Source organism: Pelecanus crispus, chromosome 20, assembly GCF_030463565.1.
Source record: "Pelecanus crispus isolate bPelCri1 chromosome 20, bPelCri1.pri, whole genome shotgun sequence".
NCBI lineage: Eukaryota > Metazoa > Chordata > Aves > Pelecaniformes > Pelecanidae > Pelecanus > Pelecanus crispus.
Genome location: NC_134662.1, coordinates 5,367,372 through 5,500,148, shown reverse-complemented (window position 1 = coordinate 5,500,148; position 132,777 = coordinate 5,367,372). Strand labels below are relative to the sequence as shown.

The 132,777-nt window shown below is 54.3% G+C and overlaps 10 protein-coding genes across 15 annotated transcripts in view; 6 read left to right on the top strand and 4 right to left on the bottom strand.

Moving 5' to 3' along the window:
• SSBP4 (single stranded DNA binding protein 4) overlaps positions 1-70 on the top strand; it is a 13,741-nt gene extending 13,671 nt beyond the window's left edge. Inside the window, 1 exon segment of the mRNA XM_075723859.1 lies at positions 35-70. Coding sequence (XP_075579974.1) covers positions 35-70 — 36 coding nt within the window.
• Positions 71-114: 44 nt separating this feature from the next.
• ISYNA1 (inositol-3-phosphate synthase 1) lies at positions 115-2,574 on the bottom strand. Its single transcript, XM_075723858.1, has 10 exons — positions 2,461-2,574; positions 2,212-2,373; positions 1,866-1,995; positions 1,598-1,791; positions 1,368-1,517; positions 1,076-1,291; positions 823-987; positions 634-747; positions 329-546; positions 115-157 (listed from the first exon to the last, which is right to left on the bottom strand). The coding sequence occupies exons 1-10, from the start codon at positions 2,572-2,574 to the stop codon at positions 115-117; spliced, it is 1,506 nt and encodes a 501-aa protein (XP_075579973.1).
• An 8,508-nt stretch (positions 2,575-11,082) lies between these two features.
• ELL (elongation factor for RNA polymerase II) lies at positions 11,083-65,125 on the bottom strand. Of its 3 annotated transcripts, XR_012831780.1 has the most exons (13): positions 64,991-65,125; positions 38,532-38,579; positions 32,977-33,098; positions 32,518-32,681; positions 29,338-29,591; positions 26,110-26,234; positions 23,524-23,620; positions 19,933-20,434; positions 16,811-16,877; positions 14,595-14,766; positions 13,629-13,673; positions 11,935-12,586; positions 11,083-11,102 (listed from the first exon to the last, which is right to left on the bottom strand). XR_012831780.1 is itself a non-coding variant. In XM_075723784.1 (12 exons), exons 1-12 carry the CDS (start codon positions 65,123-65,125, stop codon positions 12,482-12,484), a joined length of 1,836 nt encoding a protein of 611 aa, XP_075579899.1. In that variant the 3' UTR covers positions 11,446-12,481. The 3 variants fall into 3 exon arrangements, 2 of the variants coding, with proteins under 2 accessions (XP_075579899.1, XP_075579900.1); XM_075723784.1 differs by lacking the exon at positions 11,083-11,102 and having other exon boundaries at positions 11,446-12,586; XM_075723785.1 differs by lacking the exon at positions 11,083-11,102 and having other exon boundaries at positions 11,446-12,586; positions 19,957-20,434.
• A 1,236-nt stretch (positions 65,126-66,361) lies between these two features.
• FKBP8 (FKBP prolyl isomerase 8) lies at positions 66,362-71,611 on the bottom strand. Its single transcript, XM_075723788.1, has 8 exons — positions 71,314-71,611; positions 70,979-71,148; positions 70,710-70,798; positions 70,183-70,400; positions 69,936-70,108; positions 69,745-69,822; positions 67,319-67,456; positions 66,362-66,746 (listed from the first exon to the last, which is right to left on the bottom strand). Exons 1-8 carry the CDS (start codon positions 71,594-71,596, stop codon positions 66,660-66,662), a joined length of 1,236 nt encoding a protein of 411 aa, XP_075579903.1. The 5' UTR covers positions 71,597-71,611; the 3' UTR covers positions 66,362-66,659.
• A 753-nt stretch (positions 71,612-72,364) lies between these two features.
• On the top strand, positions 72,365-74,338 carry KXD1 (KxDL motif containing 1). The gene is made up of 6 exons (XM_075723789.1): positions 72,365-72,389; positions 72,735-72,835; positions 72,932-73,084; positions 73,553-73,599; positions 73,978-74,213; positions 74,300-74,338. The coding sequence occupies exons 2-5, from the start codon at positions 72,741-72,743 to the stop codon at positions 74,211-74,213; spliced, it is 531 nt and encodes a 176-aa protein (XP_075579904.1). The 5' UTR covers positions 72,365-72,389; positions 72,735-72,740; the 3' UTR covers positions 74,300-74,338.
• UBA52 (ubiquitin A-52 residue ribosomal protein fusion product 1) lies at positions 74,222-76,129 on the top strand. Of its 2 annotated transcripts, none has more exons than XM_075723791.1 (5): positions 74,222-74,398; positions 75,385-75,505; positions 75,577-75,663; positions 75,772-75,874; positions 76,013-76,129. In XM_075723791.1, exons 2-5 carry the CDS (start codon positions 75,403-75,405, stop codon positions 76,104-76,106), a joined length of 387 nt encoding a protein of 128 aa, XP_075579906.1. In that variant the 5' UTR covers positions 74,222-74,398; positions 75,385-75,402; the 3' UTR covers positions 76,107-76,129. The 2 variants fall into 2 exon arrangements, with proteins under 2 accessions (XP_075579906.1, XP_075579905.1); XM_075723790.1 differs by lacking the exon at positions 74,222-74,398 and adding an exon at positions 75,136-75,175.
• A 736-nt stretch (positions 76,130-76,865) lies between these two features.
• Positions 76,866-78,735, top strand: REX1BD (required for excision 1-B domain containing). Its single transcript, XM_075723857.1, has 5 exons — positions 76,866-76,883; positions 77,276-77,358; positions 77,921-78,125; positions 78,219-78,307; positions 78,663-78,735. The coding sequence occupies exons 1-5, from the start codon at positions 76,866-76,868 to the stop codon at positions 78,733-78,735; spliced, it is 468 nt and encodes a 155-aa protein (XP_075579972.1).
• A 481-nt stretch (positions 78,736-79,216) lies between these two features.
• On the bottom strand, positions 79,217-87,478 carry CRLF1 (cytokine receptor like factor 1). Its single transcript, XM_075723800.1, is given in 9 exon segments — positions 79,217-79,423; positions 80,188-80,295; positions 80,297-80,367; positions 80,635-80,803; positions 80,886-81,043; positions 81,345-81,514; positions 81,945-82,073; positions 82,687-82,969; positions 87,415-87,478. Coding segments are annotated over 9 exon segments (1,359 nt in total).
• A 5,807-nt stretch (positions 87,479-93,285) lies between these two features.
• TMEM59L (transmembrane protein 59 like) lies at positions 93,286-99,709 on the top strand. The gene is made up of 8 exons (XM_075723824.1): positions 93,286-93,432; positions 95,580-95,685; positions 95,963-96,057; positions 98,248-98,394; positions 98,490-98,589; positions 98,912-99,023; positions 99,178-99,295; positions 99,548-99,709. The coding sequence occupies exons 1-8, from the start codon at positions 93,286-93,288 to the stop codon at positions 99,707-99,709; spliced, it is 987 nt and encodes a 328-aa protein (XP_075579939.1).
• Positions 99,710-123,057: 23,348 nt separating this feature from the next.
• Positions 123,058-128,003, top strand: KLHL26 (kelch like family member 26). Of its 3 annotated transcripts, none has more exons than XM_009477803.2 (2): positions 123,058-123,239; positions 126,422-128,003. In XM_009477803.2, exons 1-2 carry the CDS (start codon positions 123,058-123,060, stop codon positions 128,001-128,003), a joined length of 1,764 nt encoding a protein of 587 aa, XP_009476078.1. The 3 variants fall into 3 exon arrangements, with proteins under 3 accessions (XP_009476078.1, XP_075579929.1, XP_075579930.1); XM_075723814.1 differs by having other exon boundaries at positions 123,067-123,301; positions 126,403-128,003; XM_075723815.1 differs by lacking the exon at positions 123,058-123,239 and adding an exon at positions 126,163-126,234.
• Positions 128,004-132,777: the final 4,774 nt, after the last annotated feature.

The following is a 132,777-nucleotide window of genomic DNA, read 5'->3' as shown; positions in this document are numbered from 1 at the left end:
ACTGGGACCATCGCCTCTGGGCGTCACGCACCAGGACGCATGGGCATTGGGCACTGGGACCCGTGGGTGACGGACACCGGGACCCACTGGTGGCACGGGCACTGTGCACCAGCGTCACCCACCAGCGTCAGGCACCCCAAGCCTCGGGCACTGGGACCTACTGGATTTGGACACCCCATGCATGGGTGCTGGGCACCCACAGGCACCGGCACCCGCTGGTGTTGGTGCCCTGGGTCTCAAGCACCGGGACCACGAGCCGTGGGTGCCACCATGGGCACCGGGGTGGGTGGGAGCTGGCACCCACGAGCACGGGGACCCCCGCGGGTACCTCAGGATGTTCTCGATGCAGCTGCGCTGGCGGAAGAGGGCGTTGACGACGGGGGTGCCCTCGGGCACCAGCGGGGCCTTGCAGAGGAAGGCGACGATGGAGAGGACGCTGTGGAAGCCCTGGAACTCGGGGTCGGCCTCGGTGCAGAAGGTGACGCGCTGGCACAGCTCCGTGAGGATGGCCAGGTCCAGGATGATGGGGCTGGCCAGCAGCGAGTCCTGCGGGCACCGAGGGGGGGGTGAACCACCACCCCCCGAGGACGCACCCCCCCCCCCCCCCCCCCAGGGCCACCCCACCCAACCCACCTCGCACGTGTTGTGGATGACGATGGTGTTGGTGCCACCCATCATGATCTCCGACGTGTACTCGTCCAGCGCGCGCTTGCTGTCCCCCACGTAGGGCACGTACTTGATCACCACCTGCGAAGCGACGGCCCGTCACCTCCCCGTCACCCCCATCCTCGTCGTGTGTCCCCCCCCCGGCCCCCAACTCACGCAGTGGTCGGGTTTGTCCTGGGGGCCGTAGAGGATGGGGTTGGCCTGGACCGTGTCGTCCACCACGTTGCTCTTGGAGATCTCCTTGGAGCGAAACTGCTGCGGGGCCGAGAGGTTCTTCCCGTCGTTGTTCCCCAGGTGGTTGTAGCTCACGATGGACTTGGTCTGGGCAGGGGGTGCAGGCTGGTCACCCCCTGTCACCCCCCCCAATCAGGGGCAGGTCCCCCCCCCGGGCCGCCCCATCCCCATGTACCTTGAGCCCGGCGCCCACCAAGAAGTCCACCAGCACCGACTTGAGCTTGGTCTGACCTGACTTGAAATCATCGCCGCAGATGAAGACGCGGCGCTGGGCGGCCAGCTCCACCGCCCCCGGCACGAAGGTGTTCTGGGGGGAGCCGTTGATGTAGGCGCAGCCCTCCAGGATGCTGGCCACGGCGAAGAGCGTGGACGGGGACACCTCCAGGCCTCGCTGCAGGGACACGGGGCGGCTCAGCACTAGCGGGGCGCTGCCGTCACCCCCCTGGTCCCTTCCCCTGTCCCCTGACCTCGATGGCCCGCAGCAGGTTGTCGGCAGTGTCGTTGAGCCCCGGCACGACATCGCAGAAGCGCTCCGTGTTGGCCGTCCAGAGGACGATGACTTTGTCCACCCCGCTGGTCTCCTTGAAGTCCCGGATGTCCCTGCGGATCTGCTCCACCTGGGATGCCACCGCGGGGGACACATCAGCGCGGCGGCATCCCCTCCGTCACCTGCGTCCCACCACCACCCCGCCAGGACCTGCTCAGCCATGGACCCGCGGAGGACGTTGTCCGCCCGCTCCTCCTGGTTGGCGGCGATGAACTCGGGGATGTAGATGGAGGGACGGGGCTTCATCTTCTCCAGGTGGGGCCAGAGCTGCTCCTGCAGCGGCCAGTCCAGCACCTCCGCCCGCCGCATGGCCTCCGCCAGGTTCAGCGAGGAGATGTCCCAGCCTGGGGGACCGGGGGTGACCGACCACTCAGGGTCCCCCACCCCATCGCGGGGTTCCCCCCCACGCCCCACCTACCGTCAAAGACGATGTCATTGGGGTGCACCATGGGCAGCAGGTCGCGGAAAGGCACGTAGACGTCGCCGGCGGGGCCGGTGCCCAGGCAGACGGTGGAGGCTTGGAGGAGGGAGCCGTAGTAGTTGGCTTTCTGGGATGGAGAATGCAAGGATGAGCCACCGGCACAGGGGGGGTCCCCAGCACCCCCAAACCGGGGGGCCGGGGCCACAGACCACCTCCACAGGGGCAGGGAGGAGATCGGGGTGCAGGACCCAGGTGCGGCTGGGAGCAGCTGAGCTCTGCATCCCCATCCCTGCGGGACGCCCGGGTCCTGGGACCTCGCTGGGGTCCCGCCGGGGACACCCACCTTGCGCCCGGTCTTGGTCATCCAGGACAGCCCCAGCTTGTTGGCCAGCACGGCCGCCGTCACCGTCGTGCCGTTGTTGCCCCCCCAGCCCACCAGCATCACCCCCAGGCGCGGGACCTGCCGCCCCGTCCGGAAGGTGAAGCGGGTCGAGCAGGGCCGCACCTGCGGGACAGAGACAGGGGACACGTGGGGACGTGCAGAGCCGCGGCCGAGCCCCCCCCGCCAGCCCCCCGCCCGCCCTGCCCCTACCTTGGTGACGCCGTTCTCCTTGCAGACGTGCACGGTGCTGTACGTGTACTTGGCCTCGATGAAATCCTTGCTGTACGTGACGTCGGGGCTCTCCACAAGGAATGTCTCTGCCATTGTTCCTGGAGCTGGAATAGGAGGAAATGGGTGTCAGCCCCGCAGGCCTGGCACGCCGGGCCCCCCCCGGGCCTCCTCCGGTCCCCCCGCCCTGCCGGGACACGGCTCCGGCACCGCTCCCTGCCAGGCTGTGCCGCCGGTGGGGACCCTTGGCTCCCTGCCCCGCGGCCTCCCAGCGCAGCGGCAGCGGTGGTGGGGCTGCCACCGTGGCCCCGCCACCGTGGCCCCTTCCCACGCGTGCCCCGGCACCGGCCGCGGCCCCCGGGACGGGCGGGGAGTGGGGCGGGGGGGGCTGAGACCCCACCAAGGCGGAGGGTGCAGGGTCCCCGTCCTGCTCGGGGCAGGCAGGAGGCTGTCCCTGCTGCCCCCTCCCCAGGGGTGGCTGTGGGCACAGGGGGGCCGAGGGATGCTCCTGGGGGACATGGGGACCGAGCTGTCCCCACTCCCTGGGGTGGCAGAGGGTGCAGGGGACATGGGGATGGGGGCTGCCCCTGCACCCTGGGATGCACAGGGGACACAGGGACGGGGTGCAGACCCTGGGGTGCACAGGGGACGTGGGGACGAGGGCTGCCCCTGCACCCTGGGGTGCACAGGGGACGTGGGGACGGGGGCCGCCCCTGCACCCTGGGGTGCACAGGGGACGTGGGGATGGGGTGCAGACCCTGCACCCTGGGGTGCACAGGGGACGTGGGGACGGGGTGCAGACCCTGCACCCTGGGGTGCACAGGGGACACGGGGATGGGGTGCAGACCCTGCACCCTGGGGTGCACAGGGGACGTGGGGACGGGGTGCAGACCCTGCACCCTGGGGTGCACAGGGGACGTGGGGACTGGGGCCGCCCCTGCACCCTGGGGTGCACAGGGGACACAGGGATGGGGGCTTGTCCCTGCACCCTGGGGTTTACGGGGCACAGGAGCTGCCCCTGCACCCTGGGGTGCACAGGGGGCACGGGGACGGGGTGCAGACCCTGGGGTGCACAGGGGACGGGGGCTGCCCCTGCACCCTGGGGTGCACAGGGGGCACGGGGACGGGGTGCAGACCCTGGGGTGCACAGGGGACGGGGGCTGCCCCTGCACCCTGGGGTGCACAGGGGGCACGGGGACGGGGTGCAGACCCTGGGGTGCACAGGGGACGCGGGGACCGGGGCTGCCCCCGCTCCCAGGGCTGCGGGGGGACACGGGGACAGGGGCTGTCCCTGCCGCCCCGGCGTGTCCGGGGGCACGGGGGGACACGGGCGCGGGGCCGCCCCCGCTTCCCGGGACCGAAGGAGCAAACCCCTCCCCGGGCCGCCCCCGCCCTCCCCGCGGGCACTCACCGGGCGCTGGAGGCGGCGGAGCCGGAGCCGGAGCCGGTGCCGGTGCTGCCCCGCGGGGGATGATGCGATCGCGGCTGCGGCCGCCCCGGCTCCCGCCGCTTAATCGGCTCCCAGGGCCCGCCCCCCCCCCCGCCGGCCCCGCCCCCCCAAACCGGCCCCCACCGCCCCCCCGCACGTGCCCCGCCGCCACCGGCACCGGCGCCCCCGGCCCCCCCCCCCCCGCCCCGGGTGTCCCCGCTGCCCCCGCTCCCCCCGCTCCCCCCGGCAGGTGCGGGCGGCCCGGGCCCCGCCGGGGCTCTCACCGGGGGGCGGCGGCGGGAGCGGGAGGCGAAGGCGAAGGCGGAGGGGAGCGGCCGCTGACCCGGGAAGGGGAAGTGGCGCCGGGGCCGGGGCCCGGGCCGGGGCCGGGGGTCCCGCCGCCGCCTTCCGGCCATTGACTGCCCCGGGCCGGCGGCTTCCTGCGCCGGCGGGCCCCGCGCCTTCCCACGGGCTCGGTCCCACGGGCTCCGTCCCACGGTGCCGCTCCCACGCTGCTGCCACCCCCGGCCCCGGCACCGGGGGCTGCAGCCCCCGCCACCCCCGGCACCCTGCAGCCCCCGGCACCGGCACCCCGGAGCCCCCAGCACCCTGCAGCCCCTGGCACTGGCACCCCGGGCATCACAGCACCCCGGAGCCCTCGGCACCCCAGAGCCCCCAGCACTGGTACCCCCGGAGCCCCCAGCACCCTGCAGCCCCCGACACCCCCGGCACCCCCGCTGCCCCCGGCACCGGCACCCCGGAGCCCCCGGCACCCCGGAACCCCCAGCACCCTGCAGCCCCTGGCACTGGCACCCCGGGCACCACAGCACCCCGGAGCCCCCGGCACCCCAGAGCCCCCAGCACTGGTACCCCGGAGCCCCTGGCACCCTGCAGTCCCCGGCACCCCGGAGCCCCTGGCACCCTGCAGCCCCTGGCACCCCAGAGCCCCCAGCACCCTGCTGCTGCCGGCACGGGCATCTTGGCACCGGCACCCTGCAGCCCCTGGCATGGGCACCCCAGAGCCCTGGCACCGGCACCCCAGCATCCTGTAGCCCCCAGTTTGGGCACCCCGCAGCCCCTGGCACCCTGCAGCTCCCAGCACAGGCACCCCAAAGGCCGTGGCATCAGCATCCTGGCACCCTGCAGCCCCTGGCACCCCAGAGCCCCTGGCACCCTGCAGCCCCTGCCATGGGCACCCCAAAGGCCGTGGCATCAGCATCCTGGCACCCTGCAGCCCCCAGCACAGGCACCCCAGAGCCCCTGGCACCCCAGCATCCTGTAGCTCCCAGCACGGGCACCCAAAAGGCCGTGGCATCAGCATCCTGGCACCCTGCAGCCCCCGGCATGTGCACCGCGGAGGCCCTGGCACCCTGCACCCCCTGGCACAGCCCCCCGCCGCCCCTCACCGCAGCCGCCCCTCCGGCACCCCCCGCCCCGCAGCCCCCATCCCGGGCCGTGCCGGGGGGCAGCCAGGCCCCGTGTGAGGCCGCACCCCACATGGCGGCCATGGGAGCGCGGGGGGTGCCCGGGGGCTGCCGCGGAGCGAGGGCAGCGTGGCAGCGAGGGGCCGTGGCTGGCGCCCCGCTCCGCGGCCCCCGGGGGCCCGGCTGCCTTTCAATGGGCAGGCCCCGCTTCAAAGGAGCCCCCGGAGCAGGAGCAACGCCCGGGCGGGCCCCAGCCCCTTCCCCACCCTCGCTCCCCGCAGACGTGGCGAGGACAGCTCTGCTCCCCGCCGCCACCACCCACCCGCCCGCCCGCGGCCCTGGCTCCGTGGGGGGACCCTGGCATCGCCACCCCGCGCTCCCGGCACGGAGCGGGATGGAGCCCACCGGGGCCAAGGCCGGGGGCACCTGCCGGAGCGGGGCGGCCGCGGGCAGAGGCAGCGGCGGGCATGGCGGTGGCGGGGGGCCGCGTCCGGCCCTTCGGCCATGGAGGAACAATGATCCCTTGGTGCCGGGCTGGAGGACAAAACGAGCCCCGCGCTGGAATGCCAGTGCCTCAGCAAATTATTGAAACAAAAATAACATTTCTTTGTACAATAATCCTGGGGCGGGGAGGGTCCGGGCAGCGCTGCCAGGGGCCCAGAACTGGTATTTTTCCACTGCTTTCCTTTTTTTTTTTTTTTTTTTTTTGCCTTTTTTTTTTTTTTTTTTTCCTTTGCCCCTCTCCCGTAACTCCCACCATTGTTCCTTCCCCCACTCCCTTCCCACTCCTCCCACGCTCGGCACCGCATGAGCGGGGCTCCCTTGTTCCTGCTTGCCCAACGCGTTCATGGGCCGCGAGCCCGGGCCGGCCGCCCAAGCGCCTTCGCTCCCCAGCTGCCGGGGGCTGGCGGGGGGCCAGGCGAGCCGCGCAGCCATAGCGACCGGCCCGCTCCCCCGGCAATGGTGCCCACCCGCCCTGCTCCAGCAGAAACCCCCCCCATCCTCAGGGATGGGCACCCAAGCCCCCCCTCCCCACCTCCCTGGGACACCCCCCCCCCCCCGTTGCCGGAGCTGGGGCGGCACAAAATCCCCCGTGGTTTCATTCTAAGCAGGTTCAGGGCCTGATCCTGTGCGAGCCCGCGCTGCTGGCAGAGATGCTCCGTGCGCCGGGAAGGGCTCGGCTCCGGGGGGATGCGGGCAGGAGCCCCCCTCGCCCCCCCCCAGCAGATCCAGGCCAACCCAAGCGGCCCCAGATTTATGTGCTACAGGCACAACCCGCCCCGGCGCTCCCTGGCCACGTTTTCCTCCGTTCACGTTTGGGTTTTTTCCCCTCGTGTAAAACAATCCCCAGGCTCCGGCACTCCGTTATCTTTGCCCGCGCCGGCTGCTCGCAGCTCCTCGTCCTCCCTAGCCCCGCGCCGTCACCCTCCGGGCGCTGCCGGCCCCGTGCACGGGAAGGGACGGAGGAACGGGTGATTTGGGGTGGTCGTGCTCGGCCGTGGGGGTGCAGCGGCTGCTCTGCGAGAGAGACCAGCACCATCGGACCGTGTCAAGGACAAATTATTCTAATGAGCTTCCTCCTGTAAATGAGCCGCGAGCAAAAGGTGCACGGGGAAAAACCCAGGGTGCTTTTGCCGCGTTTCAAGCATCCCTCAAAGCTGACCGGGGCAGCCAGGACGCCGCGGGGTCACCTCCACCCTCTCACCTGCGTGTGACCCTAATTTAAGGGCAGCTTGTGCCCGATAACGCTGCAAAGCGACACTTTTGCCAGGTGTGACCTGAACTATCAAAGCCCAGAGCTCCTTGTGAACCCGCGCCGTGGGCTCAGCTTCGGCGCGCAAGGAGGGACAGACGGACGCGGCCCAAAATAGATGCTGCTCCTCGTCCCCACGTCGCGGTCCCCGGGGAGGGCCGGCAGCCGGGCTCCGGGCTGGGTGCAGATAAGGAGGCAGCGGCAGGAGCCGGGCTGGCTCTGGCACAGCAGACGCAGCCAGTAAATTTCCACTGGGGCAGCTCCCAGTTAATTAGCTCGGTGCGTGACCCCAGCCGGAGCGGGAGCTGCCAGCGGTTGCGAGGAATTCCCCAGGAAAGCCGGGACAGGAGGGGACAGGCACCCTGCCTGCGCGAGCGTCCCGGGGGCCGGGACCCAGCCTTTCATCAGATGGGCACCCCCGGGCAGCCCCCCGGGGTGAAGCTCACACGAGCGAGCAATTAAAGATGGTAAAAGCGGGGCCTGGGGCGCGTGGCCTGCCTCGGAGGTGACCGAAAACTAAAAAGCTGATGATTTGGGGATTTGCGAGAGCATCAGCTCACCCAAGGCGCCTCGGCTCTTGCTCTCGAGTGCCCTGGGCGAGCAAACCCTCGCGGGCCGCGGGAGCATCACCTCCCCGCGCAGGCGCTCGTGCCGTCCTGTCAGCTCCAAGGTCAAGGCTGGCTGGACGGGACCAAGCAGCGCCCTCCCGCTTCCTCCCCACCTTTAAAAAAAAAAAAAAAAAAAAAAAAAGCCAAGGCATTTGTAAGATGTTATTTCATTGCGGCATTATTTTACCTTTGTCCATACTTTGCTGTTTCGGAGCTAGGATGCAGAATCCGGCACTAAAGCGAAGTGAGCTGTAGATGGACACGGGCTCGTTACGCGCGGGGGGATCGAGCAGGACCTACTGCCGGCACTTTTGCTTTCAAGCCCAGCGAACCTGTGACTGTCACCCCTGTTAGAGGAGGGGATCCCAAAGCAGGCAGCACAGCAACCACCGAAGGAGAACAGAAGCTATTCAGCGCGTACGATGGTACTGAGCAGTTACTGGAGGGTTTTTACTCTATTTTATTTTGCCTGCTCCAGCCACAGTGAGCGGCAGACCCAGGGATGCTGCAGAAGCCAGGACCGGAGCAAGCAGCCATCATGACAGCAGAAAAAAGGGACAAAGTCTCGATACAACCGAGATGCTATTTGTACCCTGAGCTTTAGCCGGATGGTTCAGAGCCGGCCCGCTCCAGCGGCGCGGACAGGCAGCGCAGCGGCAGCGTCTACGCCAGGCTCATCCCCACCTCGCTGCTCCGGCAGCATCGACGCCCCTGCTCCGGCTCCCCACGGACGCGTCTCGCCCCCCACGCCAGCGAGCTCGGACATCAAACCCAGCCCGGCTCGCTGGCAGGGAAACGCAGCAGCCCCTTCCGTAGATGCGGAGCGGCCGAGGGGAGGCACCTGAACCAGGTCCGGACCCTCCCCGGGAGCCCCCGACCAGGGCTCAGCGCTGTCAGAAAGAGCAGCCATAGCCTGGGAAGCTCCAGCACCGCGGATCCCGAGGGAAGCAGCACGGCCTTCGCCTGCCGCCCACCTCCGAGCCCTCCCGCTGCTCCCGCTGAGCCCCGTCTGCCCGGGGCCGCGGACCCTCCGTGCTCGCAGGACCCCTCTAAACCTCCACGCCGACGCCAGCGACGGGCGCCTCTTCAAAAGCAGCTTTTCCCCCCCAAAAAACCAACCCCAGGCGCTAATGCCATCGGGGTGGGAAGACCCCCAGCTCCTGCCGCCGCACAGAGATGCCGATCCCACCGGAGCACCAGAAAAGCTTCCCCGAAGAGGGACTGCTCCCTGGCAGCATTCCTGGGCGAGAGCTCTCCCTGTACGCAGCAAGCGGCCGGAAAATGGATGCCGAGCACCTTTCCCTTCTCGTGTTTCTTACCTACTGCTCTGATACTTAACCGCACTCAACTGACTCTCGATTCTTTTAAGTTTCCTGCTTTCAAACTCCGCGCCAGCCATTTATCACCTTTCCCTTTTGAGTCTTCTTACAGTAAGAAGCACTGAAAAGAAATATACAACCTTATTGTTTGCTTGTTTTCCAATACAGTGAATTTATTATATGTTGCAAAATCAGCATTCAGCTTTTTAGTGTACAAAAAAGACACTAGCTCTTAAGAAAAGATTAGGAAAGCTGAAGACTATGCTGCCTTTAAATTGTAACATTTTGGCAAAGTGAAAAGCTCTTTTGTAAACTCCAACTCCATGGCTCAATATAGTTTTATCCACAGTACAATATTACAAAGTAAAACACAGTATCAATAAGTTAAGATCATACTTAATCACCTAGAACTGGTTTCTATTAACCCAAAAAGCACAAAATTTGCCTAGCTTCATAATCTCTAAAGGAAAAAAAAAAAAAAAAAAAAGGCAGATTCGACTACAATTCTTTAACACAGTCCAAAAGAAAAGTGAAGCAGAAAGTTGTTGAATGCTAATTGGGTCTCACAGTTTGGATATTCATTAAATATTTTCAGGTTTTATATTCAAATTTTAGAAGTTCCAGAATATACATGTAAATGTACACAATACATCTTTGTATACAACTCTGTTTGCAAAAATATCTTATAGCAGATGTATAAAGGTTGAGATCCATCTCTATCCCCACCCACCCCTCCCAAAGCAACAAAAAAACCCCGTCCAAAATATTAAGGATCAGAAGGAGAAGTGTTTCCATGGAAGAATTTACTCATCCTGGGTTTGTAGCTGCTGCCTCTTCTGCCATCCGCGTTTCGGGCTGCTCGCGCACCGCAGTCGGAGATGAAGTCCCACCAAGCCCCGCGGCTCGGCGCGCTGCCGGGTGGGCGCCGGGAAATTCAGCCTTGCCCCCGAGAACACCCAAATTTGTGTAACCGCCGGCTGGCGATGCCGCTCGCAGGCCCGGCAGCGACCGGGTTTTGCAGTGACAAATCTCACAGTGGGTCCGAGGAAGCGCGGCATCCCGGTTCCTCCACGCAGCCTAATGCCCCCTCCCAGATCCCCGCGGCTCCAGCGAAATCCACCTCGGTGCACAAATTCACAGCCACGGGAGGTTGGTTGGGATCGGAGCCTAAGCGAGGCTCGAGCGCGGGCATCGCCACCAGCCACCGCTGACTGCTTCAGCGACTCGTGCACCGTCCAGGCGCAAGACCCCACTGAGCAGAAGGACAAAGTTTTCTGGACAGAAGCTCCTCGCCTTTAACTCTCATGCATTTTCCAGCTTTCCCTGACGAGCAGAAGCACCGGAGGCAGGCAACGTTACACGAACGGGTACGCCCGCAAGAGATACAGCTCCCTACCCTCCAGTCGTCTTTATTTGGAGAGGAAAGAGATGGGACCGAAGCGTCCCCCGAGCCCCGAGACGCTCGTCGGGACTTCCCTAGCGCGGCTCTCCGGGGTGCTCGCCCTAAGGACCACCGCGCTCCTCGGCCATCGCATCTCTTCCCCCCCTCTCCTTCACCGCTCCGCTTCTGAAACAGGTTTGGTTTTGCAGACCAGCAGAAAAAACACGGCTGTCCAGTGGCTAGTCCGTGGACCACGGCCGGAGGGTCGCCGGGCCGGTAACGCGCAGCTCAGCCGCGTCCCTTCAGCCGCAGGCTTTCATTTGAAGAACAGGATGGCAAAGTCCTGGTGAGCGCTGGACGCAACGCGGCAGGGAGAGAAACTCAGAACATTGCAAGTGACAAAGCAAAGCGGTGGCCCTGGCTGGACGATGCAGCAAAACCAACCTAGCCAGAATGGAATTAATATTATTTTTTTTCTTTTCTTTTTTTTTTTTCTTTTTAATACAGCAGATGGACCCACTTTTTTTTTGGGGGTGGAAAAAAAGAAAATACTCCTTGTGTAAGAACTGCTTCCCTCCTTAACTCTGCCATTCCGCTCCTTCAAAGGGTGAAAGACTCTTCAGTGCAACCTCCAAGGGAAGGAGACGCCACAGGAAAGTAATCCTTTACTTTGAGATAAACGGAAGCGGGAAGAAGTCAAATCACACAGGCTGGCAGGATTAAAAGGGGAGAGGGGAGAGAAAGAAATAGCAGAGTTAAAGGACACCTTTGTGCTTTTTGGCGTGTTTCTCACACCCTGGCCATACTCTAAAAATGTTCCCTTCAAGTCCAAAAAAAAAAAAACCAAAAAAAAAAAAACCCCAAGAAGAAAGACCGCACCGAGAAGCTGGCTAGATAATGCGCAACAGTGGAAGTGACCCGCATGGGAAAACGCTACCTTACTTCTCTCACGCTCGGGCGCCTGTTCTGAGAATGATTTTCTGCTGCTGCTTCTTTGGAAAGACACAAAAACCAGAAGAAAGCATTGCCCCCCCACCCCCCCCCCCCTCTTACGGGTCAGTACAGGTAATAAAATAACTTCTCTGGGTAACTATCCAATAAGCTTTAGTAATACTGCAGTTGTAAGACAGGAAAGGTTCTGAAACACTTGGCCTAAAAGGAAAAGGGAGGCACAGTTTTAGAAAAAGATGCTTTTTTTTTTTTTTTTTTGTACAAAAATAGACCATAGTCTCATTAGCAATTAATAAAATTGGCTGCCTTGGTATAAAATTATAAAAGTCAAAGACAGACAGGTCTCAATCTTCCCAGCACTGATACGTGAAGGTTAATGCAGGCAGACTGGACCGCGCATGCTGGAGAGGCCACTGCAAAACGTTTACGCCTGCTGCTTCCAAACGCACAAGCGGATTAAAAAAAATTTTTTTTTTTTTTTTTTTCCCTTTTTTACATGAAGGATCCACTTCTGCACTGCACAAGGCACTCAGTGCAGATCCCCGGGCTGATCCCCTCCTACTGACACAACCACCTCAAGAGAGCACACACCGGAGATGACAAAAGCAGGAACAAACAACGAGAGCTCTGGGTACTTGGTGTATTTAACGCGGTGCCATGTAGAGCAGACAGCTTGCATATGAACAGTCGCAGGTGCCAGAGAAGGAGGTAACCTAGCAGCATTCCAGTTCCTCACCATTTGAAGGACAATTTGTAACCCAGTGGACCTGGGCCAGGGGTAATTACACTTCATGCCAAACTTTAATCCATGAAAACTACTGATTCTTAACCTTTGGGAGCTTCGTTCACTTTAGGCAAGTTTTCCCTTAAGTGTCAAACGCTGGCTTCAAATAAGCAGATTTTGTCATTTGTTACATTCCGACATTCAGAGAGGCTAAAACCCGAGTGGACCGTGCCGGGCGCTGGGCTTGCGACCCGGCTCAGACACGGACATGACAGATTCGGCATCGTAAGTAATCCCCAAATTCTTCAACCACGAGGATTTAATGCTCGTCTCTGAAAGGAATCTAGCTGTATAAAAGGGAACGTAACGTCCAGGTGACTTTTTTTTGCCCTACCCAGTCCGGATCAGTGCCAGCTAAAACTGCTGTTGGTCATACTCTGCTATCAGTTTTTTAATATGAGCCAGTTTGTTGTGGAGGTATTCGCAGCGGTTCTTCTCTTGGCTGTAATTGGGGTTAGTCTGTAAAGAAAAATGAAAATGCAGTGATGGAAGGCGATTCTCCAGAACTCGGCGACATCTATGCTGAACCCAGACAAAGCTGTTAGGCCTCAGAGCACACATGTATGACCAAGGAATGCAGCTTTTCCAGCTGGAGGAGTAGCTACCCATTTAAGATGGACCTACTCTGCTCAAACAAGGCAAAGAACAAAATCCCTTGTCATCAATACCCAGCTCCAGGAGCCTCATCACGGGGCAACGAGTGCACCTTGAGGGAGGCTCAGCCTAACGTGAGGCAGCTGGGCCACCACGCATTAGCTTCCAGCAAGCATCGCATGCCCTTTGCCCCATGTGAGCACTCAATTGTGCAAGTCCGGGAGCTTTAAAACAAAGATGAACTTGCAACACACAGGGAATCTCTTCAAAAAGCTCCTAAATCCCTCAGGGACAGCAGAGCTCAGGGCCATATTCGTAGATTTTACAGAAACCAAACCCCACCCCTGGAGTATGGATGCCCCAGCCTGCCTCGGCATTTCTACCTCATCCAGCTAAACCATAAATCCCTCCAGTCAACAACTGTTGCTTTTACATATACATACAGAGATGTAAAGTATTCGGCGTGCCCCACACACCAAAAAGCCCCGCTGAGCCCCGCAGGGGACCTGTGTACCCAAGTGATTCATTTGGAGACTGCACTCAAACCGTACCCCATATACCAGCAGACCCCAAGACCTGGAGGATCCTCTTATCGCTCAGCCTGCGCATCTGAAACACAAACTGTTCTTTCACTTGACGGGACAAAGGCACTAATTTAACACATTTCTTTCTGGTGCTAGCACGCCGCTAACTCAGCTGAATGCTCCCCAGGATCCAAGGAGCAGTCTCAACTCCCCACAAACCCTTTCTGATCCAGGGAGGGATTGCTTTTTGGACAAGCTCGTGCTGAACAAAGATCTGCTAGAAAGCTTCAGAGACTGGCTTTTTAACTTGGCAAGTACCCATCTCTTTCAGTCACTAGGGGCACCACCCAAAAGACTTTTTGTGGCCAGCTATTTTTACTTACCTTTTTAATTTTCCGATATTCCTGTAAAATTTGATCGTGGATGGTCTAAAAAGGAAAAGATAGCTTATTATTTTCAAAGGAGCCAACAGTCCTGCAACCTACTGCAGTGGGCAACCATTTACTGATGGCTCAATGTACACATTTCTCCAAATACTGACCCAAAATCTACTCCCTCCATAACTTCCCCCATAAGATCTGATGGCTACAACCAGTCTTGCTGACCCCATGACTATACTGGTGCTGACACCAGAAGCACTGGAAGGATCAGGCCCACTCCCCAGCCATGAGAAGTACCTGTAACAGGCACTTGGGCTGGCAGGATAATTGACATTTCCTCCACAGCTCCAACTAATTTTTCCCTGAGATATAAAAATAATTCAGTGCGGAATCACTGAATTTCTCAAAGAGAGGGGAAGGACGTTTGAGGGAGGAAACAGTGCTTAGTACAGTAGGTGCTCCGTAAAAATCTGTTTATTATACTCAGTGAGACTTAGTTTCTCAAGATAATGAATAGTTAAAGCTCTTTTAAAATCAGTCTGACAAGTCGAATAATGCTACATTATTAAGATCAAAGATTCCAGAGAAACAGATGACCCCGTACTAACTCCCCTTCCAGCCCCGATACACTACCATATGTGCGAATATGAATTTTCTGGCTGGGATACACTAATAGCTTCCAGCAGCTTTTGGCTAAAGACACCAATTGTCTCACTGAGGCCTTTCCTTGTCAACAAGTACCATGATGTGTGCTCCAGCTTGAAAACGAAAGAACGCAGAGCTGTTTTAAGAACAGTCTACAAAGCTGTCAGCTGCGTGCACGTTCGGCATCCACCAGTTCGGGGCTCTGGGCAGTATGTTTTAGACACCAACCCATCCCAAACAGCCCCGCATACAGAGCGACTAAACCGAGCCGTAGCATTGCCGCTCGCAGAAAGAGCTTTTTGAAAGATCTATTTCTGTTTCTACCTTATATTCTTCAGAGCCCTGCAAAAGTTGCTTCAGCTTGGCATCTAACTGCGTAAACCGTCGAGTTATCCTCTCTATCCGAGCGTGCAAGTCTCTGTACTCGTTGTATTCTGCATTGAAGTCATTTTTGTAACTCTGACGCTGCTCCGAAGAGGAAATGGCTGCGTATTTTCTGGAGGGAGAATAATTTAGTTAATCAGTTTAGTAAGTCTTCTCTCCAGACAGCGCGAATACTGCGATGCCAAAACCAGGATGACAATTCTACCAGGTGACTGCATTTGAAAACAAATACAGTCTCTTACGATTTGCATTATGGTAGCACGGAGGTAACTGTCAGGATTATTGCCTTGACCTCTGTGTAAAACAAGACAGTGCTTGCTCCCATGATTTCCTATCTATGCCAGATAAGGTGGAATATGCAGGTACAGCAAAGCCTGGGAGCAGCTGAGGGTGTAGGAGGACATTCAGATAGCACTGCTACAGCTTTTCTAACTCCTACTGTCCCGCAGAACATGGAGTTCTGCATCTGTGCCAGACCTTGGAACAGCAGGAATACGATGCTTCCAGTTTTAAGTCTTTAAAGGAACACAAAAAGCATTCAGCTATCGTTGCAAAATGCTCGCAGTACGACTATGTGGCAAGCACGTGACAAGAAACCACACTGAACAGACTGAATATTGTCTGCACCACCTTCTGAAGATACCCAACGTGAAGTGAACACAAGAGCTCGTATTTAACAGCTGCGCCTCTGAGGCTCTTTGAAAGTTATTCAGCTCAACGAAAAGCCATTAAACCTGGCATTTTGCAGAAAGCTCAGCAGCCAGTCCTCTCTGATAGTCATCATGTACAAAAAGATGAGTTTTACCATCAGTTTTGCCACCTTGCTCTGTCTGCAGCAGTGCCAGCTCAGTGCATGAACACATGGAAGCTAACTTAGGTATCACATTAAGGGAAAACTTTCAGTCCGTTAACCTGAATGCACTCTAGCCTCCAAGAACTGACTCCTTGCTAGGGGATGGTATAAATAAGCATCTACGCAGGATACACTACTATGAGATAAGGAAGTTGTCCTCGCCAGTATGAAACATATGCCTCCATGATCAAACCAGCAGTGACAGCTCTTAAAATTTAAGGAGCTGACCATCAAAACAGTCAGATCACACCAAAAGGTGAGACAACAGACCTTACAGGAGTTCATAAACCCTACAGGACTGCTTTGGAGATGGACCGAGGAGCTGTAATACCCCTTTATAGGAGGGATCAGCACACCCGTTGTAAGCTAAAACCCCCAGCCATCCACATTCTTCTGAATGATACTAGAAATGTCAACTTGAAGCGGTTTGTATGGTTCTTACAGCCCAGCAAACCACAGTTTTGTAACTGTACAAGAATCCTATATATCCTCTAGTCAACTCCAGTGGCTGCTCCTGCAGAGCCAAGAGTGGATGCCTCCTCCTCCTCCTCCATCTCTTCCCTCTGAGCGATCACAGCACAGCCAAACCAGATCTGATGGTGTTAAAAATCCAGGCTGAGACGTGCACAGGGAATATCACCCACAGCTACACTTTTTCGCTATCACAGAGCTTTGTTTATAACAGGTTTGGTTTTATGCAGATTTTTGGCTTTATGCACAGGGATTTTCGTGCTTCAGCAGACAAGTATATTGTTTAATTAACCTCAAGGGGATCTGATTAAAAAGTCAAGAGGTGAAACAACTCACATCCTAACCCACGGGTTATAACCTCCCCATGAAGAATATTTCATTGGTTTATGTAGATGATCTTGGCTCTGAACAGGGGAAGAATTAGCTAACCTCTCAAAATCCTTTCTTGCCCTGTCTTCCATAACATTAAAGCAGATCATTTCCTCTCAAAGTTTCCAGCTGTAACATGGCGATGTTTAATCCTTTCAAACCCTTCAAGGTATGCAATGTTTCTTGAAGTACTTTAACATTCGGTTTATAGGGAGATAACCTTGAACTCCACAAGGAGGTAAAGAACAGATCTGGTATCAAATTGATCTGGTATCAAATTAGTCTCGGGAACTATCTGCAGAGTTGGATTTACTTTTTTTTTTTTTTTTTTTTTTTTTTTAAAAACACACCTCACAAACTTCTATCAAGTCACAATGAAGTCCAACAAAAATCCCCAGTACATTGTGATTTTTAGCTTGAAGCATGATCCCAAAGGGATGAAGCAACTGATAAATATACTTACAATAAATAATCTGGCATTTCTGAAGTTGATGTTGGTACGCTAGAATTATTGCATGTTCCATTTAAACCTGAAAAAATAAAAACTTGTTTATAGACATCCTTAAACTTTAAAGCTCTATGCAATTAAACTTCAAATTCATAAACTTATCTGCAATATACAGTTTATCGAATTCTAAAGGATTTCTGTTTTGCTTTGAACTGACAAAGATAGAAGATCCACAACAGGGTGGCTGAAACTTCAAGGCTTCTCTAGTATTTGTCTGTCAGCAAAACAACATCAACATTAGCCAATGCACTGAGTAGCAAAAAACCTTAGTTTAACTGGTTTATAAACACTGCCTGCAGGGTGGGATAACACTGGTATCACCACTGCTGAAGTGCAAAACAAATTTATGAGTCCAGATGAGCAGAACGGAGAGCTGCGCAGGGTGTACATTCTTTTCTCCCGATTCTACGCTATATAGATTCCTACTATTAATACTCCAGGTTCAGATTTCTACTATTAATACTCCAGACTCCTATAGGGTACAACAGAGAGCTTTATAAGGCGTGCAGCCTTTTCCTCACATAGCCCTACTGCCCCGCAGACAAATCAAAGTGCTCTCTGCTGTATGAAGTTGAAGAAACGTGACTCAAACAAGGCTCAGCTAAGAAAATTTAGGAGTTTAAGGGACCAAAGACCTCAGGCAGAACGGGATTCTGAACGCGAGCCTAAACCAGACTCCATCCTCAACGTAAACCAAACACTGCCTTATTAGTTCGGAGGAAGAAAGCAGTTGCGTACAGGTTTGAAAAGGGATATTTCTCATAAACTGTGTGTTATACTGAAAGTCCTAGTCAGAAAGTCAACTGTATCCGTGAGAAGGCAGCAAAATGAGAGGCAAGTGGAGAAGGCTGCAAAGGATTTCACTCAACCGCTTTGCAAAAGTGTTTTTCTTCTTTCCTCTTGTTTTCAAGTCTGTTACTTAGAGCAAGCAGTACCTTGATTGCCCAATTTCCCCAGATGCACAGGAAGGGTATGCATGAGCCCCAAGCCTCACCCATCCCTACGCTCACCTACGTTACTTCACGGTTATTCTCCCAGATAAACTGTAGGGAGCATGAAATGCTCAAGTAATAGACACAGGCATGTAAAAGCAATAACCTAATTATATCCCTTTAAAAATCAATTTTTCTCTGTAATTCCACAGAAAGGCTTTCCTGAGCAGAATGGAAGAATGGCAGAAAAAACAGTGTCATTATAAACACCCCAGTCTCAAATTCCTACTGCAGATGTTTGCAGACAATTCTGCTTTTGTCCTTACCTGACCACCAGCGTGAAAGACGGAGAACGGGCAAGGAAGACCGTGGAGGAGGAAGGGAGAAAAGGAGGTTTATTTTGCCTATGAGTGCCACCTACTGTCTGCTGGAAGGACCCCAAAGGTCCCTCCACCGCCTCTCGGACAAACCTCCCAGGAGAAACTCCGCTTCCCTGCAGCCCCTGGCCCAAGGGGGACGTAGGGAAGGCTGCCAGCCATTCGCTGCAGACAAAAGGAGCAGGATTAGGCCCATGCTATCCGCATGAAGTTAAGGCGCAGAAGGAAAAGATCCCAACTCAGATGCGAGCTGGCTGTACGAGATCCAAGCAGCCACTGACCACATCCTGTTTATGATTGCTCCCAAGTCCAGCTCAGATTCGTTGCCTCGCATACACCAGCGGCGCAGCAGGAACAAAACTCGACTCCTACTAATTAACAAAGAGCCAGTCATTAAACTGTGTTTTTAAAGCAAAGCAGAAAAGGTGATAAAGGGTCAGCAACTTCATGAAGAAAGAATTCAGGGTATTTTGGTATTTATAAGAAACACTGATAAAAATATGCATCTAGAGAGAGAATGTGTGTATATCTATCCACTACCGTTCAAGACGCAAGGTACACAGGGAAGAAAAACAACATCCACAGAAAAAACTAGGATTGACACAAAAAGTTAAGATCAAAGTAGAAGTATCTGAAGAGCATGGTTCTGCAGTGCCCCACGATGATCAGGACTATGGACGGTCACTAAAAATCACCGGTGAGCAATGAAAATGCGTTTTGTAGGCGCTACAAAGACTGTGGGGAAGGTGAGAACTAATATCATACTAACCTCAATACCCTAGGAAGCTCTCCTTTTCCAGAAATTCAACAATTTAGTTTCCATTTCAAGTTACTGTCCTTTTTGAGCCAAAATTGGATGATTTTCATGCGCCAAGCATGAAGATGAACTCAGCATCAGAAAGCAGTAACAGGGCAAAGGAAAACAAGATGGATGCAAAAAAGAAATTTAACAGCAGATCGGGACTGCAATATTCCTAGAGGCTGCAGGGGAAGTCCTACTGCTCTGGGGAGTTGTAAGAAAGCCTAACGAAACAGCAGAAAACAGGAAAGCTGCAGGCACTGGCAAGGGAACGGATCGGATTAGCCAACATATATTCTCTGCTCTAACTTGTAAGAGTATGTAGAACAGACTTAGAAATATACTGATTTGATGGAAAACATTTTCATCGCATCTCAACAGGTAACGGATTCACGGTTGTGTTAGTCCCCGAAAAAATAAATTTGGAGTAATAGTGGGATACAACAGGGAAGCTCTTTCAGCCTGAAAGAGTTGGCTGTACTCTGCTCTAACAGCGTTTATCACAAGACTTATCTATCATTTCTTTTGTATCCAATATTAAAAGCTTTTGTGACTAACTTTTCATTACCGAGTTAAAAATCAATACAAGTCATCACAATACCAAACACAAGCAGAAGAGCTGTAAGTAATCAAGCAGCGCTGCTTTTTCCAACAGATCTTGATGTCTGCTGTTCATCCCCATATATTAATAAGGCTTTTAATTTAACAAGGAGAAACATGACACGGTCTGAGGCAGTTCCAAACAGCATGAAAGGTTAAACAGGAAAAACCTGATATCCTCTTTTGAGAGGAAGCGCATTTGTTGATTTGTAGGTAGGGGCAGCGATACTATTTCGTTAACCACACAGCCTCTGCAAGTGGACACGCAACCTCCTTCCTCAAACAGATTTAGGGCAGAAATCATACACAGCCGATACCGATATTATCTTAGCACAAGCCGTACGGGAGGACCTCTCGGACCATACGTACCTGTGACCTGTTCCTGGGGAACACTAACTAAGTCAGCATTTTTTATTACTTCACAGTCCTGCTTCTCCTCTTTGCATTTCTCTTCATTTTTCTTCTCCTTTCTCTCCTTTTCCTTGTCTTTGTGCTTTTTGGATTTTTTCTTGGTTTTTACATACGAGCTGCAATTGTGCTTGCTCGTTTGGGGACAGTCTGTTGATAAAGGATGAGTCAGTCTGTCAGCCGTCTCCGGGTTCTCACAGTCTCTGCCGTTGTGAGTCAGGTCATTGCTGACATCCGAAAGGGGATCGTGAGGCCTCGGCAGCTCCAGCACCGGGAGGCTGGAGCTGGAGCTCACCGACTCCGGCAGAGCCGGCGGCAGGGCAGGGGCAGGGGCAGGGGCATCCTTCCCGTTGGAGGAATTCAGTTTCCCGTTGAAAGTGGGCTGAGTTCTATGAGCCAAATGTGAGATCCTGGGCTTTTTGTTGGCCAGGGGATCGATAAACTCCAGAGGCTGGGATCGTTTCTGGGGAGAAAAAAAGGAGAAAAAAAGAAAAAAAAAATCTTGAAGTCTCGAGGCCAGAATTCTGGGTGCTGTTACCACTAGGTGGTGGTGCAATATCAGAGAACAAGGGAGCGTCCCTGCAGAGAGCTCTGCTGTCAAGGAGAGCTGCCAGCAAGGGTCCCAGCTCAGAGGCTGCTCCTGGACACCAGCTGCAGGACCGGCAGGTCCTACAGAAGCTGATCCATCCCAAGCCGCTTCCTGACAATCCTGACAGCCGCTCTGGAGCCCGCAGCTCGGTGGGAGAGCTTATAGAAACCCACCATTACATCAGCAATTATCGATCTCCTGCACTATTCATACACAGGCCATGCAACCCAGCCTGCTCTCGTTGCATCTTATTTCAAATCTAGCCCTTCAGAAGGAAAACCCCATCCTTCACCCTCCCCCCGTGCCAGCCACTTAGCAGAGAATGGAAACAACCATAAAAACATCTGTCCTTCTGGTCGTGGCATGGCATTTAGAGCACCTCAAAGCCCCTGCGAAGGAAAGATGTGCTCAGGCCTCTGGAGCAGGGAGAGATTCGCAAGTTCTGCATTTTATTCCCAACTGATTTTACCAACTCTGTGGTCAACAACTTTACCCTTGCAATACCACTCCTTCCTCTTCTCAAGAAAGAGGCATTTCCTGGAAGAGGTGAGAAAGTGTCAACTGTTAAGTTCTCAGAATTTAAGGCAAAAGAGGACATCTGCAGCACTTTTAAAAGCCACGTCAGACGGGCCAACAGGACCCGAGTATCCCTTTCTTAAATAAGAAGTGCAGAGAGAGAAGTGGTTCCCAGCTGTCCCCATCAGCCCGACCTGGACAGTCACGGGCAGGGCGTGGAGGAGCTCTGTGTGCCCACACCTCCCAGCAAGCAGTTGCCTACGGACTGCGGGTTAGCCTGGGGAAGCTGCACCACGGAAGAACCCATCCATCAGTCAGCAGAAAGGAGAGCTCAACGCAGAGCCAGAACTACGGCTGTCAGGCTCAGTCCAGCCTGAGCCAGCCAAAATTACCTTGGACAGCCATCAGTGCAGCAGTGTGTGCCTGCCTGGCAGCGCAGGGCTGCAGAAACTCTGAGGAAAGATTATTTAGTGCCCAGAAGAAAACAAACGATAGTTCTGGTTATTTCTTTTGGATATTTTATTGTTTTCTGTATGTCTCAGGCAGGACTGCGATGTGGTTTTTTTGCAAACACAGAAGTGCAGCTGGATGCACGGCTGCTTTGCCAGGGAGGCACCAATTCACTCCTTTCCCCCCCCAGTTATTATTTCTCTCTGCTAACTCCAGGGGTCTCAAGGACACCGCTCAGCAACAACAATCCTACTTCCCACCTGTCAAGGCAATTAAGAAGAGGAGCTGCTCATGCTGCCACAGAGCTCAAGGGGCAAGGACAGCACGTCGAACCGGCTCTGCAACATCCCTGACTGCTTTCCCAGCAGAACACAAGCAGTGTCCATCTCCCAAAAGGAGGGGCCATTCACTGTGTCTACAGGTCTCAGGTGACAGACCTAAAAACTGCCATCTTCTACTCACCTTTCTCTAACACCAGCAAATACCACCTTCACCAACTTTACCTCTTCGGTTATGAAGTGGAATGTGCATGCGATACCTGCTCTGCCATGCTTCCTTAGACTTACCAGACCAACCTTTTTCCCTGCCTTCGTTCCACAATTAAACTTTCCCAAAATATTTTGCATTCCAGACTACCAAATCCCAGTCCTCTGCTGGGACTGCAACCATTAGCAGGCATCCCTTCTCTAAATAGAAACTACAGCTATAGAGTATCAAAAAAATTATGGCTTACAATAAAAAGCTGTCTGTGGTTTGCTGTCTGACACAAGCCACGTTAGAAGCACTGCTGGAAACATTTATATTCCATGTTTGGTTGCCCCTGTTTCACCAGCCTTTTCTAGATCCAAACCAATCAACCACCCAAAGTTTCAACTGGGTAATCTCAAGAGACCAGAAACATCCCCTACAGACCTTTGCGTCTTTCAAAATATGTACAGCCAGAAGCGAGATGATTTTTCAACCTACATTTTTTCAGAATCACTTTAAGAAAAACCCAAGACCAGACTCTTAGCAGCATTACGTCTTTCCAAGCTAACTCGAACGAAGGGGATCATTCTTTATTCACCAGGAACATGCCCACAGCAGAGCAGGAGAGGATTTGGAATTAGCTACCTGGCAAACAAGTTGCACAGTTCTTGTTCTCAATAGAGAACTGCCTCCCTCTCACTGCCAGAAAGCACATAATTTCTTTACCTGCTAATATTCTTTGCCACTAATCCTCAGTGCGTCTGTCCAGACAAGTAGGCATTACACATTCCATTGGCAGGAGGAGAATAAATACTCAACTTGTCTGGGCTGACCCACAGCAGAGAAAGCAAGCCGGCATTTCACAATGCTAGCAAGAAATGCCTGCGCTAAGAGATACCAAGAGGAGCGGGGACAGACTCTGCTTAACACGCAAGCAAACGCAGCTCCTTCGCAGTTCATTATCATGGAAAAACAACTAAAACATGCTTTTCACAGCTCCGTGCACTGGCATCTCAACAAATCAAAGAGCAGACCAACCTGCCCCTGATCTGTCACGGCAATTAGGTTGCAAAAGGTCAAGGTCTTTAATAACTCAACCGTGTTTGGGAGCTACTTATTACTGCTTCGTTCCAGTCAATTATTAGTAATGAGTAAAACACAAGCTCATTCTCCCAGGAACTCCAAGAGGGATACAGGCACTGTGAAAGGAACTTACCCCTTAAAACTAAACCTAAGACACACTGTCAGAGATCCTCCCCATAGGCCATCGCTGAACCATGTCCAGAGGAGAAACAGATGCCGAGGAAACCCAGAATTAGACTCTAACTTAATAAAATAGAAAAAAAAACCAAAACCCCCAACAACCTATTGACCTAACAGCCTCCAGCAGCAGGTGATTATGGCACGCAGACAGGCGGAACGGCTCAGCCTGGACCTACATCCAGCAACCAACTCCATCAAGAGCAGATGGAGCCAATTGCTGGCTCTGCGCTAGCCGGAGCCACCACCCTTGGAGAGCGATCACCTACCTGAGGAGGAGAGCTGGAGTTCACATTGTCTTTTGGTGGACTCAGGGAAGGCGCTTCTCCTTGAAAACCGCTACTGTTCTGTGGCTGACAGAGTTTCCTGAAAAACAGAATTTAGGGCTGTTCAAATGCCATGCTTGACAAGCCAACAGATGGTATTTCAGATCTTCCTGCAGAGCAAAGAGCCTTTTTGTGGGCTCAAATTCTGACTGCTTGAAGATGCCGTGAAAGTAGCTCATTCAGGCACTTACAGTTTCAATCTTGAACAACATCTAGGAAGAAGAAACTCCTAAATATCAATATCAACAGTGCACCAGCTTTGCCCTACTCTTCTGACACCAGCCAGATTGCCCGTATATTAATCACCCAGGAAAAACTACTGTTGCATCAAGTTGCAGCTGTCAAACTGAAAAAAAATTTCAAGGTTAAAGGTTTTACTAAACTAGCTCTGCAGTCATTTTGTCACCAGCTGTACAGCCTAAATAAGCAACATCTAAATTCTTCCACAAGAGGCTATAATCAGCTTTAAAGCACACATATTTTTCAAACATTGGGAATATTATTTCACAGATAGAGCCCACGACTTTACAAGGTTTTCTTTTAACCCGAGCTTGAACCTTCAGCCATATTGCAGCAACATTTAGATGCCTGCAGTATCACCGCCGTTCTGGCCTCAGTTGCTGCTTTGTTTAATTTTTATTTAGAACAATGTCAACAGCCACAGATCAACTCAAGGAAAGTACTCAGAGACTGTGAAAACAGGAAGGGTAGCAGTGATATTCCATAAGCACTGCAGTGAAAGTGGCTTTTTGGATGCTGTTTGACTAGACCGAGCAACCTTGTCACATCTCCTAACATGTTAATTATGGATTTAAAAAAAAGTGAATGAAAGACGACGACTTTCAATTCAGCGGCTTTTGTAACAGCGCAAAAACATTTCACTACAATGGTGAAAGAAGGATGGAAAACACAAACAACACGAGGAAAATGAGTTAGTCTGACATGGGCACTTAGATATAGTTTTAATATTTGCAGATGTGCTAATTATCGCAGCCGATGAACCATCGAGTGGCAACCAGACCTGAAAACCGAGAGGACATTTAACAATTGGCTGGACCTAGGCAACGACGCAGACTTCCACAGCCAGCTACGTAAAGTCCTACGTCTGGTGCCTGTGCCCTTTTTGTGAATGTTTTTCTACTGTCTTCAACCCTACATGTTTTTTCCATTTTGTAGCCTCATTACCTGCATTGGCTGAGCGGGTCTTTGTTTGTACAGTTGAATACATCCTTTCCAAGGTCTATTTTTAGACCTTCGCATAACTGAATGCCACAATTCTAGAAAAAGCAGTAAACATCGCTTTCTACAGGGAGAAATTAACTTTTTTTGAAAGCCATAAAGATTGCATGGCAGTTGTATTTTTCCATTTAATTATAATTCAACATCAAGGCCATTTAAACGAGTCTGATTTTCTTTAGCACGCCAGAGCACTTCAAGTGCAAGTTTCTGTTGGTTTAACAAAGTCTCATCTCCAAGCCAACTGTGCTTTCAAATCATGGAAACTGTTCAAACAGAGCATGCTCTACTTAATCTTACCAAAAGCGCAATAAAATAAGTCTCAAAAACAAATCAAGTAAAATCTCTATCTGCATTACAAAATCCGTACCAAATCAGTACAAACACACTGAAAACCCAGAGAGGGAAACATAAACACTCAGAGTAGAATTCTCCTTTAGAAACCTGGGAAATACGTTCTCTTTCCCTGCTGCCTGCCAGCCAAGAGCTTCCGAGCTTGGAGGCTTCACCTAAGGAAAAATATCTGTAGAGGGAAAAAATCTTTAGCAACCAATGAGACAAAGCTACCATCTCAACTAACTCTGTTAAGGGCTATTTTCAGGGAGGAACGTGAGAACAGGTATCCCTTGGGCAGTGGGGATTACACCGTATGGGCAGCAGGACAACCTGCACGTGCTTTAGGGGACTTATCCCTAAAACATCCATCCCCAAACATGGGGACATCCAAATAACGCTACAGAAATTGAGCGGCAGAGCCTCCAGAGCAAACAGCTCAAGAGGAACAGGGCCGTTGCCCGGAACAGAGCGCAGAAGCGGCTGAGCAGGACAGCTAGGGGATGTGGCCGCAGGGTAACGTCCCTCTCCTCGCCTTGAACAAACACGGCAGCCTGCACAGGAAGCCGTGTACAAGAAGATATGGAAAAAGGAAAGGAGACTTTCAATGGAGAGTTGAGCTGGACACATTTGCCTTAATCCATTCATCTCCCAGGATTTTAAACCACCATTAACTTTTAACTGTAACAGCCTCTGCTCCTCATCCAGGTTTTTCCCGTAGCTTTTAGTATGATGATTTAAGGCAACCTAGGACTATCCGAAGAGTGCCTCCACTTTGATATTCAAGTTTAGTCAATGTCTACAGCTGCCTGGATGATAAACAGATTTGCTTTATGTTAAAATAAGTCAAACACTCAACTTACCATCCTTCTACTGACTCCAGTTACCCTGATTTATAGCAACTGACCTGGCCCAGTATTCAAGCTCCAGATGATATTACAGAGAAGATGGAATAATTACCGAACAAGTATCCTCTTCAGCAACTGCTGATCTCCTTCAGAGTAGCCAGGCCAGTCCTTCTGCACTTCTTTGTATACGCAATCTTTCAGTGTGAAAGTGCTGTCCTTGGCACTCAAATTTGCCACCTGAAAGAAAAGTAATTTGCAAAAAAACTGTTAGGGTTTAATTTTCTCGCTTATTCTAACAAAAGATATCTAAGATGTAGGCAAAATCTCAGCAGACTTCGCAGCGGTTAGTAGTGTCAGAGAACGAGTAGAGACTTTATACCTCATCTCCTAATTATTTAGATTATTTAATCAAACTGTGCCTTTCCTTTTGCCTTGTCACTGCACCAGTTTATTGCGTTTCAAAAGCATATCCAATTTACTAGGAAACAAGTTACATGTAAACAGATTATTCAGCTTGGATAGTCTGGAATGGTACAAATCAGTTTATGGAAATACCTGGAAATAACCCTAGTGGGAACAGGCAGTTCACTTATCACACCTGTCCGATAGCTCAAATGGTGCAGTTTATTAGCTGCGAGAGGAACTCTTGCGGCGATAGCCTAGTTAACAATTGCCAGAAGATAATTTCTCACTAACAAGGCAGTAAAACAGGTGACAGAAAGCTACTTTCTCAAGGAGCAGTGAAGAGAATGCCTCGCAGATATAATGCATTGGGGAGCTTGCAGGTTACACTGTGCAGTTCAGTGCATTAGGATCATCTGCTGGATTTCATGCAGGAAAACTTTTCTGAGGACTACTTCAGGGCACGAACAAAAACCTGTGATTACCAGCTTATAACCCAGGGTTTTACAATAAAGCATTGCACTTAAATCACGTGCTGCAGTTAGCTCAGTACACTTGCATGAGAAGCTTTGTGACATTTTGTCCAATTCTATCATGTGTAGTTTCCCCACAAAACTCTGCATGGTGCCTACACGGAGAGGAAACACTGCTGGAACCGGCAGAATTGTATTAGAATGGAAACAACTTGTTAAGAGTTTTCCCACTTTAATCAGTCTTTCCACAGCTTGACTGAAAATTTAACTTCTTGCTGCTGGTTACACGTCTGAAAAATACAATGTTAGCACAAACCAAAAAGCCCCAATTAAGTTTTCACAGATACCGTACTGTCTTAGTGAACCCTTCTTAGGTGACTCTAGAGCACTGCGAGTTTAGGAAGAAAACAAAGCCTTAAATTTGTTTTTATCGAAGGGATATGGAGGCAGAGGTGCCAAATGCTGTGCCCACAGCCAGGCTGACCAACTGGCAAAGCCAGCAACCGTGTCCCAAACTCACTGCTTTAGCCGCCCCGTTTGCCGACTGTATTACACTTGAAAGTGGAAGATGCTTTTATTCAGTCAGTGGAGATACCGTGCATCTGTTCAAGGATTAGCATTCTCCATTGCTCGCTCCATTCACGAGACGGTTGTGCTTATGAATTTCTATTATCCACGCAGCAGTAAGATAGCCTCAGAAAAGCAAGTGAGGGAGTGGAAAGTCTTGAATTAACTGAAGATGCTGTTAATCCCTCTGCTTTTAATTTAGGGAGACTATGACCTAATATTAAAAATCTGTGAATTTAAAGGCAAAAAGCTGCAGAACTAATACAGCAAAGCTCTCCTGATAAGCAAAAAAATAAAAAGCACAGTTATCAGTTTACATGATGAACACTGTTTTTCCTTTCAGTTCTGTCAGCTTTCCAAAATCCTGAGCCAAAATACAAGAAGAATTTGAGCTGTGTTTTACATTTAGATATCCCAGTAAACATGCCCAAGAGACAAAAGCAAAGCTAGGTTCTTTTTCACAAACTCTCCGAGAATCGCTCCGGTTACTGCCTCTTCCTACAGCGGGAGACACGCTGCTCGGCAAGGCTTGTAGCCCAGGCAGAAGAACAACGCCGATTCTCTCCGCACAGAGGCTGCGAGCTGCCACCTCCTTGTTTTGCTGGTGTGGGACTCTGCAAGCTCCACCCCAGGCCTCCCAAAAATAGAAACCTTGCAAAATGAGGCAAAAAGGCCAGCAGGAACACAAAAGTCCTATGAGAGATGCAAGAGTACAATGAAACCCACACCTAGACATATTTAGACATGTAGCTTTAATGCAGCCTGTAATTTTTAGCTTATCTGTGCCTGCCTGCGGATGGGAGCCCTGGTAGCACTGAAAGATTACGTTTACGAGCAATACATTTCCAGCCAAATCAGCATTTAGCCTAATCAGGCTGACACTGTGGACACTGCCAAACACACCACTTGCCTGCTAGGGGGTTGTGAGAGCATCAATAAAAGGTGATTATCAGAGACAGTATTTCTAGCATTAAACCTATTTATAGCATCCAAAAGGGTGCTCAAAAGAATTCTAGCACTGCTGGAAAATTAAGGGCTACAGGATTAAAATCTAGGGAAGGAGCAATAACTAATTGTGCCAGCAATAACTCCATTTTCAATATGACCTGCCCTGTGCCCTTGGACAAACTAACTCCTCACGGTGTCATTCTTTTCAGCTATGGAAAGGAGTAAAAAAAAAAAAAAATCCAATCCAGGAGAGGGCAGCTGCAAAATTTAAGTAAATATCCATGATGCGTTTTGCACTGAGAGCGCAATAAAGGTATTTACTGCAATTCCTAAAATGGCACCTTCAACATGACTCAAAGTGTTAAGAACTGATTCAGCTTGAAGACAGCTTTCACACTTGATATACAAATAATATGCTTTGCAAGAAGCTGCATGATCTTCATACCTAACCAGCTGCACTTCTTAAGCAGGAAAGGCATGGGTGTGAACAATACGAAGAAGATGTAAAGCTGAGTGGAGAGGGACATATTTTTTCTTTCACATAGGAAACATTATATGTATCAATACAGAATGTGTTCCTTTACGTCCATGTTAATAAAATACAGAATAGATTTAAAGGTTCTAACAAATCGAGCTGCTCGTAGATCCTCTGTTAGACATTCTCCCCACAACCAACCAAAAGTGTTCCTCTTAAGTGACTGATCTGGTGAACCGAAATCATACAGCTTAGTTGCATACAACAAAACCCGAGGCATATACACGAGAGGCTTCTGCTATCTCTAACAAAATAGTAACGTGAACTGCAAACTTCTGTCGGACACGGCCTTTAGAGAAACAATCAGCCGCAGCTTTGACATACACAGGTTACGTTCAGACTAATACAGAAGGTACTCCCATTCTGAGAAGACATTTCCCTTTACCTAAATTGTTGCCTTCATCAGAGTACAAACCTGTTGCAGAAGGTTGTCCAGCAAATCCTTGTCCTGCTGAGAAAGTCCATCCTTCTGCAATCTGAGAATAAGTTCAGGTTTCTTATAAGGCTTTAGTGCCAGTAAGTGCACAACCCTATCTTTGAAGGGTCTCTGAGAAATCGCACTATTGCCTCTCTTTATTGCACTGGCAAGGTTGACTGGCGTTGGGCGCTTCCTGGAGGGAACAGCATCGGAAGCTCCTGGTGCAGGTTTACGCACCTGAACCTTTTTGCCTAAAATGAGATGAGAATAGTGAACTGCAGCAGTCACCTTGCAAAGGCCAGTGGTCTGTCAGCACGTATATGGAGTTCATCACACCACCTGAAGTGCCCGAAGATGACAATGAAGGACAAACACAACCAGCAACACCATCCGCTCCGATACGCCGCCGGAACAATTATCCCATGAGTTTTATGATTCATGACAAGCTTGTAACAAGTAAACAGCAACACCAAGCTCTGGGAACCTGAGTATTATTGGCCACAAGCTTACATAAAGCTCTCTTTGTTTGCCAGCTTTTCATTTATCCCAAGTGCATGTATCCCCATGGTTAATCTAACCATTTTTTCCCTCCCTATGAGAAGAAAATTCTGCATTATTATGTAGAAGAGTCAAAATATGGAGCGGAAAGACCAGAACTGGTCAACGAGTGGCTCCCTGCTGCTGATCTCAGCAAAAATGCTACTCCAGCAGATGTTTCTGCTTTAGAACAATAGGAACTTTATGGGGCTGGGTCCACCTCCCTTCCCCCCCGCCAAACACAGCCACATGAATGGGGTCTAACACCGATACATTAGCCTATTCAGTAGTGTGCTGCCTATTCTAACAGAAGAACCCCTTTCTACATTGCAGTAATAACTGCTTCACCCTCCAATTACATTTATGTATACGTGAGAACATAAAGCTGCCTCTAAAGTTCATCCTGAGCCCTCAGAGGCAGCTTCCTCAACTCTGTCCCAAATGTGGTTCTTGGTTTCTGACAGCATTATACAAGAATTCATTTTCCCACTTCTATTGAAAAACAGCTTTAACTAGAACCCTCACAAAAAGTCCCGCATCACTTACTAAAGCGCAAATCAAAGAATTTTACTATTTTGAAATATGAAACAGGTCATGACGCCAGGTTCCTGCTACCAAAGGCGAAACCAGCAGATCAAAAATGTGTAGGTTCTGAGGTCTAGAACATGGAGATGCAATCAATAATCACTCCGGTTCAAGAAAGTGACCTTCACTAGGACAAACAACATCCAGCATCTACTGCAAGAATTTTGGAGGTTTATTTCAGCACGGCAATTCTCCACTGCTAGGAAGCAATGTTTTCAACTGAGTCATCTGAAGATACTGGTGATTGTCTGCTGTGTTTATTTTACTGAAATGTAGACTGCATAACTGAGCCCCCATTTCCTGGCTTTTTATTATGCACCACGCTGATGCAATTTAGTACGACCCATCATCGGCAGGGCTGAGTTAAGGCGAGAGGGAGAAAAACAACAATTCACATGTTAGACATCCCAAAATTCAGAGGTCAACTGGACTTCATTTCCCGAAATGGGACAAGAGAAGATTCGTCAGCTTTCTAGAACTCCCTTAACTCTTGCCAGGTCATGAACAGCAAAAACACATTGGACATTTCCACTTAAGGCTGGAGCCAAAATGTGTAATGATAGGAAAAGAAAAAACTAAGTTAAGCCAGAACACGAGGGCTTTTAAAATATTTATACATGTGCATATATAGAGATGTACACACACACACACACACACATTTAGTGTATATATAAGCACAGATATCCCCCTACGGACATATCTATCTATTTACATATATATTTGTTCAAGTGTTGGTTCACATCTATACTGTTCTGTTGATCTCCAATTTCAACATTCATATAAATTCTTCCACATCTGAGCTGCCTGGAATGACTCCACTGACGTTTTAAGTGCTGAGCTCCGTGTTCTCACGGAAATGTGAGAGCCAGCCTTCTCCCTCCAGACTAGCCTGCATCAGCTGATGGTGCTGGCACACCAAATACGTGCGTACCGCGCAAGAGGACTGTCCTTGCCCAGGCTGCTCCTTCTTGGACCAGTGCTTTCCTCCCGTCTTCAACGCTGACATCTTATACATGCAGCACGCACTCCACTCCACTGCTTTTTACATGGCTGTACCTCCATTTCAGAGCAGTAAACATTTTAGCAAGAGTATTTTTAAATCAAAAGTTTTACTCCATCTTTCCGGGAAGCAATTTGCTTGGAGAATCTTCTCCCTCGCAAGCCTAACAACTTCATCCACTTACTGTAATGTTCTCAAATATAAGCTAAACAAAATAATCTTCTAGTCTACAGGAAATCAATGCATTTCCTTCCTGATTACTATCTTATTTCTCAGCTTTGAGCACTTGGCTGATAAAACAATGAGTCAGGGTCAGTTCTACATTTTGCAACTCACGATTCTCGTCACAGACATCCTCCGAGAAGAGACTGGCTACAGATCACATGGGCTGCAGAAAAAACAGCTGGCTCAAAAAAAAAAAAAACCCTCTGTCTTCTGGTTAATATTTGTGCCTCAAGTTTGTGATCAGACTGAGCTTAGCCAGGGACCTGAGCCCAAAGCTTCTTCTGGAGCCCACTGCTATGTGCCACAGTTTTATCTCCTCCCCTACCACTCTCCTTTCATTGTCACAGTAAGATGCTTTGTGTAAGGCTGCAGTCCGCAGCTCTGCTTCAGCCTTTTTGTTTATTAACACAAGCGCTCTGCTAGCTGCATCCTAGATGTTGCGTGTTATGGGCTCAAGTGCAGGCACACACCAGATGTGTAACAACAGCGGTGGTACATTTTAGCTGACTTTGCTAGGAGCACAGACACTTCTGATGGATCAGCAGTATGCTCTCAGCATCACTGCATGACAAATATGAAATAATGCCAGAGGGTGATGCGACTGCACACAGACAATCCTCAGAGGCCACGCAAACACCACCACACATGTTCTAGGGTGAAGATGGAAGCCTGAAGAAGTCACAATACAAGGAGAGTAGCACCCTAATAAAGCAGACACCCAGAAGGAACTACCGTGTACTTGTTAAAGACTTTCATGGGCAAGCAAAACAAACGTCAGCATTAGACTTCGGAAGCTAGTGAAGACACCCCCAAATCAAGCTGCTGCTTACCTACGTATCTGCCCCCCGGTTTAATGACGATAGCGCTCCGGCTGCGAGTCTCCTCCTCTGCCTGTGCCATGCTTTGCCTTGCCTTCTGGTAGGAATCATCAGTAGCGCACACGGTGATTTTATCCTGTATGCTTCCAAGGCAATCCAAATGGATATTGCCATTGCTGCAAAAGAAATGCAATGGAAAAGATACTCCCAACACTACAAACGGGCACATCTCTGTCACTGGTGAATAACTGAGGTTGCATTATCTAAATAGGAGGGGACAGAAAGAAGCTGGGAGGTAAACAGATTCTTCTGTGAGTGCGTCCTTACCCAAATATACACACGCAAACAGATTAGAAAGACTCTAAAAAGAAAGAACACGTATTAAGTTTTGTTCACGTTTGTCAGGGGAAGATTTTACAGAAGACAAGACATCAAAAAAAGGGCTAGGTTTTCTTTTGCTCTACCACTCACCTAGATACATACTGCTGGATACAGTCAAAACTCCCTTGGGGGCTGTCCTTGCCAATATTTGAAAGATAAAATGTGAAAGTCCGCACTTCTGTAGGTCGATCAGGCCTTGGAATTGCGATGTGCTGTTTGGAAGGAGAAAAGTATTGGTCACTTGGGTAGCCCACGCTAACACAAAATTCAGTTTTTCAGCAGTCACTATGCTTTATAGCCATTTTGCAACCCACTACAAGTAAAGCATATGGATTACTGCATAGGAGACTATGAAGAGCAAGAAGCTACAAGAAGGATTCAAGTCAGCAAAACTAAACGCACTGAAAAGACAAGGTAACAGAGGGAGACAGATGTAAAGTACAGCTAAGACGACAGCTATGTCTGTAACAGAACAGAGATCTGAGCTGGCGGCCTGCTGCCTTTCAAAGTGGAGCCCACAATAATCTTGTTCTAGGAATCTGACCCAATTCTATTGATTCAGGCTCAGACTTGCTACCACTGTTTATATTCAATTTAAAGCACTTGAGGCTTGTTTCTTCAGAATTAGTGATCCAGCACTAAACATAGCACAAGCCAGGTCACTAGGTAGCATGCTTATTCTTTTTTAAGAGATTATAATTCCATAACAAGATTTCATGGCTCACAGTAGTGTGACGCTGCTGCTAAATTAAATATTTAATCAAGCATTAAGTGTGCTCCACAGACAACTCTACAGTGACCTGCATTGTTTTTCTTCCCCCAGCCATTCATTTTTCAAAAGGGAAACTGTTTCTCCTCTGCATTCAAGATCTGACATAAATCTCAGCATCTGAGCTCTACTATCACGTCAATATTTGATAATTAAGATGGCTTCCAGAAAGGGAGACAGAAGGAACATCAGCTTCAACCTATTTTAGGCTACACTCTACCACACAGATTTATATTTACCCAGATTGCCACATATATGCACAAAATACACATGCCTAGCCAGCCAGCTCGTGGCATCCACATATGAGTGTGCTCCGTGAAAGATTACTGCTGCTACAGAAGGGTTTTAGGTGGTTTCCCTTTGACCTCAGACGTCTACAGCAGCCTGGAAACCCGGTGCATCTGTGCCACTTTGCTAAACCACAGGGATGTTCTCGGAACCGGCAAGAAACGCTTGTGTGACCTGCACTGAGCTGAGCCAGTGCAGCATTTTCCATTTACTCTCCGGAAGGACGGGCTATCCTCCAGCCAGCCCTCAAAACAGACTTCCCTTCTTTCGAAACGGCAAGCCAAGAAACCGAGACTCGAGCGATACAGAAGGAGAAGTTATCCCCTGCACGGTCCCAGGATCCGGATCTAAAAATACTCGGAGCAGATTCGGTGGCGATCCGGGCGCTGACGGGCAGCGCTGACCCTCCGGCAGCAGCAGCTGAGCCCCGTTATCTCCCCTGCCAAACGTGCGCCGGCAGCCTTGAGCCCTTAATCTGTCCGGGCACCCTCTGCCCCCACCCATCCAGAACAAATAAAATTCTCTTCTGCTTTACAAGCGAGCTGAGAATATGCACAAAGTCAAAGTTATGTAAACAGTAGATTGTGGGTATTTTACAGCTGGCACCGTTCACCCGCTAGTTAATGTGCTGGGAACGGGGCAAGAAGGTGAACGCCACGGGTCTGCTCGGCTTCTAGCGCCGTGCGCTGGGGGAGCGAGCTGTGCCGCACGTGACGGGTTTGTAAAATACAACCTGGAGGATGCAACCAAATCATACGTTCACATACTAAAATAACTTGCCTTAGCTCCTGATTTACCACTGTAAAAAACGGCTGCTCTGAGAGCCCCGACTTTGGCATTTTTGTAGAGTTTCTGCAGCTTCTTCAAAGGATGTAAAATGAGACTTCAGAGTTAAATGTTGCTCGTTCCAGTACTGAAAAGTGTAACATATGCAAACTGGCCGTTATCTAGGAATTATTTTTAGCTGAAACAGAAGGTTTCTCAAGCCACCAAATCAGCATGGTAACTGCTTTGAGGGAGCCCTAATTTTGGTGCCGAGTATTACACCAGTAACCATAGACACTTAAAAATAGCTCAGTACAGATGTTACTTCTGTTTTTTTTTTCCTTTCAAGTAATATTCATCTGTGTACAGCTCATTCTGAATGGCAATTTCACCTTCCTCTATTAATATCAGCACAAGTTCATCCCAAGAAAAAGGGGAAAACGTCATATTTTCCAATCACGTAAAGTTAAGGCATTTTGATCCTAAGAGTCATATTCAAGAAAGCTGCATGAACAGACGTGTATTTGGCAGCCGAAGGGTTTTTCTCCCCCCAGTTCAGTTCTTTCCCTACTCCCCCCATCTCAGCCCCACCCCCGTAAGCACCTGCAAATGCGACCCAAGCCAACGTCTAATTCTGCACATGCTTTTACTGAAACAGAAGCATCTTCAGCCTTTCTTGTGAGTTGCGCACTCCAACCACCACTGTTCGGAATGCGTTGGTACTCAAGCTCTTGAATTCTCATTCACATGCATGTTGAAACAAGCAAAATGCTTCAGCCTCCATATAAACTTACAAAAGTATCCAAGAAAATCCAGTTCATGATGAAAAAGTAATCTTAAGGAATACCCAGCTAGTCCCGCTCTAGCATCGCAAAGCACAGTAACACTGCTAATTCCGACCTAGTTGCTACTATTGAAATTCTGATCATTGCACAAATTATTGCGCTGAAGAAGTAATTAACAAGACTAGCATTGCTATAAAGAAATACATCCCGAGGCAAAGATCATTTACAGTCCATAGTTTATAGACACTCTCCTGAGATTCGATCCAGACCAGGATCCATGCAGGAGGTTTCGTCCCGACACCGAAACAGCTGTTTTATTTCGGGCTAGAACCACCAACATCCTCCTTTCAGTGCCCGGCCAAGAGCTGCCACCTTGCTGACCCCACGTTTTATTCCTGGCCAATTCCCTTCTCCGGTTAATTAGAATATTAAACGTGAAAGTTTTTTTTCTGTGTATTAGAAGCTGAGAGTATCCTTGACAGCATTCACTAGACTAACACTGGGAATAGGTTAAAAAAAAAAACAAAACCAAGATATGGACACAGTAATTTAAAAGCTCCGCAAATAATGAGATTCAACAGGTCAGGAGGCTTCTAGAGAATTAAATTAAATTAAGGAAGCAGCAGTTTGTTTTAAACTCTTATTTTATGTCCTGCTTCTCCCAACCATCAAGTATTTTTAAGTTTTTCCTTCCTGTAAGAGGGATATTTACACAGAAAAGTCACACTATTAAAATCTTGTATCACCGGACACTGCTTTAAAACACACTCTGACATCTGTGCTACATACAAAACCTACCACCCTCAAACCCAACATTTATTAGGAAGCAACAAATTGGTGAATTAAGGTATAGTGGAAGAAAGCGTATTCCAAAAATAAATAGCTAAACAAATACGTTTTAATGTCATCATCCGAATTTGAGAATGCGTTAAATTGTCTTTTCAGTCCAATTGATAGGAGGCTCACTAGAAAGAATTTAAAGCCCTGCCGTCAATTCCTTAAAGCAGGGCACAATCGTGACATATATGAGTACTACACTTAAAAACAGATGGTTACACAGCTGCCAGCTTCTTGTCATACCCAGTAAAAATAATAATAAAAGGACAAAGAGCTCTTTCTATCTGCCCCAATTGAACTGGATCTCGCTTTCTTCAAAGCTCTACCTTTGGCCTTTACTCGACAGTGCAATTAATTAAACAGCTGAAAACGAGGGAAGCGGAGGTCAGTGCTGCGCTGCCAACATCCTCCTTGCACCCGCAAGGCGCCGGCGCTGCTCGCACCGCGCAGGGCTCAGCGCTTCGCTCTTTAAATGGCCACATCGGGCGCGATCGTGCTGCTTCGCTCCTTCTCCGTTCAACCCGGGCTGTAATCACAGGTGACTGGCAGCTCTTTCGCCAAAAGCCTCTGCTCTGGAAGTCAAGGGCTCAAATACAATTAAGTGCATTAAATATTGATTTTTAATAAGGAACCGCATAATTTGAAAATATTTTTAATTATCATAAGGAGCGGCATCATTTTAAAGTAGGGCCTTTTTTTAATTATTATGGGGAACTGCATCATTTTAAAATAAGTTTTCTTCTGGTTAACCTGAAAATGCCCGGGTCCGTATCAGATCCACGTGAAACCCGCTACAAGGACAGCGCAGCGACTGAGGGCAGGGGAGCGTTTTAAGCTGTTCTGATTCATTTTGCTACATTTCCTTCAAGAAGGAAGATTAAGAGGAATTTCTAGAACTTAAGCAGCTTTACAGGAAAAGTTAGGTGTAGATCTTCCCCAGGTGCTCTACAAAGGGAAAGGAAAACATTTGCAGTCTTTTTAGCTTCTTTATTACATGCAAAGCTGTTTGCTCATCTAATAGCAAAAATCATGCACCCTTAGAAGTTTTCCTTGTCACTTGCTTCTAATTTTTTAAACTTTAGTTGCAGATTTTTATCTAAGCTTTCATGCTGAGCTTTCTGGGAAGTTTAATTGTAAACAAAGTAAAAAAACCTGGAAATTGCTCCTTTCTTTATTTCCCAGGACAAAAAGGGTTGTATTTTTCTCCTTCAGATAACAATCATGTCTTTCCTGCTACATTTTGTTAGAGTACTGTTAGTGAGAATAACATCACAAGGTAAAATATGGGCAAGGAGAAACATGCTAGACTTTAATGCCTACTTAATTCAAGCTTTTTTGAAAGTTTTATTTTTTTGTGGTGGCACAATAAAGAAGTTTACAGCTGAGTTCAGATTCTTGGGGGGCACGGTGTGGGGGAGGAAATTAAATTCCCCTTCCTTATGCAGAACACCTAAGTTAAACACACACCTTTTTGTATCTAAAAGGTATATAAATTTTTAAAGTTCACTGAAGAGTTGCATTACTTTACCAGAAATACTACCAATTAAATCTCAACGTTGTCAGTAACTGGCATGACAGACGGTTTCAAGCGTCTATAAATACCTTGGAGGAGTTCAGTCATTGGAACAGAAGTTAGAGAAATAAAACTCCTAAATATAAAAAAACCTTTTGGTGCTCACAGAAACTGCCGAGTTGTTTAGACGTGCATATTAAATAAAGCTTCAGTACATTCGTAGCAGCCTCCAAGCACTGCTACTGTAAATAACTGGTACCATAAAAGTCTTGCACCAAATTTACCAGGCTTGGCACGGCGTTTCCTCGGGACACAGGCGAGGTTTCCACGGATTGCTGCGCCCACCACAGTACCGCCATCAGTGAACTTTCCGTTTCCTTGTTCTACCCAACAGCGTGGCCTTATAAAAGTAAATTTCACCACCGGCAACACCGGTGGTGCTGGTGCTATGGATTTAGCAAGGTTAGAAAATAAAGAGGTGGGGGGGTAGTTTTTATAGAGAGATAATCCATCAAGTGAGCAAACACTCTTTCCTGGACCGCATCTGAACTTCACATCTCTCACTTTCAGAAATCAGAGCATCATTCTTTGAACTGGAACAGGACAGACGCACAGAACAAACACCTTACTCAGATTAACTGTGTAAGCCAGTAAAGAACTTTCCAAGGCAACCCACACACAAACTTACCCCTTGGCTTCCTTGAAACTGGATTACTGGTTTTGATGTCACAGCATCCTACAAAAACAAGTGGAAAAGAAAAAAAAAAAGATTACCTTAGAGAAATTTAAAGCTCCAAGCTCCAACATTCACTGCCAAAAACCACTCAGCTTGATTTTTCACCTATACTTTTTACTTAGGGTTTGGGTTTTTTTTTTTTTTAAAAGGAAAAAGGTCCAGGGAATTATACAGAATTCCAAGCAAGAAAATACAAAAACTCCAAGAAACAGCGATTTGTACCTAGAAAAGGGATAAAACTGTAACGTCACCAGTGGTACCCTTCCTTCAGAAAAAGGACAGCTCTAAGGTGATACTCGGACGGGCTACGCTTAGTTCCTTCCTGACCCCTAAACCACATTTCAGGCACAGAACAGCTTAGCTGTGTATCTTTGGTGCTTATGTAAGTTTTGAGTTAAACAGTGGATATTTGAGGGGAAAATTTATTACAGTTCTAGGTCTGAGAACACACTAAGCAAATTTTTTCCAATAGAAAGCTGGCAATTCATTGGAAAAGCAAACTGCAACTTCATTGCAAAATACTGTTGTTATGTTGCCCATTTCAACAATCAGCCTCTTCCTCCACACTAATTTGCTTACATTTCAAGAAGTCATACTCCTGCTAGCTCCAAAACCTGCTGGAGACAGAAACACCACTGAATTTCAGCCTTTGTGCACTGCAATTGCACTTTTTGCTTTGCTGTGATTTTACAAAGATCGCGAAGGCTTTGGAATTCAAACTCTTACCTGAGGTTTCAACTATAGGGAAAGAAATAACACGCAATCCAAGCCACACTACGTTTTTATTTCTTAAATTTCAGGACAATTGTGGCTGTATTGGTTTTATTCCCTAAATCACACAAAGCATTCCAAGACACACTAAAAGACACCCTCCTGCAGCACAGGAGTTGTGCTCCACGGGGTGGAAAACCACGCTGCGTGTGGGATCCCATCGTGAAGCCTTCCAAAGGGACAGCAGAATTTACAAAGAGGTTGAAACGTCATTCAGGAGCGAACGCGTTGCCACATATACGGGAGACACACTTCAATGGGAAAAACGCCAAGAAGGGTTTAGGAGACAAAGTCCAAACGGTGCATTTGTATTGTCCTTTTCCGATCGCAGTTCTCGCATCTCCCAGCATTACAAAGATCGCATCGACTTCCACAGGATTATAGAAACAGACATTTACATTTAGCAGCAAAAGAGTTAACAGATTGAAAGCCCATTAGGTTTATCATCTCTCATAAAACCTTTCCAAATGCTTTCAGCCCAGGAGTGAATAATCTAAGCCACAACATGCTGACATTAACAAAAAAAAAAATTCACTAGCAAGAAAATATCCTTCTAGCACAGATGAATAAGCTCATACCAAGACAGTCTTCAGAGCCTTTTAAGAGCCCATCCAATATGATTTAACAGATCTGCATCACACCCTAAATAGTTACAAGATATTTATGACGGTGAGTAAAGCAAGAATATGCTTGAAGCTGACAGCACCCACTCTGTGTTGTATAGCGAGTTTTATAGACCCGAAACAACCTTTATAAAGAAACAATAAACAACATCTTGCTCTTCATACAGAGATCACTGAATTCCTTGAGTGCCACGACATTGCATACCACAGCACACTGTTCATAGACAGACTGGCCAGCTTTTTGTTCACGGTGTCAGCATGTACTGTGCAATGTGTCCAGAAATTCATAGGAACATACTTGAGCAAACAAGCATTTGAAACATTAAAAAAATCTGGATTTAAAAAAAAAAAAATCTCAATGTGGATCTTGTACAGCTAATTACAGATTTGTGAAGTTCTGCAATTAATTCTGGAAAATTACTTAAGTGGAATAAAAAGGTAATACGAAGCACGTAAGTAGAATAACGAGGCAGTAACAATACAGAAGTACTGTTACACAAATCAGGACAAGCTTTAATTACAGAACTTACAATTCCCTAATCTACGTACAAAATGGTTTGAAGTTAAACGCGTAATCTCAAACTTAAAAATGAGCGTTCATGTGAGTTAAATGGCAAACTTTAGCTTTATTTCCTGGAACCCCTGAAATACAATATTTCTACGCTCCTGAGGCGTGCGTGCCTACGGGCTGCGGGGTTTTGCGATCCGCCGCGTACGAATATCAGCCTCGTAACTCCTTGCCACGCACCAGAGAAGGGATCGCAGGGAAGAGCTGGATCTTGGAGAGTCATCGCACCGTCCGAAGTTCCCCCTTCAGGGAGGGAATGGGAAGGCTCTCGGCTTCTCAGCAACACCACCCTTGTACCTACCCAGGCACCGCTTCCCTTCTGCTGATGCCCAATTCCTTGGCTCCAGGTCGCTGGGGAACACTCATGGAGGAAGAAAACACGCGCACACCCTAACTTAATTAAGGATATGGATTTAAGTACTTCTATTAGACTAAATTAAATTCCTGCATGGACACCTTCATGCAGAATAAAAGCAAACAGATGAATTAAGCTAAACCAAATTAAAACCATATTTCAATTTATAACTTCGGTTCGTTTGGATTAACTTTCCTGAATGCTCTTGTATGGACAAACCCCAATTTTAAAGAGTTCTTGCTCATTTCCAAAATCCCTCCGTCATCTTCTAAAGAGTCACCTAATTATTCTTCCTTAGTGATGCCAAGACAGTGAACTTCCTTCGCTACAGCTTCCTAGAAATGCCGTCCCATCCACCCTTAGTGGGAGCAAGGTCTTTCCCTCTTTCTGTCTTGCCTTTAAATAAAAACAAGTCAACTCCTCAGCCCTAGGACAGGTCCGTGGTGCTGCTGCGGGCGCAAGTCTGCCTTCTCTGGAGCACGCCAACTTACAGGGTTCAGCAAATCTTCGGTAGATCAAGGATGCTGATGAAACCTCACCTTTGTGTCCAATTAAGAGGCTAAACAAGACAGATCTGTCCGAGCAACCGGGCCACCTGCACAGCCTAAGCATCTTCCAGCTAACAAATTCTAGCTTTATTCCTCCATGAGACTCAACATATTTAGGAATAGCTACTGGAGGCTGATTAGGATAAAGACAAAAATTGAAGCAAGAAAGCAACAGTTCAAGTATTTTAAAGCAGCCACCTGTCAGTTCAACACGCTTCTGCTGCCAGATACAAGATGTTCACCTCTGCAGTTAACACACTCATCCATAACGGTGACAGCGCTGCTGAAGAGGTCCAAGAGTGAATGAGCACGATTGCTGGGGCCTGTGGGACCAGAGAACAAGCGACTGCCCTGTAAAAATAACACATTTCTAAACTATGCACAGACCAAGAGCAAGCAAAGCCCCTTTAAACACACCTAAGACGCATGAATTACACGTCTGCTCCGTGCTCACTGTTGTTTCAACGAAAGGCTTCCTGACGCAGGACTGAAAGGTTAGCAAATCATTACCACATCTTCACTGTTTGCTAGTTCCTGCAATGGATCTTTAAGAAAATGCGTCAAGCTTCCTCCCATCTTACCGTAAGAGAAAATGAACTGTGTTAACAAACCGGAGAGTCCTTCCTGCAGTCGAACTCACCAATGCCCCAAAGCTCTATAGGAATAACTTCCAAAGGAACATCCAAACCGCAAATGCATGGCTGCACTTCACTGCGATCTACCCAAACGTAAATTATTGTTATAAATGTAGATAGCAGCAAGAGTACTCAGCAGAAAGCATAAAACTTGCTGAGCAGCAGAGTGAACTCCACTGGCAGGGAAGCTTGCTCACACAAACGCCAGCGCTGCTGCAACGAGCCTGCAGAGCAAGCACATGAGCTGGATGCTCTGGAGCCAGCTCCACCGCGTCCACCCGACTTGCAAAGAGACCCTCCAAAGGCGCCGGAACAGACCGCAGTTGTGTCGGGTGACAACCCAGCATTTTACTCCATAAAAATTCACTTATCTGCTATCTAGAAAGAGCATTTCCATGCTTTGTGCCCAGTCCACTGCCTTCCATAGCTCCTGCTGTATTCTTCGGGCACGGTGGAGCGAGCTTTCAAACACTAAAGCTCTGCTCTGGGACGCCAACGTGAACAAAACCCCACAGACCCAAATGTTTTTTGTCAGAATGGTCCTCCAGATACCGTACGATTATTTCAGAAGTCATGAGATTAAACCGAAACCCCAAAAACTCATCCCCAAAGCTCCCACAAAACATTTGTCTTTCATTAGCGTGGTATTATGCTCATCTTCATCCTCTAGCTTCCCCGGGCTAGAGGAGAGCAAGTAACCCTTGACACGTACTCTGAAAGCTCACAGAGACGGTGGCAACGCGCAAACAGTTCCTCGCACTTAAATACTCCCGATCTGGCACGTGGAAGCTGGAGTCAAGAGCAGGAGGAACAAGAAAGTGTCAATAAAACACACAAAACTTGAATGTAAAACTAATAAAATACTTTATCGGGTATGATCAAAGCTGGCTTGAGGTTTTAAAAACGTTTAGTGGAAAAACTGGATGGGATATTCCTACACAGGACCAGAAAGGACATTTGAAATCCTCAGGTCAAGTAACCAGTTGGAAACCTCCCCGTTTCTTCAGGGAAATACAGATAATTAAAGAATATGTTGTTTCGAGAAGTTCTGTTATGCATTTACTGGAATTTATACTGGAGGCAGTGTTATATGGAAAATATTTGCCTATACTTAGTATCGGTGTATTTGTCCGTTTTCTTGAATGTTAAAGAGTCACAAATGCCAAGCAAACAGAGCAAATGAAAGCTTACCCTTATTTATGTTGGAACAAGGGAATTATTTTCAGAATTTAAAGCTTCTTGCAAACATTTAAAATTAGTAGCAAGAATTCCAACAAATATACAGAGAAACTATAAAATCATGCTAAGCCCAAGGCTGGCATTAACAGGACATTTTGAACTGTCATGTGCAGTTCCAGCCAGGTAAAGCTGCTGCACCTCAGAAGTCAGTTACAAAAAGGAGAAGAAAAAGAAATTGCTTAAAATTTGTAATTTTCACATTCGCCAATACCCCAGACTCATCGAAGTTCCTCTTTAATTCTTTGGTTATGACTAATTTATGTTTCTTTTGCCCACGCAGCATGGTGCAAATATAGGCATACTCCCTCCTCTACTTCCTGCAGCTTCTCAGCATGACTGGGCAAAGGATGAAAAAAAAAAAAAAAAGGGTCAGATCCCAATCCAGGAGGATACTCAGTTCAAGCAGACCTGAATGCTTGTGAAAGTGTCCTGCAGACCTGAACAGAACTTAGTGATTTAGATTTCCACTTACATTTTCGTTTTAAAACACACCACACACCCCCACTTTGCAAAGTAAAACACGAGACCAAACCCACAGCAAATATATCCAGTGTCTCGCTGTGACAGACTCGCAAGAGACACCTCGGAGTCCCAGAGTTCATTAGTAGAAGGATATATAAATCCCAGGGGAAATAAATACCTTTGAATGTGCCCACAACAACTTCAAGTGACTGTGTGAAGTTTACTGGCAGTCAATTAGCCAAAGCTGGCCCAAGAGAGAACCACTGCATATTAGGTAGAGACAAAAGACTTCTCCCAAGACATTCCACTTTTTCAAGGCTTATATTTACCTCCTACCAGAAACACAGCAGTAAAAAGCCTCCTGAATATTCTTTTTTTATGTCACATCTATTACTTACGGAATTAAAATACCGTCTCCCTGCAACACAATTTCCATCTGCAATTTAAGGCCTCCCAACAACCTCATTTGAAGTCGAGGACACTAACAGACTGCAGATGGGATCGGGTCTGCTGAGACTTGAAAATTATAGATCCTATATAATTTTTGTTGACCTAAACTACAAAGCCTTCCAGGCCTTTTCATACTACACAGGCCTTGGAGACAAGCTACTGGTTTTGCTATTCAAATACAACATACTTAGGGAAAGAGTCTTGGAAATTCCATGTAAATCCACAACTATCGAAGCAAAAGTTTAGCTTTCTACTCACCACAAGTGCCAGCAGCCACTGTGACAACGGTCAGCTGGCGAGGCGAGGAACGCGGGGCTGCAATCCCCGAATTAGCCGAGGTACGCGTCCGCTCGCTCCTCCTCTCCGAGATTACCTCGCTGATTACTTTGATGAGTGAAGTGTCGTCAAAGAACAAAACCGCATCTGTCTGCTGGGCCCAGTTCCCCGCTCTTCTACCCCACCTGCCCCTCCCCAACATTTAAAAGCAACTTTTGTTTGGGGCAGAAGCGAGCGCTCGAGCTTTTAGTTCAAATAATTTTTAAAAAGGTGCTTTTGATGAAGGTTTAGGAGCTGGAGACTTACCAATTACTCAGCTGTGGTTTGTATTTATTATAATCTATCATTTTCCTAATATGCATTAATGGATGCATATTATCACTGTAATATTAAAGCACCTACAAATCCTAGCCACTAACACAGTGCAAGCAGCAATAAAATGATAAAGAGCTTTTATGTCAGCCAAAATGCTAAGCTGCACATTTTAAAGTTTTAATTGCTGAACTGCAAAATACATACTGGCTTCCTTGTTTACAATTGCATAATTTTAAGTGGGTTACTACAGAGCAAACGTCACTTCCTCAGTAGTTTAACTTTCCAGGGCCACAACTGAAGAGTGCCCCCGTAAGATAGAAAACAAGTTTTATTAAAAATGTCAGCTCAAAAAAAAAAAAAAAAAAAAAAAAAGCTTGACGTTACTGAAGCTGTGGCTGAGAGTTTCAACATTCACGGCTCCTTACTAAGGAAGCATCGTAAGGATATGAAATTTTACATCACTACACAATCTGAGCATCAAAGATACCGCCCCACTTGAAATACTAAAACCCACTACCTTTGCGTAAGTTTAGAGAGTAAGACACACAATTAAGTTAAAAAAAAAAAAAAAAGGGTAGCCTAATCGAAATGCTTTGTGCCTGCAACATAAAGCAGAATCCCAGTCCCTAAATGGACAACAGCTTGTATCAGCAAACCAGAAAGCAATTAAACTCCACCGTCATCGAGATGTCACCCCACAGGCACGAGAGCTGCGCTAGCCACGGAGCCTGTTCTCTCACGCATGCCTGGATCTTCTGAGCTTGTCTAATCCAGGTTAAAAACATCCTCCTGAATAAAATGCAATGTATTTGTTGGTACGATTCTTAGCAGCAGAATTCATTTGGAAACTTAAACCGAAACAACTGAAGATCGCTTCCCCTGGCAGCAACGCACAAGCCAGGCAAAAGCCCTTGCTACGCCTCCCTGCTGCACGGCAGTTTTAGAGCAGATGCCAGAAAGCCCTAAAGAGGGACGAGGGAAAGAGAGGGACAGAGCGAGAAATAGCACATTCGGAGCCAAGCTGGCCACCCAAACACCCATCCTGCACCCTCAAAACTCAGGACAGCGGACGGAGGCTGACGCTTGCCAGCATTTTTTACTATGCCGCTATGAGAGCGGTCACCCAGCTTTTCAAACCCAGCTTTCTTCTTCATCAGTCCCAAGGATGAAGCTCCTTGGTGGGTCTCATCTTCGAGACCCTCCACAGCAGGAGCGAACAGCTCAAACAAAACTCACTCCAGCGATGTTTTACATACAGGGTAGTTTAAGTTTTATGCTCAAGCCCAGTGAAATTTTTGTGTTTCAACTTGGTAACTTCATGTAAATCTTTCCAGACATGCTTCAAAAGAGCCTTTGCTTCCTAGTGCAGAACCAAACTGTGTTTTCCCTGATCCTGTATTTGCAAAAATAAACCTTTAAATTCCAAAAGAACAGATGCCTCTGACACGAAACCTGATACTCCGATCATCTTTAACACCAGACCGCAAATCTTGTGAAAGGTAGCTTTGGTAAGGGGCTCCAGCTCGCTGCATACACTGAAAAATCCTGGGACAAACCACACGTCGCTCGCGATCATTAAGCCAAGATGTTTGGCTAGCGCAAGGTACAGTAGTTTTCCACTAGAAAGGAAAGCTAAGCATATATGCAATTTGGGCAATGCCTTTCAGGAAGAAAATTAAAAGGAGGCTCAATTCCTTCGAGAAATAATTATTGTCGCTTGGTATCGAGTTTATTCTGATCACTGTAGAGCAGGCGACCTTGTTTGGCCATAGGAGAACCTGCCTATGGCAAACAGACCAGCGTTATCTATCGGACCAACTCCTTCCCAAGAGCAGGAACCACCAAATGACTTCTTGCAATCCCTGTTCCTAAATTTCTACGGCTATGCAAACACAGTAACCTAGTAACCCTTTTTCAAGAGCACCGAGATGGATACAGAATTGTTGTATAATAAATACAAACAAATACATAGAATCATAGAATCGTTTAGGTTGGAAAAGCCCTTTAAGATCATCCAGTCCAACCATTAACCTACACTACCAAGTCTACTCTAAGCCAATCAAGGGTAGACCAGACTGAACCATGTCCCTGAGTGCCACCTCTGCCCATTTTTTGAACACTTCCAGGGATGGGGACTCCACCACCTCTCTGGGCAGCCTATTCCAATTCTTGACCACGCTTTCCGTAAAGAAATTTTTCCTAATTTCCAACCTAAACCTCCCCTGGCGCAGCTTGAGCCCATTTCCTCCATCCTATCGCTAACTACTTGGGAGAAGAGACCAACACCCCCCTCACTACACCCTCCTTTCATGATCCGAAATGGCTGCCAGAGATGCTGCAAGGACGCAACGGTCCGTCTCCAAAGAGAATGCAAACTTTGTTCTTGCAGACGATGGACCTGGGACTTTGAGAGGACACTGAAGAGCTAAACCCACCCATCTCCAGAGAAGGGCTCGCCTGTTAGGGGACAGGTTACTGCCGAGAAACGCTGCAAGAGGAGAAGAAGCACTAGGGACGGAGACAGGCAGAGTCTAGTTCATTTTGAGAGCCACAACACTTCTGTCCCGAATACCACATTCTTTTCGAATGGCCGGTCGGTCACTGGATCCCATCGCTGTTGCTTCCAAGACGCCCAGCTTCACTGCTCGATGCAATCGTTATCGAGCGGCTGCAGCTCTCCACCTGGCCAAAGCTGGAAAGCAGCGCAAATCCACGCCAGAATGGGAGGGGACGCGTAGTCCGAGGTCAAAGGGAACGTGTATTGTAGGAAACAGGAAAAGACCAAAGGTGGTTTTGTGGCATCAAGGGCCCCTAGCTCCCAATTAACTCCGACGCAGTTATGTACCTTCAGCACTGATGCAGAAGTCAGCCTCATTTGGGAATCCAAGTTCGGAGACTACGGGCACATTTCCCAACGGTACAGCACTCCTCTTTTTTTATTTTGTGTTTTTTTATCTTTGCTTTTCTGGGGAGTTAAGGGAGACCTACTCATTAAGTCTAGCAAGAGAAGCAATAATCATAAAGTCTCAACTCTTTATGCCTGACACCAGGCTGCCACGAGAGCTTAAGGGATGATTATCTGCAGTTTAATCATTACAAACTCCCACCAATTTCACTATTAACAAGACGGGGCTACTTAGTGAGGTTTTACTGACAGAAGACCAACAGCCAACTCCCACGATTTCCAAAGGCTTGTGAAGGAAAGGCTTTTTTGGGGAAAAAAGATCCTTTGCATCCCCATGCAGCTTTCAGTGCCTAGCGCAACTGTTCAAGGCAGTCTGGTAATCAATTAAAAATGTCCATAATGAAAGAATTATCAAAACATCGTGCCCATTTTTTAGTGCAATAATGCAGGTGGTCTCCTTCAGTCCAAGTAAAAAACCCCAGCGGTTTTGATACAATTACTGCATCTCTCTGAAAAGGAAGTTCCATTTTTTTGTTACTGGATTGTCTGCATCCGTTACTCGTTACAAAAGGGTGTTCCAGCCCCTCACTGAAACTGAGAACCAGTAGCCCTCAAAGCTATTTTAATTTTACTAGTCAGCATTGCATTCTTGAATCAAAACTGTCCATTTGAACGCCCTTACCTTTCTCTCAGGGTCTTGTCCTGTTCTCCCCAACCCAATCCCCAGGACAGAGGTTCAAGTACCCCTTCCCCTTTTCCACAAGCACACTAGAAATCAACAAAATTCTGCACAAGTGGTTATTTTTATCACCATTTTTCCTGAAGGGATTTTTCTTCCGTAACTCAGACTAAAAGCAACAGAAGGTAAAACTGGGAAAGCATAAAACAAGTTGAAACAACGTTTCCCAAAGCGCTCGTACAAAGATAATGCTGCGCTGGCAAGTTCACTGCAGAAAATCTAAGCACAAACCTAGAAATACGTTCCATTGTTTTGTTACCTGCAAGCAGTTGTACGGAGTTTGGGGAAAAGTTAAGTTAACACATCCCAAAGCCCACCCCTTTTTAAAAACAGCAACCTTATAGTCACTTGCTTATACAAGAGGGGAAAAAATGTTTTAAACAAAAAAATTAAGTCGGAATTTCAGTCTGCTCATACGGCCTGAATCTACGCCTTTCTTACAGAGCAGTACTGTGTATCTTTTAGCATGGCTAAATCTATTAGCAGATACTGTAAGTTACAGATAGGGTAGAAAAAAGGAAGGTAAATATTGGTATTTCTAAAGCACAGGCAAAGGAAAGCAAACCCTCTTAGATTTGTTTTTTGAACATGTGGATTTGCTTTGAAACACTGTTTTCAACAAGAAACACTAACCCACAGAGAAACTTCCTGTTCTGCCTCCATACATTGGAAATACTAAGAAGTGTAATAATTATTAAACATTCTCTTAAGAAAAAGTTCAGCAGCATGGCTTCAACATCTGTACACAGTTGCATTACAAGACAATTTACAGAGACCTCAGTCTGGCAAGAATCCCATTAAGACATTCATGCTCAAAATTCCCTAGGTAATCATCTCTTGCATGCAACACTGCTTGTTTTTGCAGCAGAATTTTATTGTAGCTATCAGATGATCTTGTGAAATTGGGAAAGGACTGAGGAAAAAAAAAAAAAACACAACAAAAAACAAACTGGCATAAGGAAACTGAATCATCCAAAATTCCCAACTCTGCTAAAGGTGAACAGCAGTTCTGGTTTTCCCTAAAGGCTTTACTTAAACGGTTTTATGAGCCAAGAATCATTAAGGGGTTTTAGATTTTCTCAGATTAAGGTTTTAAAAGGCATTCCTCTAGTACAAGATACCTTGAATGAAGGCTTCTGTGCTTCCTCTGAAAGAAGAGGGAGGCTTGCTGTTTACTAGATGCTGGAGATGTGGCCACCTCTCAAACGAAACCAAAAAGCTTGTGAAACTGCTGAGGAAAACAATTTCAATCATGGGAATCACTTGGCTCGCTATCGCCTATCTTAGAAATGGTACTTTTCACCGATTAGCCTTTCTGAAGCAATACAAGCAATACTGCTCTTGGTCTGTTTTGACGAGGCCATCAGGTGTGCAAAATGTGAAGATTGGAGGCATTTTTGGTCTCACTGCCCAAAAAGGACCACAGCAACTACCCAGCATTTCTATTCCTGACCCTTCCCACCCTCAACGTGCTCAAATTTGAAACGTGGATACAACTGGAAAACGATGATTTCAAGAAGCTTCACTGCAAAGATTCAAATTAGCTATTAAATATAGGGAAGATCAAGATTTGTTTCCCATCACTGGGGAACGGGAAGCAGAAGTCGGCGGATACGCGCTCGCCTGGCAGCGGCAGCAAGCTGGCCATTCAGCACGGATGCGTCCAGACACCCGCATAAGGAAGAGAAGGCCAACGAGGGACCCAGTTCCGCGGGACGAAACTTTCCTATTTCTGCTGCTCAGAGCACAACGCCCACCATGAATACTCACCTACTCTTCTGCCCAGTCACATTCTGTTTAAACGCTCCTCTTACTTCAAACTTCACACCTTATTCTGCCAAGTTCCTCTCCTGAACTGCTACGGGCATCAGCAACTGAAGTCGGAGAGGGCTTGTATCACTGCAGAGGTAACTGAAGCAACTCACCTTTCGTTCCCGTATTGCTACATAAATATAACACAAAGGTTTTCCAGCCAAGCATCTTCCAAGACAGCCATAAAATCATCATTCTTAGTCCAAGACAAGAGGTTTTTTCTGAACTGCCACACTACAAAAGCTGCTTACAGACAATTCTTTATTCTGGCTGGTGTTTACCTTTAATGACCATAAAGCACACACATTCGCACTGCGCTGGCCAGACCCAAGATGTGGATAAAAAGGTCATCCTTGTGCTTAGAGCTGAGAGTAGCTTAATAGTTAAAAGGAAGCTTCTCCATAACTGGCTGATACTACAAATATTTTGGTTTTAGCTTTTGCACTGTACCTATCAGAAGAAAATGCGTCCCGAATTAAGACAGAAAAGTGTGTCACAATAGCACATCTTAAACAGCACCCCCTCATCCCCATCATAAAGAAAGTTTCCCTAACCGATTACAACACCCAGGCTCTTCCATCCGAGGCTGAAGGTCACGCTGTGGAAGTGATGTAAAGTGACTACAGAACCAGGCTTAGAGTCGAGACTTGTTCCACTTGCCCTCCGTCAGAAGCTTTCCTTCCGAGATGTGACCTTATATAAAGCATTCCACCTCCGGGCTGAAACCCCTGCATCTGTGAGACACAGCACTTCGTACGGTATCTACCGGAGATGGTTCGGGTCTCAGCAAGAGCTGGACGGCATTGCTACCTCCACGCCAAGGGTTTCCAACCCAGGGATCATTAGACCCTAGGAGAGGTTCACAGAGCAGCAGGAGATACACGAAAGAAGAAAATTGAGCGTATTAAGAACAGCTTAATAAAGCAAGTTGCCGTTCTGGAAAACTTTTTAGAGACGACAGCTCGGGCAGAATTTAAAAACCACAACCTTTAAGCTATACTGAAAAGTAAGAATTCATTTAAATACCACTTATGCAAGAATGCCGAAGAGTTCCAATATTGCTAGCTAGCTCAAAGTCTGTCTAAAAGAAAGGAGTAAGGATACTCTTAAATTACACCAGGTGGATTTCACCAAATACTGAGGCACACCAGCTCAGACTGCAAGCACCATTCCAATAATAGTCTTATAAAAACGCTGAATGGGTACAGTCAGCTAGAACTCTCAGTTAAAAATAAATATTTTAAATGACTTCCAACATACCCGCTTTACTGTGTTCCTCGCCAATCTGCGGGTTTCCAATTACTTGATTTTTTTTTTTTTTTAAAGTTATTTTTCTTTCACCCATCAGGTTAAAAAGCCACTCAGACAGAAAGAGAAGCTGGTTAATTACAGCTAGAAAACTGGCTGTACACAAACTGCCAGCAAACGTACAGTTAGAGAGCGCTTCTGGAAAAAAAAAAAAAAAAAATCTGTCAGTTTGGCATCTTAGGCATTATATGCAACAAACAGATAATTCACCTTTTCAGACCCAGTCAAGGTAACGTTGCTTTTATAGCCAAGATGTTATTTTGAGCAGTTTTACCAGCTCTCCTGTGTCAGGCTGCTCGTGCAGAGCAAGATGAGACATTTAATATGTTAAAATTAAAGCAAGCGGTTAAACACAGCAACACTGAGTTACAACTTATAAAGCAGGAATAGTGAAATATCAGAAGCTGACAGCGGTTTCTGACCTAGTTTTAACTGGAGAACAGTCAAAGAGCCGAAAAGACTGAGGCGAGGCTGAAGGTGCTGAAATTCCAGTACTGGAGCTTGAAGTGCTGGGGAACAGGATTAGAGCAAAAGCCTCAGACATTCAAACTACGGACGGAGCTTCACAGAGAGCAGGGAACTAAGGTTCAAGAGCTTTAGTTCAATGTCAAGTGACACCCTGGGGAGGAGGGACGGGGGGTTTAAGCAAGACGGCGATGAAGTAACAGAGGCGTTGCAGGACCTCCTCGCCGTCTTGCTGAATGGTGGCTACGGGGCAGCGAGCAGCCAAGGCTAGGAGGAGATAACCTCAAGTTCTGAAACACAGGAAGAAATCATTTTAGAACAGCGCGCGCGTGTATTTCTGAAGATATTTTAGTTGCTTTTCTTCTGAGAACACGAATGTGCTGTCAAACACCTGTGCCCATTTGCATAACACGAGAAAAATTAAAACCCCGTTCCGCAAGTGAACTGCAAGTACTTGGGTACTGAGGGCTACCCAGCGATACGGGGGGTTGGTGCAGGAAAGCAGAGTGATCCCATCCCAGTAAGATGCCCACGTCTCCCTCCTGCTCCTCTATTCTGCTGCTCCAGAGTCGAATTTATTTCCACCAGGCAGCTACATGCTGGTTTTAAGCCTCATTAAGAAGCAGTATGTTGCTGGCCTGACATGTCAGATTTTTAAACGACCTTTGTACCGAGAACAGCGTTACCAAGCTGCTAAGAACAGTAGAAAAAAAAAAAAAAAAAAAACAACACCCAAACCAGTTGGTTTCCATGATCAGGAGAGGTACGTTCTGGCTGTTTGCATTCATTTTAGTTCAAAAAAACCCACCTGTCAGTAAACCAAGCCATAAAAAAAAAAAAAAAAAGAGAGCAATTCTCTCTGAAGGGCAGCTGTGACGGCATCAGCACTGTTAGCCATTCCTAACATTGTACTTAGCACACAAGGTAAACAGAAGTGACTATCAGTTAATGAACAACACAACCCTAAGGCTGAATTTTAAAGAGTGTTTTCTCCACTGCAATCTTTTAATGAAAATACAGCAATTCTAACTCACCGAATTTGCTTACGAAAGTCTAATTTATTTTAGGACATATTAAGACACCAGGGCTGATTCACTTGCCTGTGTGCTCATAAGATGGCTTAAACGAGCTGCTGAAACATCACTATGATCCTTATCTTCCACACAGCTTTACTACTTTTCTTGCAAGAGAAAAATATAGAAAGGCAATTTAGAGATCAGATTGACTAACTCGTTCAACCATCCCAGAACAAACCTCACCTAACACACACACTGCTGAGCCTAGGAAAACAAGCCTGGACCAGTTTTCTCCTTGTGCCCAACTATACCCTATTGACACTTAAAGGGAAGCGTAATTACTAGTCTGCCAAAGTTCTACTTAAGACAATCTTCAGACGTTCCTCACGGAGTCAGAGCCAGCCCTGCTGGAAGAGGCTACAATAAACCAAAGTCAGCAGAGCCGGGATCCTAAAGGAATCCCAGAGAAATCCGACCACCAACACACCACGAGCCAGATCAACCTCGAAAGCTAAAGCAAGACGCTCAGACACAGCTTCTTCTGGCGTTCAGCTCAACAGAGGTGCTCCAACGCTGAACGGGACTCTGGGAATGCAACCCAACAAACTCAGTATTCAACAGGGATGCCACCGAGGCACTGAAATTTCCTACCACCTCACCATCTTCACGGGGCAGTTAGTGACAAAGTAATCACAAATGCCAGGGTTTTTTTTCCATCGCCAAGGGAAGCTGCCCACAAAAAATCCAGCTGAAAGTATCGAACAAGACAACCCCACTGGATTTTCTACCATGTTACAACCTCATCGTGTTACGCACCCTCTGCTAACGCAGGACTGCCAACAGCCTCCTTGCAAACACCATCTTCCAGGGGTGCTTGCTTTCTCCGACAGAAAAGTGAACGCAGCTGCCTGAAGAAGCCACTACCGAGTTAAACGAGGTACTCCCTTTCCTTCAGCGAGCAGCACAGAACCCGCACTGTTTCAGCTATGTCTTTATTTGCACTGCCAGGCCGGTTGGTAACAAACCTGCTCCAAAAATAAAGCGACAAACAGTAAAAGAAAGAACATACTCTTCTAAACTGGCAAAAATTTACCTCCAAAAAAAAAAAAGTGTCAGATGTTTCTTTGCTCCCTGCAAGGACACCTGTGAAAGTTCAGGTTACAACAAATTCCAAAAATGAACATGAAAAATTTTCAGATAAGAACAGTAAAAACATACTACCTCTGCTGACTACATAGAGATTGACCACAGAGCTGCAAAAAGACTCCCTGGGTCTAAGCCCAAAAGCCCTGAGAGATTTCATACATTAAGACAGAGAATCTCTCTTGCCTGACAGAGTGAGTCGAGGCAGTTAATCTAATTCATACATGCAAAAGAAGTGGTATGGCCACTGAGCTGGCACTTAATTGTCTGACCAGAATTTTTGGTCTAAATATAACAATCCGCCCAAGTTCTAGTTAGCTGAAACGTTTTGCTTTCTTAACTGAGCCCATCTGAGGTTAGAATAAAAGTGTGTTTCTTCCTGCTGTCAGCGTCTGTAAATTTAGTCTTAATGACAAGTAAAAGGCCTCTATATTGAGTTAAATGGCCTTAATTGTATGAGAGCGCTAAAACTTGCGGCAAGACGCAGGCAGCACCTACGTTAGATACATCTCCAGTGCAAATGACTGCGGAGATTCAGTAGGAAGGTCATGGAAACATGCCTGACACTGTAATATCAAACCTTCTAGGTAATAAATCTATTTTTTTCCCCTTCGTGTTGAGAAACCCAAAAAGAAAGTGTTCTAGATTTCAATGCAGTAATCACCACTGTACCATTTTAACGCATTAAGAACAAAGTCCTTAAACGATTCATAAACCATTTCAGAATCACGCCTCTAGAAAAATGTTTGCAATTGGTTTTAATCACCACTATGTTCCATGTCAACTACACCACATATTTCAAACAGATCTAAGATATCCCATTTACGTTCATAAAGGTTATGTTTTACTTTATCCTTTATCCATTACTACCGCCCTCTTCCCATTTCCACATTTCTAAAGATTAAACAAAAAAGCCGCTTCCTTAGCAAAGCTGTGTGTTTGGCGACTCTCCGTCAGCACGGGTCTGCTCCTAGACTCCAGGCTGGGAGAACTGGTTTATTACAATACACTTGCTTGGCTGCATCGTTCTCCTTTAGAAAACCACACTTTATTTCTGGAATAAAGATGAGGACTGGTAGCCATCCATTACACGTGTCAGACCATCTCTGAGGTGCACAGGACCCATGAGCTTCCAGAAATTGCACGGTAGCCATCCTCACCTCTTCAACGGCATTAGGGAACATGGACCCCACTACGGCAGGAACCATTTCAGATCTCAGAGCAGGAAAGGCAAACAGAAGAAGTACCAGCAACTTCCCAACCAAAAAAACACTGACCTTGAAAAGCATGTAAGTACACAGATAACCAAAGGTTCTTTTTATTATTGGGAGAGAAGGAGGCAGAGCTTGTGGACAAGATCACCACGCTCCCATCAAAACACGGCTGCCCTAGCAAGCATGCAGAGGGGAAACAGCGAGCAAGGTCGCTGTCACAGGTGTCACTGAAAGCACTTTTCAAAAGAAATTGCTCAGCAGACCTCCTACGCACTTCTTAAGAGACTATTTATGGGAGCAGAAGTTGTTCTTAATTCTGCGAGAAGCAGCAGCAGGTCATGATTCGGGCTTCACCAGCTCTTACGGCTGAACCCCCCTGGAAGCGTGAGCAGGTGCCATCAGTATCTTCAAAAAAATCTATTTTAATGACATAGGAACCGTCATTTCAGAGCAAAGTCCTGCTCAGCTCAGTCTGTCGTCAGCAGCACCCGCATCAGACGCTGCTGAAGGAAATGAAGAAACCCTGTGACAGAAGGCTGCTCCACTCTGACCTGCGTCAACTTCTTCCCAGCTCCAGTCATTTTATAGCAGTTTCATTCTGAATCACGAGTTTATGCCTTCGTTTTGGGACAGCGTGCTAAAGCCCCACAAGTCAGGGAGTTAATGAGTTGCTGCGACCTAATCAGGCCTGCCACACCACACCTCCGGCAAGTGTCAGACACACAGCGAACAACTTCAAAGGACCAGCAGACCTTACGCTCTCCCTGCAAGCAAGGGCTGCTCCCTTCTCCAGCCTGCCGGTGGAAAGGTGAGCCCAGCAAGAGCTGACTGACTTGCCTTATATGGCTTCCAAGGCACAATTTCCGCTTGCCCAAGCTCAGGCAGGGTGGAAAAATTTGCTTCCTTGCTACTCCGCCCATCCTGGGCTCTGAAAAGCATCCACTGAATCCTGGATCTGAAAGGAATGGAAGAATTTACACCGACGTTTGCATGGAGCTCAGCTCCCTGGAAGAGGTAAAGCCACAGCTTTGGCAACAAGCTGGATCACCTCAAACACCAGGGGAGAAACGGGAGCTGAAACGCAGGCAGAGATGCATAGAGAAGTTCTAACCACAGCCTTTATTCTTTGCATACCATATGACCAATTTTTCTTGCTATTCAGATGCACTCAAGCCTTTTAAATTTCATGGCAGCAAGCTTTACAAGTTAATTATCAGTTGGGAACATTATTTCCTTTCACCGATTTATCCATAATGCACTTTACTATCTACCAGGAGTTTTGTTTTCAGAATCAAATGACCACGGCCTCGGCTCCGGTTCACACGCTGCACTTCCTCCGGCAGTTACTGTCAGCGTTACTGGAGCCTGTCCTACCTTCTGGTCACAGCAAGGTTAACGTAATCTAGGTCCGCGTCGTTACCAACTTCTCCGAGCATCACGGAGAAACTCTCAGCCTTACCGAACACAGATCAACCCTCCTGCTCGCTGACTGTCAATACAGTCACGTCCACAGCCCTGGATATCCGCGAGTGCAAGAAAGGTGCTGGCTCAAAACGAAGCACCATAGATGCAGTCAATTAAAAGGCTGCTTCGCTCTCAACAAGCGCTCTTTCTTTGTGGATTATCGATTTTTTTTTTATTTCTAAAAATGTGCGCGTATTCACGTTTTCTAGCCTTGATTGCCTATACCAAGACCATACCTTTTTTCACAGCAGATTTTTCTCAGTGCAAGAAGCAGGGGGAGATTTATCTCCAGCCATCGGTGGTTTGTCTTTGCTTTCGTCTGCTAGTCACCAAATGGCAGAACCCGACTCATCCACGCGCAGATTCTCTCAGAAGAGAGAAAAATGATGGCAGAGGAGCTTAAAAAAACAAGTTCTGCCAATTCCCTTGTTCCTTTCTTTTTGGGGACTGGGAAAGACAGAAACACAGCCCGTTTGATTTTCTCATAGAAACCAGGAGCCAAAAACAACTGAAATCAGCGCCGGAGCTGGAAAGGTACAACAAAACTCACACAAACATAAAGTCTAGACACTGAAATGTGGAAATATGATTCAAATAACCACAACTGGCACATAATGTATTGATTGCATCCCATCACAGAACAGGCCCTCAGAGGGTAAGAATACAGAAGAAAGATTAAATTAGCGTCTTCCGCTTCGGTTTTAGAAAATATGGATCCTTTGGGCACAGTGATATGGACTGAGCTAGCATTTCTTCTGTCCTGCCAGGCTTTTGGCTAGGCTTTTAAGTAACACGTCCGCTCTTGCTAAATAATGACAATTAGCTTAAGCTATCCTTGCAGCACCGATGCCGTATGAACAAAACTGCCATGGGTGTCAGGTGGCTGCTCTTATCAAAGCATGGCCTATCAGCTAAACCACACGGGTCTCAAAATATTTGAGCCAAGCAGTGAAGAGGATGTTTGCATCGATGCAATCTAAATACTACAAAGGTTTAGGCGACTAGCTTTTGTTAGGAAGTTTCACAGTACTTGTAAACCCCACCACACACTGACATGGACCTACAGCAGAAAGTCTGCGTCTACCATTAAACCCAACGGCGTGATCTGGAACGGGGGCCGAAGCTGGCAGCACAACTCAAGCCTTTGCCCGCAGTCCTACGCGCAGATCGTCCTTCAAGACGCTGGATCCAGCCTTCTCCCTGCGATGACCTGCTTTCCTGCAGGGCAGCATGCCCCGGGACCATGCCCAGAGCCTCCCTGGATGGTTGCAGGTTCTGCACGTAAGAAGAAAAGAGTAACTGGTGGTGGCGGCTGGCCTGAAGAGACTCTGAAGAAAAGTTAAACATCTTGGTTTTGCCATGAACACTTTGGGCTAAAGTATTCTCTCCTGCATAACAAAAGCCAAAAAGAGTTCTGCTGCGCAGAGGGAGAGCAGAGGGTTAACAGCAATCGGGCTGCACCAGACCAGGGAAGACTCAAGGCGGGTGGAGGTGGGCAGCTAAGTCAAGTCATGCTTACAAGCAGTGACCTCTTTCCGAGTTAAACAAATGCCGGTTTCTTTAAATTAAAAAAGGCACTAGTCCAATGTAAAGAAAGGAGAGACCAAGTGCATGGAGCAGTGTTTTTTCTAGACCGCCTTTTCGCCGGAGCAATGCAAAAAGGATTGGATTTTGGAAGTCTGCTTTCCCACTGCAGCAGTGATACCCACCGCCGCTCTGCAAACCAACTGCTGAGGGGTTTATCGTGCTCGTTATTATATAAATTCTTGGGGGGGGGGGGACGGAACACACAAAAACCCAGTCAAAAGGCAATACGAGGTTACCATGGTGTCCAAAAGTTGCCTTATGTACATGGGATGTTTCTAAGCAACACACGAGCTACTATAGAAAACTCTTCTTATCAGCAAATCCAAGCTCCTTTCGCGGATAATGCATCTAGGTCAAGCTAAGGCACGTTGAATGTAGAAGCCTAGCTCTGGTGATGTCTCCTCTCTATCCACCCTGTTCAAAATATTAGCGTAGTTCGGGTTATCAGGCTTTTTTTTTTTTTCTTTTTTCATTAGCATTAAGTTCACTCCAGATAATGGTTCCTCCAGAAACAGCATTAACCTTAATTATTCAGAGGTAACTTGATCTCAACCTTCCTGACATTATGACGCTGAGCTGATGACCGCTTTTCCCCCCTCAACTTCTACTCTCATTCCCCAAAACCCAAATAAAACCAGTATATTACACAACCTGGTTCACAAATTAGGGTATCCAGTACCGGATCTCAGACATACAGTATCTCTACCTAAACCCGTGCAGCTACTCCATCCGTTCAAACGCATTCTCTTGTGCATTAGCAGCAAAACCACTAAGTCAGCCAAAATGTATTCTTCTCCCATGGATTAGCTGGCACAAATTAGTACGAGTGACGCATGCAGTCTGTCCCTTCCCATTTTTCAACATGCACAAACACCAGGGATTTGGAGACGCTTCACAAGTTTACGCTTACAAGTTATAGGCAGAACCGAGTTTAAATCGTTTGAAATGTGCAAATTGGTTAGAGATAACACGTTCGTTTACTAGCGAGACCTCAAATGCTTTTTCAAACAAAACCTCCCCTCCCTTGCTAGTAATAAAGGCTTTTCTGCTATCCCAACAGAGTCGGCACTATGCAAGTGAACTATTTCAACAGTCACCATCCCTCTGCCAAGCAACACTGTGACAAAAACTAACTAAACAGGACAGAGCACTTCGGACCGGTTCAGAAAAAAAACCCTGATGTTGGAGGATCACCCGCTCTGCGAGTTGACCGGCTCGCGGAGCGCAGAAGGCACTGGAGGCAGGACCTGCCGCAGCGCCCACCGGCCAGGCAGGAGGTCACTGGCAGATAGATGGCTCTGAAGAGACTCCTCTGCGTTTGATCAGATATGCTTCAGACGGAAGTGAAAAAAAAAAAAAAAAAAAAAAAAAATTGTAATAGCTTTACTTTCTCCCTTTGCTGCTGTTTAAGCGGAGTGAGAAACCAGCTCTAGAATACGCTGAAAAGGAGCGAGGGTTTAGTCTTGCTGGGTAATGAATACAATCGCCAGGATCCAGCTGCTAGAGCCATTGCTACGAGTGCCAAAACGCTCCACATATCTTAAAAAAAAACCCACCTAGCCTTGTAAAAATAATCTAAGGGGTTAATCTTCAAGCTTGCTTCCCCTAGTATTGCTAGAGAGCAAAAAAGTTATTAAAGCCCAAATTCAGCTTCTCCCATTAATGGTGTCATATGATTTGCTGATAAAAAGCAGATCACGTTTTGAAAAAAAAAAAAAAAAAAAAAAAAAGCACTGTCGGTCACAAGGATTCTGTCACAAACTTTCTATTTTCCCTTGGCACGTCACCAATTAGACCTACTTCTTTAGTCTGCTACCACCAGTATAAAAAAAAAAGCATAATGGGTTTATAATTTGCCACCGAATCCCATAGCAACTGTACGTCACTTTAGATGTAAATTACAGACAATTCTTTCCCATGCAATTTGAAAACTATAGAGATGAATCTATAATTTGAGCGGATCCAAATGGTATATGGTTGAGAGAAAAAGCTACCCTAAATAATTGAAAGGAAACTGCCACAGGCCAAAACATTCCTCATGCACAATGTTAAATGTCTCTTTGTCCCCTTCCTTCGAATGGGAGGTGCCACATTCAGGTCAACATTAAGAACATTTAGCAGGAGTTTAGCAGTTCAGTATGTTCTGTATATCCTGTCCCATTTTTGCTGATTGCGAGGAGATGTACGTGTACAATGAGCTTCCTTTCCAGCCAGCCTGCTCTGATTCATTTAGTCATGTCACCAACTCATGTTCCCGATGTCGTAATAGCTTCAATTTTGACGGACTACAGCATCAGTGAATTAATAGGACAGGAAAAAAACAGGTTACAGGAAAGGAGGAATGATGCAAAAAGCTTTAAGATAATTCAATGAATTTTGATTCGAAAGCCGGATTGTTCTTCTCCTCCTGACACCTGCAAGCAGCTTTCAATTCCCAAGTCAGCATGAATACACATTACCCTAAAGACCCTGTAATGACAGCAGGAGCCTTCATTTTGTATTTCGTGCTTTCAACACAGCAAGATGAAGGCATCTATAACAACCTGCAAAAGCAAAGTCTGAAATAGTTCTTTCAATAAGCGGTGACTACAAGGGGTCGGTTTAACTCTAACCTTTGAGAAATAACTTCTGTCACAGTCGGTTTAAGAAGAGCCCGGAAGGCACCGGGAAGATGACTTGAGAAGCCATGTCTATCTGACCACGGTTCCAAAACTCAGTTCAGCTCATAGAGCACAGGGGCAATGTGCCTTGGTTATCTCAGCTTAGCCCCCAATAAATATTTGTGCATCTGCCAAAGTTCACCAGTGAATCAACCGGTGGCTTCAGTTCAAAACACTCCGTGTAGCAGGGGCAGAGAGGTACAACGCGAGCAGGAGGCGCCGTTCAGCTGCCGCATCGCGCGCTGACCGAAGCGGGGATGCTACGATCCTCTTTACGTCCTCCTAAAAATCATGAGGCTCCCACGCAAGCCAGGACTAGGGCTGGCAGCTGAGCTGAGCCTGGCCTCCATCAGCTACGGTTAGGTCAAAACAAAAGCTACAAATAATAGAGAAAGGTGTGCAGCTGCAGTCTCATCGTTTGTTATCAAAAGGCGATCCATCATTCAAGCTCACTAGTACCACCCCTCAAGCCACAAAGAGTTTTTAAATAAATACGCAAAAGTCGGGAAATTCCCAGGTAAGGGTTCCAAGCAACAGCCCTGTTTACATGCCATCGGTACCTAGACCACAACAGCGTGAAGAGATGTACCTACGTGCGGGTGCGCCATGTAGCATTTTAAATTGCGCGTTAAGATTTCTACTTACCTAGAAATCCGCACAACGCTGCTAAAAAAACGGGTGTGAAAAGCAGAGGATGAATGCCACGGACAGGGACATACCTAGGTGTGAACGTCCCGTCATCAAGTGTGAAAGACGGGGTCCAGGATAAAGAATGAAAGAGGAGAATAAGGCATGGGCACGAGGAGTTCCCTTGTACCTCGACATGGGCAGCAAGAAAGCTGGAGGCAGACCAGAGGAGATGGGGAAAAGTCATGCCCTGCTTTTTTTGGGGGGGGGTGGAAGGGCCTAAACAGAGCCCGTGCACACCCCCAAAGGGAATGCAGAAAACTGCAAGCTAATATAGAATTAAGACTCCTTGGAGAACCAAGAGTTGTTTTAGGCTAACACACCGGGCCGGCTCCATTTCATCAGTGGATAAATTGACTTAGGACACATTTTCCACCTCTCAGCCTTCAGCTGCAGAGCTCAGCAGTCAGCGCTCACGGTTTCACAACTGTGTGGAAGCAGTTTCAGGGGCAGCAAGTTTCACAAGGAGCAGACGGGTGGCACCTTAAACTGTCCCCTAAGAAGCCGGTGTTATTTTTAAGACACGTGTTTCTTTCAGGTGAGCGTAACCCCCTGAGAAAAGAAATCCTTCTAAGGACGGCAAGGAGCCGGCAGCCCTATGATCTGGACCTCTTCAGCAGCTGCTCCGCATTCTCTGTCCGTGATACAGCAACAGCTTGCTGAAACACGGTGTTGGGCATCAATGTGCGGAAGCGCAGCCATTTAGTTCACCAGGACACAGACAATTTAGCAGAGACCCGAGCGGGGAAGACTCAAGAAGAAAAATACCGTTTCTGCGTAGTCCTGCTGCCTGATCCACACATGGTACAGCTCCACACCAAGAACGCAACTGCTCTGGCACAAGGGACGCTAAAAACAAATGGCAGCTCGCCCGGCTGGGTGATCATTTTTGGATTATGTAATCCCAATACATTATTATTAGACCAAGAACAAACTCAAGCAAGCAACTGAAGACATTACCCTGCCTGTTCTGGCAAAGAGACAGAGACTTGTCGCAGAAATCGCACCGACGTGCTATCCCAGTGCATAGAACAGGTCAGACTGCACATGTGTTGGACTTCAGGTAACACAAACAACAGTATTGGATTCCAGGCCATTATACATATTACACAACGCTGTCGTCAGTTATACCACATTTAAAACCAAACCGAGCAGAAGAAGCCTTAGCGAATTTTTTCCATTTACCTACTGCAGACCAAAATTAAATCAGAGCCTAGACTGGACAAACACACGCTCCGAAGGTGTGTTATAAAGTCGCTTCTTGGCATCACCATAGCCGAGCGTTTCGGAGGAAGCAGAGACGTTCAACAAGCTGGAGAAACTGTTTATAGAACAAATGCAGAATGAGCATGTGTGTTTAATAGCCCACTAATTGTTGCGTTATTCACTATACAAACAAGTGAGCTCTTCTGCCCTTATCCTTTCCTGCCCATTTAATCACCAGTAGCCTTTGACTATTTCTCTTTTGGGTGGCGGTGAAGGAAGCAAAGTTCATTAGTGGCCGTTGGCCACCAAACAATCTAGAGCCCAGACTTCATTTAGAAAATAAACACCACTATTCATGTGTGACACGGACTCAGAATAGCTTCCCAAAATATTTAACACAGCTGCCTGTAGTCTTCCTACTCTCCCTCCCCCAAAAGAAAAGGCTTTCCTAATATACAGAAAAGCACTTTTTTTTTTCCCCTCTTTTTCAGAGAAACAGCTAGTAACTCAAGTCTATCCAAGGCACTTATTGCTACTGACTTCTCATAATGCTGATAAACACTCATTAAAATATAAGTTGATAAACCCTGGTACAGTAATTACCCTCGTCCTCATACAGAGATTGCCCAATTCAGTGATGTGATGTAACCAACACCCTAAATTAAAAATAGTGTTGTGACAACATATGGTTTATCCTACAGAAGCTGGCAGGCAGGATGGTCCTAATGACAAACGGGTTAGGTTCCCAGCTTCCCCCAGCTCCCTGGCAAGGTGAGGAGACAGATACGCTCTTCGCAGGATCAGAGGCAGAAAGGAAAAAAAAAAAAAAAAAAAAGAAAATTACAATAAAAAGGACAGCTTTTAATCCCTCTCCGGTCCAGCCTAACGACAGATGCCGAGTATTGCCATTATTCTTTATTTACGTGACTAATAAGCTCTCTGGACGCATTTCAAGGAAATATCTCGGAAAAGACAATCTGGAAATTTCAAAATAGAGCCCCAGCCCAAACCCGCCTCGGGGGAGGGGGCAGCGGGCCGGGGGACACGCACCCAGCGGGGTGCCCGGGAGGTGGCAGGGAGGAAGGGACCCCCCCAAACCGGGGTGCCGGAGCCCCCCCGCCCCCCCGGGGCTGCAGACCCACGTCACGCTCACGGGGGGGCCGCACCCTCGCACACGTTCACCGGGGGCGGGGGGCACCGGCGTCCCTCCCCCCCCCCCCCCCCTTACCGGGGACCGGCGGCAGCTTCCAGTCACCCACCGGGAGGGACACTGAGCCCCCCCCCCCCTCCCCGGGCCCGGCACCTACCGGGGGGCGGCACCGAGACCCCGGCGCCCACCGTCACCCAGCGGCGGGGGGACACACGGGGTCCCCCCAGCAGTTACCGGGGGGATACACCCCCACCTCCCGGTCCCCCCCAGGCACTTACCAGAGGATCATGACCCCCTCCCCGGTCACCCACCGGGGGGGCCCACAGGGGCCCCTCAAACACCAACGGGGAGGGCGGGAGCGGGGCACCCCGGGGCGTTACCGGGGGGGGGGGGCGGGCACAGCGAGACCCCTCCGGTCTCCCTCAGGTACCCGGCAGCGCGATCGCCCTCCCGCCCCCGGTTTCCCCGGTCACTCACGCAGAAGGGGAGGGGGGGCAGGAGCCCCCCGCTCCTCCTCAGCCCCTCACCGGGGGGGGGCCTCACACCGAGCGACCCCCACCCCCACCCCATTTCCCCGGTCATCCGCCGGGGTCCGCCCCCCCCCGCCCTCCCCGGTCACACAGCCGGCAGCGGCAGGACCGGGCCCCCCCGCCCCACGCCGTGAGGAGGCCTCCCCGCACACCCCCCCCCACACACACAACGACGCCGGTGCCAACCCCGCCGGTGCCGCCCGCGGGGCTCCGGCCAGGGCCTCGTGGCGGCCGCCCGCCCGCCGCGGGGCCGTGCCCGCCGCCCCACGCCCACCGCCCCTACCTTACAGGCCTGGTAGCTCTCGAAGGCGCGCAGGGCGCTCTCCGTGAGCTTGACGTGGAAGACGGAGACGCGGGTGCCGCGGCCGAGGCGGCCGCAGGACAGCCCGTACCCGCGCTCCGCCTGCAGCGCCGCCATCTTGGGACCGTCTCCCCCTCCGCGCCTGGGCCGCCGGGGCCTCCCGCCGCCGCCACGCCCCCCTCATGCATTATTCATGAGCCGCCCTGCCGTCGCGCCTCCAGCCCCGCCCACCCGGGGCGCCTGTTGCTGGGGCGAGGAGGTGGGCAGCGTGCGCTCTCATTGGCCGAGTCCCGCCGGCCGCCGCGCCGGATTGGGAGATAGGGAAGAGGAGGCGGGGATATGCAAAGGAGACGCGCGGGGCACGGCGGGGAGGGTGGTTTGGTGCAGCCCTCCAGCGCTGGAGGACCCCGGGGGAGGCGGCGGCGGGCAGGCAGCCCCCGTTCCCCGGGCAGGGCCTGGGGGGCCCGGGCCTCCCCCCCAGGCAGGGCCTGCAGGCTGCGGGGTGCCCCCCCCTCCAGGCAGGGCCTGCAGGCCCAGGCCTCCCCCGGGGCATCGCCCCCCGGGCAGGGCCCCGGTTCCCCCCGCCCCCGGCAGGGCCCGGGGTGCAGCTCCCGGCTCCCCGGGCCCCTCCGGAGCCGAGCGACCCCGGCCGCGGAGCAGCCCTTGCCGCAGAGGTTGCTTCCCTCCTGCCACAGCTTGCGGCAGAGCTGTGCAGAGTCCGTAAAAAAATTTCCCCCTTTGCCCCCCAAATTCAGCAGCCGGTCCCCGCTGCAGCCACGGGCGCACGGCAAGAGGGGGGACAGCCAGGAGGAGCATCGCCCCTCACCTCCGAGCCCTCGCTGGCAATGAAGAGGCCCCGGGCGTGAAGGAATTGTCCTTTATTTGGGAAGTTCACAGTCGGTTTGGGGTGGGAGGACAGTGCTACAACCCCCTCCCCGTGAGCAGAGCTGAGCGGGGCAGCGGCGGGCCCTGGGCTGGCCCCCGGGGCCGGAGAGAGCTGCAGGACAAAGAGGGACCCCCGAGAGCCTGGACCTACAAGAGACAGCCCGGAGAGGAGATCTCCGGCGCTCCCCTCCCGCCGCAGGTTTCTTTGGCTTCCTTTGGACATTGCACGCTCTGGGGAAGTGCCGAGGAGGGGAGCGGGCGTCTGCAGGAGGGCTGAGCCGCTGGCAGCCCCCCGGGATGCAGGGAACGTCGCTGCACATGCACTGCTTCCCTTCCTGCGGCAACCACCGTGCCCGTTCATACCCACACGTTCCTGCCCCGTGCCCGTCCTGCTGTGTCGGCAGGACCACGGCACCCGCTGGGGCTCACCGGGCTGGGGACGGCCGCGGTGTACCGGGGTGCAGGAGCTCCTGCTCCCCCCAACACACTCGGGACGGGGGGCTGAGCCCCCACGGCCCAGGAGGGTGCTCGGGGGTCTCTGCTCTGCCCGCAGCTCTGTCCCCGCAGCTGCGCGCCGCCTGCGCCGGGAGGGATACGGGGGGGACGTCGGGAGGGGGATCTGGCACCTCCGGCAGAGAAAGCATCCGTATTTCTGCAACTGCGAGTCCGTGGGGAGGGGTCGGCGGAGCCCCGAGGAAGCCCCTTGGCAGGAGAGAGGCACGTCCCAGCGCAGGTCCTGTGCCGCAAGGCCGCCCCGCCGCCATCCTTAGTTCCTCGCCGCGATGACCACGGACAAGGCCACGCCGCCGAGCGCGATGGCTGTCGCACCGAAGAGCCACTTCCAGGGGATGGACTAAGGAAGAGAGACCGGCGAGGTGACGGGATGAATGCAGCGTGCGGCGAGCCCCGCCAGCAGCGGGGACGTGCAGCCCTGCCCGTGCTGGCACGGGGCTGCGGGGCAGCACCGACCTCCCAACGCGCATCCGAGATAACGCAGCCCAAAAAGGCAAGTGCTGCGTTGGCTCTGCCCAGCACGTGGCCGGCACGTCCGCGGGGACAGCGTGTGCTGCCGGCAGCCCAGCTGACAGTGCTTTCCACTGGCGCAGCCAGCTGGGAGCAAAGTCTGGACCCTCCAGCTGGCATCGCCGGGACCCGTCGGACAGAGCCAGGAACACAGCCGCAGCTATCGGCGTTTTCCCAGCAAGGCTGCCGGAGCACGGGCCCCCAGCTCCCGGCAGGCTCGCTGCCCTGACAGCCCAACCCGTGGGTCACGTCAGCATCCCCCGTGCCTGGGAGCAGGACTGTGTCGATCCCCAGGGACCTGGGGGACATGAACGCATCCCCTGTGCCCAGCCCAGCGCTCCCCCCCCAGGGGTGACCCCCACCCGCTCTGCCACCCCCCGGAAGGTCAGCACCCGCCCTTACCCAGGGCAGCTTGTCTTTGCACTTCCCCGGGGTGCCAGCAGCGCTGGGATTCCCAAGCATCTTCCTGTACATCTCCGTCTCCATGTTCTTCTGGTCCGCGTGCTTCTTCACCAGCTTGGAGAGCTCAGCATGGATGGTCTGGGGAGGAGAGCGCAGCGCTGTGGTTATCGTCCCTGCACCATCCCCGCGGCGCAGGGGAGGGGACAGGGACCTCAGTGCCACCGACAGCGGGTCCAATCACCCCGGGGCCACGCAAGAGCTTCGTGGAACAGCTCAGAAACAGCCAGGGGTGGCTGATGGCCTGATCCTGCCCCGGTCCCCTGCACTGAGGGGCTGCAGGAGCCCAGCATCGGACACCCAGGCTGGGTGCCCTGCGGGTCCGAGTGCCCCGCTGTCCCTCCCGGCCACCCAACCCACACCTGGCAGCGGGGAGCAGAGCCTAAGGCTGATGCCAGACATGGGGAAAAGGATTTTCTCCCTTAATCAAGACAGAAAAGTTTCCGCCTTGGGGACACACATGCCCAAGCTCTCCCACTTTTCTGTCTGGAAGCAGACCAGGCTTAAACCCAGCCTGGTCTGAAGTGGGATTGCAGCAAGACCCGGGAGCATGCCGGTACCTGCCCGGCTGTGTGATGGCTGGGGCTGGAGGGAGCGCTGTGGGAGAAAGCTCTGCGCTCTGCGTGGAGCTCGCAGGCTCCCAAAAAGCAGCAAGAAGCGACGGTGAGCCGAGCCCAGCACAGGCAGCCATTCCCCGAGCCCACAGTGGCAGGAAGGGTGCTGCGGGCCACGGCCGTGCTGTGCCCTCTACTGGGGACGCCACGCTCCCGGCGGCTCCGACGCCTCCCCGAAACACTGGCACCCATGCCGGGGACCCACGCCGGGGACCCACACCAGCTCGCCCAGAGACTGGCCTGGACTTCACCAGACCACGCCACGCTTGTGGCACTGCTGCCTTGAACGTGAAACTTTGGACGTCCGGAGGATGCAAAGCAGCAAAGTGCCTACAGGCACCCCTGAGCTCACTGGGGCCGGCACGTTGGTGTAGGACAAACGTCGGCATCTCCTGCTCCCAGCACGGGCATTTGCAAGGGGTGAGGAGAAAGGAGCCCAGCGGCTGATGGTCTGTAAGAGCTGAAAGGTGCCAACAGGCCCAGAGAACCAGGTTTCCTCATGCGAGGCAGGTGGAGCCGAGCATTTCTCGAGTCTGTTTTCACCACCGGTAGCTGTAGCCCGTGACTCACTGACGCGTGTTTAACGCTGCCGTCTGGAGCGGCACCGCCACTTCCCTGGGAGTCCCGGCAGTCAGCCGGAGAGGCCAGTAATTTGCTGTACTTGTGGTTTCACTGGTAACGTCACTGCCGAGCATTTTGATTTTTCACCCCTTTCCAATTAAAAGCTTCATTCGAATGGGCTGGCAAGCAGCCGCCCTGCCAACAGCGACGTGCTGGAGACACGCGGGGGGAGCTGCTCCCAGTGCTGCCTGCGTCGCTTGTGCTGCTCACGCACCTCTGCCACGGCCGCCCACCCTAACCTCGTCGGGAAGCGAAGGGTTTGAGATCCTGCTCCTCCCCTCCCATGGGTGATCTCTGACCACGAGCTGTGGGGCCACCGAGCACCTGCTTTCACAGTGCCCCATCCTACCGGTGACCTTCAGGCACCGGGGAACACGACGTGAATCGTGACGGTCTGATGGAACACCCAGGAAAGAGGCGGATAAAACGACAGACCCAGCCCAGGACTAAAGCCCACCCGTAGAACCAAGCCCCCCACCTCAACCCCATGCAGGCAGCACCTCCCCTGCCTCTCCCCCAGCTCATCCCAGCTCGCTCCTGCTGGGGCCATTTCCTGGTGCTGGTTTTTGATTTCTCTCGAGGCTCCAGTCCTGCAGCTGATCATTAACCGACAGGAAATTCCTGACCCAGAGCTTGCCCTGGCCTGGGCGCTGGACCGAGGTCTGGGCTGCTCCCGCCGCCCAGTGAATCACGCTCCGGGCTGCTGAGCGAGTCTGCGGGGACTCGGCTCTGCTCCACTCCCTGCAGCTGTGGCACGAGCCGCTGGAGCCACCCAGAGAAGCCGGAGCAGCCAGGACCCCGTACACGCAGGATCGCTGAAGCCAGGACGGGCTGGCAGGGAGTCCTGCCACCGCAAGGACCAAAGGGCAAAGAGGGAATCTCGCAACACAGAGATAAGGGACCCACCAGCCCAGCTGAGCTCAGGTGTTGCACCACGGGGTGCATCACCCCATGGCTGCCCAGGCCCCGGGGGATATATTCCAGCCTCCCTTTGTGGAGGAAGCTGGGAACAGCTACAGGAGGGCTTCAGCCTTCCACAAGGAATGCTGAGGTTTGCAGGGACACAGACAAGAGGAGAGCATCTTGCAGACACCCAGCTCAGCAGGATCGCTGGTGGCACGCACAGCAGCTTACCTTGTTTGAAGGCTCCAGCTTCAACGCCGCCTTTAAGATGGGGATGGCCTCTCTGTATTCGCCCTGCTGAGCCAGGACCTGGAAGGCGGGATATGGATTGAGCCACGCTCAGTCACACTCTGTCTGCCATTCCTGGGCCCGGCCATGCCGCGGAGAAGGAACAGCAACGCCTGCCGTGTGCCCGGCCTCACCTTGCCCTTTCGGAAGAGAGCCTTGATGTTCCCTGGCTGGTGCTCCAGGACGAGGTTACAGGACTTGAGGGCCGCCTCGTAATGGTCCAATTTCAGCTGAGAAGCTGCCAGGTTGTTGAGACATTTCACCTTCACGTCCAGCAGCTCAGCCTCCTCGTCTGGGCTGAAGTCAACTGCAAAGACCCCAGAGCCAGGTTACAGGGGGAAGGGAGCCCAGGCAGCCCTCGCCTGGGGTGCTCGCAGGTACCTTTCGAGCTGGAGCCGATGACCTTGAGGGCAATGTCGTACGAGTTGATGGCCAGCACGTAATCTGCCTGCTGGTAGAAGAAGTTGCCGCGCTCCCGCTTGCGGTTGGCCAGCTCTATCTTCTCCTTCCCACTGAGCAGCTCCAAGTCCGGCGCATCCCGAGCCGCCAGCAGCTCCACCTCCAGGGTGAGGGCCGCGTTGGGTGGGACATCAGGGCTCCTGTGTAAAGAGGGGCACAAAGCTGTGGTACTGTTGCCACCTCTGCCAGTTCCACCGGGCACTGGGCCACGCAGATTTAGCACTGCGGCCCAGAAATCAGAGCCACGGAAGCTCCCCGGGACAGGGAGCGACGCAGATCGCTCCCCCCAGGTGGGACACGCTGACGTCCCCTGCACGTGGCAAGCGAGCAGGGTTTCCCTGTCCATGGACGCTGGGCTTGTTGGCTGGGCTGTCAGCGGGAGCACAGGGGACAGCTTTCACAGCCCTGTTTGGGGCCATCCTGCTCCACCCCGCGCCCTCCCCGCTCACCTGCCCTGAGCGCCGTAGCAGTACTTTGCATCTGACATGATCAAAGCCGTCTCCCCCATTTCCAGGAGCTGCACGCACAGGTCCAGAGCCTACAGGGAAGAACATCGTGGTGGAAGGATCATAAGTGAGGGCAGAGGGGCTGCTTCCAACCCACAAACAGGGATGTCACCAACCCCAAACCCTCCCCGTGCCCCTCAAAGTGAGGTCCTGCCCCACAGGGCAAAAGTAAGGCAGCAACAAAGCCGGGCAAGCTTTCTCCCAGCCCTGACCTGCAAGACATCGCAGTCCCCCAGTGTGAAGGTGAGGGCAGGGTTCTCCTCCACCACACTGCCATCCTCCAGCGTGGCCTTCAGGCGGACGGTCACGTCCTGGCCCTTGCGGGGACGGGTGTCCACCCCCTGGCCTGGCACCAGCGTCTTCTTCTTGAGCAAGCCGCTCCCTGGGCGAGGGGAAGCCGGAGGCGCGTCAGCCCACGGCCAGGGGGGGAAAATCCTTGCTCCTGCTGTGACTCCTGGCTGGCTTCATAGCACGGGGAGCACCAGCGGAGCCACGGGGAAGCCCGAGTGGCCCCACAAGCCGAGCGCCCTGCGGCCTGGGCTCTTACCCAAAACGTCGAGCCACTCCTGGGGATCCTCAGCCGCATCCCCCCGGCCCTGCTCCACGGGCTGGGCGTCCTCCCGCGGCGGGGCCGGCGGCCTGCCCACGTCCTCCAGCGGGGGCAGCTCGCTCAGGTCCTCCTCATCACCCTCCTCCTCCTCTTCCAGGACCTCGAAATCCTCCGCCGTGTCCAGCTGAGCGGCGTCGGCCGTCGGCGACGGCTCGGTACCGGAGCCGGTGCCTGCCCGGCCCGGGGAGCCGCTCCTCGGTTCCTCCCCGTTGGAGGCCATCGCGGCGGAGCAACCTGGACGGGGTTGGGGCGGGGGGGGGGGGGGGGGTGGAGAGAGAACGGGGGTCGGGGCCGCGCTTACCCCGGGGGGGACGCGGCCGCCAGCCCGGGCAGCACCGGGGCCCCCCGGGGGGGATGCGCGGCTCGGGCAGGGGAGACCCCGCCGGGCCCGGGGAGGGGGGGGGCGGGGAACAGGCCCCGGGGGCAGAGACGCGGCCCCGGCCCGGTACCGGTACCGGCCGCCCCGCGCCTGCCCCCCGCCCGCGGGGCCCCACGTCACGCGTCGCGCGCCGGGCCTCCCCCTAGCAACGGCCCCGCCGCCGCCGCGCGCCCCCCGCCGCTCCCACCTGGTCCGCGAACCCGTGGCCCACAGGCCCCGCCCCGCCGCTCCTATTGGGCCGGCACCGCCCACCGCGCTGACGCCATTGGGTGGTGAGAACGCTCGTCAGCGAGGCGCCGGACGGGGCTCGGCGCTGCCTTAAAGGGGCCGCCACGCAGCACCCGCTCCGCGGGGCAGGGGGTGCCCGCCGGTGGGCCATGGCTCGGGGGGGGGGATCATGTGTGCCCGGGGTGCGGTGCGGGGGGGGTCTCAGCACTGGTACCGGGGCGGCCCCGTGACGCCCGGGGGGGGCTCCCGCCCCTCTCCCCTCCGCCAGCCGCCACTACTTCCGGCTCGGCGCCGTGACGCACGGGCGCGCTGACGTCACGGGGTCGCGTCCGGCGTGACCCCGCACCCGGAAGCGAGGCGCCGCTGCCGCTCCCGTCATGTGAAGCGGCGGGACCGGCTCCCCCAGGTGCGCGGGCGCTGTCGGCGGGAGGCTCCGGGGGCACCAGGAGGGGCCCAGACCCGCGACCCCCCGAGGGAGCCGGGTCCCGGGGCGGGGGGGAGCGGGCGCTACCGGGGCCGGGAGGCGGCGGGCGGGCAGGGGGACCCCGTTACCGGCGTCGGGTGCGTGTGGGGCCGCCCCGGGATCGGAGGCGGCGGCCGGGAGGGGGGCGGGGTAGCTCCGGTACCGGCGGCACGGCAGGCCGGAGGGGGCCCCGGTACCGGGGACGCGGGGGAGGGGGTCTCCGTTACCAATCCTGGGGGCGCGGGAGGCTCCCGCCCCCCGGCTGAGCCGCCCCCCGCGGTCCCGCAGGCCGCGATGGAGCCCACGGCCTCGCAGGTGTTCTGCGGGCGCGTGCTGGGCATGGTCAACGCTGAGGACGTCAACGCCATCATCCTGGCCCAGAAAAACATGTGAGTCCCGGGGAAACCGGCCTGCGGGGACCCCGGTACCGGCACCGGGAGCCTCCCGGGATCTTTGCCGAGCTCCGTCTGCTTCCCCCGGCGCAGGTTGGATCGATTCGAGAAGACCAACGAGATGTTGCTCAACTTCAACAACCTCTCCAGTGTCCGCATGCAGCAGATGAACGAGCGTTTTCTCCACCACACCAAGACACTGGTGGAAATGAAGAAGGACCTGGACAGCATCTTCCGGAGGATCCGGTGGGCAACGGGGATGGGAACGTCACCGCTGGCGGGGAGGGAGGCGGCACAGCGAGCACGGGGTGGCTCCTCAAGGTCTAGGTGGGCCCCAGGGGTGTTAAAGCAGGACACGAGTAGGAGCTCGGGGCGGTTTTGGAAGTAGAAATAGTTGGAGAGGGGAAAACGTGTGGCTGAGCGATACGTGGAGGTGGCGGGAGTGGAGCCGTGGAGGCCGGAGCTTTAGGATTCCTCAATTCTGCCCCAGCTGGGATGGCCTGTGCTCCCTTGGGGCAGCGGGACGGTTACGAAACGCGGGGCTCGGAGAAATGCCTGATGTGCCGAGAGGTGGGGAGCACCTCAGCCCGAGGAACCCCCTGGGATTCGTTTACGTCATCTGTAAACGCCGGAGAGTGGAGGGAGCCGGCTGGGCAGCTCGGCTCTGGATCCATCGGCCTCCCCGTGAACTTTGTTCGCTCTCTCCTCCCCTAGGACGCTGAAAGGGAAGCTGGCGAAGCAGTACCCGGAGGCTTTCAGCAGTGAGTGATTCCTTCCCACACACGGATTTTCCGTCAGTTTTCTTCCCGTGCGAAAGAATTCCTTTTCCTAAGAACGCGTGAGGCGGCACTCGGGAGAAGCCGGCGAGATGTCCAGGCGTGTGCCAGCTGTGCTAAAAGCTTGGAAAGCTTCTTGATTATATTAAACGCAGTTGCAAGAAGTTACAAACAGCTGCTGATTTACGTGGCATTGTTTTGGGTTTTTTTTTTAATTGACTACTGCTACAAGCAGACAAAATTTAGAATTTGAAATTAGCAACTCGCTCTGCTGGGGCGTCCCTCATACCTGGTGTCGCACCAGCAGCGCTTTGCCTCGCGTGGCTGCAGCGGCAAAGCTAACATTTGCGTCTTTCCTTCCAGACATCCATGAATCTCCCATCCTAGAAGACGACGATGACTTTGACCCCGTCCCAAAAAGCACGACAACCACCATCGCTACCTCAGAGCAGAGCACAGAGTCCTGCGACACCAGCCCTGACATCATCTCTCCCACCATGAGTCAGGATTTTGAGGATTTATCCCAAGGCCAGTACGATTTACCGGCCATGAATGGACAGAGTCTCACAGATGAAGACATGGCCAACGACCTGGACTAGGTGTGCAGGTCCTGCGCCGCTGCCGCCCACCCCCGGAGAACTTTCTACCTTGTATTTATATTTGTGTGTTTCTTTTTTTCGGGAAGAGGGAAGCGAAGGCTGAGAGAAGCGATGGCCGAGCGAAGAAGGGTGCCCTTCTGCCTCTAAACTGCCACCGTAGTGTAAACCCCGCGACTCACTTCAGGGTAAATAAGTAAAACATGGGTTTGAAATGCCTCTTGTGCTTTCTCATTCGCGCGGTCAGGAGAGCAGCAAAACCCCACCGTTGACACAGATTTTGGCACGTGTCCTGGTTCCGGCTGGGATAGAGTGAACCACGACAGCGCGGAAGAGCCGGTTTGGGGCATGGGTGGTTTGTGGTTTTTTTTTTTTTTTTCCTTAAGGAACATTGTCTCTGAGGCTCAGGTGTGCGTGCCCACCAGCACTCCGGCTTTCCTGCGGGTCTGTCCGTGCTGCTGACGGACTCATGCCGGCTGTCTCCCTATGGCCGCTGCGTTTCCCGACGGCGGGAAGAGCCCGAGCCGGGTTTCCCTTTGGTTCTCTCCTGCGCTGAGGCACCTCCGCCCCTCACACGGGCTCTCTGTGGCCGCACAGGCAGGCTCGCATCGGCCTCTTTCCCGCCTGGCTCCTCACGGTCTCCGGGGGAACCGGCCTGGGCTCTTCGTGGGGGCCCGGGGCTGAGGGGGGGTGTGGGGGTGAGGCCGCGGGGTCGGTTTGGGCCCGGGTCCGGGCCCGCGGGGTCGGTTTGGGCCCGACCGGGCCCAAACCGACCCCACGGGACCGGGACCGGGCGAGGCCTTGACAGGGCCCGGCCTCTGGTACCGGTAGCAGGCGAAGACCGCTGGCGCCTGCGCACTGCGACTCGATAGAGAAAGGGGCAGGGCGATGACGTTACCGGTTGTGACGCAGCCGCGGGCGACTTCCGCTTCCGGCCGCCCCTTTTCTCAGCAGCGAGGCGGCGGGTGCGCGCGCTCTGCGGGATCGGGGGATCGCGGGAGCGGGATCGCGATGGGGATCGCGGGAGCGGGATTGGGATCGGGATCGCGGGAAAGGGGAGGGGAGGGGCCGCGTCCCGGCTGGGGACGGGCATGGCGGCGGGGAGCGGGTACCGGACACCGGGGCCTTTCCTGAGGGTCCGGCCGGGGGTGACCGCGACCGCCGCTCTCCGCAGACGCGACCGGTTGCCAAGATGCAGATCTTCGTGAAGACGCTGACAGGTAAAACCATCACCCTCGAGGTGGAACCCAACGACACGATCGAGAACGTCAAGGCCAAGATCCAGGATAAAGAAGGTACCGGGGGAGTGGCGGGGCCTCCCCTGCCGCCCTCGCCGCCCTCCGCCATCACGGCTTCTCTCCCGCAGGCATCCCCCCCGACCAGCAGCGGCTGATCTTCGCGGGCAAGCAGCTGGAGGACGGCCGCACCCTCGCCGACTACAACATCCAGAAGGGTACCCCAGCAGCCCGCCGCATCCCGGGCCCTTTGGGGGGGTTATTTTTGTGGGGAGGGGTACCGGCTGCACGCCCGGCCCCGCCCTGACACCCACCTCTCCTTTCAGAGTCCACCCTGCACCTGGTGCTGCGCCTGCGGGGCGGCATCATCGAGCCCTCCCTCCGCCAGCTCGCCCAGAAGTACAACTGCGACAAAATGATCTGCCGCAAGTACGTCCCCGCTACCCCCCGGGGGGCGGGGACCCTCCTCCCCGTCCCTGTCCCCAAGGAAGGGGGGCTCTGGTGATGTCCCCAGGGAACGGGGGGCCCTGGTGACGTCCCCCCCGCCGTGCTTTCCCCCCTCCCCAGGTGCTACGCCCGCCTGCACCCCCGCGCCGTCAACTGCCGCAAGAAGAAGTGTGGCCACACCAACAACCTGCGCCCCAAGAAGAAGGTCAAGTAGAGCGGGCAGCGGCGGCCCTGCCTGCGGCCCTGCCTGCGCCCTTCCAATAAAGCATCGCAGCGCTCAAACCGGTCCCGTTTTCGTCGTGGTTTTTGCCCGAACTGCCGTGGTTTTCAATAAAAGACCCCCGCGAGGGGCGGGGGGGGGGGGGGGGGGGGGGGCCGTGGGTGTGCGGGGGGGTCCGGGGGCGGGCACCGGGGCGATACCGGGCGGTGCCTGCAGGTGGCGGCGGAGCCGCGCTCCCCGCCGCGCTCCGCCTCCGCGCCGGGCCGGGCCTGCGCCGTCCGCCCGGGCCGGGGCCGGGCCATGGTGAGCGGGGCCGGGGCCGGGAAGGGTCCCCAGGGCGTGGGCAAGGGGTTTGGGGGGGGGTCCCGGTCCGGTTCCTGCACGTGGGCCCGGTGCCGGTCCGGTCCGTGCACGCGTGGCCGTGGGGGGGGGGGGGGGGGTCCCGGTGCCCGTCTGCATTGCGTGCACATGGACATGGCCGGGGGGGCTCCGGTCCGGTCCGTGCACGCGTGGCCGTGGGGGGGGGGTCCCGGTGTGTGGGCAGGGGGGTGTGTGGGGGTCCCGGTCCGGTTCCTGCACGCGTGGGGGGGGGGCGGCGGGGGCGGTGCCCGCCTGTATTGCGTGCACATGGCCGGGGGGGGTCCCGGTGCGTGGGCAGGGGAGTGGGGGTCCCAGGCCGGTCGGTGCATGCGTGACCGGGGGGGGGGGGGCGGGGGGGGGGGGTGTCCCGGTGCCCATCTGCATTGCGTGCACATGGCCGGGGGGGTCCCGGTGCGTGGGCAGGGGAGTGGGGGTCCCAGGCCGGTCGGTGCATGCGTGGCCGGGGGGGGGGGGGAGAAGTGTGTCCCGGTGCCCATCTGCATTGCATGCTCCCGGTGCGTGGGCAGGGGAGTGGGGGGTCTGGGGCCTGTTTCTGCACGTGTGGCCGTGGGGGGGGGGGGTCCTGGTACCGGACTGAGCTCAGGTGCCACGGCCGGGTTCAGCCCGGGTTCCCCCTGGGCCGGCGTGGGGGGCTCGAGGTCCGAGCACCGGGCCAAGACCCCCTGGCAGCACCGGCTCCGTCCCGAGCCCGTTAGCGGGAGCAGAGCCGCCCGGCGTGGCCGCGGGCACCGTGCCATGGGCACCGTCACCCCACACCATCACCGTCGCCTTCTCCCCGGCAGACGGGCGAGGCCGTGAAGGCGCTGCTGCGGCGGCTGCAGGCGCTGCAGGGCGAGCGGGCCGAGGCGTACCAGCTCTTCGAGGAGTGAGTACCGGCACCGGCGCTGCACCGCGGCGACGGGCACCGATGGGGACGGGACCCGCCAGGGCGGGCAGGGGCACCTCCCGGGGCAGGGGATCCCCAGCAAGGAACCGAATCCGCCCCCATCCCGATTTTTTTTTTTGTGCATCCTGATGGGAAGAGGCTGCCGGGGCGGAACAGCGGCCGTCGGGGCGGTTGATGAGCTCCAGCTGGCAGGGGGACGCCCGTGCTGGACACCTGTATCCTATTTTAGCATCCAAGAGGAGATGATGGACTTCCAGGGACGCAGGCTTGCGAGTGAAAAGGGAAAAAAAAAAAAAAAAAAAAACCAACCCAAACTTCCCCAAAAAAGCAGCTGCCGAGCCGTCCCATGCGAGGGGTGAAGCTGCCTGGTCGTGGGGACCGAGAGCTGCCAAATCCGGGCAGGAAAACCCTCCCGGTGCTGCCTGCGGTGGGTGGCAAAGGGGGCTCAGCACCGGGACGGGGACCGCGGGGTGCTGCCATCCCGGTGCCCCCCGGGTGCAGCAACGGTGGCTTCTCCCCCCCTCCCTGACCCTGTCCCCAGGGGCCACCGGGCGTACCTGAGCAGCGCACCCCACTACGACTTCCCCCGGTACCGGCAGCTGGTGCACGAGATCACGCTGGCCTTCAGCGGCATCTCCCGGGAGGTGCTGCGCATCGCCGGGCACCTGCGGGACGAGCTCGCCCGCCCCGACCTGGCCCAGCACCTCGCCCGCCTGCAGGAGCGGGAGCAGGAGAAGCTGCAGCTGGTGGGTGCCAGGCTGGGGGGGGGGTGTCCCCCCATTGCAGGGCTGGGGCTGCTTTTGGGGGGTGCCTGAGCTCCCGCCGTGTCCCCACCGCAGACGGCGCAGCTGCAGCTGGCCCGGCAGCAGGCGCAGGACCAGCCCGACGTGGACGCCCATCAGCAGGAGGTGCGGGAGCTCAAGCACAAGTAGGTGGTGGCCCCGCTGCCGGCTCCCCTCTCCCCCCGGCTGGGGACGGCGGCATCCCTGCCCCGGGCTGGGACCGCGGCCGGCGGCACCCCCGCCCACCGGCTGGGGGGGTCGGGAGCCCCTTCCCCGCATTTCTTCCCCCCGCTCCAGCCCCGGGGGCGGGAGGGGGGCCCAGATGGTGCCTTCAAAAGCGCTCTCGGCCGCAGCCCCGGGGAGGGTTTGGCGATGCTGCGCGGCCGCGGTCCCCTCGGCCTCCCTGGGCTGAGTGTTTCATAAACAGCGCGGGGAAGGCGAGGCGGCCCAGATAATACGCTCCATATGGGCTTTATTTATAGTTTCCATCCGCTCTCGTAGGCTAATTAAAACCATTGAGGCAATCAGCGAAATTCTCCAGGACCTCAAGTACGATTCGGAAGAAGTCGAGTGATGGGTGTCCCTGTGGGAACGGCTGGAGGGGCCGGCCGGTGGAACAGGGGCCCCGCTTGCCCCCCCCGGCCCCCACCACGCCACCTCAGCAAGGTGGGCACCTTCCCCCCGACCCCTTTGCTTGGGCGTGGGCTGGAAAGTGTAGAGAAGCCCCCCTGGGAGCAGTGGGGTCCCCCCAAATCCTGAGCATCCCTCGGCAGAGGGGTCTGGCACGGGGCTGGTTCCCCTCCCCAGCTCTGCCGGCGCTGCCGGGGCTTTGCCCAAGGCAAACCGCAGCCCGCAGTGCCGAGGGGCCGCCTTGCCGTGACCCCCCTCCTTGGGACGGGCGCTGCCTTTGCTGCCGGCCGCAGCCCCCCCAAAACCACTTCTCGGAGATTAGCTGTGGCCCCAGCCCCACGCCGGCTCCCGTGCCCCACCAGTGCCCTTTCTACGGTCATCCCACAATAAACCTGTCCCCACGGAGCTGGCCTGAGTCGCGTGATCTAAAGGGCTTGGCCCCCGCCCAGTGCCACCGCCTCCGCCTCGGCTCGGTCCCCGGGGAGCCCTGGGACGGGGTGACGAGGGACACGGGTCCCGTTTGGCTGCCCGCTGCATCCCCGTCCCCGCGCGCTGCTGCTGCTCCGCTGACGCAGACCCCGGTGGGGTTTCAGAGGTTTATTGGCATTAAGCTTAAATCTGTTCCTAATTGACTGAAATGGAACCAAAATAAGGCTGGTTTGAATCAAAATTGGAGCAGGCACTGGGCAAACCCCAGCAGCCTCAAACCAGCCCGTGTGGCTCCCCGGGGACGGACCCCCCCCCCCGCCGCGCGCTCGCACGTGGGTCCCCGGGGAGAAAACCGGCCAAAATCGCTTCCCGGGGCGGGGGGCTGCGGCAAGGGTGGGGGGGGGACACCCGGGAAGCCCCCCGCCGCCCCTCTCATCCCAGAAGCTGCTCTGGCTGGCGGTTAAGGAGCAAAGGCCTCCGCACCCCCCCGGGCCGAGCGCGGCTGGGGGGTCCCCTTGCTGCCACGGGGTGCGAGCGGCGCGGCGGGGGGCCGCGGTGCCACGGGGCCGGCGGCACGTGAGGGGCCCCCGGGGCGAGCCCAGCCTGCCCCCCCCCGCCTCACCCCATCCCGTCCCCCGGGGCTGCGGGGCCGTGCTTCGCCCCGGCCGCCTTCCTGCTCCCCCCCGGCGGGGCCGGGGCGGACGCGGGTGGTCCCGGGTGGGCGCCGGGCGCCCCGTGTCATCCTGCCGGCGCTCAGTCCCCCGGGGGCTACAGCTTATCGCCGGGAAGAACCTGCGGAGAGGAGCAGAGCCCCGCGTCGCCGCCGGCCGCGCGCCCCAGGGTCGGTGTCACCCCACGTCCCCCCGTCCCCCCCCCCCGCCAGCATCCCAAGGGTGGGGGGTCACCCCGCATCCCCCCCCATCCCCACCCAGCCGGGGAAAAGAAGTGCGAAAGGCTCCTTACCTACCTGGTTGCGTGTTTTGTGCGATTTCTGCAGCCACACGCGCCACTGGTCGTAGAGCTTGATGCCGAGGTTGGAGCAGCCGTAGGCGTGTTTCTTCACCCACCCAAAAAAACTGCTTCAGCTCCCGCCGCAGCGTCGTGTTTTGCTCCCCACCTTTGGGGTCGCAGCCCCCCGCCGCTCGCTCTGCGGGGACAAGGGGGTCAGCGCCGCTGTGGGGGGACGCGGCTCAACCCCGCCATCGCCACCGCGCCGTAAATAACGGCGGGCGAGAGGAAAACGAGCGGCTTTTTGGCTTCCTGCTGGGAAAGCCGAGCTCCAAATTGGCTCCTTTGCAAGAAATCCAGGTGCCGGGCACGGAGCGGGGATGGGCCCCCCCCGGCACGTCCCGTGCGCGTAGGGGAGGGGGAGCGCGGCGATGCCGGCATCGCCGGCGATGCCGGCGGCACTCACCGCTGCGCGGGGTGGAGGCGGCGGTGGGGTTGCTCCAGTCGCTCCAGATGCCGGCTTTCTTGGAGCCGTAGATGCCGAAGGGATTACAGCGCACCTGGACGAAGTAGACGGTGCCGGGGCGGAGGCCGGCCAGGCGGCAGGACGTCTGGTTGCCCACATCATCCACCACCTGGGGAGGGGGGAGAGGGCAGCGCCGGCACGGTTGGGCACCCCCCGCCGTCCCCCGACGGCGGCAGGTGATGCCGACCCACCTTCCATTCCGAGCTGTCCTCCACCCGGTACTGGATCTGGTATTTGGCTTGGAAGAGGAAATCCTTGAGGGCGGGGGGCGAGCTCCAGCGCACGCTCAGCTGATCCTCCAGGTCCCCGACGCGGCTGACGTGCACGTCCGACGGCGGGTCGGTGGTGACTGCGGGGACAGGGCAGGGGCTGGCAGGGCCGGCGCAGGCAGCGCCGCGGAGCCGCGAGGGTTAAGGAGCCGCAGATACGGAGGAAAAAAAAAAAAAAAACCACCAAACCAAACCCCACCAAAAACCCCAAACCTCGGCGCAAAACAGCCTAATTCGATTAGGAGCAATTCTGCTCACATATCGCCCATTTCCTGCACCACCACCCCCCTCCCCAGCATCCCGCCGCGTGAACCTGCCGCCCCCACCGCTGCCTCCGCGAGGTCGCCGGCACGGCCGTGCCGTCGCGATGCCGTCGCTCACCCACGTCAAGGATGTCCAACATGACGACGTCGGAGACGGCCACCCCCAGCCGGTTGGACGCCTCCACCCAGATCTCGTAGGGCGTGAAGAGGGCCAGGTCCTTGGGGATGTGGCAGGAGTAGGGCCCGGCCGTGTGGTACTCCTGGCACGTGTTGTCTCGGCCGTACCACCTGCGGGCGGGCGCTGAGTGCCGGTACCGGCACCGCCGGGTGCCGTGGTCGAGCCGAGCACGCTCGCCCATCCCCGGGGGAAACGGCTGCTCCCGGCGGGGACCGCGGCTCGTTTATCTGCCGCTCAACGCCGCCGGCATCGCGCTGCCGAGGTGTTGGGTTACCGGGCCCCGCGGTGGCCGCTTGCGGCTCATCTGGCGGTTCCCGGCTCAACCGGGGCCGCGCGGCTTCTCCTCGCCCTCCTCCTCCTCACCGGCACGTACGGAGCGTGGCTGCCCGCCAGCGCTCGCGGCGGCTGAGACCCGAGGAAACTCATCGCATCCCCACACAGGGGCCAGCCGGGAGGCATCGGGCTCCCCGCAAGCCTTTAAATCCCACGCCGGTGGGTTTTTAAGAATAATAGGAATTAAGGGGAGGGGGGTGGCCCCACCTGAGCTTGTACTTGAGGGTGTAGTTGGTGTGCAGGAAGGTCTCCCCTTCCGTCCCCGGCGCCCATTTGCAGGTGAGGTCCTTCATGTTTTTGGACCAGCAGGTGATGTTGACCGGTTTTTCTGGGGTACTGGGAGAGGAGGGGAAAAAAAAAAAAAAAAAAAAATGAAGGCAGAGGGGGATGAAAAGGCGCAGCAGCGAAACGCAGCCTGCGGTCCCGGCGGGCGATGCCAGCGCGGTCCCTGCCAGCCGCAGGTTCCCAGCCCCGTGGCTGCGAACGCGTTTGCCGGGGGGCGTTCAGGCCCCTGCCCGCGCCCAGCTCCGGAGCTGCTTTCTGTCAGCAAGAGCAACCCAAAAAACAAATCCAAGCTGTGTTCCCGGTTAAGCCTCTCTATTCCTAGGACGTAGCGTCGTCCTTAAAATAGCCCGAGATAAAATCTTACAATTATTGGTTCGGACAAGTGTAATTTTACCGAGGGTTTGCCAAAACAGCCTTTCTGCTGCGCGCTCCTGCGAGCCGGAGGCTCGGGGCGCACGCCGCGGAGAGGAGGTTAACAACGAGCAGCCGCGCGCGCAACCGTCGCGAGCCCGCGGCGGGCTTTGGCGCCGACCGGGGCGTCAATCCCCGCGGGGATCCCCGCATCCTCCCACGGCCGCGCCGGGGACCCGCAGCTCTCCCCACCGCCGCGGCAAAGCGGCGCCGGGCGCGAGCCGGCACGTGCAAGCGCGCCGGCGGTGCCGACGTACGTCCAACGTAAAGGCAGGAGCCGGCCAAGATGCCGCCGTCTCTGCTGTGACACACCAGGTTGTCCCCCGACTGCTGCTTGGAGCCGTTGAGGCGGGCGAGGGCCACGCTCAGCGTGGTGGGGCCCAGCGCGGCGTAGGAGGCGGCGGGCAGGCGCCGGCCGTTCAGGGTCCAGTACAGGTCCTCGGCTTTCAGGTGAAAGTCCGGGCTGACCGTGCACGTGGCGACCAGCGAGGAGCCGATCAGCAGCGTGGGGTCCTGGGGGGAAATCACTGCGGGGTCTGCAGCCGGAGAAATAAAAGGGGGGCAAAAAAAAAAAAAAAAAAAAATTATCTATGTAATTTTATATATAATTTCCGTCTGTGTGTACTTCATAGGTATTTGAATGTATTTTAGATCTATTTCTAATATATAAATGTATTTTTTATATATTTACGTGTACTTCAGATCTACTTCTAATAGATACGTGTATTTTTTATATATTTACGTGTACTTCAGATCCACTTCTAATAGATACGTGTATTTTTTATATATTTACGTGTACTTCAGATCCACTTCTAATAGATACGTGTATTTTTTATATATTTACGTGTACTTTAGATCTTCTAATAGATACGTGTATTTTTTTATATATTTACGTGTACTTTAGATCTTCTAATAGATACGTGTATTTTTTATATATTTACATGTACTTTAGATCTTCTAATAGATACGTGTATTTTTTATATATTTACATGTACTTTAGATCTTCTAATAGATACGTGTATTTTTTATATATTTACATGTATTTGAGATCTTCTTCTAATATATACATGTATTTTTTCTATATATTTACATGTATTTGAGATCTACTTCTAATATATACATGTATTTTTTATATATTTACATGTATTTTAGATCTACTTCTAATATATAAATGTATTTTTAATATACTTACATGTATTTTAGATCTACTTTATATACATTTAAACGTGTGTAACACGTATTCTAGATCTACTTTACACACATTTAAACGTGTGTGTCTCTACCGCGGCGCAGCCCCCGGCAGCAGCGGAGGCAGGAGCAGGCGAGGCGCCGGGCTCGGCCGCGCTCTCCCCGCGCGCTCAGGGGCTCCTCGGCGCAGCCGGGGCGGGGGGCTTCAAGCCGGGAAGCGCCAGCAGCCCGCGGGGAGCTTTGCCGCGCGGAGCTGGGGGGGGTCTCGGCGACGCTGTGGTTTTTCCAGGGCTGGGTTGTGGCTTTGTAAATTTTTCACGGCAAAAGGATTTCAAAAGCAACCGTGGAAAGTTTTGGGGGGGTTGTTCCTCCCCGCTTTCCCGACGCTGCTGGCCGGCGGCCCCCCGCAGAACGCGCCGCCAAGGGCCGGGCAGCGTTTCCCGGCGGAGAGCGGCACCGACCACGCGCCTGATCCCAACCATGTGCCGCCGGGCTCTGCCAAAACCCATCGCTCGCACCTCGGCACGCGGTCCGGGCGCCAGAACAACCCGAGGGGCCCCCCCCCAGGGTGGTCCACAGCGGGGAGACCCTCCGTGATGGGAAAGCCCCCCCACGCCGCTTCATTCCGAGACCCCTCCGCTACACGGCTTCAAAGAAAAGGCTCCCCCGACCCCGCTCCGGGGGTTTCTCCGTGTCCATCAGCCTTATCGGCTCCATCCGCACGCGCCAGGCTAATATCCCAAATTACCTCCCGGAAAGTGCCACGACCTCCTCTCCCCTCCGACCTCCCGGCCCCTATCGGCTTTCAGCGCCCGCCGGCCGCTCCGGCTCCCACCCCGGTGCAATTAATGCTCCAAAATCCCGGTTACCGCGGAGATGCCTCCATCAGCGGCGCCTCCCGCCACGCAGGGGATGCTCTTGGGGTGGCCGTGAAAGCATCCGGGTGTAAAAGCATCCGGGACACGTCGGTGCCGGGCACCCCGGGGTACCCCGAGCACCCGTGGGTGATGGCACGGCTCCGTCCCCCGCGCCCCCCCTGCCCTGGGGGGCTCAGCCCCCCGACTCGCCCCATCCTCCAGTGGGGCCTCCGAAAAAAGCATCCCCGGCTCTGCCAACGCGCCCACCCAGCGCCCGCTCCTCCATCAGCCGAGCCGGGGCTGCTCCGGCGCCGCCGACAGCAGATCCCGGGCTCCGGGCCCTAATTCGCCCAAATCTCCATCTAAACGGCGCCAGCAACGCGCACGAGCGCCGTAAAACAGACACGTTTCCCCTCCTCCGAGCAGGACCCTCTGGAGGGACCATTTCATACAGATATAATTTCCCCCCCCCCTTCCCGCATTATTTTTTTTTCCTCCTCTAAGCAGAAGCCTCTGGAGGGGCCGATTTTATATGGTGGGGTTTTGTTTTTTGCTTTTTTTTTCCCCCTGCAATTTTTTTTCCCCCCTCTGCACAGACGCAGCGCCGAACATGTGTTTTAAAAGGGAAAAGTGTGAAGTTTTCAGATCGGTGAGGAAAGGGCCGGAGAGACGCAGGCAGCCCGTGGAATGTGCAAGTCGCAACGAAAATACCTGCTCGGGGGTTTTATGGCTTTCCTATTAAAAAAAAAAAAAATGCTGATCAGGTGCTAAGTAATGCTATAAAGTAAAACCACATTTCCAAGGTGTCGGGAACGTTTATGCTTTTCTTCCGAAGGGCCGGATTTCATTTTATTTTTATATCAGCGTTTTAAGGAGTTGGGAAAGAAAAGGGAAAAAACCCTCCGATAAGTGTCGGAGATCACGCAGTTAGAAAAAGATTTATTAAGATGTGCAGGGGGTTAAAGAGAAGTACAAATAATTGCCCTGAAGAACAAAAGGAAATCTGGGCAGCCCGGAATTCTGCAAGAAAAATAAATTTAAAAAAAATATATATGTATTTAGAGCTCTTCTAAAGCTCAAGCAATGAGGTTTGCAGGCAGACACGGCACCCGAAAACGCTTTATCCCTCCTTTCCACTATCTTTTTCCCTTTTTTCTTCTCCAACTGGCATTTCTCGTGCCCATCCCTCAGCTCGAGGAGGGATTTATAAAAAGCCCAGGCATTCCAGCGAGCGCGACCGAGCTGAACCGAGGGGAAACATTCGCTCTCTAAAAGGAGATTTGGCTTCGCCTTTCCCCAGCGCTGCACGTCGAGGGGCCACGGGGCGAGCGCCGGACCCCGATGGGGGGGAAAATGGGGGTCCCGGGGGGGGGGAACCGGCCGCGAGCGGCACCGGGCAGCCCCTCACCGGGGTGAGCCAAACCGCGCGGGGTCAGCCCCAACGGGGGGCCCGCCATGGCCCCACATGGCCCCCGGTGGGATTAACCCCTCCGGCCCCCGGGAAGGGCACCGGGAAGGGCACCGCTCGATGCCAAAACCCGCCTCGATTCGGAGGCTCACGGTTAACAGCTCCTAAAGGGATTTTTGGAGCGTTTTTCCTCCCCCCTCCACCACTGCTGCAATTCCTGCCCTAATTATTGCTCTTGGAGACTTCTCCGTCAACGCCACGTGTGGTCAGGGCGTACGAGACCCGGGCGGCCGGGACCCCGCGGCGTCGCCGGTGCCGGGGCCGCGGTGGCTTTTCTTGGCGGGACCACGGTGGCTTTTCTTGGCGGGACCGGTTCGCGCGTCGGAGCGAACATCCATCGCCTTGAGAAATTCCCATCATAGGGAGGAAGCCAAACTTCCTGCTGCGGGGAACGGGCTCTCGCCTCCCTTGCGCTCGGGCCGGAGGGGAAGCAACGAGGCGACGGGGGGGACGGAGGCTAATTCGGGTTTGGGGCTCGGCGGGGAGCGGGGAGCCCTCCCGTGTGGCCCCCCCCCGGCGAGGGGGGACCCCGATCCCCGCGGGGCTGAGGCCGCCCGCAGCTCAGCCCACAGGTGGCACCTCCCGGCCCTGCCACCGCCGGGCGCGACCCCCAAACGGGCACCGCTGCCGAGCCCCCCGGGGGTATTTTTGGGGGGGGGGGGGCAGGGGGGGTTCATTGTTCTCCGTGGGGCAGGGAGCTCCCTGTTGTTCCGGGTGGGGAAGAGGGGATTCATTGTTCTCGGGGCCGGGGGGGGGGGGCACGGCTCGCTGGGGGGCGGGGAGGGGGTCTCCGCTGTTCCCAGCAGGAGGAGGGGGGGCTCAGAGGCTCGGGGGGGGCAAAGGGGGGGTCACCGCTCCCGTGGGTGGGAGGGGGTCGCGTGGGGAAGGGGCTCGCTATTGTTCTCCGGGCGGAGGACGGGGGTTTCCATTGTCCTGGGTGGGGAATGGAGCCGCATTGTTCTCCGGGAGGGGGGGGGCAAGGGGGGGACCGACCCTTCCCGGGGTTTGGGGTCCCTCTTCTCCGGGGGCGAGGGGTCCCTCGCTGCTCCCGGGGGAGGGGGGGGGTCCCTGCCGCTCTCGGGGGAGGGGGGAACAAACCCCGGCTCCTCCATTGTTCGCTGCGGGGAGGGGGCGGCTGCGCCGCGGGGCCGGGGAGGGGGGGGCCCGGCTGCCTGCCGGGGGGCACGGGGGGGCCCGGCTGCCCTGCGCAGGGGGGGCCGGTTCCCCGGCGAGGCGCAGCCCCGAGGTGCGCCCGGCGCCGCTCCGCATCCCGGGCCGGGGGGGGGGACACACACCGGGGGGACACCGGGCACCACCGGGGGCACCGGACACCACCTGGACCGGGATGAACGGGGCAGCCCCGGGGGTGGGGGGGCTCCGCGCAGCTCCCGCCCCGGCCCCGACGGGACCCCCCGCATCGCCCCCCGCGCCCACCTTGCGGGAGCCGCCCGGTGCTCCCGGTACTCACAGGCGAGCGGCTCGGCGCGGAGGAGGCGCAGGCAGAGCAGGAGCAGGGCGGGGAGCGGCGGCATGGCCGGCGCCGGTGCCCGTCGGTGCCCGGGGCGGCGGAGCGCACCGGCACGTCCGGGGAAGTCCCGAGCAAGTCTGAGCAACCCCCGGTTACCAAAGCCCTAAATGCCGCCCTGGCCCCGCCCCGCCCGGCCCGGGCCCGCCCCCGGGGGGGCAGAAAGGCACCGGCCCCGGGGCCCCCGCCGCCCCGCTCCGGTACCGGCCCCGGTAGCGGCCCCCGCCGCCCTGCGGTGCCCGCTGCTGCCGGGGGATGCTGCACCCCCCCGGCGCGGCCCGGGGCCGCTGCCCCGCTCCCCCCGAGCCCCGCGGTAGGTGAGGAGGGGCCGCCCCGGGGCCGCCTTCCCACCGGTGACTCACGCGCGGCCCCCACGGACCCCCCCGGGCCCCCGGGGCTGCTCCCGGTGCTGCACGTGCGGCCGGGCCGGGCCCCCGGGGGGCTCCCACCCCCCAAAAAGGGTCTTTCGGAACCCAAAACCCCGTTATTACTTTTTTTTGGGGGGTGAAAACGGGAATATCTTCCCCTAAATCCCAATGTTTTCTATCGAACCATCTGGGTTTCCCCCCCAAAAAAGCCCAAAAGGTGGGAAAAAACGCCCCGAGTGGCTCCAAACCCCCGCCGGCCTGGGGCTGCCTTTGTCCCCAGGGCTCCCGGGCAGCCCGGCCGTGGTGGCGTGGCCCGTTGTGCCACCAACACCGCGGCAAAGCCCAGGCGTCACCTCCAGCCCCGTGCCCCCCGTCCCCCCGCCCGGGCCCCGGTGGCACCGGGGGCGTTGCAGAGCCCGGAGGGGTGGCAGAGCGCTGGGACAGTGGGCCCCGGCTGCGGCAAGGCCACCGTCCCCGAGCGTGGGCCGTCCCCAGCTGCGCGTCCTCTGGCTCTGCCTGAGCCTTGGGCTGCGGGACGGGGTGCGGTGGGGTGCCCCGAGAGCACCCCATGCCGGGGGGTGCCTGGGTCGTGTCCCCGCCCGCAGCAGAGGGGACACGGAGGGACCCGGTGGCCCTCTCCATGAGGTTGGGATGGAGCTGGGAGCCCCAAGGCCGTGGCACCGCTGCCACGGCCGGGGTTTGTGGGTGACTCTGGGGACTCAGAGCTGGGGGGGGGCCGTCGCCAGCCCATGGGGACGTTGTCCGGGCGGTTTTCCCTGTCCCTTTGCTCCCCGTCCCAGCTCTGCGCCCTGCATCCCCTCAGCTGCGAGGACAGCGATGTCGCTCCCTGCAGGGGATGGAGCGTGGGGGGACAGAGCCAGGGGCGGCAGGGGACACCTGGGAGGCCCAGGGTGCCCCTCCCAAAGTTGGTGACCCCACGAGTCAGCCCCTGCCCCACAGCACCGGGGCGGGGGGGCCGAGCCCTGCAGCTGTGCGGGGACGCTGGGGGGTGACGCTGCGTGGGAGTCTCTGCGGGGCTCCGAGGTGTTGGGCGCTGGCCGAGGGACCACGCGGGTTAGAAAATAAAATAAAAAAAGAGAGCGGGAGGGAGACAAAACAATGCCTTTTCCCATCGTCCTGTTTTTTGGAAGCTTCTGAACTGTTTTTGTTGAAATTTCCCAAAAATGTCAGGCTCCGGGAGCCACCCAGCCTGAGAAACTTCAGCCCCAGCGTCCGCAGTCTGGCCGAGTGAATCACGGCCGCCCCGGGGGCTGGCGGCCGCCCGCGATCCCGACCCACCGCCCCGATCCCCCCCTGGGAAGCCACCCTGGAGCGGGAGCCGGCGGTGCGTTTTGGGGGGGAGGAAAGGAGAAATCGCTCCCCTGGAGCCGGAGTTGGGACCAGCAGCCGCCCCGGCTGCCCACCTGCGCTGCCTGCACGGCTGCCTGCCTGCACAGCTGCCTGCCTGCACCGCTTCCCCCATCTGCCTTCTCCTTCCCCCGGCCAAGCCCCTCAGCTTCCACCCGGAGCCAACGATAAAGTGGGATTTAGCACGGCTGTTTCGGGAAGCAGGGATGGGTGGGCTCCCGGGGGGGTGGCACCCGTCCTGGCACCGGCAGAGGGGACTCGGCTGGCACCGGCAAAGGCGTCATCAGAGGGTGGCTTGAGGCTTTGCTGGGGGCCGGGGGAAGGTGGGGGGACAGTGGCGTCGGAGGAGAAGGGAGCGTCGGTCCCCACCGGTGTCACCTGGGACATGCCCGCGGTGGCTCGGGGACATTCGCCCTCCCCGACCGCGGCAGCGTCCGGACCTGATGCTGAGGGATGGGGACAGGGTGGGGGGACAGAGCCAGCCCCGAGAGAGCCCTGCCGTGCCCGTGGTCCCCAAACCCGGGCAGCGCCGGGGCGGTGTCAGGATCGGGCCGGCCGCAGCGCCGGGGAGCAGCCGGGGATGACAGAGCCGCTCTCCGGCTTTCTGAGTCAGCGCGGCGGGCAGCGGGCAGATGTGGTCAGCGCTGCCCTTTGACAGTGACCTTTAAAGGGCTGCTCCCTCCTGCCCACGAGCCGCCGCGCTCGCAGGCACCGGCCGGGCTCCCGCAGGCGGCCGGGAGGCAGGATCCGGCCCGGCAGCCCCCTCTGACCCCCGGAGCGGGCTGCCGGCGTCAGCACAGCGGTCCCCTGGGGCTGGCGTGGTCCGGCTGCCCCCCCCGGCGTGGCTCCGTTCCCAGGGCCTCTTTGCCCTGCTGCGGTGCAGGATCTGGCCGTGGGGCCCAGCTCCCGAACGGCGGAGGCCGCAGAGCCGTGAGCTCCCTGCCCTGCCCAAGGCGGGATGTGACTCCCCCCCGGAGAGATCCAGGACCCTGGGGTGGCCCTGGTGACGTCCCCAAACCCGGGCTGAGCATCCTCGGTCCGGCTTCCCACCAGCCATCACCTTCCCGCCAGCCCTCCATCGTGTGTCACCGGGGCCGGACCCAGCACATCTACCCCGAATTAATCTAATTACTTGATTTCCCAGCCAGAGCTTGCTCCATAAAGTCCTTGGACAGAGACAGCATCTGGCTCAAGGGCCAGGGTGTAAAAAACAAACAACAAAAAAACCCAAAAACTCAGAAAAAGCGGGAGGAGAGGCGCAGCGGAGCTGCCTCTGACTGCCTGCATCCTTTTAAAGTGACCTGGGGGAAAAATAAAGAGGCTAGAAATGCAAAGAATCCAGCAGTCAGAGTTTTCTTTATATTCCTCTCAGTCACATTTCCACATCCATGGGTAATTTATAACCCGCTTAACCCCTTCCCTGCCACCCCCCCCCAGCACAACCCACTCGCTCAAGAGCATCCTCGCAGCGGGCGGCCGCACCTTCCCGCCTCTGTTTGCTCTGGGAGGAACAAAAAGTCCCGTGACGGAGTTTGCCGATCTCTAGAGGGAGGAAAAAAATGCGGCCGATGCCGAGGGGGTGCTTGAGCAGGAGGGGTGGGCTCTGCGGGGCGGGTGAGGGGTCCCCTGCCCACGGCGGGGAAGGTGGGGACGCCCCGGGCAGCGTGGGGGGAGCCTGCGGCTCCACAAAAGGCTCCCGAAAAAAAAAAATGTAGGTCAGTAGTGATAAATGCAAAAGGCGTCAAGTGTTTCTGGAGAGGGGTGGGAAGAGGAGGGAGGGCCGGGAATTACCCGGCGGTAAATATTTGCCAGCTCGAACGTTATTGCCTGGGAAGGGATTTTTCTGGTAAAAGGTGAGCGGGTGGAGCACGGGCCGGCGCCAGGCGTCGTGCGGGCAGGTGCGGCGGGAGCGTTGCCCACCGATGCCACCGGTACCCCGCGCATGGCACGGCGCTCCCGGCACTCCCGGCACTCGATCCGGTGGGTTTCGGTCCCTCTGGGGGGGTTGGGGCTCCAGCTTCTGTCCCTCCGGGCCGATGGAAACCTCACCTGCAGCACGGCGCTGCGATTTACGGTGACGGCCCCCAATCTATCCCATTTACTTGGCCATCAGTCACCGGTGCCGGACACGAGGCCGAGGGGCTGGACGAGCTCCAGGAGGGGGAAGGGGGGAGCGGAGCCGACCTGGCAGCCCCGCCAGCCCGTCCGAAGCACATTTTCTCCCGGCCCTGGTTTGATTAACAAGATGAATAAGCTGGCGGAGCGCAGCCGGGCGAGGAGAGGCCCCACTCCCTGCTCCTGGGGGGGGGCACGGGGCTGTGCTCCCCCCGGCCATCCCCGAGGGGATCCGGCTGCCCCTCTCCCCCTGCCCCTGGGTGCAGAGCACCCCTCAACCCTGAGCTGGGAGCGGGAGCCCCCCCTTCCCCGTGCCGGGGTCCTGCCATGTGTTCCCCATTAGGGCTGGAGGTTAGCGAAGCCCCCAGCCCTCCTCCTCCTCCTCCTCCTCCTCCTCCTCCCCCTGGGCCCGCTTTGGGGTGCTGCCATAAATAAGGCTAATGGGCAGGGCAGCGGCCAGGCAGCGCGCGGGGCCAAGCCTGCGCCTTTTATGTCTTTTAAACCCTGCGAAATCGAAGCTGTAAATCTGGGGTGTCAGGGAGAGCCCAGCGCCCCGGCTGGGAAGGGGCCCTGCGGGCGAGGGTGCGGGTGGGATGCACGAAGGTGATGCGGGGCGGCCCCGAGGGCCACGGGGGTGGCACGGCTGGGCCAAACGCCGGCTGGGGACCAGGGGCTCGTCCCCTCCTGGGGGGACGGTCCCGGCGGGGGTGCTGGCCTGCGGGCAGCGATGCTCCGGTGCTGCTGCTCGCTGGTGCCGGCGTGCTGCCGGTGCCAGGGCAGCCCCGGCCCTGTGTGCCACCAGTGCCAGCGAGCCCCCCGGTCCCCGCGTGCTCCCCAGTCCCTCTGTGCTGCCGGTGTCAGTGGGGGTCCCCCCCACCCCTCTGCATCCCCCAGTCCTGCTGTGCCCCTCTGATCCCTGTGCCTCCCCTCGTCCCCCTGTGTCCCCAGTGTCCCCCGGCATCCCCCAGTGTGCCCCTATGTCCCCCGGTCCCCCGACACCTTCTGGTCCCCCTGCATCCCCCCGTGCTTGGGCACCCCCCCGTCCTCACGCATCCTGTGGTACCCGTGCACCCACCGCTCCACCTGCACCCCCCGCTGCCCAAGCACCCCCTGCTCTCCTGCACCTCCGGTGCCCCTGCACCCCCGATCCCCAGGCCCCCTCTGCTCTCCTGCACCCCCCACTCCCCCCGCACCCGCCGGCCCCCCTGCACCCCCTGGTGCCCCTGCACCCTTGGTCCCCAGGCCCTCCTGCACCCACCTCACCCCTGCACCCCCCGCTGCCCGAGCACCCCCTTCCCTCCTGCACCCCCCGCTCCCCTGGTGCCTGAGCACCCCGCAGTCGCCCTGCACCCCCAGTCCCCAGGTCCCCTCGCCCTCCTGCACCCCTCACTCCCCGTGCACCCCCCGCTGCCCGAGCACCCTCCTGCACCCCCCGCTCCCCGTGTACCCCCCGGTGCCCGAGCACCCTCCTGCACCCCCCGCTCCCCGTGCACCCCCCGGTGCCCGAGCACCCTCCTGCACCTCCCGGTGCCCCTGCACCCCCGGTCCCAGGACCCCCCCGCCCTCCTGCACCCCACCTCACCCCCGCACCCCCCGGTGCCCGAGCACCCTCCTGCACCCCCCGCTCCCCGTGCACCCCCCGGTGCCCGAGCACCCTCCTGCACCTCCCGGTGCCCCTGCACCCCCGGTCCCAGGGCCCCCCCGCCCTCCTGCACCCCACCTCACCCCCGCACCCCCCGCTCCCCCCGCTGCCCGAGCACCCCCGGTCCTCCGCCCCCCGCCGCTCTCCCGGGCCGCGCTGCCCCCGCTTGCCGGTGCCGGTGCCGGTGCCGGCGGAGCTGCGGCAGGCTGCGGCGGCACCCCCCGCCCCCGGCTCCCCCCGCCCGGCGCACGGCGCGTCACGGCGGGGCCCGGCAGCGGCGGCAGCGGCGGTGGCTCCGCTCCGCTCCGCTCCGCGCCCGCCATGGCGGCCCGGCGCCCCCGGGCCCTGCTCGCCCTCGGCCTGGCCCTGGCCGCCGCCGCCGCCGCCGCCGACCCCTTCTCGCCCCAGCTGGGAGAGACCGGCGGCTGCCGCGGGCAGTGCGGCCGCAGCCTGCCCCGCCGAGCCGCCGCCGTGAGTCCGGCCGGGCGCCGGGGGGCACCGGGGGGCGCCGGGGGCACCGGGGGTATTGGGGAGCATGGGGAGCATCAGTAGCATCGGGGGGACCGGGAGCATCAGGGAGGACCGGGAGCATGGGGAGCATCAGTAGCATTGGGAGCATCGGGGGTATTGGGGGTAGCGGGAGCATGGGGAGCGTTGGGAGCATCGGGAGCATCAGGGGTACCGGGGGGTACCAGGAGCATCAGGGGGGACCGGGAGCACTGGGAGCATGGGGAGCATCAGTAGCATCGGGAGCATCAGGGGTACTGGGGGGTACCAGGAGCATCAGGGGGTACCGGGAGCATCAGGGAGGACCAGGAGCACCGGGGAGCACTGGGAGCATGGGGAGCATCAGTAGCATCAGGAATACCGGCAGCATTGGGGGTACCAGGAGCATCAGGGGGGACTGGGAGCATCAGGGAGGACCGGGAGCATGGGGACCATCAGTAGCATCAGGAATACCGGCAGCATCGGGGGTACCGGGGGGTACTCAGAGCATCCAGGGGGACCAGGAGCACCGGGGGCACCAGGAGCACTGGAGGTATTGGGGGTAGTAGGAGCATGGGGAGGAGCATCAGTAGCATCAGGAGTACCAGGAGCATCAGGGGACCGGGAGCACCAGGGGTACTGGGGGCACTGGGAGCATGGGGAGCATCAGTAGTATTGGGAGTACCAGGAGCATCAGGGTACTGGGGGGTACCAGGAGCATCAGGGGGGACCAGGGGCACTGGGGGGCACTGGGAGCATCAGTAGTATCAGGAGTACCATGAGCATCGGGGGTATCGGCAGCACCGGGAGCATCAGGGGGGACTGGGAGCATGGGGAGCACCAGTAGCATTGGGAGCATTGGGATACTGGAGGGTACTGGGGGGCACCAGGGGTATTGGGGGCAGTGGGAGCTTGGGGACCGTCAGTAGCATCGGGAGTATCAGGAGCATTGGGGGTACCGGGTGGTACTGGGGGCACTGGGAGCACCGGGGGCACCAGCCCGCCCTGTGTGGGCATTGCCGCCGCACAGCCTCACACCGGCCCAGCCCCGTGGGGAGCAGCGTGGGGGCACCGGGGGAGCCCCGGTGCTCTCCCCCACAGTGGCTTTGGGGTGCTCCCAGTGAGGACATCTGCCCCGGTTTGGGGTGCCCGCAGCGGTGTCACCCATCCCAGCTTTGGGGTACCCCCGGGTCTCACCCGCCCCAGGTTTGGGGTGCCACTGGTGAGGCCCTGCTGCCCTCCTGCACCCCATCACCGGCGGCATGGCCGAGCCGTCCCCGGGAGCGGTGGCACACGACCAGGGCGGACAGGGACAGCCAGGGCGAGCGGGTGACACCGCGGCGGCGGGGTGGGCCAGCGCCGAGCCACGGCAGCAGGGACTGAGATGGAGCCGAGTGCTGGTCGCCGGCCCCGGAGCACGGCAGAAAGCCCCGGATCAGAGCTGCCACGGCCACGCCGTGCCGGGGGCCGCATGGTGCCACCCGGCACCGTCCCCGAGCCCCCGCGGTGGCAGGGCCGTATCTAGGCCAGCGCCTCGGCAGGAGCCTGCGCGGCCCCGCTGCCGGCGGTGGCGATGGAGCTGTTTTCCCATCTGGGCTCGAGCTGCCTCCCTGCCAGCCCCCAGCCCTGCCCGCGCTCCCCCGTGGGCGCAGGGACCCCCGCGGTGGGGGGCACCCGCTTCCCCCAAGCCTGCGTGTGCAGATTCGCACAGGGACCCCCACATAAGCTCGGTGCCCCCCCGTGCATCCCCCCCGCCGTGTTCCCAGCCCCCCAACGCACGCACCCCTCCCCAGGCACTCACCCCCCAGCGCAGCCCCCACCTCCTGCCAGCCCACGCCGCGGCCCCACCGGTGCCAAGCGCCCCGACAGAGCTGGGGGGTCCTGCTGCGTCCTCCATGGGGACGAGGCCACGGGCAAACCCGACCTTTGGGCGCAGACCTGGGGGGGCCGAAGCAGCTCTCCCTCCGCCGGGCACGCCGTCGCCCCGGGTTCGGGGTGCCAGGTTCTGCAGGAGGGTGGCGGTGGCCGGTGCCCCCCCAGCCGGGTGCAGGGGGGCTGCGGTGGGGGTCCGGCACAGGCACTGGGCTGAGCTTGGTGCCAGCTCCGCGCTCTCCTCCTCCTCCCCGCAGGATGCTGTTCTCAACGCCTGTTACCGGGGCTGCCGGCTGTTCTCCATCTGTCACTTCGTGGATGCAAGCGCCGAGCTGAACACAACCAGAGCCGAGTGTGAAGCAGGTGAGGAACCGGCGGCCGAGCGGCCCCCCGCACCCCAAACACCATCCTGGGGGGGGTTCCCCAAGTTCCGCTGGCATCGCCGCGATGCCTTCCGCCCTCCCGAGCATCCTGTCTCCCCTCAGCCCCACGCTGTGCCCCAGGGCCGCATCCAGCCCCATGGCAAACCAAGAGGGGTGTACACTGGGTGTACGTGGGGATGGGTAGGGGGGTGCTGGGGGCACAGGGCTCATCCAGGGGATCGAGCACCCCCTAACCCCGCTCCCCGCCCGCCTCGCAGCGTGTGCCGAAGCCTACAGCAACGCGGAGGAGCAGTTTGGCTGCGTGACGGGGTGCCGCAAGCAGCTGCCCGAGGTGGAGAGCAGGAAGGAGAAGGTGAGGGGCCAGGGAGATGGGGACCCCCCTGCTCCCCGCCTTAACCCACCCAGCCTGTCCCTGGTGCCGCTGGCCGTGGCCCCGCCCTGCCCCTGCATCTGGCTCCTTCCCCAAAGGGCGGGGGCTGGATGTGCCCCCCCGGCCGCCCCGGCTGCTCCGTCCCTGTGCCGTCGCTCAGCGGCGCTGCCGGGGACCGGCCGGGGAGGGCATTTGCCTCTGCAAGGAGCCCGGAGCCGTGGGTTTGCCCTCGGGGTGGCTCCTCCGGCCACCTCGGCCCTTGCCTGACCCCCGGCGTGGGGACGTGGGGCGTCTCAGTCACCCGGGGCATGGCAGGGACCAAAGTTTGTCCTGCTGCCGGGCAACGCCAATGCAATGGAGACCACTGCTGCCCTCTGAGCCCACCAGCCACCCCCTGCCTGGGAGCCCAACGGGGGGACACTGAGACGTGGCGGCTTGGCCCCTGGGTCCCATTTTAGGAAGGACCCCTTCCTCCCGCGGGAGCTCAGCCCAGTCCCTCCTCTCCCTGGGGACGGAGGCTACAACACCCCACACGTGCAGCCCATCCACCCACCCATGGATGTCCCTCCATCCATCCATCCCTCCATCCACCCATCCCTCCATCCATCCCTCCATCCCTCCATCCATCCATCCCTCCATCCATCCCTCCATCCCTCCATCCCTCCATCCATCTCTCCACCCATCCATCCCTCCATCCCTCCATCCACCCATCCATCCCTCCATCCCTCCCTCCATCCCTCCATCCCTCCCTCCATCCCTCCCTCCATCCCTCCCTCCATCCCTCCATCCATCCCTCCACCCCTCCATCCATCCCTCCATCCCTCCACCCATCCATCCCTCCACCCACCCATCCATCCCTCCATCCCTCCATCCCTCCATCCATCCCTCCATCCCTCCACCCATCCATCCCTCCACCCACCCATCCATCCTCCCTCCTCCCCTCGCTGTGTCCCCACCAGCAGCCTCACAGCTCGGTGAGCCCCGGTGCCGGCACCCGGCTTCCCTCGGCGCTTTCCCAGGGCGGGTTGGGACGGGGCTCGCTCCCCGCCCGCTGCCGCTGCCCGGCGACGCCCCCGCTGCGGGACCCCTGCCGCACCTCGCTTTATTTTGTCCCGTTACACGTACGCCTGCGGGTGGGGGCTGTGGGCGCGCTGGGGCGATACGAGCCCGCTGCCGGCCCGTCGCGCTGCTTTGTCCAAAGCACAAAAAGCAGATTATCCGGGCTCGAGCCGTGCTGCGGGGGCTTGGGCCAGGCCAGGGCGATTATGCCGAATTCCCTTGGTGAGAGGTTCTGACCAGCGATTGCTGCAGATTCCCCCAGTTTTGATCTGTTATCCTTCCCAGCAATTAGCAACGCTTTTTCTTCCTATGTTTAATTAATTCAGCTTTTGCCCAATTAATTCAATTAGACTTCGGCCCAAGGTAGAGGCTTTTGGCTTTGTATGTGTGCAGACGAAGATGAATTTGTGCCGTAGAAAGCTGCGGCTCCTTTGAAAAACCACTTTGCAGCCTGTTTTTAAGACCTTCCCGGTGTCTGATCCTGCTTCCCAGCCCCGCTCCGAGGTCGGGGATGCGTATCGGGGGGCGGCCGGCTGACGGGGAGGGCTGTCACCCCCTTCACCCACCCAAAGCATTTTTCCTGCGGGTTCCCAGACAAGCAGGCGAAGCAGATTTAGTATAATAATTAGATACAGAATCTGACCTATTTATTTCCTGTTTGCTGGTTTGACCGTGCAAGGGGCTGTCGGAAAATGTTCGAAGCCAGTGGCAGGGAGCAGCCAAGCGGATTCCAGCAGGGATGCTTTAAAAATAACAAACGGCCGCGACGGCCAAGAATCCAGGGCACGGAGAGGCTGCCAGGAGAGAAACGCCCTCGGCATCTCGGCCGCTCCGCTCCTATTGTTTAAAGCGCTGGTGCGAGCGCAGGGCTGCCGAGGGGCTGGGTGATGGCCCCGGGGCTGGGTGATGGCCCTGGGGACCGCAGCCCCCTGGCTCGGTGACCCTGCCGGGGCCGGACCACAGGTCCTGCACGTCCCCATCGCCGGGAGAAGCAGGCTGAGCCCCAGACCTGAGCGCCCAGCTCAACCCGGCCACGTCCTCGGGGTGAGCCGTCGTCTGCCGGGGTGGGTGACGAGGGGACGGTGGTGACGCGATGTCCTTGCTCCTTTGCAGAGCCTGGAGCTGAAGGCGGCGGTGTTCTCCATGTTCGATTTGGTCTCCACCTTCTGCAGTGACATTGTCAGCTCTGCCCAGAGCTTCATCTCCTCCACCTGGACCTTCTACCTGCAGGCGGACGACGGCAAAGTCGTGGTGTTTCAGGTGGGGGTGTCCCGCGTCCCCTCCCTGCTGGGTGCTGGAGGGGTGGGGACCCCCTTGCTCATCGCTTTCTCCTTTTTTCCTTGCCGACCCGCCAGTCCCAGCCTGAGATGGAGTATCCAGTACCCGAGGCGCAGGAGACCCAGCCGGCGCGGCCGGGACCGGGGTCCGGCCCTCGTGTCCCCCAGCCCCACACAGGTGCGGCGGGGGGGGCGGTGGGAGCCTCCGAGCCCTCCTGGCTCTCATCCGATTTCTCCAGAGCTAAACACATTACCCGCTTCTCGGGCCTGATTAGCTTCCCACACCCCGCACCCAAGCAGAGAGGGTCAATCCGGACTCAGGACCCGCTCCAAGAAGCTGCTGGGCTCCTCTGCACCCCCCCAGCAGGCAGAGGGTCCCCGGGGGGAGAGGGGACCGCCCGGCACCCCTGCACCCGAACGTGTGCTGGCGAGGGGATGGGGTGCAGGGCAGGCGTGCCCACAGCGGGTGCCCGGGCTCAGCATCGCCTCTCCCCTGCCAGGCCCCCAGGCGAAGGGGGAGAAGCCCCCCGTGAAGGAGCCGCGGGGCAAAGCCAAGGCGCAGCACGCGGACCCCCCGCAGCCGGAGCACGACTTCCTCGGCTGCATGTCCAAGTAGGTGCAGCGGGGCTGCGCAGGGGCCCGGGGGGGCCCGGACCTGCCGGACACGCCGGAGCAGATGCTCCCTCCCCCCGCCCCAATTCCCACCCCGTGCCCTGCCATAAACTCATCCTTTTTCTTTGGCGGGGGGGGTGGTGGGGCGTTACAGGCGCTCGGGCCTTCCTCGCTGGATCCTGGCCGCCTGCCTCTTCCTCTCCATCATGGTGATGCTGTGGCTGAGCTGTGCCAGTTTGGTGACTGCCCCCGAGCAGCACGTCAAGACCCAGGTACGGGGCGAGCGGTGCTCAGCGCAGCCCGGGCGGGTTCTACGGGGGTCCCCAACACCCTAGGTCTCCCCATCGCTGCTGGGTGAGAGGTGGCCAAGGTGTTTGTGGTCCCCGGCCACCACGCTGGGCTCGCCGGCGTGTCTGTGCTGCACGGTACGTCCCCAGCCAGCCCCGCGGTGTTCCCGGGTCTGGGGACAAGGGGGTCCTGTCCCCCGCTCCGGGGCTGCACGGTCCCCTCTGCCTCTCTTCCAGCCTCTGAGCATCAACGGGGACAAGGAGTACCTGGAGGACCTGGACGGCCCCGGCGCCTTCCCCCTGCCACCCGTCATCGCCGTCACCCTGTGCCCCGCGCACGGTGGCGAGGACGCAGGGCCGCTGCCCCTCAAAGTCGACCTGGACAAGACCATCCTGTAGCACTCCCACCCCTTCCCGTCACCTCCACGCCACCTCCCTGTCACCATCCCCACGGCATCGTCCCCGCTCCCGCTCCACTGCCCCTCCGGCTGCCCCGTGTCCCCGGCTCCTGGAGCGGCACCGCTGGCTCTGGCACGGGGGGGACCGGGGGTAGGATCTGGCTCGGTCCCGCTCTCCTCGCCTGGGATGGCCGCTGCGGAGGAGGCTCCTGGGAGCCGGGCAGCAGCTTCGCCTCCTCTGTAGATGTGCTATTTGCTGGGATCCTGGTTTCCAGCGCTCGGGAGCCAAGAGAGGAGCTGCCAGAGCGGGGAGGCCGGGGGGAGCCCGTCCTCATAGCGGGGCGGTCCGTCTCCTCCTGACCGGAGCCCCCGGGGCCCCGCAGCCCTCCGGGCATGGGTCCAGCGCTGGGCAGGAGGGAGCCGGCTGCGGTGGGGGATGGAGAGTGTCTGCAGTGTTCTGGGCTTTGGCTCGGCACATCCCCAGCCTCCCACCTTGGGCTGAGCCTCCAAGGCGCCGTCTCCGGCCCTGGGAACTCCCTTCCGCCGGCCGGAGCCAATTGCCTTGGGGAGCCGAAACGTGGCGAATGGATTTGGCGTTGGCAGCCGGAGAGAGGAGCGGATCTCGCCGCCTCCGTGCCCACGCGAGGACCCAGCCGTCCCCTTCCCGGGGCTGCGGAGGGGCCCCGGGATGGTTCCTTCGCCTCCCTGCTCCGTGACGCCTTTGGGGCGGCTGGCCTCGACGCTGACGGGCAGGTGGGACCGAGCAGGGGACGAGGCGGCGTTTCCCTGCCTCACGCTGCTGCGCCTCGTCCGGGCTCAGGCGGGAGGTGGGAGCTGCCGGGACACCTCCGTCCTGGGCTCGGCATCCCTGCCTGATGCCGGGAGTGGCTCAGCCTGCGGGGCTGTAGCTGATGGCAGGACCTAGCGGCAGCCACCCTCCGCGTCCCCAGGCTCCCAGCGCTGCCCTGGGAGCAGGGGGCCAGCCCTGGGGTCTCCTGGCCCAGCGGGGACCCTCTCGGCTCGCCCCGGCACAGCCCCTCGGCGTGGAGGGGTCCCCTCCCTCCCCCTGCTCCGCAGGGCTCTGCTCCCGCAGCCGGGCTGGGTGCGAGCCGGGGCATCTCCCCATCTCCCTGCTGTTCTCCATCACTTGACTTTGTGCGTCGTTTCGTGCTTTGATTTGCACCGGCATGTGGTTCATCGGCCCCCGGCGCCCCGCGGGGACCCCCCTGTGCTTGGGAGGGACAGCCCGGCGGCGGCTGTCCCTGCCATCCGTGCATCCACCTAACACGTCTGTACAGATTAACTTATTACCTGCGGCTCCCCACCCTCGGGTTTTTAGGCTCTCTCTGTGTGCCGGCGGCTCCCCGGTGCTGAGCAGTCTCGGGGGGCCGTGGTGTGGCGGGTGGGGGTCTCTTGTCCCCATCCCCGCTGGTTTTGTGCTGCTCCGTATCACTCTCACCCGTGCAACATATCTGGGTTTGGGGAACTGGGTTGGGGGGGGCGGGGGGGCTTGTGTCCGTTTTGGGGTACACTTTTCCTTGTCGCTTTTTGGCCGCTCGGCTCAGTGTAAAGCTCGGTGGAGTCTGTGGTGTCGTCCCGGCTGCGGCGGCTCTCCCCGTCCCCGGGTGCAACCGCGCCGGGCCACGAGCTCGGGGGAGAGGGCGGCCGCAGAGCCCACCCCGGCTTTGCTTCCAAAGGGCAAACCCAGCCCCAAGCTGGCCGGGCGGTGTGGGCGGAGGGGAAATAAAAGGTTTGTACCAGACCCGGATGAGTCGGTGGCTTCACGGGGTGCCCGTCACCAGCTGGGGAGTGGGTTTGAGCCCCCACGCAGGGCCGGCGGGAGGGCGCAGGTGGGTTCCCAGCTCGCCGTCCCGTCTTTGCAAGCTGAGCCAGGATGAAACCGCTGGCTAGCGGGAGAGAAATCCCCTGCTCGGGCTGTTTTGCACGGACACAGAGCAATGCTCCTCTGCTGCAGGCTGTGGGGCCGGCAGAGTCACCGGATCAAGAGATTCAGCATCGAGCGTAAAAGGAGATGCTGCGTCCTTGGGGAGCCGGTACCAACGCCCGTGAGGTGGGTGGGCTCGCTGGGTGCTGGGTGGGCAGGAGGCCACGCACCCCGACACGTCCACCCGGCAGCCGTGAGGAGGAAGAGGAGGAGGAGGAGGAGGAGGAGGAGGAGGAGGAGGAGGAGGAGGCTGAGCCGCGGCAGTGGGGAGGACTGCACGCGCAGGCTCACGCGTATACATAAAGAAGGGCCGGGGAACGAGGGCTTTTCCCGCTGCAAATCGCCTGCCGACACCCAGGCGCCCATTTTGAGGAGGGAAAGCGTAAATCGGGCCGCGCACACGCGCGACACGTCAGCGTAACACTCGAGGGCTGGGACGCGCTCGCACGTGCACGCGCCCACCTTTCCCCGCGGCGTGTGTTTTTCCTGGCGCGGCGCCCGCGTCCACGCCACAGTCGAGCTCTCCCTATGCCAAGCACGACACAAAAGCTCATGCAAGGGCCTGGAGGCTCATTTTTAGCACTTCAGTAGCTCAGCGGGGTCCCGTCCTCGGAGCCAGCAGCGGCGCGGGGCCCCCGAGGAGCCGGGGCGGGTGCTGGCCTCAGCTGCTTGTTTTCTCCGGGATGCGGAGCCGGGAATGAGGAGGTGCTCCCTCACCCCGGGGAGGGCTGCGGATGGATGCTGGGGCGCTCGGTGCGAGTCGCAGCCAAAGAAGGATCTCCAGAGGGGATGCGGAGCCTGGTCTGCTGCCTGCCAGCAGCCTCTGCTGCCGGAGCACGGCCCCCGCCTGTCCCTAAATTGGGGGTGCGATGTCACCCCCACGCAGCGCGGCAGCGCCGGGCGCTGGAGGGGGATGCTGCGCTCTGTGGGCTGGGCTCAGCTCGCTGAACGGAGGGGAGAGGGATGGCGTTGGCGGCTCCCTGCCTGCCCTGCCTGTGCAGCAGGCAGGGAGCCGTGCGGGGCTGGCGTGGGAGGCAGAGCGTGTGCCACGGCCGCATTGCCCGGGCGATGGGATTTGGGGGCTTGCAGGGTGTCCTCAGCAGGCCGCTGGGTGCCTCGGGGTCCCAGGGTGGGCAGAGGGGTGTCGGGGGCCGGCAGGACAGGAGGGAAGGGCTGCGAGATGGGAGGGAAGGGCTGAGAGATGGGAGGGAAGGGCTGAGAGATGGGAGTCCAGCGCTGAGCAGCCTTTGGGGTAGGTGCAAGAGGATGGCCCGGAGGCAAGAGCCCCGCGGCCAGGCCAAGCCACCGAGTGCCCCCCGGATGGCGTGTCAGGGGGTGTTTTTCTCCGGCATTTTCCATACAGAGCCCAGGGCATCAGCACTGAGCCTCATTACGGGCTGGGCGAGGGTGCTGGCACCCGCTCGCTCCCAGACACCCCACGGTGATGGAGCAGTGGTTGGGTGCAAGCAGGAGCACACAGGGAAACCCCGGGATGGTGCCGCCCAGGGTGAGACCCCCAGCGCGGGGCTCTCTGCATCCCCTTGCCACGGGCTGGCGCAGGGGGAGGTGGCAGGGCGCAAGATCGGTGCAGACAGCTGGTAAACCCTGCCCGCCGCGGGCAGCGGCTCCGAGCGGGTCCCCTCCTGGGATGGGAGACGGGCTACAGACCGTGGACAAGCTCCTCGCCTTTAAACTGGAGTCAGATTCCTTGCTGCTGGCTCGGGGTGCAGGAAACCGTGCCCAGGAGCAGGTGAGGAGGGACCCCACTCTAACAAGAAGGAGACGCATGAAATTAGCTGGTTCCACTCCCCCCAGCAGGCAGCCGGGGTGTTTTCCATCCGATGCCTTTTCCTTCTCGCTCCCTCTTTTATTTTTTCACGGGGGAAGCAAAATTCATGGTGTGTGGCCCCATCGGCAACGGGCAAGCCAGCCCGCGGAAGAGTCGCACCCTCCTGTCCCACGGCCAGCGGCGAGGGCACGGGGAACCGTGAGTCCACGGCGGGTTGCGTCCTCGCGGCAAGCATCCGCGCGCCCATGCTCGCCTCCCGCGCGGCCGGCCACAGGTCGGCAAGAAATCGCAGACCGGTAGGTGGGGACTGTTAGCCACGCTGTGGCAAGAAGCGGCCTCAAAAAGCAAGGGGGAGGCCAGCAAGCTGCCCCCCATGCCTCTGCCACGGACCCCCGCAGCATCTCCCCGCTCCTGAGATGCCGTCGCTCGGCCTCCGTGCCGGCAGCCGGTGCCGAGGGTTGCGGGGGTCTCGCCGGATGCGGTTGGGGTTGGCAGCCCTCACCCCGGCCTCTCTCTCTGTGGCTGCGTTGGGCTGCTGTTCTCACCTCCGGAAAATGCCCCCTCCTTTCTCCCCCCTGCAAATCTCAGCTGCCGGGAGCTGGCCCGGCTCCACCGCCGCTCGCACACTCCAGCTGAGGAGCCGGGCCACGCGGCGAATGCATTTGCGCACGGATTTCCCTCCCCTCTTGCCGTCTGCTCCCAACGGTGTCGTTCGCCCCTATTTCTCATCACGCTCTCCCATGCCGAGGATGACTTTGGGAGCGCTGGCAGCTCCTTGTCCCGCTGTCTGGTGGTCGGAGCCCCGTGCCGTGTCCCGCCGGGACGTCTCTGCTTGGGAAGAGCATTGGGGTCCAGGGTCGCGCCAGGGGCAGAAAGCCCAGGACTGGGACAGCAGGGTGGGAAAGGACTCCGAGAAGACCTCGCCTTGCACACACACACGTGCCGACCCCCGTTTTCATGATTTGTGACCGATTCTCCCGATTCAGAGCGGACGCGGTGTTGGTTCGCCTGGGTCTGCACCCGTCGTTCCCCTTCGCTCCTTCCCGCTCGCATCCCAGGGAGATGCTGCTGGACGCAAAGCAGCGGGGGGAGGTTCCTTATTCCTGCCTCGTGTTGCAGGAATGAGGGTCTTTCATGAGAAAGCACAGTCAGGGTGCAACAGCGGTTTTGGGCCCTGCCAGAGCAGGGCTTTTGAAGATGACAGAGAAAGAGCCTGGGCTCCTATCTCAGCTGGGGAAAGGATATTTTCTAGCTGCTCCAGCTGCCTCTCGCTGCCCCTGGCCCGGCTCCTGCTGGCACATGGCAGCAAGCCGGTGCTGTCCTGACCAACACACAGAGCTGTAAATTCAGCTTTAACCCCGACGGAGGTGTCTCCATCCAGAGATGGAGCGAGGATGAGGATGCCGGGTGGGGAGTTGGACGGGGGCTCAAAGCGAGCTCCGGCAGCGCCGCTGGCCCCGGCACCGTCCCGACCCCGCACGTGGGAGCTGAGCCCTTGCCCTTGCAGATGCTCCTTCGAACCGGGCAGCACCCTGGAGCCAGCAGCAAAGCTCACATGGCCTTCAAAGATGGAAACCTCGCAGTGCTGCCGAAATCAGGCAGCCAGGCTGGCAGGGGCGCGCTGTGCCATGGACAGCCACCCAGGAAAACCCATCCATGGGTTTTCTCTCCCCGTCCTCCTTCCTATGACCTACCCCAAAGAAGCGGAGCCACGGGTGATTCAACAACAACAAAACCAAACGAAAAACAATCTCCTCGTGCTAATGGGATTGGTTCTGTCCCTACCACGCACATTCCAGCCTGGCTCGAGGGACCGCGCGGGGCGGGGGGGAAGGGGAGGCTAATGAAGCCAAATTATTCTCCGTCTTCAAATGTCAGAGTTCAGCACGGTGCCGTTGGCTGGACCGGGCGCAGCTGCTGGGCCGCGGCGATGCCGTGTGGAGGCGAAGCACCCTCTCGGCAGCCGGCACAGAGCGCCTGCGCGCATCCAGCCCGCCGCCAAGTGACATGCATTTTCCATTCCCTGGGCTTCATTACTTCTTGGAACGCAGACCTCGCTCGCCGGGCCATGAGGGGCTTCGCTTCCCTCCGTGTTTATTTTCGCTGCCGTGTGTTCTTTTGCCAGGTGAGGAGCGCAGCCAAGCTGGTCAGGGAAAGCAGGGATGTATGGTTGCGGTTTGGCCGGGCAGATGGGAATCAGGCTCCCTTAAGTGCCGACACGGCGGCACGGCACAGCACCTGCTCACCTTCAGGCGCTGGAGCCGCCCCCCTGATTTCACGGGGATGACACGTGTGCTTAACGCTGCAGCACGTGCGGAGGGGATTTGCTGGATCGTGGCCTCGCACCGGCGCCGAACGGCGCTGGGGACGGCCAACGCCTCCGGCTGGCGTGGGAGCCGGCTCCCATGGGTGCCGCGTGCGTCAGCTCGCCCCGCCGCGCGTGGGAGTGGAAGGAGCCCAAGACTCGTAAAAGGAGGTGTGCAGCCTTCCCCCAAGCCAGACCCCACGGGGCTCTGTTGCCTGCTTCCCGCTCATGCCTGCTCCTCCCGCTCGCTCTTCAGCGCAGGGCATGGCGATAGCTACGCCTGCCAACACGGGCGTACGCCCACCATGCGTTATCGGTGCTGGGCGAGACAGCACAGCTGCTCCGCGGGGTGGGAAACGCTGCCCGGGGGTGGGAGCCTGGCCGAAGAGCCAGGTTGTCTCCATCCCGGTGGGGAGGGGATGCTGCTCGGCCGGCGTGTCGTGCTGGAGCCTCGGCAGCGGCTGCCGTGCCGGTTCGGGTCTGCAGCGGGAGGTGGGGGATCTGCAGGGCTGGTCTGCGCCCCAGATGGGTGGGAGCCTGCCCGGGGGGGCTCGGGTACCACCGCATCGCTGGGAGTCCCACGGTCCCGGGGCTGGTGGCCGGTCTCAGCCACGGAGTTACCTGCGGCGGCAGCTGGCAGAGGTGGTGCTCGAGGGGGAAGGGACGGCGTCTCACCTTCCCCAGCCTCCCAGCAGAGACCGGTATGTCTCAGGGAGCTAAAACCTCCGCACGCCTGAACACGACCGTGGGGAGATGCAGGCAGGGTGACCTGACGGGGCAAAACGAAAGGGAGGGAGAAGGGCGAGCTCAGGCGATGCCATCTTCACACGGAGAGCCCCGGCTCCGCCAGCGCACGCAGACGCACCCCAGCCCGCGCGCTCGAGCCCTCCCCGGGCTCACGCGCTTGCCGGGATTACACGGGGATTAGCAGAGAGCACTCTGCTAGAAATCGAGAGGGAATAAAACCGGCCAGGAGCACAGGCAGCACCCTCCAGACACGCGTGGCAAGCAGGAGATGGAGCAGCGTTCGTCGCTGATGCTGTGCAGAGGCAGGGAGCGAGAGGGAGGTCACTCGCAGACTCCTCCATAACAATAGCGAATAAAGGAACGGAGAGGCTTTGTTGTGCTGGGGAAAATCTAGCAAGAATTGGGAAAAAAAACCTCGTTGTGGCCAGCTGTCCGCCTCCTCCACCCAACGCAAACTGCGTGGACCGATAGTGCTGCAGAGCTGCGAGGAATTCCTGTTTCTGAGCGCTTGCAGGATGAAACGAAAAGGTCGGAGGAAAAGGCAGCGCTGCCAGCTCATGATTTTGTCATTAGTCTCACAGTGTTGGACGCCGATTTTAAAGCCCCAGCTGTGGGAGTCGTGGGATATGCGAGAGCTTGGCTTGCAGTAAAAGGTACATTGCTAGACCTCATGTTTTGTAGGGGGGAAAAAAAAAAGTGAAAATATGACTCAAATACATCCTGATGGCTTAAAGTGAAGATCAGAAAGAAGAAGAATGTAAATAGTTTGGAGTTTATTCTTTTTTTTTGTTTTTAACCCAGTAAGTTAGACTTGCGATTTTACAGGCAGACCACCGCTCTCCACAGTAGGAATACCAGGACCGCCTTGATATACTGTGTGTGCGGGATAAATATATTAAAGTTGTGCGAGTTGCTCAGATGCTGCGCTAACACTGGTCGTAAAAATCACCTTAGATATAAGGCAGGCTCCTTGGGGAAGGGGCTAAGTGCACTCAACATATAATGAATAGAAATAAAAATAAATATCAAATGGCCCATAAAATCAAACAATAATGGTAACTAAAAAGTTCCTGGATTTGCTGTGAGAGATAAAATCCCATCAGCGGTATGAAATAACAAGAAATACCCCCTTTTGGTTCCTTCTCCACATGACACAAATCAGCACGCCTGGTCACCAGAGTAGTTATGGAATACATCTTCCTTCCAGCGTCTTATAAATGCATTTTTCATGCTTTGAGAGACCTTCTGGGGTTCGATATAACTGGGATCTGGGGAACATGTGAAAGGCATTTACAGCATGCGGCACAGCCTGGGTTTTTTCTGCAGGGGAAGCAGAGGTGTAACGTTCAGAGCTCCCATCCGCCGACCCGCCTGGGACGGAGAGGTCCGCGGCGAGCGGGCAGCCCGGCCGGGCTAGCTGTCAGCAGGGCTGCTTTATTGCTGTGCATTTATTGAACCAAAATAATGCACTTCAAGTATCTATATGGACCTAAAACAAAGAAAGGGAAAGTGTTTCTTTTAAACCTTTTAAAGAAGGTGGTGTGCTGCAAAGCTAAAGCTACAGAAAGCGGCCCCAGGAGAAAGTGGAAGGTATCAAATGAAGCAGAGCCAGTGTCTGAGGAAGCAGGACAAGCGCGAGGGGTTGGTAGGGAGGGGCAGGAGCCCCCAAACACCAGCAAAATGCCCAGAGCGTCGAGGTGGGGGAGAGCCGGGGCGGGAGCCACGCACGCTCCCGCAGCCCCGTCTTGCAGGCAGCGCTGCCTGGCAGAAAGGGCATCGGGGCGAAACGCTGGGGACGGACTGCTGCGGGCTCTGCCGATGACTTACGGCATTAACTTTCATCCGCTGCCTCTCTCGCGTCTCCCATGCCTCCTCCCGCCCTCCCCGCGCCTCGGCGCGCTGACATCTCCTCTTCTGTGTAGGTCGGGTCTAAAATAACAGGGCCCCGAGGTCCTGGCTGGGGTCTCGGTGCGCTGCAGTAATACAAATAGCAAATTAATAAGTACTGCTTCCCTTTTTCCCAAAGGTTTTACGAGGCTTAATTAATGAATGTCTGTAAAACGCATTTGGAGCTGGGAATGAAATGTGCTGTGGAAATGCCAAATATTTTTAATGCTCCAGCAGATTTAGAAGGTTTAAATAAGAAAAATACACAGCTTTGCCTCTGAAACAGATTGCTCTCCTTGAAGCGGAGGGCTCCAGAACATGAAGTTTTCATCAGGCTGACTTGAAAGAGTATTTTCATGGCTTTCCAAGTGCGATTATTCTCATGTACGAATTCCCCCTTTCTCTTATACAGATGTGGACACCGAGGCATGGTAAATCAAAGACATTTACCCCCGGTTGTTGGCAGAGCCACCTCTATGAATAATTTCCTGATTTCCACTGATGACTGGAATGCCCTCTAGACCATCCGCTCTCTCCAGATGCCTGCCAGCTTTAAAAATTACATGGACCCTGCGACGCTTGGCCTCGTCTCTGCCGGTCGCTTTGGGGAGAGCCGGGAGCGACTCTGATGCCGACCATGTGTGGGGACGCGGAGCGGCGAAGGCATCTTTGGCACCGAGACGGCGCAGCCGGAGCGCTGCGATCTCCGGCGACAAGACTGCACCCTCTGGAGGGTACTGTTGCTCTTGCACAAAGCACTTATACGGCAATAAAACCTGGTCCATAATGGTCCAGATGGCACGGCGGGAGGCTTCGTCCCCAGGGTGACGGGGAGCAGGGCTGTCCCCGCGGTCCCAGGCTGGTTGCACACACAACGGTCCCAGGCTGGTTGCACACACGACGGTCCCTGCAGGAGACATTTAATGAGCCGCATGCGAAATCCCGAGGGAAAGCGTTAAGCGCGTGGGTGCAGGCCGCAGGCACGGGCCGTCGGCAGCTGTTGGTTAATGGTTGGCTGGAGGGTGCTGGCATCGGTAGGCCCGTGGGGCTGTGACAGACCCCCGGGACCCCTCAGCCGTGGGGCTGTGACAGACCCCCGGGACCCCTCAGCCGTGGGGCTGTGACAGACCCCCGGGACCCCTCAGCCATGGGGCTGTGATAGACCCCTGGGACCCCTCAGCCGTGGGGCTGTGACAGACCCCCGGGACCCCTCAGCCGTGGGGCTGTGATAGACCCCTGGGACCCCTCAGCCGTGAGGGAGGTGACAGCCCCCCAGGCCCCTCAGCCGTGGGGCTGTGACAGACCCCCCCCAAATCCCCTCAGCCATGGGGAGGCGACAGCCCCTGGGACCCCTCAGCTGAGGGATGGGGACAGACCCCCAGGTCCTCTCAGCCATGGGGCAGAGACAGCCCTCAGCGACCCTGTGGCCATGGGGAGGTGACAGACCCCCAGGTTCCATGGCCATGGGATGGTGACAGCCCCCCAGGACCCCTCGGCTGTGGGGCAGTGACAGACCCCTGGGACCCCTCAGCCATGAAGGGGGTGACAGCCCCCCGGGACCCCTCAGCCGTGAGGGAGGTGACAGCCCCGGACCCCTCAGCCGTGAGGGGGGTGACAGCCCCCGGGACCCTCAGCCGTGAGGGGGGTGACAGCCCCCCGGGACCCATCAGCCGTGAGGGAGGTGACAGCCCCGGACCCCTCAGCCGTGAGGGGGGTGACAGCCCCCGGGACCCTCAGCCGTGAGGGAGGTGACAGCCCCGGGCCCCTCAGCCATGAGGGGGGTGACAGCCCCCGGGCCCCTCGGCCATGAGGGGGGTGACAGCCCCCCGGGCCCCTCAGCCATGAGGGGGGTGACAGCCCCGGACCCCTCAGCCGTGAGGGGGGTGACAGCCCCCGGGACCCTCAGCCGTGAGGGAGGTGACAGCCCCGGGACCCCTCAGCCATGAGGGAGGTGACAGCCCCGGGCCCCTCAGCCATGAGGGGGGTGACAGCCCCCGGGCCCCTCGGCCATGAGGGGGGTGACAGCCCCCCGGGCCCCTCAGCCATGAGGGGGGTGACAGCCCCGGACCCCTCAGCCATGAGGGGGGTGACAGCCCTGGGCCCCTCAGCCATGAGGGGGGTGACAGCCCGCGGGACCCCTCAGCCATGAGGGGGGTGACAGCCCCGGGCCCCTCAGCTGTGAGGGGGGTGACAGCCCTGGGCCCCTCAGCCATGAGGGGGGTGACAGCCCGCGGGACCCCTCAGCCATGAGGGGGGTGACAGCCCCGGACCCCTCAGCCATGAGGGGGGTGACAGCCCTGGGCCCCTCAGCCATGAGGGGGGTGACAGCCCGCGGGACCCCTCAGCTGTGAGGGGGGTGACAGCCCGCGGGACCCCTCAGCCATGAGGGGGGTGACAGCCCGCGGGACCCCTCAGCTGTGAGGGGGGTGACAGCCCCGGGACCCCTCAGCCGTGAGGGAGGTGACAGCCCCGGACCCCTCAGCTGTGAGGGGGGTGACAGCCCCCCGGGACCCCTCAGCTGTGAGGGAGGTGACAGCCCCCGGGCCCCTCAGCCATGAGGGGGGTGACAGCCCCCGGGCCCCTCAGCCATGAGGGGGGTGACAGCTCTGGGCCCCTCGGCCATGAGGGGGGTGACAGCCCCCGGGCCCCTCAGCCATGAGGGGGGTGACAGCCCCGGGCCCCTCAGCCGTGAGGCGGTGACAGCCCCGGGCCCCCAGCCGCGGGGCGGTGACGGGCCCCGGTGGCGGCGGGGCGGCGGAGCGGAGCAGCTCCCCGGTGCCCGCCGCGGGCCCCGCTCGGCTCCTGCGCCTTTAACGCGGCGGCTCCCGCCGCCTCCCAGCTCGGGCCGCGGCGGCGGCGGCGGCGCAGCGAAGATGGCGGAGTCCGGCGGGGCCGAGTTCGCCGCGGAGCGGCCCAGCAGGTGAGCGGGGCCCGGCCGCGGCCTAGGCCGGGGGTCCGAGGGCGGGCGGCGGCGGGGCGGGGCGCGGGGGCCCGGCCGGGCTGGGCCGCGGCGGCGGCGGGCGGGGGCCGGGGCCGGGGGGGCCGGGTGGCGGCCGCGCCGCGGCAGACGCCCCTGTACGCCTTTATTTTCCCTTTATTTTCCGCGTTGCCGCTCCCCGGGCGGCCCGGCGAGGCGGAGAGCCCGGCCCGGTGTCCTGGGGGGGGGGGTGTGGTGTGTGGTGTCCTGAGCAGGGCCCGGCGGCTGAGGGTCCTTTGAAAGATAACGATAATAATTAATAATAACGCTTTCCCTGCGGAGTTTATGCGGAGGAAGGCTGAGGTTTGGGGCAGGCTCTAAACCAGAGTATATTGCGAATCACGCCTAGACCCCGCTGGGTAGGGTTTGTGGGGCTCCCGGCCTTGCGGGTTTGTGAGGACGCCGGGTCCATAGGTTTGCACAGACGCCCGGTTTTTGGTGTTTCAGGCCCGTTCTGTTGGCGCCCCGTCCCCTCTGCTGTCCCCCCCCGGGCTGCAAAGCCCTCCCCGGGTCACCGGTTTGGGCGCCTGCGGGGTCACTCGGCCTTCGAAAGAGCTGGCGGCGGCGCCTGGAGGGGTGCGGGGGGGGTACCTGTTCGTGGAGGAGTTTCTGCGCCCAGGGATGTCTGTCTGCCGTCATCCCAAAGTTACGGTGTTGGGCAGTGTTCAGAAAGTTGTGCTGTCTGTCTCGCGGATGTTGTGCTGTCAACCTGTCACTTCGCTTCAAAGCATCGTTTATCCTTACTTAACTCTCTCTGTGTTCGCTCCTGAAATAACCACCCTGTGTGTCACGCTGTGGAGAGGGAAGCTCTTGCAGTCATTGTTCGGCGCTGGAGAAGCCTGTCTGAATTCTCACCTTATATATATATTCTTTTTTTTCCCCCTTCCTAATGACCACCTGTGTAAACTACATGCTGTGTTGCCTGGGGCGTTTCATTTTATCCCTCTGCACCTCCTTTTTTTTCTTCCCTCTCAGAGCAGGAACAGCAGCACTTCTTTCACACGGGTGTCGGTAGGGCCGCTCGCTCGGCGCGCGGAGTTTCTTGGTGCTGGGTGTTGTAGCAGTGAGAAATGGAAGTAATTTGTTTCAGGGCCGTGATAAATCACCCAGACTGGAGCTGCAGCAGTTCTGTTCCCTGAGCTGTAGCTCCATTGTGTTCCCTATCGCTGTGTGTTCATTTTCTTTGTTAATTTTAAAGTAAAGCCCGTTGAAATTCGGATACTGCTTCTTGTTGACCGTTAGTCTTCTGTTTTAAAGGATGGGTTTATCGGAGAATACCGGGGAGAAACCTGATGGGGGGCACTGGACGTGCCACATCGTCTCTGTAGAGCGAGAGGAGAATTTCAAGGGCATTCCCTGTCAACAGTGATTCCTTGTTAGGTGCTTCTACTTGTGACTTTTTTGCACTTACTGAGTATTTACTCTCTAAGGCAAAAGGACAAAGTCCTCTCTTGCCGTTACACGCATGCCATTTCGGTGGTGCACTCAAACAGCACGGCCAGAATTTCCATCTTTGGAATTGCTACCGCATGGCTGATGCTAGTTACCCTAAGTATGCTGGCTTCCCCAGAGCAAGAACATTAACTTGTCAGCTGAGGATCCTGTGCTTTCATTCGATAAGGAACACTGTGCAGGATGGTATGGACAAAAGGCTTTGGACACACTGATGGCATGAGATAAGGCCGCTGCTGTGCATTGAAAAGCAAACAGCCCAAATCTTCTATTTTGAAATAAGCTTGCCCCCCCCCGCCCCTTTCCTCTATGGATAGGATTTCATGAGTTACAAATGGGTTTCATATTTTACTCCCAGCCCTCCATATCATGTGGAGGGAGAGTTTCAGGCTACATAATTCACTCTGTGCTGCTCCTGAAGATACGCTTTGAGACTGGTGAGCAAGTAAGTGCAGAGGAAGTGGTGAAATCCATCGGTACCCTCGGTACGAGAAGCTCTCTGTGCTTTAGACAGTGAGGCCGTGAACTCTGCTGCAGTGTTGGTGAGGTAGGGTTGTACAAAGCAGGGTGACAAAGATCTAGGAAAAACACCTTTTCAGATGCCGGAGAGGATGTTACCGTGCAGGCCTTTAAGCAGGAATTAATCGGGGTGTCCAGACAAGCTGCTGAGGAGAGCTGCGTGCCTCTCAAATCGGGAATAATCCCTTGAAGAAAGGCAGGCAGCCAGGTTGTATAAACACTTCTCAAAAACCTCCCTAATATCATTACACGCTGGCGTGTTGGCTGAAAGCAGTCCCACCTGTCAAAACCAGAATGAATGGGCGAGGAAGACCCGCAGGTCTTCCTTATCTAAAAGTACATATGTCTGGGTTCACATCAAGAGAAAGTCGACCTCAGCTCCCCTAACCTTATCCCTTCTGAAGAAAGTGGTGGGAGAGAGCGCAAATGTGCAGGAGGATGGAGTAAAACTGTGTTGGGGAAGATAATGATAAGGCCTGTGAGTCTGCCTTGCTTTCATGTTCCTGTAATCTTACATAGCTTCAGTCTTCAATTAGACTTTTTTTTTTCCTTTTGAAACTGCTCAAAGTTTAGTTTTTTTGTGGTGTCTCTGTTCTATTCTCTGCCACATGGCAATTTTAAAACAGATTTAGTTGTTAGATCTGGTAGACGTGGTGTAAATGTTTATGCTCTAATTGAATCACTGTAAAAATAACTGCTGCTTTCTTTTTCAACATTGGGAGACTTACTGAGCTGGAGGTTTTATTTAGACCAAAAGTAAACTTCAGTGATTCTTTAAAGGTTCCTGTCTTACCTCCAAGTGTGGCTTAGCATTAACTGCTTTGTAAGGAAGAGCCTTGCATCATGGGACAGCGGCTAAGGTGTCTTTTCCAGTTTCTCATTTATATGGAAGATAAATTTGAACTTGCACAGAAATCGGTGACCTGTAAGAAAAGCTGTTGCTGTGCTTCTGGTGGTCTGGGGTTATTCTGTTCAGGTGATGCAGTGAGGGTGGCATGAAGCCTGTGCCGAACTGCGCTGCCCAAGGAGCTGGGATGTTTAGGACGGATGCAAGCCTGTCAGAAGGTAAGTGGAGGGGATTTAGGTAATGAGGGAAACGGGCTACAAGCATCCATGGCGGTAAGAGGATTTGATCCTGGAACTGAATTGGAATTGGTGTTACGATGCCAAGTGCCGGGGCAGCTGCTCCCATCTGCTAGAAAACACGATTTCTTTAGTTTGCGTTAAAGGGATGGTGGGTTTTCCTTCTGTCATCCACTGTTTCATCATTTTACATTGCTTTTGCTTGAGATCCTGGGCTGCTCCGAGGCAATAATCTGGAGGGTGGAGGTGCAGGGAGAGGAGGAGAGGCGTGCTGTGGATCGCTGCACGCTGTAGTACCTACTCCGTGTGTAACTAGTCCTGTCGTTTTTATTGCAACACTGCCCAGAGGATGCAATCAGATGCCGCAGAAACAGGCCGAGACAAACACCGCTCCGAGTACCTTGTAGTCTGATTTTGAAGTTTTTCTAACTTTTTCCGAGGCGTGGAGCGAAGAGCCCGGTATGGTTGTGTGGGAGAAGGTCGCCGAGTGATTTGCTTGGTGGGGGGAACTTTCTGCCCTGCTAGGAGCTGCTAGCAGAGCTGAAACGTGCCGTCCCCAGCGGGAACGCGACCCAGCCGTTGCCGCCCTGTGACGAGCCGCGAAGCCGCAACAGGTCCCGACGGATCCTTGGATGAACGCGGCGGTAGCCGTGCCACGGATCAGCTTCGCTCTGTTTCTGCGGGCGAGAGTGCGATGCTTGGAGCGGGGTGGATGGAAGAGCAGGGCGGAGGGAAGAGCGGGGTGGTAGCTAGGCGGCCAGCAGCGAAGGGGTGCTTGGGGCTGGGCAGGGTGTCACTTTTGGGGTGGCCTTGGTGGCTCTGCTGTGCTTCCCGACACCACTAGGTGCCTCTCGGCCTTTGCACAGCGGCTCTGCCACGGGTGCTGCCGGGAGAGGTGTGCAGGGGATGGCGGGCGCAGAAAATACCCGCTGCGGCTTCTGGCTGCTCAAACGAGCAGCGGTGCTGTGTTGTAAGAGGACGGTTCTGCTTTTTTTTTTTGCGTTGTTTTTTTTTTTTTCTGATCCGGCTTCGCCGTAGCTTTCCTTTTTCTAGAGCCGGGGTTGGCAGGGTTTGACCGTAAGGGCATATGGTGGGGGAAACGTGGAACTGTTTAAGGCAGCGCTGTCAGCAGGAGTATCGAGTGTATAAAGAGCCTGTACTTAGCCGTGTACCGTGGATACACAAGCCAATTTTACGTGGTGTAAAATCCACCGTCCTTCTGGGGGTCCTTGTGTGGCTGGCTGAGCTCGGGAGCAACACGGAGCAGCTGACTTTTTCATTGCTGTGATAGTGCTGTGGCTGCCAGAGTAATTTATATGCTTAGAGTGATTTTTATATTTGCTCAGTTTGTTCCTGGCTCAGCCGGATTAGGTTTGGGGCTGACAAGAATATAATCATGATAAAGTTTGGGGGGTGGGGTAGTATCTTCCCGTTCTCAACCATTGTGAAAATACAGGATGAGATTGTGGGACGGCAGCGCGGTGCTGGTGACGGGCGATGTGTGTCGCCCGCGCCGGCTCCGCACGCTTTGCTGCCGGAGGAGATGGGGGGCAGGAAAATCCCTGTACAGGACAAGATCCTGGGCAGTAGCTCTGCATATGGGCAGAGAGCACAGAAATGGTCGTTTCTGGTAAATGATCTCCTCAGCCTGACGTTTTGTGCCCTTCTGAGACCCCGATGCTACCAGCGTGCAAATTTGGAATTTGGGCTCACGGAGCCCTTACCTGCGAGCTGCTGAATGAAGAGGACCAAACTGCTTTTCCCATTTGTCCCCAGCATGAAAATGACTGGCTCTGTGACAAAAACATTTTTAAGAATCTTGTTCTTTCTTTTTTTTTTTTTTCCCGCCCACGATTTGTCCCAGGTACAGCATGTACTGACCAGTCCCTCATGTTGAAACTCCGTGAGGTGGCACAGAGTTTAGTGTGTTCAGATATTTCACCGTCCACTTTTTTGTTCCGTGCTCCAACGCTCCATTTTACCAGGCCAGCCAGCTTTTGACAGACATCCAGTTTTATTAGTGCTTTTAGCAGAAACCAAAATCCCACCTCCTTTGGCTTGCGAACAACCTACCGATTGAAGCCTGGGAGCAGAATATATTTGTGTGTGTGTGTCTGCAGGGCCCTGTGTGAGTCCAGCTCAGGAAAAAAAAGAAAAATGGAGATTTGAAAATGTGTCTGGGACTTCTCAGGGGACAAAAAAATAATATTTAAAAAAAAATAAAAATTGAAAAGCCTTTTGCTTCCACTTGCTGCCTTAACTTCGGGTTACGGGGTTTCCTTGGTTCCAGCTTGGGAGAGGCAGGATGCAGATAAGCACGTAAGGGGATCAGTAGGACCTGATTCAGAAAGCCCTTAAAAATGAAACGTTAAGGTACCTCCTGGCTTCTGTGGAATATGTCTGTAATTGCCGTTTTCCTAAATGCAAGGCTGACTCGGGCGTGGGTTGTCCGGCAGTGGAGAGCGTGGGAGCGCCGCGGTGCCCCGGTGTCGGGCAGTCCGTCTTCTGAGACCTCAGTTCCCTCTTTGTGCGAAGGACGAGCCTATTGGGTCCCTCTAATACAAATAAAAAAGCTTGGGTTGTTGGGCTTTGTTCTTTTTTTTTTTTTTAAATAGTTAATGTTACTTGTTTTCCCTTTGCCAAACGTTAACTTTCTTTAAATTTGAGACTCAAAGTGTAAGAGAGAAAAGGCGAGACTTTTCAAACTTCACTATTCAACTTCAGGCATTTTACAGAAGACCATTTTTTTTCCCCCACAAAGTATTACTCCTTCTAAAACTCACACCGATTTATAATCTCTTTATTTGAGCACTCCAAATTGCTAGTCACTTCTAAATAGAGATATTAGTCTCAGGCTTTGTACTTGTATTTATTGCCTTTGATGAAAGAGAGGGTGTCAAGAGAGGAAAATGAGTGGAGGCAGAGGAGAGAAATAGGAGAAATTAAGGGAAGGAGGTGGAAAAGGGAACAAAGAAATCGATTACATCATTTTGCTCGCATATCTTTCCTAAGGATGATTATGTTTCTCTGGAAAACATCCCCTTCATTCGATGTGTTAATATTTAACTAGTTGCTGATCATTGAGTGCTTATTGTTGTTGCTAATTTGGACAGGGAAGCGATGGTAAATGTTGTTTCTGATGGGGTGCTGGTGACAATCTTGCTGCTGGGAACGTAAGTAGGTTAACAGGGCGGGTATTTTTAAGTCGCACTGCCTGGCAGCATCTAATCTTCCTTGCACCCAAACTTCAGGGAAACTTCTCGATGCCTTTTCGTAGGGGGGTGCAAAGGCCACGGGAGCGTTGTCCGTAAGTCCCGACAAGAGTCCGTGAAACAGCAAATCTGCAGTAAAGGGTTTAGCCTTTTTGCCCTAACGTAACATTTGTTAGTGTGAGGTGCTGAAAACTCATTTTCATCATTTGGGCATGTGATATAAAGCCTCAGGATCTGAAATATTACAGTAACCATGGCTACCAGTGACTTATCTGAGGGAGTTTGACTTTTGTTTTGATTTTAAGTGTCTTAATTGTAGTTTAAAAATCAGAATCTGAATGTGTTTTTTACTTAGGCACGAAACTAAACGCATTAAATGATTTGCATTATTAAAATATCTATAATGCTGCCTTTCAAAGGTTCTTAAAGAAGGTCCTTAATATTCATACCCTATGTTCTAAATAAAGTTACTCTTCAGCTTTATGGTAGTTCTGCTGCTCTCACCATAAATTTCTTGCAGGCTTGAGTGCTCAGAAGGTGCCTCGCTGGCTGTTTTGCAATCCCAAGTCCTTTGTTTATCCACAGAAAAGCTGTGGCACTACGGACTTGATGCATGCGAACACACACACACACACACGCACAGACGCTGCTGCTTTTCCTCCCTCCTCTTTTGTACCCCAGCCATGCCCCGCGGGGTCCTACCTTTAGAGCTTGTGTTTACTGTAGAGGCTGGCTGTTGGAAGTTTGCCCTGCTTAGAAATCTTGCCAACCCCCTTGAGTTTCTCCTGTATGAAAAATTACCAAGCACCACCTGCCCAGAGAGTGGGAAAATGTGGGTGGATATTAGCAAGGATGCTGAGCTGGGATGGAGAGCGAGCCTCGCTAGCACCGAGCTATCCCCCCTTCCAAGGAGGACCGTGTTATAAAAGAAGAGTAGGAAGACGACAGGCAGTTGTGTAGCAAAAGATTTTTCCTTCTTTAATTCAATCACTGAAATGTTATAATCTGGCCTGGTATAATTCTCTCCATTTGTACTTGTGCGGTAGTTGCAAACACGCTGAAATACGAACTCATGCTTGGTAAGCCTTTAATTCCAGCTTTGATGTTTTTAATCATCAGTACAGATTTGGTAAAAATGATTCATTAGCTTGAAACGCATCTTGGATTACACGTGATGTTGTGGAGAATTGAGGAGGCAGACACAGGGGACGCTTGTTCTCTGGGACGTTCTTTGTGCCTCATCTGAACTGATTCTTGAAGTATGGCCCTTAAATATCTCTCAGCTCGTCAGCTTTAGAGGCCTCTTGGGCGTCCAGCCCTGTGTTCGGATGCCTCCTCGCTGCATCTGTTTCTGGTCAAAAAATCAAGCAGTTCTTGCTCAGAAACATGTCAGCTAAGGATGTGGTCAGCATGCTTGGGGCAAGGATGAGCACATGGCCAAGCTCCTGCAAATAGGTACGGCAGCAGCAGGAGAATTTCTGGGCTTGTTTGCCTTCCCTGCCTGCTGTCTGCCTGGAACCACTCCCTTAACCCTTGCTTTAACATCTTCACGAGCCTGCAATGTGTGTACGGTTTTGGGTTGATTTTCCTCAAGCTACGGTCACATACGCCATGCTGAACTCTATCCTGCAGCGACTGGCAAGGATTGAAATCAATCTGGCTTCAGAGCAGCAGCTTGGAGACAAATCCTCAATCCCATTACTTGTTCCCTGGCAGTCGCTTTTTGAAAATTGGGTACCAGTGATGTTATCGGAGTCTTTGAGGGTGCTGCCCACGGTGGATCGCCCTTCTGAATGACCGTCTCTGCTGAATTCCAGCTGCGCCCACCATTGGTGCGATGGATGCAGTTACATGAATATAAAGATGCCTTTCACTGCTACAGCTATTTCCATATGGAAAGTGGGATTTCTGTTCCGGTAAAGTCACCTTTATACCAATATGTTCATGTTAGAGGCCCTGATCATGTAAACGTTTTCAGATCCCCTTGCAGATCGCTGTGAAGCCCGTGGGACGTGCAGTGGAAGTGCTGCTTGCTGTGAATGTGATTTCCATGTTTTACTTTTTTTCAAAGGATAAATTGGACTGGGTGCAGCCAGGCACTCTTGAACCCACTCTGAGCTAGCGCGCTCAGCCCCTGCCAAAGGACGCTCCGGACGCAGAACCTCCGCGAAGCTCTGCGGCAGGGGAAGAACTTCAGTCAATGCTGTCCTTTGAGGACAAAGACGAAGAACCGGGGAAAATTCCAGCCCTGCCAGCATCAGAAAGGGAAGGGGGAAGGAGCAGAATAAACACTTTCTCACTATTGTGTGATGAAAGGCTTTTATCTTGAAGGCATGTTCTGAACTGCTGAGGAGTGGATGCAACTCTTCCGAAGTTTGTCTGCAAGGCTGTTTCTTCTGTAACAAATTGTTAAGCAACAAGTACACGGCATACTCAGATCTCAAATAAGATAGGGACGGCCTCACAAAGGCGCTTTCAGATGTTCAAGGCTTCCTTTTGTGCCTTTTTTTTCCCCCGAGTGTCTGACATCCAACTGCTGCCTCTCTTCTTCCTCTGTTCCTGATGCAGCGCAAGGAGTGGAAAGCAAGGCCGTGCGGCACAACGCGTGCGGTGCTACGGCGTGCCCCGTGTACGGCAGCCTGGTTTGAGCCAAACCTGCCTTTCTCGCAAATCCCTTTTTACTAACCCTGGTGCAAACAGCGTTTATTGCTGTTTTCTCACCTCTCCTCCTCCCACTTTGTTTTTTGTAGAGTCTTTTACTTGATTTCTCATGCTTTGTGTGGATTTTATTTTGCTTCCCGCTTATGTATTTCTTCTAAAGGTGTGGGTTTTTTTCCCCAGACTGAAGAAAGCTGGATATTATCAATGTTGCTTCTTTTACTGTTTGGTTTTGTTTTGTCCTTTTTTTTTTTTCCCTGCAGGATTGTGTAATCATTGGATCCTTTTATTCTATACCTGTAAATAGACAAAGGAACTAGGACAGGGAGTTTTTCAGGGGTAGCTGTTCACAATTATCTATTGAAATGAATCGCACATGCAAACACGTTTATTCCGGCACAGAAATATTTACCCGCCCAGATTTAGTCCTCCATCTACTCTAAACTTACATTCTGGTTATTAATAGTGCCTGTAAAAGTTAATTGAGAAAAAGGACAAGAAGAGGAATGTTTGTTCAGGTAAAGCTTGTTGTTTGAAGAGGCACCCGCACTGGGAAGGTTGTGGATATAGTGAAAGCAATCCTGTATGGGTAAGCCCTTAGGCTGGGAAAAGGAATACTTAAAATTGGTCTGAAAAAAAGGCTGAAGAAAATTCCCACGAGAAGAATCCTGCAGGAGATCAAGTCTAACGAAGTTACGGTAAACTCAGGAGTTGCCATCTCCCAGATGAGCCGCCAAAGCTGTCTGTGCGTATTTTACCTGTCCAGCGAGAAGAAAAATGAGTTTGCTTGGTGAACGATCCTGTGCTCAGAGGCAGGATCGTTTCCTTGCTTATGCTCGATGTTTCCTCCTTTAGACTCCAGCGAATCAAAGCCATTGTTCCAGAGAGGAGAGTAAAATGAGTTTGACGTGATGAATATTCATGCACTCGCTCCCTCCAATCTCTTTCCTCTTTCGCCATGGGAAGAGCTGGAGTGGATAGATGTTTCTTGGCTCGCAGAGTAATGGATAAAGGTCTTGTCAGCAACTGACTTTTTGCTAATCCTTTTTATTATAGGGAGGATGTTGTAGCTGGACTCCAGTCTCTGAACTAAGACTTTTTAGTATGCTTTGACTTTGAGGTAGGAATTTCAGATCTGTGCTACAAGAAGCACAGCTGACCGGTATCAGTCATCCCAGTAGGAGCTCGTATGAATTTTGAGGTGCGTTCCCAAGCCTGAGGAATTCTGAAACAGAGAGCAAAGATTTGATATCTGCATCCTGCAGCATCCCAAAGAGCTGTAGAACTACTCGCACAAAGCGGCTGCCCTCTCAGTGCTCTGATGACCATCACAGATTTCCCCCAACTCGCCTATTCTGTAAAGCTTGCAGGAAATTGCAGTCCGATAAGTTAGGCAAGTAGCAAGTCCTGTCCATTGTTCCTTATTGTTTGAGGATTGTTTACATCCCCTTTTTGGTTGTCCCATCTCCCTGACTCTTCTCTGACCTTGCCTACTTGTTTTGTCCATTGTGTGTGGCTTTTGTTGTTGTTTAGGTAGCGAACTCTTAGGTACAGTTGTTAGCAAACGATAGGATCATACACTGGGACCTAGTCTCTACTATTTTTTTTGGCTTTGTTGGTATATTCTACCTAAATAATAATAATACCCTTTAAGTGCAGTACTCAGTGCACTCTCCCAGCGTGGACTTGGGGAGCAAGTGATGCAGCTGGTTCGGTATGATCTGCTTGGGATTTTTTTTATGTCACGCTTTCATTAAATATTTCTTAAAATGCAGAGACCAAATAGCAGGATGCTTCTGAAAATATAAAACCTATCCTGAATACTTGGTCCTTGTGCATGTTTTCTTCCCAGGAGGACTCGGATCTTGATCCTAGAAAGTAGTTCAGAGTCGGATTAAATTTGCAAATGAATTTAGGATTCCATGCTTCTGTTGGCGTGAGTGGAACCCATTTGGTGGGCAGGGCATGGTGGCCGCTATCGCCTTGCTCAGGAAATCTGCAGCATAACTGTAGTTATTTCCAGAGGAGCACAGAGCATCTAATAGTCGTTTCCACTTGTGCAGAGATACTGCTGATGTTCACCTCCAAACACAGCGTTCTCACTGACAAGTGCATCTGAGGCCAAGTGAATCTAAGAACGATGCTCTCCGCGCTGGGGAACATGTGCGAGAGGCATTGGGAAAACCAAGGAAATATTTACGCTGGGAGGGGACTGTTTACAGTGCGGTTCAAACAGTTGACGTTATTTAGAGCAGCCAGTGCTATGTAATATTTTGCTTTTGCTCTTCTCATGAGGGTCAGGCATAAGGAAAGGATCAAATAGGGCTAGCAGGGCCGTCCTTGGACGGTACAGAGCATCTAACAGCTGCAGTCAGGATAGGTGGTGAGAAGAATAAGCAACTGTGATTCAGCCTTGTGGTTGAAGTCAAGGTCAGGGTGGACTCTGGGGTAGTTGTAGTGTGGGGACACCAACGTTCGTTGGAGATTTTGGCCCCACTAGCTGATGTTTGGATGGCGTCTGAAGTCCACGTGTGCTGCAGCGTGACGGGTTGTTGGTAATGCGAAAGTATAATTTAAAAATTTGGAAGTCTCTTTTGTATTGGGAGAAGGGAATACAACCGAGGTACTGATGTCATGATGTTCTGTGTGGCTATTGAGCTGGGAATTTGCGTTCAAACTGCTTCATGTTACAGTATCTTCCCCAGCATGCTTTGTAGGTATACCACATATTGTTTTAATTTAAAACCAGCCTGTCTCTCTTGTTCTGTTTTTAGCATGGCTGACAAGAACAGCACCCTGAAATGCACGTTCTCTGCTCCTGGCCACAGCACCACTCTGCTGCAGGGACTGGCCTCGCTCCGAGCTCAGGCTCAGCTGCTTGATGTCATCCTCACTATAAATAATGAAGTGTTTCAGGTTCATAAAGTTGTCTTGGCTGCCTGCAGTGACTATTTCAGGTGAGAATCCGATAGGGAAGCAGGCATTTTTACCTTTCCCATTGGTTTTCTGTTTCCCCATCCTTCCCCACCCCAACCTCCCCACCACGCCCCAAAATGACGCCCACCCACAACCCTTTGGAGGTGTGGTTTGCCCCACGGATGGCGGTGGGATTACCTGCAGGCATGTAGAGGCTCGGAGTCAGTCCCTCTGCATGCAGATGAGGTTTGTTCGACTACAGCCGCTGGGCCAAGACGCGAGTTCAAGCCCAGGTCTTGAACCCACCTCGGCAGCATCGGTAGGTGCTCTGCCTGCTGAAGGAAACAGGCTTTTGCCCTGGAGCTACTTGAGCTGATTTCCAAGTGGCAGCGAGGGCTCTGAAATGAGTCATCCCATTGAACGATTGTGCCCATTGTAAATACGCTCGTGTTATCTTTAAATACCACTGATCTGTCTGTAGTGCTTACTGTTGCAGGCTAAAGAGTATGAAGCGTTTTGTGTGTGCATTCCCCAGATACCCGGGGAGATAGGGGAGAATTGTCCTGTCTTGTGTGGGTAGAAAACTGAAGCGTGGAGATGAGTTTTCTCAGCCAAATTAATGCAGAGTGAGCCAACTGCAGAGCAGGAGATTCAGTCTTACACGAAAAACTGTATTCATCCATCTTGCCTCTGTCAAACTCTTTTGTAGTGGTTCTCTGACTTGGAATGACTTCTCTTTTGAGGTAGGGATCTTTTCTGGCAGCACCAGTAGCAGCGTCAAGTGAGGGGCATGCTGGAGGCAACGGGAATAGGGAAGGTTCAAAAGAACAGAGAACTTGACCTGGGTGTTGTCCTAGACCGCAGGTCGTAGCAAGTGAGGGTGGAGGAGGTGTTCAGCAGGGTTTGCAGTCCCTTGACGCGTAGGTTCCTTCCTGGTCTGAGCAGACTGGTTTGCTGAGCAGGTAACCAAGAGCAAGGGACTTGAGTGTCCTTTGGCATCTCTCTTGTATCCCTTCGCCCATTTCTTCAGCTGCTCTGCTGATGTCTCTCTTATGTACACACATATTTTCTAGGCTCTTCCCTTCTCTCTCCCTTTGGTAACATAAACCTTCCAAGCTTATCGCTCTCCCTAACAGGCATGCAATTAATGGTGGAGCTGATCTCCCACCAAATGCTAAAAGCACTATTTGTATTCATAAATGCTGTGTGCAGTGCCACTGCTAGTGTGTTTTCACTGTCGAAATATAACTGCTGAGTAGGTTTCTTGTTATAACTTCTGTGGTGCTAAGGAGGGTTGTCTTGGGGAACAATGGCAGAATAATCTAGCTTTTGAAAATACTCTGGTTTTATGCAGAAGCGGGGAGGGAAAAGAGTGAAATTGAGGCATTTATGTAATCAGCACTTTAGAACCATAACACTTTCTAAAGGAATTGCATTCTATTTGATGATTTGTCTTCATCATGGCAACAATAACGCTTTTCTGTCCTTATGCACGTTCAGCTCTGTGTAGCTAATGCACGAGTACGCATATGTCTGCATATCCTCTGGGGCAAGGGATCAGGGCAGCATGCTGTTCTGTGACATGGGATATGCAAGGGGATTTTAGCACAATGTTCTCATCTGCTTTATGGACAAATAATTGCGAACAGTATTCCTGATCACTCGGTTACAGAAAGCTGATTTCATATGCAGATATTTCCTTATTTAGGTCATTTAGGATTTCTTGGGTTTATGCTGGACGGCAGCAGGTTTGCTAGCCTGGTTTGGACAGGAAACTTGAAACTCCTGTCTTTTGACAGCATTCCCAAGATATTCCTGTATTCCTGTGCTGATGTAGAAGAGGAGGGTCTGTTCAGCATTTTTTTCTAACTTGCACCGTAAAGTCACTGCAGCTTCCTAAGGCAGCTCTAATGACACCGTGCCTTCACAATGAATTTACCTTTCCGATGGAAAAGAGTTAGGTTATCGATGGTGGAAAAAACAGCCCAAGATGTGCAGGCAGCTGGCAGCAGTTTCAAAGGTCTTTTGTGTGACATCTGTAGCCTGGCTGTGATGTGTGTACAGCGGCAGTGAATGGTGAAACCCCATGTCACGGTTCTTCCAGCAGCCTGTTTTGACTTCGGCTTCCCCAGAATTGCTCTGCTACTGCTTGTTGAATGCTACACAGAGCGCAAACCTTTGCCCCCGAGCTACCCATATATAACAAAACCTGCTGAAATTTAATGTAAACGTATAAAAAACCAAATGTGCAGTTATGTCCCCGTCACACCCACAGGCCCCGTAGCTGGGAAATGCAGCACCGCTCTAGAAGAGCAGTTTACGAGATGTCTGCGCGCAGTCCTTGGTGTGGTATGTGCTTCCTGTGGAATTTAGGAGCCTCCCAAGGAGGTGATCTAGGGCCTAATCTCTGCGTGGCCTGGTCAACTGATGTGCTTGCAGCTGTGCTGTAACAAAATCCTTTTTTTTTTTTCTTTTTTTTTTTTTTTAATTGCCTGTTAGCCCCCTGCCGTCGTACTGCAACATGACAGACGTTTTCTGAAGTGGCTGCAACTCCTATTTTCTTAAGGCGTTGGGAATGAACCTTGGAGGGGAGGTTCTGTTGTGATTACCAAAGCTGTTCATAAGATGTGTTGCATCTGCAATATTTAAGCCATTTCGTAGCTAGCTGACGATATAATGGGCTAACTGAAATCTTTGCCTAAAGGCAGTGCTGCAGGCAAGCTCAGGATTGCTGACCTCCTAAACACAGGTGTCTTCCGAAGTGTACTCCTTGCGCTCACAGATTCTGCATAGTTAAACTCTGCAGGGCATGGTTACCAATCTCTGCCGGTGCAGATCCCGTTGTAGCCTTCGGTTGTTGAATGTTGTGGATTCATTGGTGCCCGGCGTACTACACGCCCTGCTCTGGTAGCTCTACCTGCTTCTTGAAGCTTTGTCCTCTGGTCCACTCTTACTTATGCTGCCAGTAGGATTGAAAAACTTAACTTCCTGATAGCTGAATATTACTTCTTAACGCACTGTTTATGCAAGCTTTATGTAAGTAATGGCATACTCTGATTTCGCCTGGCTTTTAGAGATTTAGCCTTGATTTATTCTCCCCCTTCCCCATCCTCCCTAAGGGAATCAGTGTGTTTAAAAAAAATAAAATAAAATTCTGAAGTGATACATCATTTCACAGGTATTTAAAGGGGGGAAAATTTTTGTTTGTGTTCTTGACCTCCAGGGCCATGTTCACAGGCGGGATGAGAGAAGCCAGCCAAGATGTGATCGAACTGAAAGGTGTATCTGCAAAAGGACTGAAACACATAATAGACTTTGCGTACAGTGCTGAAGTGACTCTTGATCTTGACTGCATTCAGGATGTGCTGGGAGCTGCTGTCTTCCTCCAGATGGTGCCTGTCGTGGAGCTCTGCGAAGAATTTCTGAAGTCTGCCATGAGCGTAGAAACGTGTCTCAATATCGGGCAGATGGCCACCACCTTTAGCCTCGCATCCTTGAAGGAATCGGTAGATGCATTCACTTTCAGGCATTTCCTCCAGATCTCTGAGGAAGAGGATTTCCTCCACCTGCCGCTGGAGCGCCTTGTTTTCTTCTTGCAGAGCAATAAGCTGAAAAGCTGCAGCGAAATAGACCTCTTCCGTGCTGCCGTCCGCTGGCTGCAGTATGACCCAACCCGCCGTGCCAATGCCAGCCAGGTCCTCTGCCACATCCGCTTCCCGCTGATGAAGTCCTCGGAGCTGGTGGACAGCGTCCAGACCTTGGACATCATGGTGGAAGATGTCTTGTGCCGGCAGTATTTGCTGGAAGCGTTCAATTACCAGATCCTGCCCTTCCGTCAGCACGAGATGCAGTCCCCTCGGACCACCATCCGCTCGGATGTCCTGTCCCTCATCACCTTCGGTGGCACTCCCTACACAGATAACGACCGCACTGTGAGCTGCAAAGTCTACTACCTGCCGGACGCCAGCGTGCGCCAGTTTAAGGAGCTGACGGAAATGGAGGTGGGCAGCAGCCATTCTTGCGTGGCCGTGCTCGACAACTTTGTCTACATCGTAGGAGGGCAGCACCTGCAGTACCGGAGTGGCGAGGGAGCGGTGGATATCTGCTACCGTTACGATCCGCACCTGAACCAGTGGCTGCGCATCCAGGCCATGCAGGAGAGCAGGATCCAGTTCCAGCTCAACGTCCTCCACGGTATGGTGTATGCCACCGGTGGGAGGAACCGCTCAGGGAGCTTGGCCTCCGTAGAGAAGTACTGCCCCAAAAATAACGAGTGGTCGTACGTGTGCTCCCTGAAACGCAGGACGTGGGGGCATGCTGGAGCCACGGTAGGAGACAAACTGTACATATCAGGTGGGTATGGCATTTCAGTGGAAGACAAAAAAGCCCTGCACTGTTACGACCCCGCCGTGGACCAGTGGGAGTTTAAAACCCCAATGAACGAACCCAGAGTTCTGCATGCCATGGTCAGTGCCAATAACAGGATTTACGCTCTGGGAGGCCGCATGGACCATGTTGACCGTTGTTTCGATGTTTTGGCTGTGGAGTATTACGTGCCTGAAACAGACCAATGGACAACGGTGAGCCCTATGCGTGCAGGTCAGTCGGAAGCTGGCTGTTGTTTACTAGAAAAAAAGATTTATATCGTAGGAGGGTACAATTGGCACCTGAACAATGTTACAAGCATTGTGCAGGTGTATAACACGGAAACTGATGAATGGGAAAGGGACCTACATTTTCCAGAATCTTTTGCTGGGATAGCGTGCGCTCCCGTTATACTACCGCAGGTAACGACCCAGAGATAACTGCGTGCGACTGCGTCGGCCTGTGGGATCGCCTCGTGTTGCATGTTATCGGGATGCTGTGTTGTTCCTTTGTTGTTTGCAAACGGTATTGTGCATTTTGTGGGTGAGGGAAGGAGAAAAATAGCTTGCGTTCCCTCCTCCATAAAGTCCCTCCTCCTCTTATGTAGTGTTCTGGCAAGCATGTTTCAGCAGAAGCACTTGTCAGCTAGTTAGACTTAACAGATGTTACAGCTGGAAAAAGCTTTTCTCTTTTTTTCTTTTTTTTGATGGGGGGGTGCATTTTGCCAACTTTTCATATTTTTAACAATGTTACACATTGCAAACATTGACAGCTCAGGAGTAACTAAGTACTGTGGTATGTTTAAAAGAGTTCAGGTGCCATTTTTATGAATAGCTCCGAAAACCATTGTATGTCGCTTTGTTGTTTTTTAGCAAACAAAAAAAACCAAAACCTGTATAACATACTGACCTCCAGAAGCAATAAAGGGACAGTGGGAGCTAGAAGAGCTCAGGTGCTTGGATTATGAAAGCATATTCTTGCTTTTCAAAGGTGACTGGTTTTTTTTTTTTTCCCCTCCTAAGAGGGGGATACTTGGCCCTGCACACCTCTGGTCTCCGTTGGTTCTTCATTGCTTGGGTTACACTGCAATTCCAGATCCCTCCCTCACCCCTCCAGATAGCAGCATGATACTCTAGTCCAGAAATTCTCCCTTAAGTGGGGCACCCAGAGTTTGCAACACTAAAGCCATGTTGATAGCTTGATGACATATAAACGGGCACGATTTTTTTTATAACTGCCAAAAATTTGTTTGGCTTTACTGGCAATAAGAGCTCTGCAGCTGTTCGTCTGGGCTGACCCACTAGAGCAGAGAGCACCCGGAGTTTCTGGTTTAGGACCCCGCTGCCTTTGCCGTTCCGATCGCTCCACCAAGACACGTTCATCCAGACTCTTTCCGTGCAGTAAAGGAGGTGGGTGCTACTTGTTCATAAGCTTGAAGGTTTTCTCCCTTGACTTGTAAATAAGATACTTGGCATCGTAGTATGATGGAAGTCTAAGTGGAATGTTTTTTTTTTGTTGTTGTTGTTGTTGTTGCCAGTGGGTATTTTAAATCAAGAGATTAATTTTAAGATGACTCTGTCATTTTTGTAAAATCTGCATTTACTGCACAGAATACTGTTACTTCCTGAACTTTCCTTTCCTCCAAGCCATTTTTTCTAATTAGTTTGACTGATTAATGAATCGAAAGTTTCTCCTTTTATCAGGTATTCTGTTTCAAGGGCTTTGTTTTGTATCTGTGTAAGTTTGATTTTGATGTATGCAGCCCTCTTTTTAGAGAAACCGTTGCATTCTGCTGTTAAATAAATACCGTGCTGTAACCTTTAGAGACAATATATAATGTCTGTTTTGCTAATGAATCATTGATCAGGTCTGTGTAAAGCATGAACTCCATACCTCAGATTCACTTAAAGATATTTTTCTCTAATAATGAAATCAAAGCACCTTTGGATATGATACGGTGAGGAACATGCTCCTCAGTTAAGCTCTGCATTCTAAATTTTAGATAAAATGACGCATAGTTTCATCTGTTCCTATCTATTTGCTGGTTTGCCAATAATAAATTAATGAAAAGTACTTCTTGTTGTATAGTATGCTAAAGTCAGTGGGCAAGCTCTGCTTTCTAGCTCTTAGGCAGTTAATTTACTCCATTCTCTGTTCATTTGGTCTGGCATGGAAGCTAGAAACACTGCAGAACAGTCTTGGCAGATAACGAGCAAATTTTGAAAGGATGAAATGTAACTCGATACAAGCTTCAAAGTTACAAAATAATGGATTTTCTTTTTTTAACGCTTCCATATGTTTATGAAAAGGGTACTTTCGTAGGTTAGTAACAAATGGAAGGTTACTTGCCTTCCTATTTGCAGAATACGATTAATCCTCTTACGAGTGTGTCATTCCTTCATCATTGCCTTCCTAAAATACTTAAGTATTCTTCCCTGTTTTATTTAAATTTTCCTACCAAAAGCATTTCTACAGCAGCAATTGATGGTCTGGGTGTTCTCTAATAACAGAGTTTTTCTGAACGTGCAGCCTTAGTGCTCATAAGCCGCACCATCAGATGACTGGAGAAGCCACGCGATGACCGTAGTTGGCATCTCTTCCCAAGGAAACCATGCTTTATTTTTCACTTCAAGCTTCTAAGGTACGTGCGTGTGGCGGGGGGTACAGCGTGTTTGGTCTCGCTTTTAAGGTCAGCCTTGCAAAAATAAACTTAACCTCTGTATTCATGCATATTGGAACGGTGGCTTTGCAGATAGGAGGATACACAAAGCCATTCTGTAACTGTGTTTAATAAACAGACCAACTGTGGCCTGCCACGCAGCAAACTGGCCTGCTACCCGCGTTCCCATTCCCTGGCACTGCGGAGCGGGTGCTGGGAAAGGTTTCCAGATTCTTTCACCGAGACTTGCGATAGAGCGCTGCTGTGCACCACCTCTCTTTGTTACTGGAATGTTCTTTTTATAGCAATATAAATAACTATTTTTCATAATGTTAGCTAGAAATATTCTAGCTGTTCTAAATTGAGCAGAGACTGGCTAAAATACTTGTGGAAGTGCGTATCATCCATATTGATAATAAAGTTTGTTTTACCCCTGTGAAGTATGTAGTTGTGGCTCTGGGCTGTTCTGTGCATAACCTGTCTGTTATTCTGACAATAAACGGGTTTGATTCTTTTGCTGTATCGCAACAACTTGACAGCTGGATGAGGGTCTTCACATAAATATCTAAGTGATCGTGCTCCCTGGCTGGGTCGGAGAAAACGCTTTACAGGATGCCCCGCATGAAAAGCAAGTGGACTGGGCTCCTCTCCTCTTCAAGAATGAGCAAAGCCAGATAAATGTTTGATTGCACTCGGAGTCATTTATTAGTCTCAGAGCAGCAATAAACATTATAGGGGTAAACCTGATTTGGTACATTTTAAAATACCCTTGAACAGATGGGGAACAGTAAAAGCGCAGCATCATTAGTTCTAGGTATTTGCAGAGTATGCATGTCCCATTAGGGACTCCTGTCATGGCCAGGATAATAGCTTCTGTCTTCTCTGATGTTTTATGGGCCTGAAATTGTACTTAAAACTATAAAGAAAGAAAGCACTAGAACTCTTGGCAGGGTGCAGAATAGCTCGAGATTGGGAATGTCTGCATCCTATTAATGGTGTCACTGACCCTTTTCCAGAGGGTCTGTCGGCTCGGCAATCCGACTGTCATTTCTCCCTATCCTAGAACCTTGCTAATTCGCGCGGACGCGTCCGAGCTTTCCTGCCGAGGTCTTGGAAGTGTAATAGGAGCGGAAAATTTCATTTCTTTGATTTACAGTGAATGAAGGCACTCCCACTAGCTCTTAGTACCCTGGTGCTGATTTAAAACGATGCTGTGCAACAGAACTGCTCGGGACCTCTTGTAAGCCACATCAAACCTAGTCAGACGTTTCCACTTCCATGTCTGTGATAAGGTCTTTAGTTGCTGAAACTCTGCAAACTTTAGGGACATTTATCATGCTAGGATTATTGAAGCCAGACTACTGTCAGAATAAATAAAACATGTTTCCCAGTGCAACTCTAATTATGATTTTTAGCCAGTTGTGTAATGTGCAGAACTTTATTTACAATAAATCTTCCAGTTGCTTGCATAAATGAATGAGGTTTCATCACTTGTGACTTAAGGACCAGGAAAAGTTAATGTGGCTGAATAAATTTACAGTCTAGCCTGGGTGCATTGGCATGTCAGGCGAGTGAGGGAGCAGAGCTGGCTAGCGTTGCCTTCCTAGGAGGGCTCAGCTATCCTGAATTTCACCTGGGAGTGTATATATATCATATAGACATCTCTCCCTTCAAGTTATTTTTTACAGAGACAGCTTAGATTCTACTCTGCATTTTAATGGTGAGTAGGCACAGTATCATCCCACAGACTCCAGAACTTTTGTTTCTCATTCCAAACTAATAACTGAGTTTCAGTGACACAAGTTTGGCACTTTTCAGTTTAATATTTCAACTTCAGGGAGTTTCACAGAGAAGTTTTAAAATTTATTTGTGGGGCGGGTACGATTTCAACTGCTCCAACATTGAACGTTCCATAAAATGAACGCGAAATGTGCTTTTTGCTTGGAAACAGCTGCTGGTTTAGCTGCACAACCTGAAATTAGCCTCAGATCGTAAGACAAAGGGTAAAGGCTTAGTAGAGAGCGATGGTGGGGGCCTGCAGGAGGGCAGCACTGGAGCAGTGCGTGCCGTTTGCAATGGCAAGTAGAAAAGCTGTTAGAGCAAAAGATTTCAGGAGGTTTTATAAGCTGTGGAGAGCAAATCAAAGGTTCTTGGCTCGGTCCCCGAGGCTTTGCAGTTGCTATTTCACACCCAGGCCCCTGTCACGTAATTAGCTAGAACTAGTTTATATGGCTTCTTAAAAAATGAAAATCTTTCTTGCCTGTTTATGCAGGCTACCAGCCAGTCTGCTTCTGGCTACACTGCTTTATATCTGGAGCAATTCCTTTGAAGTCACTGGAGTTGCACTACATTAACACTGGAGGACCTAGAGCAGAATTTATCCTTTTAGCTGAGTTTAGTGTTTTTGATGTGTATCTTCTGGTCACAATGTTTGAAAATGTACTAAAAAGTATTCTACATATGGTTATCTGATGTTTGTAATTAGGCTGCTAATCTGTGTCTCCCTACAAAGTTTGCAATTATTTGCTTTAAGTGCGTCCCTTTTTTTTTCCTCA

What these genes read in the sequence shown, in the direction of transcription:
- UBA52 (XM_075723791.1), top strand. Translation starts at nt 75,403, where the DNA reads ATGCAGATCTTCGTGAAGACGCTGACAGGTAAAACCATCACCCTCGAG. An exon ending in CGACTACAACATCCAGAAGG is followed by an intron (nt 75,664 to 75,771) that starts GTACCCCAGCAG and finishes CTCTCCTTTCAG; the next exon opens with AGTCCACCCTGCACCTGGTG. An exon ending in GACAAAATGATCTGCCGCAA is followed by an intron (nt 75,875 to 76,012) that starts GTACGTCCCCGC and finishes CCCCCTCCCCAG; the next exon opens with GTGCTACGCCCGCCTGCACC.
- TMEM59L (XM_075723824.1), top strand. Translation starts at nt 93,286, where the DNA reads ATGGCGGCCCGGCGCCCCCGGGCCCTGCTCGCCCTCGGCCTGGCCCTG. An exon ending in CAGAGCCGAGTGTGAAGCAG is followed by an intron (nt 95,686 to 95,962) that starts GTGAGGAACCGG and finishes CCCGCCTCGCAG; the next exon opens with CGTGTGCCGAAGCCTACAGC. An exon ending in GCAAAGTCGTGGTGTTTCAG is followed by an intron (nt 98,395 to 98,489) that starts GTGGGGGTGTCC and finishes CCGACCCGCCAG; the next exon opens with TCCCAGCCTGAGATGGAGTA.
- ELL (XM_075723784.1), bottom strand. Translation starts at nt 65,125, where the DNA reads ATGGCGGCGCTGCAGGCGGAGCGCGGGTACGGGCTGTCCTGCGGCCGC. An exon ending in AGAGCTACCAGGCCTGTAAG is followed by an intron (nt 38,580 to 64,990) that starts GTAGGGGCGGTG and finishes TTGTTTTTGTAG; the next exon opens with GATGCTGTGACATCAAAACC. An exon ending in GAAATGCCAGATTATTTATT is followed by an intron (nt 14,767 to 16,810) that starts GTAAGTATATTT and finishes TTCTCCCTCCAG; the next exon opens with AAAATACGCAGCCATTTCCT.
- KXD1 (XM_075723789.1), top strand. Translation starts at nt 72,741, where the DNA reads ATGGAGCCCACGGCCTCGCAGGTGTTCTGCGGGCGCGTGCTGGGCATG. An exon ending in ATCCTGGCCCAGAAAAACAT is followed by an intron (nt 72,836 to 72,931) that starts GTGAGTCCCGGG and finishes CCCCCGGCGCAG; the next exon opens with GTTGGATCGATTCGAGAAGA. An exon ending in AGCATCTTCCGGAGGATCCG is followed by an intron (nt 73,085 to 73,552) that starts GTGGGCAACGGG and finishes CTCCTCCCCTAG; the next exon opens with GACGCTGAAAGGGAAGCTGG.
- KLHL26 (XM_009477803.2), top strand. Translation starts at nt 123,058, where the DNA reads ATGGCTGACAAGAACAGCACCCTGAAATGCACGTTCTCTGCTCCTGGC. An exon ending in GCCTGCAGTGACTATTTCAG is followed by an intron (nt 123,240 to 126,421) that starts GTGAGAATCCGA and finishes CTTGACCTCCAG; the next exon opens with GGCCATGTTCACAGGCGGGA.
- FKBP8 (XM_075723788.1), bottom strand. Translation starts at nt 71,596, where the DNA reads ATGGCCTCCAACGGGGAGGAACCGAGGAGCGGCTCCCCGGGCCGGGCA. An exon ending in GGAGTGGCTCGACGTTTTGG is followed by an intron (nt 71,149 to 71,313) that starts GTAAGAGCCCAG and finishes CCCCTCGCCCAG; the next exon opens with GGAGCGGCTTGCTCAAGAAG. An exon ending in GCAAAGACAAGCTGCCCTGG is followed by an intron (nt 66,747 to 67,318) that starts GTAAGGGCGGGT and finishes TCTCTTCCTTAG; the next exon opens with TCCATCCCCTGGAAGTGGCT.
- ISYNA1 (XM_075723858.1), bottom strand. Translation starts at nt 2,574, where the DNA reads ATGGCAGAGACATTCCTTGTGGAGAGCCCCGACGTCACGTACAGCAAG. An exon ending in AGGACAAACCCGACCACTGC is followed by an intron (nt 748 to 822) that starts GTGAGTTGGGGG and finishes GTCGCTTCGCAG; the next exon opens with GTGGTGATCAAGTACGTGCC. An exon ending in TCATCCACAACACGTGCGAG is followed by an intron (nt 547 to 633) that starts GTGGGTTGGGTG and finishes CGGTGCCCGCAG; the next exon opens with GACTCGCTGCTGGCCAGCCC.
- REX1BD (XM_075723857.1), top strand. An exon ending in AGCAGGAGAAGCTGCAGCTG is followed by an intron (nt 78,126 to 78,218) that starts GTGGGTGCCAGG and finishes TCCCCACCGCAG; the next exon opens with ACGGCGCAGCTGCAGCTGGC. An exon ending in GTGCGGGAGCTCAAGCACAA is followed by an intron (nt 78,308 to 78,662) that starts GTAGGTGGTGGC and finishes CCGCTCTCGTAG; the next exon opens with GCTAATTAAAACCATTGAGG.